Source organism: Dermacentor variabilis, chromosome 5, assembly GCF_050947875.1.
Source record: "Dermacentor variabilis isolate Ectoservices chromosome 5, ASM5094787v1, whole genome shotgun sequence".
NCBI classification, from domain to species: domain Eukaryota; kingdom Metazoa; phylum Arthropoda; class Arachnida; order Ixodida; family Ixodidae; genus Dermacentor; species Dermacentor variabilis.
The window spans coordinates 30,120,923-30,226,789 of NC_134572.1; the positions used below are offsets into that span (position 1 = coordinate 30,120,923).

The 105,867-nt window shown below is 46.1% G+C and overlaps 1 protein-coding gene across 4 annotated transcripts; it reads left to right on the forward strand.

The window, feature by feature from the left end:
* Positions 1-20,683: 20,683 nt before the first annotated feature.
* Positions 20,684-101,246, forward strand: LOC142582398 (uncharacterized). 4 transcript variants are annotated; one of them, XM_075692074.1, is made up of 15 exons: positions 20,684-20,756; positions 21,065-21,165; positions 27,775-27,822; positions 31,045-31,122; positions 33,308-33,397; positions 40,693-40,767; positions 48,485-48,740; positions 64,147-64,410; positions 66,880-66,968; positions 70,110-70,194; positions 78,948-79,197; positions 87,525-87,646; positions 95,381-95,442; positions 96,083-96,203; positions 99,071-101,246. In XM_075692074.1, exons 2-14 carry the CDS (start codon positions 21,071-21,073, stop codon positions 96,198-96,200), a joined length of 1,632 nt encoding a protein of 543 aa, XP_075548189.1. In that variant the 5' UTR covers positions 20,684-20,756; positions 21,065-21,070; the 3' UTR covers positions 96,201-96,203; positions 99,071-101,246. The 4 variants fall into 4 exon arrangements, with proteins under 4 accessions (XP_075548189.1, XP_075548190.1, XP_075548191.1 ...); XM_075692075.1 differs by having other exon boundaries at positions 96,083-96,196; XM_075692076.1 differs by having other exon boundaries at positions 87,528-87,646.
* Positions 101,247-105,867: the final 4,621 nt, after the last annotated feature.

The window sequence follows — 105,867 nt, forward strand, 5'->3', positions numbered from 1 at the left end:
TGTAGCAGAATTAGGTCTGGTGGGTGTTCCTCATTTAGTATGAGTTGGATTAGCTCTTCTCGTTTACGACGTATGCTACGACAGTTCCAATGCCACAGTTTTAAAAAGGGAGGAGTAGTCTTCAATTTAGGTGAATCACCTGCCATTTTGCTGGCCAGAAGTTTTGGAAGTGGAAGGGGGGTGTGCTTGCGTTGGCGGTTACGCAAATTTGACGTCAGGAGATTGGAATAGAAACATATTGGAATAGTTTTACGTTACAGGGCCCTGGTTCTTGCCAAAGTGTAAAATTTGTAGCCTTCTGTATTAACTAAAATCCCCAAATTATCTTATGCAGAGGAATGTGTATACAAAGGAGAAGTGTTGACCTTTGCAAAACAGTAGCCGGCACAACGGCAACGCTGCGCAGAGAGAACCAATTACGTTCTTTCGACTCTCGATCGTCTCTCGTGGGTATCGCCATTCGCACCCCGAAATAGAGGAAATGTTTGCGCGCGCGCTCGTGTGTGTGTGTGGGTGTGTGTGTGTGTGTGTGTGTGTGTGTGTGTGTGTGTGTGTGTGTGTGTGTGTGTGTGTGTGTGTGTGTGTGTGTGTGTGTGTGTGTGTGTGTGTGTTGTCAACGCCGCCCTCTTCGCACGGCGCGATTTGAAGGGGACAGCCCAGCCAACGTCAGTGCAAGACACTGCCGAAAATGCTCCTTCCTGGTGAAGAGCGTCATATATAACTCATCTCGATACAGTTTTAGTTGACCTCATACAAAACTTAACCGATTTAATCTTAGGGGGAACCCCCGCATTGCGTTGACGCACATTTTCTGAGCACCAGCTGAGGTGGCTCAGATGTCGGTACATGGCGTTCTGCATGCTGCTGAGGTCTATAAACCCACGCATTCTGTTTCCGGCCAGTATACAAAAGCGCCCGCGTGCCACACATTAGGTTCTCGTTAAAACGCAAAGTGGGCAAAATGAGTCCGGAGCACCTATATACTACGGCACCTCTCATAACCACCGTGTCGCAAACCACACCATTCAAATAATCAATTCCCGAATTGAGAGTATACATGCAGTACGTGACGTCACTAGAGATATGCGACCATGCAGTATAACAGAAAACGTCCATGTACTTCGGCGCTGTCGATACCGTATATGCGTGCATGCAGGTTCTGATTCCGGTGTTAAAATCAGAAGACAAGATGGCGAACAGCGCGACGATGGATACGTTAAGTCCCATTTCCAAAATACTTATTTCATTTCACCTTAATTTATTTGTTTAAATGACAGTTCTTTCCCCGCCCGATTCATGGCCGATCCTCCAGAACTGGTCGCGCCATTTCACTACGGAACTAGAACAAGAATACTGGCGTCCCAAAGGCGATGATGTCGACCCTGACTCGTACCCTACGTCCAAGAACTAACGGTGTTGAAACCGCACATACGCGTGTGCTAGAAGAACGCTCTGTGTATATATATTTCCTTTCGGGCATCAATGGTTTTAAGTCTTACGCAGCGCACATGGTACACAGCAAACAACCCACAGTGCTATTTGGTGTAGCCAGTCTTATTAATGCATTCTGCTGACTTAGTCGGTATGTGTACTAAACCAGATGTCGGCAACGATTGTGCCGTGATGCGCAACGGTGATATTAGCAGTCGAGAGACCCAAGTTAATTGAACAGTAATAGGTCCTGCGAGGGTCCTCGCAATAGGCACCGTTTAGTGCGCTGTCTGGGACACTGAAAGCATGAAAAGGAGTAGCCGGCGCCAACTAAAGGCTACATCTGCTAGGATAGGATAGGAATAAACTTTATTTGTCCAACGGTTGTTGATGTTGGTGCCCGGGGCTAGGCTGCCAGAGTTCCATCGCCCGAGGAAAATCTTTCGAGATCCTCGGCAACGGCCCTGGCCCGCTGGACGGCCCACTCCTGGTCTTCGGGTGCCTCGCTGAGGAGGGCGGCTTGCCATCTCTCAGCGAGGCGCCCCGCTTCAGAGGGTTCTGCTGTTGTATTCCCCCTTCCTCTTTGTCCTTGTTCCACGTGGCGTCGGCATTCCCAAAGCACATGGGCCATATCGGCCCGTTCGTGCTCGCACCACGGGCAGCCGGGCGACGGGTGCAGCGCGGGCCACAGGCGGTGCAGGTGGTAGGGGTTGGTGAAAGTGCCCGTCTGCAACCGTCTCAGGTCGACCGCCTGGGACCTGTCTAGGCGCCCGTGGGGTTGTGGATATTTTCTACGTTCTTTCCTGTAGTGGCCAAGCACCTCCCGGTACGTTGCCGGAAACTCCTTGACAGCGCAGTCGGCGTCCTCGTGATCCCCAGCTCCGTCCGCCGCGATTTGTGTTGTATTGGTAACAATAGCGGCCGCGCCAGACGGGGTGGCAGCCGCCGTCGCCGTCACTCCTCCGCTGGGGTCCCGCACAACAACGGCAGCGGCTGCCCTCTGGGTGACCGCGTCGCGGCGGGTAAGCTGCCTCGCGACGAGGTGGGCTCGCTCGTTGTGGTTGGGTGGAGTGTCGTTGCGTCTTCGGCCGTTAGCATTGTTGGTGTCATTATTGTCGTGGCTGTTGTTGGTACTGCCAAGCTCCCCGACGTGCGCGGGGAACCACTTGAGGGACTTGTTTGTAATCGTGCGGGATCCGAAGTCCCCGGCCCGGGCGTTGAGCATGCGTGCCACATCCGCGGACACCCAACCTTTGGTGTAATTCCGAATCGCTGATTTGGAGTCGCTGATGATCAGGTTATCCTCCGCACCTCCGTGGAGTACCGCGAGGGCTATGGCCATCTCTTCCGCTGCTTCGGCCGACGGCAGCCTCGCTGATGCCGTGACTCGGATCGTTCCCTTTGTATCTACGACTGCCATGGAGAAGGCGGGCGCCGCCGCCGTCGGCCGGCCGTGTCGATGTTGCCGTTGTTGCTGCTGCCGTTTTTGTCGTAGTAGCAGTAGTGGTGGTGGTGCTGGTAACTGCGGTTCGTCTCGCACATTCCCTTGTTGCGGCGGTGGTGGTCGACGTTCCTCGTCGCCATCAGAGTCACCGACTGGCCGCGGGTACCTGGCTGCATCGACGAAGAGAACGCCTTCTTGTCTTCCATGCTTCTCGAGAATTGCTACCGCCCTGCGTATACGTCTTTGCACGTCATGCAGCGGGTGCATATTCTTCGGCATGTTTTCCGTCTGTATGGCGTCCCTAACTTCCGGTAGCAGTGATTCTTTCAGTCCACGCGCCTCGTGATATCGAATCCCGAGCAAGTCTAGTATTCGTCTTCCCGTTACGGTGCTCGACAGCCTCTCCAGCTGCGCGATTCTCTGCGCCTCGGCGATCTCCTCGAGCGTGTTGTGTACGCCCAACTCGAGGAGCCTGTGGGTTGGCGTGTACTGGGGTACTCCCAGGGCGGTCTTGAACGCCCTGCGGATCGCCACGTTCAGCTTGTCGGTTTCGCTCCTGTTCCAGTCGGCGTATGCGGCGACGTACGCTATGTGGCTCAGCGCGTATGCCTGTATCAGCCTCGTTACGTTGTGTTCCTTCATTCCCTTCCTCTTGTTCGCGACCCGCCGCACGAGGTGTGTGGCGGCGGCCACTTTCTTCTGCAGTCGGGCAACCAGCTCGCGGTTGGCACCGTTCTCTTCCAGCCACAGGCCGAGCACTCGCAACTTGGACACCGTCGGTATTCGGGTCCCCTCTCTCGTCGTGACGCGGACGCCCAAACGACGAGCGTCCAGCACGGCCTGCGGAAGGGGCCCTTTCTTGCGCGGCCTGTGGAGCAGGATCTCCGACTTGTCGGGTGAGCAGACGAGTCCCGTGTCTTCGACGTGCCGCTCCACCTCCCGTACAGCCCGCTGCAGTCGGTCTTCCATTTCTCCGACGCTCGTGTTCTCCGTGGTCCACACCGTCACGTCATCTGCGTATATCGTATGATTGATGCCCTCTATCGCGTCAAGACGCTCCGGCAGGCCGATCATGACGAGGTTGAAAAGCATGGGGGAAAGTACGGAGCCCTGCGGCGTTCCCGCACCACCCATGCGGACCGTTCGTGGTGGGGCCCCGTCGATCTTGACTGTCGCCTCGCGCCCATTCAGGAAGCTGCTGACATATCGGTGGAACCTCGCCCCGAGATCAAGTCGGCTGATCTTGTCCAGTATGGCCATGTGCTTCACAGTGTCGAAGGCGCTCTTGAGGTCTAGCCCGAGGAGGGCGCGCACGTGTGTGCTCGGAGCGTTCACGACCTGTTCCTTGATCTGCAGCATGGCGTCCTGCGTTGAAAGTCCCTTCCGGAAACCGATGATGTGGGTGCCGAAGGCGTCCTGCTTCTCGAGCAGCGTCGTCACCCTGTTAAGGCAGGCAGGCAGGCAGGCAGGCAGGCAGGCAGGTAAATTGGTCTGTTTCGAAAATTATTTTTTATACTTTTCTGGGAGTTTATTATAGTCGACTCTTGCGCTGACTGGGATTCTTGGATCTATAACTTTACTTCTTTCCTTTAGATTTTCTCTTATTGCGATATCAATTATATGGACACTCCAGGCGAATTTTCGTCGTCGTCGTCGCCGTTAGGTTCCGATAAAATCCAGGTGCGATAACATCGCGGCCGCACGCAAAATAGGAAGGCAGGGAGGGTGCACGCCAACTTTCGCGCGGGAAAGAGGGGCAGCGTGTAATCCGGCCGCGGCTTTTGTTCAGGTAATCTGCGGTGGATACGAAGGATAGCCGACTCGAAATAACTGACTGCTTCGTATGCATTGTGTCCTCGTGGGCCTTGTTCGCGTTGATACAAGAGGCACTCGCGAAGGAGAATTCGCTCGCTGCTGCTGCCGCTCTTCACGCCATGAAATGTTCTGACAGTGAGTGTCCGTGGTCATCGAGTGAAATGCGCTCATGTTTGCCTGTGCGTACGTGACACACTGCTTTGTAATTTAGTTAGTAAGCGAACGTTTACAGCAGCTTATACAGTTAATAAAAGTACTAACTTCAATGCGTATAATTGTCTAAGAATTTGCTATCGCAATCACTGCCTCGCCTTTCGGGCGAAACTGATACTCTATATAAACGTGGTTTCAATTCTTGGGAAAGATATGGCTTGGAGCATCGACTGCTGAAAGCCTGTCTGCTGCGAAATTGTTGGACGCTAAAGGCGTCCGTTTAAGCGAAATCCATGTGTCCTGCCGCGGGCACCGTGTGAATGGCTCACACACTCTCAACTTTTCGGGCCAGGTCCTGTAGTGGGTGCTGGTTCGCCGAGTCCAGAACACAAAGCGGTTGCCACGGGCTTGCTGCGGATGCTTCGCAGTGGTATAGTGGCCGCCGTCTGCGTGGGCGCCGGAATTGTGGCTTTGGGGCACAGCTCGGCGAAAGTGCCGCGACGCAACTGGCTATCCGCGCTGCACGTCAACCGCCTGCAGGCGCTGCACCCGCGGGCTTAACGACTCACTCGACCCTGTTTGGATCGGACTGCTGGTACGATCTGTTGGGAACTCGGCGCTGACGCCCGTGGTTGTACCTGGGTCGCAAGCCCCAAGGGTAGCGTTGGCCTGGCGGCCTGGGGTACAACTGGAAGCATCCGAAGGTCCCGGCAAAGCATGAGTCGACTGGTAACAACGAAACAACTTGTTTATTTTAACATCGCAAAGAGTTGGCGGTCAGGTTTGACCGAAGTAGAGAGACGGGAGAGCACTTCACTCAACAGAAGAAATCGGAGCCCTCTTTTTGGCGTCCGGGGGCAGCTGTTTTTATACTCTCGCAGTTGAGGGCAAGAAGGAACCCCTCAAAAGACGAGCACGTGAATGTACAATGGGCTAATGGTGACGCACACTGTCGTAGCGATGCCGTAGCACCATGTCGAGCACGATCTCGTAGCACCCTGTCGTGGCGCTGCCGGTCGGACACAATGACTGTAATGAGAGGATGGTCCCTGCTTTGGCATCGCCTGTTTCGGGCACAATGACTGGAACGAGATCCCTGCTTTGGCATCGCCTGTTTCGGGCACAATGACTGGAATGCGAGGATGATCCCTAGGCGGTCGCATCGCCGCAGTCGCGCCTGGAAACACCTGGCGATGAGTGTTGCGGCGACGACGATCGGGCCAAAATGTCTGCCGCCCCGCCGCAGTCGCGCCGGCAAAACCACGTGTCGCAGGCGAAACGCAACAGACCGCCCCGCCGGGGGAAGGAGATCCCGATGGACAGGGGACTGCATCCGCTGTCCGGAGGGATGTCGCTCGATGATGCTCATAACCGAAGTCGGGCGTCCCTCGACGTTTCTTGAGCGCAGCGCACAGAGAAGGCCTCGTTCTCTCGTTCAGGTTCGCACGGGACACTGCAAAGTGACTTCGGGAGAGTTCACATTTTTGTTCTCGTTCCCGGCAAGCGTTAGAACTACGCTGAAACTCAACCGCTCAGTCAGCAAGCACGGCACAACCCTCACTAAGCCCTGCCAGGCTCTTTCCCCTTGTTATACCACTGCCTAGTTCCTTACAGTAGTCTAGCATCACTCAGAACGCGTCCACAAATTGAAAAATTGCACTAGAAAGCATATCATCACTTTGAAACACTAAACAAAAGCAATATGTTAAAAAAAAATCCTGCCTCAGGAAGAAAAACATCAGTAACAAACAATTTTGAGGCTGATTCCTACGTTAGGGGCTTCGACTTAAGCCATCGGCGTTACCGTTGAGACTCCCCTTTTTGTAACGCACCTCAAAGGAATATTGTTGTAAAGCGAGGCTCCAGCGCAGGAGGCGGCCATTTTTGGGAGAGATGGTCTGCAGCCATTGGAGAGGGCAGTGATCCGTCTCAATGATAAACCTCGAGCCGGCTAGATAGCATGACAATTTCTGAACGGCCCACACGAGACATGCACACTCTTTCTCGGTGGCGCTATACGCCTGCTCACGACTGGTCAGCTTACGACTAGCATACAGGACGGGGTGTTCTACTTCTCCATTTTCCCGTTGGCACAGTACAACGCCCATGCCTCGCTCACTAGCATCGCACTGAACAATGAACCCTTTTGTATAGTCTGGCGATCGTAGCACAGGCTGGCTTGTTAGGGCACTCTTTAGGGCGCTAAAAGCTCTTTCCTTTGTCTCGTCCCAGACGACTGTTTGAGGCTCTGTCTTTCTTAGAGCATCCGTCAGGGGAGCCGCGATATCAGAGTACCTAGGGATGTACCTCTGATAGTAGCCGGCGACACCCAAGAACGACCGAATATCGGTCTTTGTGCGCGGTTGCGGAAAGTCTCGCACAGCGGCCACTTTTATTTCAGAGGGGCGGCGACGACCCTGACCAATCACGTGACCGAGGTAGACAACCTCGGCCTGTGCTAACTGGCACTTAGGAGCCTTGACTGTCAAGCCCGCTTCGCGCAGGCGGGTTAGCACTGCCCGCAAGTGTGTCATATGCTCAGACCAGGATGCGGAGAATATCGCTACGTCGTCTAGATACGGTAAAGCGAATTCTTGCTGTCCCCGCAACACTTTATCCATGAGACTTGAAAAACAGTATGGCGCGTTCTTCAAACCAAAACTCAACACTTTAGGACGGAATGTTCCCATTGGTGAAATGAACGCCGCATACCTACTAGCCTCTTCTGTAAGAGGAACCTGCCAATAACCCCTGACAAGATCTAGGGTGGAAATAAACTGAGCGCTACTAACTTTCTCAAGGCGCTCCTCGATGTTAGGGATCGGATAAATTTGATCCTTAGTGATGGAATTAAGCCTGCGGTAGTCGACGCAAGGACGAGGTTCCTTGCCCGGTACCTCAACTAAAATCAAAGGGGAGGTATAATCACTCTCACCTGCCTCAATAACACCGAGCTGTAGCATTTTCTTTACCTCAGCCTCCATAATATCGCTCTGGCGGGGTGACACCCGATACGCCTTGGATCGTACTGGCTCTGTGGAGGTAAGTTCTATATCATGAGTAAGTACAGAAGTCCTACCAGGCCTCTCAGAGAACAGACCTTGAAACTCTTGTAATAGCTGGTGTAGTTCGGTTTTCTGCTCGGGCGACAGCGGTGCTTTACTGATAAGGTCACTAATGACTTGACCGGTGTCTTCCCTGTTCGTCACTGAGCCTAGTCCCGGAAGCTCGACCGGAAGCTCTTCAGGAACGTTTACCATCATGCACACCACTGCTTCCCTTGGTCTATAAGGTTTGAGCAGATTACAGTGGTAAACTTGCTGTGCTTTCCGCTTTCCTGGCAGACTTACCACGTAGTTAACGTCCGACAGTTTCTGAACAATTCGTGCTGGGCCCTCCCACTGCACGTCTAGTTTGTTGTTTAGCGATGTGCGCAATATCATGACCTCATCGCCAACCTCAAAACGACGGGCCCTGGCTGTCCGATCATAATAAACCTTGGCCCTCTGCTGGGCCTTTGTCATTGCTTCACCTGACAACTCCTGTGCCCTTCTTAAGCGTTCGAGGAGCTTAAGCACGTACTCCACCACGACTGGGTCGTCGCCCCTACCTTCCCATGATTCTCGAAGCATGCGAAGCGGAGATCGAAGCGAGCGACCGTACACCAGTTCAGCTGGCGAAAACCCCGTAGCCGCATGCGGCGCGGTCCTTAAAGCAAACATCACCCCAGGCAGACACAGCTCCCAGTCAGTTCGATGTTCAAAACACAACGCTCTCAACACGCGCTTCATGACGGAGTGGAGCTTCTCAACGGAATTCGACTGTGGGTGGTACACTGAGCTGTGTAGCAGCTTTACCCCACACCTTTCGAGAAAAGTTGTCGTCAAAGCGCTAGTAAACACTGTGCCCTGATCTGATTGAATTTCTGCAGGAAAACCAACTCGCGCAAATATGGACAGTAGTGCATTAACTATCTCAACTGAGCTGAGTTCTTTAAGCGGCACTGCTTCAGGGAACTTTGTCGCTGGGCAGATCACAGTCAAAATGTGTCTGTACCCCGTGGCTGTTACCGGCAGAGGTCCCACAGTATCAATAACGAGCCGTCTAAAAGGCTCCGTAATGATAGGTACCAATTTCAACGGCGCCCTCGATTTGTCCCCTGGTTTGCCCACCCGCTGACAAGTGTCACATGTCCTCACGAAATGGTCTGCGTCCCGAAAACACCCTGGCCAATAGTACTCTTGCAAGAGACGGTCCTTAGTTTTCTTAACTCCTAGGTGTCTGGACCACGAACCCCCGTGTGACAAGCGCAACAGATCCTGACGATAGCATTGAGGCACGACCAGCTGATCGAACTCCACTCCTCTTCGGTCTAGATACTTCCGGTACAGGACTCCACCTCTTTCCACAAAACGCGCAGTTTTCCTGGCGATACCTTCTTTGACATTGCAGCGCACGTTTTCCAGGCTGCCATCCTTTTTTTGCTCGGCTATCAAAGCCGTCCGGCTGACTTTTAGCAACCTATCAAGTCCGTCTGACGTAGGCGCGATGAGCAAATCAGTAGATAGCTCTTCTAACTTTCCCGCGTCGGGCGTTTCCTCTCCAGTATCTGGCGCCTTTAACGTTACAGACTCAAGTTTATTCAGTTCGGGCGTGCTCTGAATATCAGCTTGCTGCGCCTCTGACCCTTTTTCGTTGTTTGATAACGTCGGCCCCGCAACTACCGCCTTTGCAGCGAGCTCCCGAACCTTCGATCTGGTTAAGGCCTGAACACTAGCTTCACCAAACAAAAGCCCCTTCTCGCGCAGGAGGTGATCGGACCTGTTTGAAAATAGGTACGGGTACTGGGGTGGCAGCATAGATGACACTGCCGCCTCTGTCTCAAGCGCTCCGAAAGGTCCTTCAATAAGCACCTTTGCTACTGGCAGACACACGCTATGAGCTTCCACGGCTTGCTTGATCCATGCGCACTCGCCCGTGAACATATGGGGTTCTACGTAAGACGGGTGAACTACATCCATCGTAGCTGCGGAATCGCGAAGCACTCGGCACTCTTTCCCGTTTACGAGGAGGTCTCGCATGTAAGGCTCGAGAAGCTTCATGTTCTCGTCAGTGCTGCCTATTGAAAAAAACACAACTTTTGGTGTTGTTTCCGGACACTGCGCCGAAAAGTGACCCGGCTTCTGGCACGTATAACAAACGCCCGCTCGCCTCATCTCGAACCGCTTTCTGCGTTCGGCTTCGGCTGCCGCCGTCTCCTTAGGTTCGGTCGCACTGCTTCCACTCGCATCCGCACTACGCGTGTTCCCCTTTGCTCTCATGGGTGTGAACTTCGGCCTCTCAAACTTCGAGCCAAATTCACCCTTTTGACCGTCCTTAGCTCCGCGAGCTCGACGCGTCACAAACTCCTCGGCTAGCTCAGCGGCTCTAGCCACCGTACTCACGTCTGGCCTATCCAAGACCCAGTATCGCACGTTCTCCGGTAACCGACTATAAAACTGTTCTAGCCCGAAACACTGCAGAACTTTATCGTGGTCACCAAACGCTTTCTCTTCTTTGAGCCACTCCTGCATGTTCGACATAAGCCTATACGCAAACTCTGTATATGACTCACTTCTGCCTTTCTCATTTTCCCGAAACTTCCGACGGAACGCCTCCGCAGACAGCCGGTACTTTTTTAGAAGACTCGATTTCACTGTGTCGAAATCCTCTGCCTCCTCTCTATCCAAGCGAGCGACTACGTCGGCCGCCTCGCCGGGTAACAAAGTGAGCAAGCGCTGTGGCCACGTTTCCCGAGAGAACCCCTGCTTCTCGCACGTTCGCTCAAAGTTAACCAGGAACAAACCAATGTCCTCTCCAAGCTTAAACGGCCGCATCAGGTCCGTCATTTTGAACAATACGCGTTCTCCTGCACCGTGTGCCTGACTTCCATTACGAGCGCGTTCCATCTCTACCTCAAGACGCTTCATTTCCAAAGCGTGTTGACGGTCACGCTCTTGTTGCTCTCGCTCTTTCTGTTCTTTACGTTCACGCTCTTCTTTTTCTTTCTGTTCTTTACGTTCACGCTCCTGTCTTTTTGCAGTCTCTCTCTCTTCAATGGTCTCAAGGCATTCCGACAGCTCGTCATCCTCAGCCTCTAACTCAAGAATAGCCTTTAGCAGTTCAGGTTTTCTTAGTTTGTCTGAGACATCCAGACCCAACTCTCTTGCAAGCTCCAACAATTTCGGTTTGCGCAACGACTTCAAATCCATGGCTGCTCTGAATGCTGCTTTCTCTACTGCTTACTATTGTCTTGCCGCAAACTAACCCGGCAGCAACGACAACCACAATTACCAGCTCTGTTTCTGACACTAACAAAAAGCCTGGCAAAGCTCAGAAGAAGAAAGTCCCGCACTCACCAAACCTCGCAGGCAGGAATTCCGCGCAGTCGTTCCGCTGCAGGCAACCAGTCGTCACACAGGGCTCGTTGCACTGCTCCCGGATCGTCGTAGAGCTGCTCAGCATACAGTCAACTGCATCTCTTCGCTGCTGGCCTCCGTTGTCGCGATCTCACCGCTGGCAGACAGTTGTTTGAAGTCGGAGGCGATCTCACCGCTGCCAACCAGATGTTTGGATCGGACTGCTGGTACGATCTGTTGGGAACTCGGCGCTGACGCCCGTGGTTGTACCTGGGTCGCAAGCCCCAAGGGTAGCGTTGGCCTGGCGGCCTGGGGTACAACTGGAAGCATCCGAAGGTCCCGGCAAAGCATGAGTCGACTGGTAACAACGAAACAACTTGTTTATTTTAACATCGCAAAGAGTTGGCGGTCAGGTTTGACCGAAGTAGAGAGACGGGAGAGCACTTCACTCAACAGAAGAAATCGGAGCCCTCTTTTTGGCGTCCGGGGGCAGCTGTTTTTATACTCTCGCAGTTGAGGGCAAGAAGGAACCCCTCAAAAGACGAGCACGTGAATGTACAATGGGCTAATGGTGACGCACACTGTCGTAGCGATGCCGTAGCACCATGTCGAGCACGATCTCGTAGCACCCTGTCGTGGCGCTGCCGGTCGGACACAATGACTGTAATGAGAGGATGGTCCCTGCTTTGGCATCGCCTGTTTCGGGCACAATGACTGGAACGAGATCCCTGCTTTGGCATCGCCTGTTTCGGGCACAATGACTGGAATGCGAGGATGATCCCTAGGCGGTCGCATCGCCGCAGTCGCGCCTGGAAACACCTGGCGATGAGTGTTGCGGCGACGACGATCGGGCCAAAATGTCTGCCGCCCCGCCGCAGTCGCGCCGGCAAAACCACGTGTCGCAGGCGAAACGCAACAACCCCTGCTAGCTGTACGGCTTCGGTTCATAGTTTTTCTTCTTTTTTTATTGTTTAACCCATAGAGTTTCTCACTAGATTACCTAGAGGGAAATCTGGCGCTGCTGCGCTGTGGTATGCATGGGAATGCCGGTATATTGTGACTTCGGATTGGCATTGTTCTCGGAGAGACAGGACACCTTGAAGAAGCGCTTGGCAAACACCGTTCCGTCTGTCACAATGATTCATTTTCTACTAAAACAGCACGTGAAAAGCTGTTTTGGCTTTATTATTACTCAAAAACATGTTTTGTTTAATTATAAGAACTTGTTATTGCGTGTATGATTATATGTTACGTAAAAGGTATCAGCGGGCTGCTAAAGTTGGAGGACAGACGACGAGGTTCGCGCTCGCTTTGAAACAGTTTGTCGTCTGTCCTTGCTTTTCTTCGCTTGGTCATGCATTATAGGTGAGTAAAGATGTGATATGCGCGAATGAAAACATTTCATGAAAATTTTACTTTGAGAACGCGGTATTTGTGTAGCCATATCCACGTTTCAGACGAAGCCTCTTACAACACCAGCCAACACAAGCCTCGCAGACACATATACCGTCATTCCCATGACGGCACGGTGCCCCCTTAAGAAACTCCCACAGATGGTGGCGCCAGATTTCCCTCTAGGTGTTATAGTGAGAAACTCTATATGGTTTAACCTAGGTAGGAAATAAAGCAGTATAATAGCAAGAGCTTGGTGGCGCAACCCACCGCCCCGTTCCAAAGGGGACGCTCATAACATCCATCCATCCGGCTAAAGTCCCTTGATAATTTGAAAGTACCGCCACTCTTTGAACTCTGCCGCCGCCGCGCGACCTCCTCGCCTCCTCCTCACCCCTTTCCCGTCCCCCACGCGGCAATCAGTTATGCCCCCGTTTTTCTGCACGACGATTGGTCTCCCTACCGTTGCCCTTGGAAACGCGCGGATCTTGCGTTTTGCTTGTGTTTTTCTTTTTCGTTCGCGCCATTTTTCTCCTCAGCTCGGCTGGCTCGGCGCTTTAGCTCGGCGTATCTGACGTTGTACTCTGTGTTTCCTGCTCTATGTGATAGCGTTATGCCGTGCTGTTGGGCATATAACTGCAGCAAGAAGCCTGAAGATTGTTATGCCGTTTTTATGATAGCACAAGGAAAGCGTGACGGCTTGCGCAGGGAGCAGTGGCTGCATAACATTGGCCGAAATAACTTTTTTTCCGACAAAGAACAGCGTTGTTTGCGAGGTGAGGTTTGCGAGGTTGCTCGTAGCAAGCACCCTGTAATGCTGCATTTTTTTCATTTTCCGGCCTGCTCACTAGCGTTTTTGTTGCGGCAATTTGTACGTTGCATAAAAATGCGATTGTCCTCAGTATGCTTAATATTCATCGGCGGCTCCATCACCTCGCACGTCGCCAACTGTTGTTATTCAGTCGGAAACGCAGCACTATAGATTCTGCTTTGCGCTGTGAACAATTATGTGCGAAGATACAGCCTCTCGATCGTACTTTTCGAGACTGTTAGTATCAGTTGCCCGTTTTACTGAAAATTGAAATGGCAGCTTGTAGAGGAGCTATGATTTCTAGCTTAGGTCGATCTGCGCGTCAGTCAGATACAATGAATGCAAGCCCTGAAAAAATTAGTGGCAAGTATACCCGTGGTATTGCAGGTGATGAGCGCCAGCTAGTCCACATTGCATTTCCCTAAGTTTTAAGGCTAAATCCTTTAGATCTCTATGCTTCAAGGTCGCGTTTTGAACAGAAAACATCACGTGACCCAAGGAAGGCCAGCAGCTACTCAAAGTATGTCCACCCCTGTATAAGAGAATGATTAGCCAAGTTAATTAATGGTTCATTAGCGATTGAATTAAGGTGAATTAGGGAGGATTAAATAGGATTAGAGTGTATTCAGGCGGATTAGAGCGGATTAAGGTGAATTAGAGTTGCTGAAGGAGTATTAAGACTGATTATGATGGATTAGGGTGCATGGACAAGGATTAGGGAGAATTAAGGTGGCGGAAGGAGGATTAAGGTTAATTAGGGTATATTAAGGTGAATTATGGTTGATAAATGAGGATTAGGACTGATTAGGATGGATTAATTAGGGCTGATGGAAGTGCATTGAAGTGGATTAGGGTGTATTAAGCAGGATTAAGGTGTATAAATACGATTAAGGTGGTTGAAGGAGCATTAAGGTGAATCAGGGTTGATCAAGGAGCATTAAGACCGATTAGGGTAGATTAAGGTGGATGAAGGGGATTAAGGTTGCAAAGCCTACTGCAATAAACTTTAATCCATACTAATCCATCATGCACCTTAATCCTTCTTATTGTACCTTAATTCACCATAATTCACCTTCATTGACCTTAATCCACCCTAATCCTCCTTAATACATCCTAATTCTCGTTAATCCACCCTAATCGTCCTTCATTCACTATAGTCCACCCTAATCCACCATATTCCTACCTAATGCACTTTACTCCACCTTCGTTCACCCTAATCCACTTTCATCGACTTTAACCCGCCTTAATTCTCCTTAATACACCTTCATTCATCTTAATCCAATCACTAATCAATCAATAAGTATTTAACTTTGCTAATGAGTAATCTTCTCTTATACACCGCTGCACATGCTTTGGTTTGCTTCCGGTCTTCGCTCGGTCACGTGATATTATCTGTAGCTCACAACGCGACTTTGAAACAGAGATCTAAGGCTTTCGCTTAATAAACCCCACACAAAGGGATATGCCACAAGCAATACTAGATCAAACGCACAAAGTAAATCATCTCATGTGGCAGAAAAATTATCTGGAGTATAGAACTCGCCTCAAAGCTCCTTTTACATCAGTATGCCCCATTCATACGGCTTTAAGAAAAACCAATCTCTTCACAAACGCTGCCTTCAACATTATCGATGCTGTATGAGCATTTTTACATCAGTATGCCCCGTTCATACGGCTTTAAGAAAAACCAACCTCTTCATAAACGTTGCCTTCAGCATTATCGATGCTGTATGTAAACATACTGGAAGATATCTATAGCGGCTCCACAGCCACCATAGTCCTCCACAAAGAAAGTAACAAAATCCCTATAAAGAAAGGCGTCAGACAGGGAGATACGATATCTCCAATGCTATTCACAGCATGTTTACAGGAGGTATTCAGAGGCCTGGAGTGGGAAGAATTGGGGATAAAAGTTGATGGAGAATACCTTAGCAACTTGCGATTCGCTGATGATATTGCCTTGCTTAGTAACTCAGGAGACCAATTACAATGCATGCTCACTGACCTGGAGAGACAAAGCAGAAGGGTGGGTCTGAAAATTAATTTGCAGAAAACTAAAGTATTGTTTAACAGTCTCGGAAGAGAACAGCAGTTTACGATAGGTAGCGAAGCACTGGAAGTGGTAAGGGAATACATCTACTTAGGGCAGGTAGTGACCACGGATCCGGATCATGAGACTGAAATAACCAGAAGAATAAGAATGGGCTGGGGTGCGTTTGGCAGGCATTCTCAAATCATGAACAGCAGGTTGCCACTATCCCTCAAAAGGAAAGTGTATAACAGCTGTGTGTTACCAGTACTCACATATGGGGCAGAAACCTGGAGGCTTACGAAAAAGGTTCTGCTGAAATTGAGGACGACGCAACGAGCTATGGAAAGAAGAATGATGGGTGTAACGTTAAGGGATAAGAAAAGAGCAGATTGGGTGAGGCAACAAACGCGGGTAAACGACATCTTAGTCGAAATCAAGAAAAAGAAATGGGCATGGGCAGGACACGTAATGAGGAGGGAAGATAACCGATGGTCATTAAGGGTTACGGACTGGATTCCAAGGGAAGGGAAGCGTAGCAGGGGGCGGCAGAAAGTTAGGTGGGCGGATGAAATTAAGATGTTTGCAGGGACAACATGGCCACAGTTAGTACATGACCGGGGTAGTTGGAGAAGTATGGGAGAGGCCTTTGCCCTGCAGTGGGCGTAACTAGGCTGATGATGATGATGATGATGATGATGATGATGATGATGATGATGATGATGATGATGATGATGATGATGATGAGCATTTCTCAAAATTTTCAACACCACTGGGGTGCGCAACTGGCCCAAAATAACACGCCTCCATAGAATGCTGCTGCGCGACCGCGGGAGCCCAGGAGAAAAAGCGTGCCGTGCGCAGCCGGCGAGTGAGGAGAATCGAGGAGGAAAGCGCCGCGAGGAGGAGTGTGTCGCTACTCTCAAATTATCAAGGGATTTTACCGGCGGCGCGGAAAAGTGGGCAGAGATTGAGGAGCAGTTAAATAGAGAACAAATAGGGGTGTACGCGGTCACAGAAACGTACCTTAGGGACTCGGAAGAGCCGCCAGTGATCGAGAATTATGTTTGGGAAGGGTGCAACAGAACTAAGTCGGATAGAAAGGGAGTGGGAGTCGGAATGCTCATCCATCAGGGAGCCAATTAAACGGAAGAGAGTAAATTCAAATGTCAAGAGTATTTTTGGTTATCAGGTACAATGAGTGGGAAAAAAACTTGCTGGGCGTTACGCATTTGTGGACCGGAAATAATTGCACAGAGAAGAATAAAGAGTTAGTGGAATGCATATGCGCTGATATTAAGGGTTTCGAGAATGGTGCTGAAATTATCCTATTAGCTGACATGAATGCCCACATACAGGATTTAGAATGCTATACCGACAACAACGGGAAGTCAATGCTAGACCTTTGTGAGCAACATAACCTCGTTATCGTGAATACAGGGCCTAAGTGTGAAGGGCAGATAACGTGGGAAGTGGGAAACCGGCAATCAACCATTGATTACTGTCTGACGACAGCAGGAATTCATGATAAGTTGAGAGAAATGGTCATTGATGAGGAAGGGTATAATAGCATAGGGAGTGACCATAAACTCGTCATTTTGAAAATGGGATATGTAGTTGGGAAAGAGCAAGGAGTGCGAAATGGCCAGTCCAAATTTGAACGCTGAACAAATAGCAAATATAGTCACAAGTGTTGAGACACAACTTGGCAAATGGCCAAGTAAGGAGTGTGAATATGGTGAGCGTCTAATTGTAATAACGACAGAAATACGGAAAGAGAAAAAACATGTTTTTTGGAAAGGAAGAAAGAAACCGAATAGCTGGTGGAACAGGGAAATCGAGAAGCAATCGCCGAACGACAGAAAGCATCCCGAGAGCACAGGCAGCAAAGAAGGCGCAGTTGCCGCAGGATGAAGTAGCCAGTAAATGGGAGATATACCGGGAGAGAAAGTCTATGGTTCAAATACTGGTGCAAACAAAATTAAAAGGTGAAAGTGAACGTTGCTTGTCAGAAATACGTGACAAAAAGAAGGCCGCACCTAGAATATTTTGGAACCACATAAAATCATTAGGCAGGAAGTTAACAACAATACAACAACATATCCTAGACGAAGACGGAAACAGACTGGAAGGAGAAGCGGCAATAAATTACATCCGAAACATAACAGCCGATTCTTTCCAAGGCAATGACGGGGTTGCACTTGAAGTAAAAAAGAGGATGAAGGAGACCCAGGTGGAAAAGGAGCTGGTGCTGACAAATTTCGATTGGAAGAAAGCCGAAGAGAAAATTCCTAAGCGCACACCCAAAGGGCTAGACGAGTTTCCCTTTAGGCTGATTAATGAACTAGGACCAAAGAGTAAGGAAGCTCTGGTGAAAGCAGTGGAAAAAGCTTTAAAAGATAGACGAATACCAGACAGTTGGCGACAAAGTAGAATGATTTTAATTTATAAGGGTAAGGGGGCCCGGAGAAAGATAGAATTCACTCGTACAGACCGTTGACCATTACATCGGTAATATACAGGTTAGCAATGCAGGCAATCAAATTAAAGCTTCAAGCATGGGCAGATAAAAATGGCATTTTGGGAGAACTTCAGAATGGCTTCAGAATAGGTAGGCGTTTAGATGATAACTGATTTGTTCATACTCAGTGTATTGAAATATCAAAAGCAGACCGTTATATGTGGCCTTTTTAGACATTACATGCAGGAGCCTATGACAACGTAGACCGCAACATTTTGTGGGATATTCTGGATGGGGAAGGCTTACGTGACGATTGTCTACAGCTTTTGAGAGAGATTTACCTAGAACATACCGTTTGCATTGAATGGGAAGGAATGAGGAGCGAGGAGAAAGTTAATATCAACAAGGGACTGAGGCAGGGGTGCCCTTTATCCCCACTGCTGTTTATGATGTACATGGTGAGGATGGAGAGGGCGCTAGAAGGAAGTAATATCGGGTTTAATCTCTCATACAAACAGGCGGGTACAGTACGTAGTGGCCAGGTTTATTTTGTGCGGACGACATTGTGTTGCTAGCTAATAAGAAAAGTGATTTGCAACGTCTGGCTAATATCTGTGGACAGGAAGGCAACAATTTAGGTTTGAAATTTAGTGTTAGAAAATCAGGTGTTATGGTATTCAATGAAAACAGTGAACAGACAGGGGCGATACAGGGCCAGGAAATACCTCGGGTAACAGAATATAAATATATTGCTATATGGATAAACGAAGGCAATACATATATGGAAAGACAGGAAAAAACAATAACAGTGAAGGGGAAGAGAAATGGCAGCCATAATGAAGCACAGAGCGTTTAGGGGATACAATAGGTACGAGGTGCTCCGAGGTATGTGGAAAGTTGTAATGGTTCCCGGACTTACTTTTGGAAATGTGTTTGTTTGATTTAAATCAGGGGTACGATCAGGACTCGATGGGAACCAAAGGTCAATGGGTCGCCTCGCATTGGGCGCTCACAGGAAGACTACAAATGAAGCTGTGCAGGGTGATATGGGCTGGACTAGTTTTGAAGTGAGGGAAGGTCGCAGTAAAATAGAGCTTGAAGAACGACTGAAGAATATGGAAGAAAGTAAATGGGCTGGGAGAGTGTTGAGGTATCTGTACTGGAAAACACATTGATTCACAGTGGAGGAAAAGAACTAGGAAGCTTACCAGCAAGTATGCGGCCTGTAAGGTGGGCAACAAAGCAACGAAGAACGTCAAGCGGAAAGTCAGAGAGGCTGAAATAATCTCATGGGTGGTGGCAATGGAAAGGAAACCTGCCATGAGTAACTACTTAAGAGGAAAAAACGAAATCAGGAAAGAAACAATTTATGATAACTCAAAGGGAAGCTCATTACTTTTTGAATCGAGATCAGGATGCCTTAGAACACGCACCTATATAAAGCGAGATCCAAGAAGGAAGAAGCATGTGCTCGCTGCGGTAAAGCTAGGGAAACTATGGAGCACGTTTTATTAGAATGTGAAGACGTCTACCCAGCGGTCGATTTATGCAGCTGGCCTCGTTGAAACTCTTGGGTACAGCGAGAGCAGCGGAAGAGTAAACATGTATTATTAAGAGGCGATTGGAGGGTTTGTGGAAAAAATGTACGGAAACGACAAAAAAAAAAAACGGAGTCGTACAACAGCACAGTTCTCAATAGGGGATCAGAAAATTTGGCTGCGGGATTTCATAGTGTTTCTTTTTTTATTATTGTTCTTTAACGGCTTGGTGGCGCAACCCACCGCCCCGTTCCAAAGGGGACGCTCATAACATCCATCCATACATCCATCCATCCACTATGCTCCAACAACCGCGGCCGTCATAGCAAAAAGAGGCACGTTTTCGCCGCCGCGCTACAGTGTACTAGCAGTACACCGTAGCCCCTGCAGCCGAACGACACCATACCCTCACGGAGCGTTCACTTACCAAGGCTGGCTGCGTGGACACTACTACGTGCGCTCCTGACATTCGCCGAGGCTGTCGGCCTCGCCGACCGCCTTTAGCTCCATCACATTTCCGCGGCGTGCTGCTGTTTCTGATGCACTTTCTCTCCCTCTGCTTTCATTCCCTACCCCCTTTGCAGCGCGGTTGAGGTGTCCTCTGCTGAGAGACAGTTACTGCGCTGCACTTTACCCCAACCTTTCCTTCCAATCATCAAGAATCTCCTTCTCTCTCTCTCTCTTTTTACTACGACTTTAGAGCTAACAGGGACATTAGAGCAAGTCATATGCAATCATGCAAGTCACTCAAAGTGATCTCTCCACTGATCTGTAAAACTATAGGGGAAATCAGTAGTCTCTGTGTCATTAGCATAGTCATTAGCCACGGTCCCTTGCCAAGCTGTTTCAGTTTTACAAGAATGAAACCGAAACTGTGTTTACGCCCAATGCGACATCTGGGTTTCGGATATGCCCTTTACAGGTGCTTAGCTGTGTGTATGAGCTATGTGTCAGTGAACGCGAGTGAACCCTTTTAATTTTTATTGCTTCAAATGGGCGTAGCGGGCACTTGCTATTCGTTGACATTTTGCAATAAAATGGCGTTTGAAAAAAGAAAGAAAGAAAGAAAGAAAACGCATCGTACGCTTATCGCGGCTTGCCGCTTGACATATTGTGATTGGCCAGTGGTTCCACGTGAGGGTACGTGGTGCGTGAGCGCGAGTTGCTCGAGCAGCTCGAGCGCGAGCCTCGTTCGACGTTCGCATTTGGAACCCGGTTGTAACCCGGTTGTCGTGCGGAATCGGCTAGAAGCTTCAATTCTTCCTTCAGAGGCCGACGAAGCAGGTGAGCTATTTCTCCATTCAGGGCTACAGCTGCTCGCCCCGGGCATTCGTTCGCCTTTCGAGACGTCATGAAACGTTGCCTCACTCGCGGCGCATTCGAAAACTAAAGAAAAACGTCTCTGCTGTATTGCCTGTAACTGACTGCTCTGGGCGCGGCCCCTTGATTTAACGTTACTTTGTTCGTTACCAAGGGAAGCCTTTAATACGAGCAGCTGCTGTATCAGACGAGAAAATGTGAATTCGGCGTATTGTTTCGGAATGTTGTGTTAACAGCATGGTTGACAGTCTATGCTACAATGGCGAATGCAGGACGAGATGTCAACTGTCGCTGCAAAGCGTGAAAGGAGAAAGAAACCCAAGCCTAAGCTTTCGTTTGGCTCCTCAAGTGGTGCTTCCGGTAACCTGCCTTCGTGAGTATAGCGGGGCCTTCGAAGGCGTTTAACTTGCTTTTCTCTTAACTTATGTGTGAGGGCAGCGAGTGAGAAGTACTTATCTGCTGCCGGCTGTACATCATCGTGTGAGCGCGAGTGATTGTACTTGCATTTGGTAAACCCTTTTCACTATTTGCTTATTTGATTGCTCTAAACCATCACACTGCGTAGAGCTCATTGAAATACACCAGTGAATGTAAGGAAGAAAAAACCGCGCGGGGCTTGCTTTTTCTCCGAATGCATTTCGAAATGCAAACTACGTAAAACTCTTTATTGCTGCTTGTTCCGTTCCTTTCGCGAGTCATTGACTGCCTTTGATCATTTGCTGCCCTGACATAAAATGTTCAGATATTCCGCAGCCCCGCCCCTGCCCACTTGGCCCCTCTCTGGCAGACCTTACCATATTTCCTTCTGTAGATGGATTCCTGCAGGAAAAGGCTAGTTATAATTAATTGAAAGTGCTTACACCTAGTGTTTAGTTTTGTGCACATTATGTGGCAACAAAAGGAGCCTCTTTGGTTGAGGTGAGGATCACTGTTACCTCAGTGTTGCGATGACAGTTTTGCGGCACACCCTCTTGTTCTCTAGTTCTTACCCACATCTCCGATGCCCCTTCGGTTTGTGCGGTGCACATTTGTCACTGTTTTAGTGGTGTTAGTTCTCGCCGAAATTGCATTGGTGGGCTGAAAGGCCCACTTCTTCGCTGTGCACACCAAGAACGGTCTGCATTCTGAAACAACAGTGCAGGTCAAAAACATGCTACAATGCCCGAACAGTTGTAGCATGTAACATCCATAAGATTGCGCACAAACGCATAAGTCATCCCTCCATCACCCTAACACAGGATGAATTTAACTCTTTAAAGCAGGTGTGAGCTGTGTGGGGCTTTTGCGTGTTTTATGTGTGTTTTCCTGCTTTGGTGCTTCCTGTTGTTTATATTGTCCACGTGTGTGCATTAAAAATTCAGTTGAGAGCGCCTGTGATCGTCTCTTCTTTTTCAGTGTCTAGTTGCGCTTACAGGTCATGAACACATTCCTACTCGACCAGTTCTCATTACTTGGTCCTTCCCCTAATGTAGCTTGTAATCTGTACTAATGACACACCAGCAAGCCCAAAATGGCAACCTTAGTCAGATAAGACTTGTGCCTGCATGCAGATTCATTGCATCACATCTGCTATATTTTAGCTGTTAAATGCACCAATTCTGGTAACCCTGAATGTGGCAGCTTATAAATACAGCTTTTGCTTGAACTTTTCAACTTCGCAAACTTCACACGTGCTTATACATGCTTGCACTCTGAATAACAACCCATAGGCTTTTTCTGCTGCACTTAAAGGGCCCCTGAAACAGCCAGGACAAATTTTGTAGATGCGTAGGGTACAGTGAAAGTCAATAATTTGCACCACAAATTGTGTGAAGCGTCTCATATTAAGAGAGCTACAGACGATTACAAGTTACCCTCCTTTAAAGTCATGCATTTTCCCCTCAACTCGTTCGCCGAGTGATCGAGGCTAAGCTCTGCCTTCACTGGCTCTGCGTCATGGCACATCGTGGCGTTGACTTCCGGTTCTCTAGGAGCGAGCAGGTGCAGCCTCTCCAAACTCTCTGCCAACTGCCTGGTAGTCGACCCCAAGCGAGAGCTATCGAAGCAGTGTGCGTTGCGAGCTGGGCGTGTCGACGGATGCATGGAGACACAAACACAAGCCGATGAAGGGACTTTCGCATAGACGTATGTGAGCAGCCTAATTGGTCTGCTAGGTTCAGCCACCTGTAGGCGCAGAGCTTAACCAGCCAAAGAAAGTGCTAATATTGCTTTGACCAAGTGTGAAACATTTTAAACATCTACAAAAGTGTGTTACAATTACACTCGTGCAAAAAATTTACACCAGCAGGAAAGAATAAATTTTGTTACTGCTATTGTTTGTGGTAGAGCTCTGTGCCACCAGGTGGCTGCACTGTACAGACCATTCACATTTGTGCTTCTGCTCATCCTGTAAAATGTCACGGTCAAACGGCCAGGCCCTGTCCCCTTGTGCTTGCGTTTATCAGGATACCGGACTCTCAATACGCTTTCTTTGGTAGTAATCCTCCGGTGTAAAGTGACGGCCGCAAACTCTCAAATCCTGGTGCCAATCAGATACCGACAGTCCGATGCGCTGCAGCCAGTCCACTCGCCTGCTGCCTTGCAGAGGGACATGATATCGCAGCTTGACGTATTGCCAGTCGCTACATTTGCAGCCCACAACAAAGTCTAATCATGGTGCTCGCGAAAAGACTGAGACCAACTCTGATCGAGGAGCTCTCGTCAAAATGGAGCACATTGTAACACAAGCAGACATTTGCTGTGTGCCAGAAGTGCTTAAGGGTAGTGAGAAATTGCTCTTGTCCATTCTCTTTCTGTTGCCTTCTTTTTATAGAAACAAGTTGACTAACATTTGAACTATTACAAACATTTGTTCGCCATAAAGTTGGAAAATTGTTGATGGCGCGCCCTGGGTAGCATCACTAACATCATTGGGGCACATGTCAAATAGGTTGGGGCGACTTAAAATTCAGCCGAGCGATGTGCTACGATCGGCAGCAATGTGCATTTTTAAAACTTTATAATAAATTGCACACTTTACGCGGAGTGCTTAGACGCGCCAATTCATGATAAGATAAACCTTCTCTAACCACTCGCTACGTTTGTACAAAATCGTCAAAATTGTTTGATTCCCTTTAACGTTACTGACACATTAATAGGTTGTGTATTCTATGTATGGATGCTTTTCCCCTTTCTTTTTAAAGGAAAAGCTGGGTCATAGACAAAAAAAATAAAACAAAACACTTGTTTTTAAATTATCGTGCTGAAAACCTAAGATAATATACCTTGTGCTTATTGCAAAATACTGTGCCTATTTTTATGTCTGTTCCTCAAAAATCAGTCTTGCAAATGTTGCCTCAATAAGTATCAATGACTTCAGCACGATTCAACAAATTCACTAACGCCAACCTGGCTAGAAGCCATTGATACTTTTATTAGTGAAACTGAGGAACTTTCTTTCTTGAAACTTTCAGGAGATCAACATAATCTTGCGTAATGTAAGAACCATACAAGATAAAGAAATGTAGACATCATATTTGAAGTAAAGTACAACATTCCACATACATATAATTTTTCAGCACTATAACTCAAAGAATAAGGAATAATCAAAATTTTTGGTCTGACCCAACTTGCCGCTCTTAAAAAATCTCAAGATACTTCTAAGCAGTTTGAGCAATGGTGTTTCCCCCTTGAATTATCAGTTGTGCTGCATAGCACATGGCAAGCCTGGTTATGAGTGAGAAATGTTGATACTTGACTATTTATGCTTGATCATGGTGCTCCATTACCATCCATCGCTGCACTTGCAATGGCCTCTACTTTTTATTCCGTATTAGGAAACTGGCCAATAATGACTCTTCTTAGCGATACTGCTGGTGGCAGCCTGCTACAAGAAGGGACAACATTGTTAATCGCTTACCGTTTTGTGCCTTACCATGTTGTGTATCGTACGATATACATAAAATACCTCCAAATGTGTAGCAGTGAAAAACAGTGACCATAACTCTGAAAATAAATTTTTTTATATATTTTTTTCTTGAATAATGCTTGGCTGCAGCTAGTCGCACCACACATAAGTTAGTAAATAAACAGGTTATTTTGACAATTTTTACACTTGTAATCAGCATACAAAAACAAACCGGGGTGTTTGTTTGCTGTTTAGTAGCCTACCATAATGTTTTAAACAAGACATTTGGGTTCCTCTGTGAGTCGAGCATAATAGCTGTATCATGTGAGACAGCATGCAGTGATGGGTTGTTTGTGGAGGAGAGCAAGAGGGGTGTTCTGCAAGTGTCCACACATATCCATTAGGTGGATGCTTGCAGAATACCTCCCCCCCCCCATATGTTTCCCCACGAGAAAAAAATGTGGTAGCAATAGGCTGTACCATTTATTAGCACCATTGTCATGAATATCAGAAAATGAAAATGCCAGAAGCATTATGATTAACATGGTGTGGGGTCTGCCATATTCCAAGAGCTAAGGACAATAGCAGCACCAAAAAACTCTCAGTGAAAGAGGAAGAAGGCATTCTAATGGCTCGTTAGACTACGCAAAGCAAACAATTATATAAAAGGGAGCACTTCAAAGGTTGTTTATGGCTACTAGTTAGTCAGTTCAAGGATAAACTTTTGCTAGATGGAACTGAGATATGCTCTATTTTCTACACCACTTGTCAAGATTTCTTTAAAGGCTCAAACATTTCTTTCACGTTTTCTGTAATTTGGATGCCTTTCTATATGGTCAAAATATACCCGTAACTGCATGGTGTATCATCAGGGTGTCTACCAACCGGGAAAACCGGGAATTCTCTGGTATTTATGCTAGTCTGGAAAAACTCAGGGAATTTGTGGTTCTATCAGAGAAAATTAGCTGTATAACTTTATTGAGAGGGTTGAAAGTCGAAGTAATGGTGGCTCGAGTAACAGACAGGAATCGTAATGAATCGCCTTTGACATCCTGTCGTCGGCTGGAGGAGTTGCCAGTGTACAGTCAGCGACCGACTTTCCGTATTCCCGAAAATTTATTTGGACGGTGTCGCGGCAACACCACGTGCCCCATAGTCAATGTATCAGAACGTCTGAAATTTCGACGTAAGAACTCTTCTCCGTCCGATTTTCCGGAGGTTTTGCTGTGACAGCAGGTCCGAAACGGCATTAAGCAAAGCCACCACCACTGCCATTTTGGTTACCTTGCTGCCTCGAACCGGCGCTCTCGCACGCAGATCCGCTGACAGTCACAGCCACCACGGCGGCAACGCTAGGCCTAGCTGCTTCAACGTTCGCTATGAAGCTTCTTGCCGTTGGATGCCGTGTTTTTGATTGAAAGAATTCGCTGCTGTCAGAAATGGCACGGACTCTGCCTTTGTGGTCCTCGCGATTGGCTTAGAAGCTTGGAAAGCACGGTGCATTGCATAATGGCCGGTTCGGAAGTCTGCTTCGCCTCCGTACACAAATCTTACTTGTTGAAGTATACGCAAAAGTTTGCAGTGAAGCATAACAAGCGGGGGAAGGAGCTATTGCCATGGGACAGAGTATATATTCCTTAATTACATACGCGTGCATCCGGTATTTCCTGTCGCAGTATGAGCACCGATATGCCTAATACGTGTACCGGCAGGCCTTCAGAGCGTTTTCGAATGTGCCTGTGGCAGTCTGAGCCCTTAAGGGCAGTAAATGACATGCATTTTTTTTTCCAACTGGCCGATTTTCTGACGTTTTTGCGGCCCCTAGGGAGTTCGAAAAATCGAATGTGGACTGTGCAACTGACCAAGAAGGTGCTTCAAGTAGTCTGTGGGGCGAACGAGTGGCGGAAGGAGGACAAGAACAGAAAGGACCTATGCGTTGAGGAATGAACGGGAAAGGGAGCGTGCTGCCGCCTTTTTGAAGGGGCTTGAGCTCAAAAAACAGTTGGCTGATGTCGAGGTGCAGCTATCCCTTATCCAAACCAAATAAATTCTTTAAAGCAGTAAAACACAACACTGAGGCGTCGTGCGCTGGCTGAGAGTATGTCCGGTCAGTTGAAGTTGACTTATGAGCTGAGCTTGCTATCAGTTGATAGAAATGGCTCATGTTCGAAAATATTTGCTTATGTATGCATCTCCTTTTTATTCGTATTTGAGAATGTCCAACTCGATTTGCAATTTTTTTTGAGGACATTTTATTCGCTGTGCATTTTACTAACCCCTCCCTGCTATTCTCTTCTTGCATAACATAAACACTACACCTTCGTATTCAAATTGGACTAAGTCTTTTTTTTTTCGTGCGCTTAGAGAATGACAGCATTGGGTGATAAGTTTCAGCCCGACATAAAACATAGTTATGCATCACTCAGGGAATTTTGCAAAGGCACTCGGGGAGAACCTGAAAAACTCAGGGAATTTGGAAATGTCAACTTGGTAGACACCCTGAACATATATGATGTGACATTTATTGCTTATAAAATTGCAAATGTGCATATTGTTAGAATATTGGTTTCTTCTGGCATACTTGATCTAAACAAAGGCTTGTCCAATTGTTTCACAAGAAAATGAAAATTCCTGCAGTATGGGAATAAACGTTGGGACCCTGAAGGGGGGGGAAAATGTGATAGGTTTGTTAAGCTGAAACTCTGGTAAGAGGAAGCATGTTTCCTTCAGTCTCGCCTTAACAATCGACATCAAAAGTTTAGGGGTTCTGGCATCTAAGGAACACTAGAACATTTCTGCAGCTTGGTATTTGGATTTCCAGCCTGCTTAGCATAACTGTACAATATAGTAGTGTAAAGTTATACTGGGGGCATTCGCATACTGCTAGCAAATCCAATGTATTGAAAGATCCTGCAGTTTCTCTAATGCCAACTGTACATATCTCCAATACTTGTGGCTGATATTGAAACTGTATGCCTTGTCTGTTCACTTGCTGCCCTAAAATTGCCCTGTTTAGCATGCTTTGGCACTTTTCTGTGAAAGAATCCCTCACCTTCCTTGCATTGCTTTGAAATTTGCATTGTTTTTGCATTGCAGAAATATGCAAGCAAACCTGCCAGAATTGTTTGCACTTCTTAAGATGCAGTGAGTATAGAAGGCTTGGTTCTTGCTTTTACTTCTCGTATGCATAGAAAGATTACTGGCACAGATGGTCAAGTACTTAAAAAAGTGTATTGGTAATAGCGACAAATGCTTTGAGGTGTATATCAGATGTTGGATGTTAATGTTTGGCAATACTATTATTATTAGCAGGGAAACTTAGGCCAGTTGGTAAAGGTTTGCACTAAAAAAATGGTGCTAAATTGATGAGGATGAAGAAAAGTAGGTACTTGCACACCTGTGCATACTTACCTTTATTTTTACTCATGTGTCTTTATTACTATTTTTGGAAGTGTGAATACTAATGTTGCTGTGGCCAGATGTGCAGCCCAGTTGGCTGACAGGCGCGAAGGTAGCAGGCCCACACTGCCTTTATCACCTTCCTTCCACTGATTAAGCAATTCTCTCTCTTGCATTTAGACCACAGAATGTTTTAAAGCTACTGAATGGAATGAGCTTTATAAACTGTAGCAACTTGCAAGTCAGAATGAATCTTCATATAATGGACCCTTCATCTGTATTTCTTGCTGTATTTGCTGCTGTAACATTCTGGTTTTGCCCCTTCAACCAGTCGAACTGTGCTTCTTGGAGGCATCGAGGAAGGAAGAATAGGTAGTGTCATGGGACAATTATGAAGCTTAGTTGTAAAAGGAAAGCTTGGGGAAAAAGAGCTCTTGTGCCATACAGTAACTTCTAGCTTCCTAGCAAGATGAAGCTGTGTTCCATTAGCCGCCGTAGACTGCTAGACAGCTAAGTGGTCACTGACCATGTCAAGTCATGTCCTGTCAAAGCCGGGATAAAAAGAAATCTTTGCAAGGACAGCATTGAACAAAAAAGTTCAGTGCCCTTCCACTCTGTGAAGGATGACCAGCGAAGCTGTGAATGGCGAGTTGCACCTTTGCACCTTAAAGCTTAATGGCGAACTGCACCTGTGGACGATGCACTGGGGACGTGTTAAATATTCCCTGGAGGTCAGAGTTAATCCAGAGTACCCCACTAGGGCATTTCTCATAATCAGATGGTGGTTTTGGCAAGTAAAACTCCAGAATCCATTCTTTGTGTAGCTTGCCTTACTACCCATTTGTTTGACTTGCCTGGAAATGTAATTAGGGCAAGGTTTATTCAACTGTTATGGAGGAATGTTATGGAGTTTCCTTTTATCTTTGTGTTACTCTGAGGTAAATGTCAATGTTCCCTTTCATGGAACTTCCTCATTTTCATATTTAACAGGACAAAGGGTGTTCAGGCACCTATGCATAATTTGTTGTTTTTAATTTGTGTCAATTTTTGTGTTCATTTGGTACCCAAATGTATTGATCGGATACTTCATTAGTCTTCAGTAAGGCTTAGACTGGCTGTGTATGAGTGCATTTTTTTAATTGGAATTGAGCATGCAAGAATTATTAGACAAGAGGGAAATTTGGTTTCTGAAGGGAAAACTTGAAGTTAAGGTTCTGACATTTTTATCTTGCGCTTCTGTTGCATGTAATTGACACCTATAACTATGAAAATGACAAGTCTTGTACAGTATAGGCCACTGTATGCACTAAAACTGTCACACACCTTTAGCAGTTACAGTTTTGTTGCAGCCTTTGGCAAAAATGTATTGCAGATGCCATGGCTCAATTTCATGTTGAATTTGCCAGGAGCAAGAACTCCTTTCATATCATTTTCCTCAATTTCTAAATAGGGCATCTGAACATTTGCTTTCAACTATATATTTATTGCCTGTGATGCCTCTTTCAATTATCTTGCAAACATATATGCAAAAAAATATTGGATTAAAGCTCTCCATGCATTTGCTGGCCACTTTAAATTGCCCTGCCCCTGTGCATGTCACCAATGATTTACCAGTGGCTCTTTGCATAGGTTTATTGCAAGTACTCTGAAGCTTTCTTTTTTTTACACGCAAAGGATATAGGAAACTATATACTGATATGGAAAAGTAGAGGTATTCAGATATCATTACGGCTGCCAAAATGCTATACCGCTAGCAGTTTTTCTCATCAGCTTATAACCAATGGCAGTGTGCAAGGCACAAATAGGGTAACAAAATGTTTGATGTTCTGTGAATATGCCTTTTGTATGTTTAGCACAGCTGCCTTCTCGTCATTGAAAAGCAATGCTTGAATGATTACTAATTTAATGTTCAGCACATGTTTCACTGTTGATGTGGTCACTTAAATTGTCAAGCTTATTTCGTGACCTTATGCATGTGCACATCATATTCACATTTGTTGTCGACTTCTCCGCATATTGTACTGCCACACAGGCATTTTCTTATCCTTGCAGTGACAGATTTCATCAAATTATCACTTTTATCGTTTTTTTTTTGTTCAAGATGTACTGACTGTATTGGAAACTTCTTGGACATTATGGCTTCAATACCAAAACTGGTCCAGCTGACATGAGCACTGCTGAGTGCTGTGGAATGCATGCAACATTAGATGTATAAACAGCAATTAGACTTGGAACACAGGGGCCCAATTTGACAATTGCCGACTGTGCTCACAGCTGTCCTTGTTACTGAAGTGTTTAGTAGGTAGCAGTGACTACCTTTTGACCAACTAAAAAGGATGTGGGAAATAAGGAACAAAGAATGCGCTTATGGGCTAGTAGTTGGTTTGACATAGTGCTATTTTCCTGTGTGAGAATGGTTAACCAAATAGACAAGACATGCCAACATGAGAAATGGGAGGCAGTAAAATTTGCAAAAATAGGTGATACATGTGTCAGTATTACACCTCAAATAGGTGATACATGTGCCAGTATTACGCCTCTTTCCCTGTCGCTAAAGAAACAAATGGAATTGCATGTACTATACATGCTGTATGACTTTAATGTAAAAAAAAAGGCCTTTTCATGTCCTTCCCTCTCCATTACAGCTTATATATTCTGCAGAATCGAATAAATATCAATTGATGACCAGCGCTGCCTTGCCTGTATGGTTGTACCACTTTTGTGCTGGAAAATAGCACCAGGAATTAGAAGCTTGCTGTGTGAGATTGACGTCTCTACGTTTCTAGCATGCACCAAACAAGTTTTAATGGCACCAAACCATTAAATATAAACTTGTCCAGTAATGCTTTTGGCGGTTGTGTTTCTCATGTAAGGTGCCGTGTCCCCTTTCTGCTTTTGTGTTCAATTCAAGATGTCACATTTTCACATTCAAAATGCTAATTTTGTTCCTTCACATGAACTGTGCAGACAACAAGTGCAAAGTGATGAGCCTCCATGCGAAGTTAATGGCAACGTGACAGGGTGGTCTGCTCACAAGCACTCGCTGTAAGTTTCTCATACTGGTTATTTGCTTTTCGGGCAGTTTTGCAGGTTCCGAGCTAGAAATGCACTGCATTATGGCTTCTTGACATTCGTGCAAATTCAGGTTTCTGACACAGGCGTGTGAGTTGGTCAATGAAATTCATGGTGATTAGCTACCTGAGGCTGATTCTGTAAATCTATTATTGCAACTATTCAGGCATTGCATGCAATTTGTTTCTGTACTTTTTCTTTCATTAGCTTGTATAATGTGGCTGTACAAGCCTGTGTTCTACCGCATATGTTCTTCAGTCAGAATGTCCGCATTCATGAATGCATTGCCAATTGTGTTCAGTGGTGGTAAGGAAAAAATCCATGTAAACTGAGCCGTGGGTTAGTTGGTTTCTTTACTTGCCCAATGTTAACTCCAGTTCACTTCAGACTGCAGAGGTCTGCTATGCATGACCACTTTACCAAAGGCACTGCAGTGTTTGGCACATTCAATCGGAAGTGCTGAAGTACCATATTTACTCGAATGTAGCACGAGTACAGGTTGACTGCTATATATCGAACTTACTGAAAAATTAAAAAAATTCTAATAAAGGCCTACTCATCTTTTTAGACAAACAAAAAACTTTTTTAACATGACGCAACTTCATTTACAGTAAGCTCGGCTACTAAAGCTTATAGTTCATGCCACAATCGGAATCCTTCTGGAACTACCAGATGAGTTAGTCCCTGTCGGATTATTCGCAGGTGCCCTTGGCACTACAAATTACGCAGCTTTAGCACATTGATTGACGGTGCATTGCAATTTATGGCTAAACAGGCTAATAAACAAGTCGGTCCTAATTTTCACACAATTTTTACAGCAAAACGCACACTTCAAGGCAAATGCAGCATTTGTAGATATAACAGGCAGCACATGGCATGTGTGCTGTTGGCAGTGGCAGCCGTCTTGTGGTGTGCCTTTTGTGTAGAATAGGCTCTAGGTCAAGAGATAACCAAAATTCACTTTTATGGTCCAAGGTAGTTTAGCAGAGTACTTCGTTGGACTAGTTGGTGCATAGCTTAAAGGGCCCCTCACCAGGTCCAGCCATTTTGGGCTGACAAGTGTAGTGTACACAAAGAGTGCTAACGATCCTGGCTGCAAAGCATTACATTGCTGTGTGCTGCGAAAACAGCAGAGATTTCAAACCACACGCCGTGCACCCTTGTCGCAGGCACCGTGCTCACGGTGCTGGGAAGTTGCTCACATTGACATGCGACTTTGAGAATGATTAAGGGCAACAACAGTTATATTTGATCTATTGCTTCAATAGATGAATTAAACTTAAGAGAAATAATAAAACCTACAAATCGAACGTCTGTGTATCCTTGTTTTACTTCGTACCTTAGCAAGTGAGATGTACTTCAGTTTCGTCTGCTTGTTTCAACGTAGTGCAATTGAATGCGCAGCGAACGAAGCTCTTATTTTCTACCATGTTCCAGCACACACTTAATGCTCTTTAATCCGCTCGCATCTTCCTCAGTGTGCATGTGGCACTGACTTATCGTACCCCTAGTTAGGGGCCAGTGGTACAACAATGCGGTATATCGGGGTAAGAATCCGAGCCGGGCCAACCTCTCCAAACATCCACACATTGAGGGATCCATTTCGTTGAAGCAACCAAACACAGGTGTTCATGTGCACAGCTTGCAAGAGGATGATGCAGGTTGAAATGAAACAAACTCTGCAGCTTGCAGGTTCGCAACTGTTACTGGAAGTGCACTGTGCGACAAATACGAGGGGAAAAAATGGGCGGGGATTCTGACGTGTGCATGACGTGATCCTCCGGCTCAATTATGGGAGAACTCAAAAAAGCAATTTTGCATGTGAAGGCTGGACGGGGCAAGTAGCAAGAGTGTGTATGTTTGCAGTCAAGCTAGCCTCCTAAATCATAGGTTTGCGACAATTCACATTTATATCTCTGCTAATAACGAACAAATTTGAAGAATTAATGTGGTAGAAAGCTCTCTAGAGGAAATGTAACAATTTCCAGCCTATAATTAAAATTTTCTATGTTATGTGGGCTGGTGAGGAGCCCTTTAAGAAGGATGTATGTTGCAAGGTAAAAAACCAACAGAAGAAACGGGAGGAGAAAGAAAGAGGGGGGGAAATATTGGTGTTTGAAGGGTAAAGAGGGGTGGTTTTTCTGGTGGTTGTCTGCAGGAAAGATGATCTCCTGATGTATTCTGGAACGACGCCAAATGTTCCCAACAGCACTCGGTCATCACCGGACAGCACCACAGTTTCAGCTGGGTGAGCCCCCTGTTACTTCTCTGGCAGCCGCTTTCAAGGGACATGTCGACTTGTGGAACAGGATGGCTAATTACAAAGTCCCTTAATACTGCGGAGGCTCAAGTGTTCGTATCTTGAACCCAAGCAAAGCCGTAGGCTAATGCAAACAGAACACCTGCAACTGCCGAGCAGTACTCTTCTTATGTAGTAGGCCTAAATAGTTTCTACAAAACATAAGTGGCATAGAGGGGAGTCAGATTCATCTTGGTGCGGATGGTTCAAATTGAGCAGCAGCAGTAGGACTTTTGGTGCTAATTTTCTGTACTATAAAGTGATATGTCAGTGTACAAAAAACGTGGATAGACTTCTGGATTTATATGCTATTGATTTAGCTCAACATATTTTTTCTTTAAACTAGGGCTGAGTGCTTTGCAATGAAGACAGCAGTTTGGTGAAGTAGATATCTGCCACTGATGTATTCAAGCCAGGGAAATAGCTTTGCATATTTTAATGCGATATGACCTTTCAGGTCCAAATAGACAAGGCACTTGTACAGGTCTTGGAAGCACTGGTACTTCAAAGCAGTCAAGGGGAAACTAATGTTTAAAGGGTGTAGATAAGTAGATGTTGGAAGATTGGTGAAAAGTTGGTAACTACAGTTAAACCTAGGTATAACAAACTTCAGTATCATGAAATTTTCTATATAACGAAGTATGTAACTTTTCATAACCTCTTGTCTATAGAACACCATGTATTTAGAACCTCAATGTAACAGTGTTTGTATGCGACTCCAATATAACAATATTTCACTGTCGCCGCAAAGGAATGCAGAGGCAGTAAATGGAAACTTCCCATGACTCAGTTGGTCAGATGATATGTTTACAAGGGACTGCTTGCAAACACACCTCTCAAATATCGTGCTGCAGGACAAGAGAGAAGTCCGAAGTAGAGCTGCACCATGTGGGATAAGCCCAAGTGGGATAAGATCCTGTTGTGCCGTAGGTGCTGTGTGGGCTTTTGGTGAGAGGGAAAGTTTGCCAGGGTGAGACAGAAGATCGAGTGACACCTTCCCGCTCGAGCAAAGGGAAAGAGGGGAGGGAAGCGAGCTTATGGTAACGCGAGGGGGGGAAGTTAGGGGGGGTAAGTTGACGTGCCTCTCCTGTCTGGGGCGTGGCTGCCCATGGCTGTAAGCGCGGCTTAGCGCATACGCAGCCTGGCATCCTGCTTCAAAGGTAATCTGCCACGTGTGCAAAGAGAGCGGGTACCGAGACGGCGTGGCACAATGTAAACTGTCTCGCTGCGCGTTTGGCATTGGAGGTTGTGTATTGGAGGTTATGTGCTAGTTTCGGCAACCTGTTGGAGGGAGAGGCAGACGAAGCATTCGCTCTCCCATTCGCTCCCCGATGTGGGCACTTTTCCTTACAGCGTCATCCCAGTGCGGACAATTCTATCAGTCGGGGGGCAGAGTGCACGTGAAAGCATGGCTGGGTTCACTTAATTCGTACCACTGAGAAGAAATCGTTGACTTACTAGGCATGAAACCGTATAATTTCTCGCGAACTTCCAAATTTATCAGTGAATTGTTTTCTCATTGAAATTAGCCCGATAATTTGAAAAATTTTTCGGCCCCTTCCCATGTAAGGAAAATCAACTGGCAACTATTTATTTGCATAAAAGGTTGAATCTCAATAAAAAGAAATTTCGGTGTAATGGAGTGAATTGCCGATGTTGCCGACTTCGTTAAAGTGGAACCCCGTTCATACGTATTTCACCGGACCGAGGAAAAAAAAACTTAACAGCCGGGAAAACACAACAGTGAGGAAACCCCCGAAAATGAATGAAAAAAGTGCAGCTTCAACTATAGACAATTTATTTCCACAGAGTGTGCTTAGGACTTAAAAAAGTCTAGAATGGTGGCTTGCCGTTTTTTTCGCTCGCTAGAAATCGCCACACGTTTCTCAATAGCCTGGAAGGCCGCATTGCTGTCAGCGTCGCTGTGAGGTGCGACGTACCTGCAGAGGAGGTCCAGCGCTGCGACGGCTTCTCCAAAGCTAGGATTTGGCAACTCCCCGGCATCATGCGGCTTGTGCTCCTCGTCGTCAACGCGCCACGGCAATGGCAACGGACGAAGGAATATCTGCGGGAAATTTTGCCCCCTTTGGCGTAATCATGCTAACGTGATAACGATTGTTTAGTATTGCTACGGAGTCTGTGTGTCCGAGCAGCCCGGTTGCGTGCAGCGCAGCGGGGTTTCGCGATAAATTTAAACAAGAGAGGAGAGCTGGCCCGATAGGCGGAGCAACGCCATGAGCAACGCCAACTTCCGGCTTCACTTTAGCTGCACAAAGAGTGACGCCATGGCCTCTCCTGAGTTTCCTTCCTCCATGAGTCGACCCGTCCAACAACCATGCGGTGACCGTAATCACAGTGATGATAGTGAGAGCATTTTTCACGAATAGCCACCTAGTGGCGGCCTCTCAAACTGGCATGCGGCTTCTTGCAGCCAGTTCCATAGCCAAGCTCGGCCAAGGCGGGCCAAAACTCGTCAAAAGCCAAAATGACGGTTGGAGCACGTTGCCTACTTTAGCCCAGGCGGGTTCGGGGTGTTCAGTTGCGATGTATCATGCGGGAACGTTTTCACAGCTACTACGTAACAGCGGGTTTCCTTATACATTGGATGCTATGGAAGTTATGCCGGGACCGGATGAAAATGACGTAGCAACCGGGAAAACGCAGCAGTGAAGAACGTAACAGCGGGGTTCTACTGTATATTGAAGTTTAACTGTACATAACAGATCAGCCAGGGAAGCATTTCTCATTATGGCAAGATGGAAGCTGCAAACTGCAATAAAGCCCATGTGCCATGCATTGGGGGCATGTTAAAGATCCCCACGTCTTTAAGATTCTCTCGGAGTCCCCAACTACAACGTGCTACATAGTCGATTCTGGCATGTATAACCCCAGAATTTAATTTTTACGGATGACAGCTGTTGCCACTCCTGTTGACCCTTTTCACTGCGATCCCATGGGCACTGCTATGTTCGATTACATGGCGACGCGTCCATTGCTTGCCTCAACTGCCTCCATGTTTATGGGTTTTTATGACGCCAGTGTGGCTTAGCAAACCACTACTTTGTGAGATATTGTATACGGTGACTGGGTGGACCAAACGAAGCTTCGGTATTCACTCGGTGTCCAAATAGCACGAGCAGTGTATATCGTGCTTGTTCTAAAAGCAGAGCCAAATATGTATTGCAAGCTATCCGAACATTCCGCTCTTGAATTGAATCAGGATTAGTGTGCCGTGTTCTTCGTTCTTTATTGGCAAATATTTTGAAGCAGCGGCTTGTCTTATTTCTTATTTGCTCAGTGCTTTCATCACTGATCGGAGTGCTGTACCAATTGCGCCAAACTGCGCCGCGAAGGAAATCCTGCTACATGCTGAGCAATATTGTCGTTTATGGCAGGTATTGTGCCAGGCCTGCAATAACCCACGCCTGCTACGAATTGGGAATACATAATTTGCACACGTGAGAAGGCACCGCACATCAAGCCAACCTTCTTTGCGGCTCACCCTCACACGCTACAGCTGCAGCTATAGACCTAGCCATGTTTGTGAACGGTAGGCACCGTTGATGTATTCTATAGTATTCTAGGCCCTATAATGCCATCGCATTGGTTCCACCCACATTAACCACTGCCGCTTGCACTTGTCGGGGGGAGGAGGGCAAGTTGCTGAAGCCTTGATTTAGGAGGCACGTGGTAGTGTGGAACTCCATATTAATTATAACTACCTGGGCTTCTTTGACATGCACCAAAGCATGTTCTTCCATTTCTCCCCCATTTGACATGATTAGCGTGGACTTCAATGAGCCGACTTTCTTGGGTTTGTCGTGTGAATAGCAATTGAAACATAGTACTTGCGAGCCACCCAAGCTGCCTCGTGGACTGGTGCTTGCTTTTTGTGCGCAAGATTAAATGCTGTTGGATTATTGCTCGCGAGCACAAACCAGTTGTTTAGTAGTAGACACTGGTTTACGAAACACTTGCACATTTGATCTAATTTTATATTAAGTACTACTTCATGTGAAAAACAAACTGTAGCAGACTTACGTGTTGCCATGAGCAGCAGTAGAAGCGATTGCCTGGGCTGGGTCATGTGGGACCAGCGACGGCGGCGAGTTACCAACACTATACGGCAATGCTGGTTGTGTATAGGCCCGCACAAACTTACTGTTGGCCCGGCCGTCGGCTCACTCCATCTCTGTGCCAAGTACATTTTATTTCGCGTGCAGAAATTCATTAACACATGTAAGTGCGTTTATGACATACACAGCGCAATTTACATAGCTGTGACTGTGCTGCCCATGTGCGTGAACGTGTCATAGGCTATCTACACTGCAGGTGGGTCAATTCCTTGAGATACCCGCCGTGGTTGCTCAGTGGCTATAGTGTTCGGCTGCTGAGCGCGAGGTTGCGTTATCGAATCTTGGCCATGGCGGCTGCATTTCGATGGGGGCGAAGTGCGAAAACAATCGTGTGCTTACATTTAGGTGCACGGTAAAGAACCTCAGGTGGTCGAAATTTCCGGAGTCCTCCACTATGGCTTGCCTCATAATCAGAAAGTAGTTTTGGCATGTAAAACCCCATAATTAAATTTTTAATTCCTTGAGTTGAAAATAAATGACTTACCATATTTATTTGATTCTAGGCCAATAGCTTTTCCATATAATCATATACAAAACTCTAGGGTTGGCTTAGATTCGAGGATTTTAAAAAATCCGCCAGTTAGTAACTGAAATGATAAATATGGTCCACAGCTAGCGCCATCTAAAAAAGTCAGTATCGCAGTTGCTACTAGCCAGGCCAATAGCCAACTGAAGTACACGAGCGGTGTTGTTGCTTTTACCTGTGTCGTATCGGAGCTGGTTCTATGGTATGGGTGTGCGACGTGGCATTAGTGTAATGGCATGCTATAGTGCCGCTTTCTAACGAAAAGTTGTGCTAGCCACAGAGGCATAGTAAGCCAGGCGGGACTTCAGCATCAATGAGAAAAACGTCCAGTCATTGGAAGGGGCAACGGGAAACTCTTCTGTGTGTGCCGCAATGAGATGACAGCGATAAGGAAGATAAGCACGCATATAACAGCTGTTCTCCGAGATAGCACCGCGCTTCAGTGCAGGCGATGCCGCGCTGTCTGCGCATGCATGGACGCGCGGATGCAAGCTTGTGCGTGTCCGCAAGTGTGTATGTGGTCTGGGCTATAGGGATGAGACTAACGGTGGTGACGATGTAGGGTGAGCTCGGCATGTTCATATTAAATGCTGTTACCTTGTGAATGCTGGCCTTACTTTTTTTGTTCGGCCTCCATTCGAGATAACTTTTTTTATTTTTCCTGGCTTCGAACATTCAGGGGTTGGCGTAGAATCGGAGCCGGCCTAGATTCGATTAAATACGGTATTAAACTTTATATTGAAATCCATAATTAATTGTGAATTAGGGTTAAGGTTGCGCTTACCTTCATCTTATATAACAATAAAATGGAACAGCAAGTTGAAAAAAATAATACATATTGAATGCATTGTTTCAGAAAGTAACATATACAGAGCTTCCTCTTTGCACCAGAGCAGTAAGTTGCTGCTTCTAAGCATTCTTCTCTTGCTCCAAACAGCAAATTTTTCTGTTCTGAAAGCATATATTTCTGCTCCAAACTGTGGTTTTTCCTGCTCTGAAAGGTGCTGCAAAAGACCAAGCACTGCTTCCATCGTTGTTTCACTTTCCGATTATATCCTGCCTGCCCAACCGCTTGCAGGCATGGTCTTTTCCAATAGACTTGTTTTTACTGAGTGCAAGACTGAAACATGGCCGTTTTGTACCTTGCAATACCTTGTAGCAAAGACGTATTCTTGCTAGTGACTTGGTTACTCTTGTGGATCTTCGCGAATTGTTCAGCTTCAACCATTCGTGTGCTATTGGTGTAGTCCGTCATTTATTGTGCATATAGGGTGTGCATATATTCAAGTGTGCACCCATTCACTCATTGACACGCTGGCGATAGAGTGGGCGTAAGTTTCCATGCCAGTTGGAGTAGATTGTGCTGATGCTGCGCGCTATGACAGGATGCAACGCTATTCCCTTTGCCATTGTTTAACAAGTGGTACTCACTCTTGCCGACGTTCCGGGGCTAAAGAAATTTCTTTGAAGGTTAGCAATACAATGCTGGTGGATGAGCAAATTTCTGTGTCCTCGAGGAAAGCCGTACATCTCGAAGTGCCAGTTACAGCAGCGTTCCGTGAGCTTGTTCACATAGATTTATTCCATTTCTTAATATGCCAGTCACTATTTTTGCAGCAAACTAGTGCACACATATTCAATCCACATAATTTAATCTAGCATGATTGGAGCACAGCCTGGTAGTGAAAACTCAGTTGCATTTCTGACAGCTGATCGCACAGAATCAAGGTGGAAGCTTTAGTGGTTTCGAATTTGTCTGCTGTCGCTGAGGCTACATGCAGCGCGCTGCCATAAGTGCCATCTCGTTTCTCTGGAACAAATTGCTCCGCTAAAAGGGTCAACACAAAGGGAAAGCCTCTAAATATCTAAGTTTACTGTACAGCAAACCTTGAGTAACCGTTGAATCTGAATACAGTAATCCCTTGTTATAACAAAATCGCTCTACTTGAAATGTCGCTTTATTGGAAATTTCTTCCAGTCCCGACCCAAATGCATGCATTTTAAGCCATATTACTGGAAGTGCTGCTTGGCGGCGGCGACGCTTTTATGCACGCAGTGTCAAATTAACACTGCCAACGAATACGCCTTTTTCATGGCGCGATGGCGCATGCGCCCTGCCCTAGCGGATTAGTCGCAAAACGTTTTGGAAGGGACGTGCGTGCGGCAGTGCGGCCAGATATAGAGGGAAAATACCCCAGAAAAAAACAAACAAAAAAACGCATGGATGTGCACTGCAGTGAACCCTTGTGCTGTGTACGACATTGGTTCGAACTCCACTGGTACACAGCTCTTCGTCGTGCGGTGCCAAAAACGTGCATAGCATAAGACCGCAACTCCACTTTAAAACAGAATGGGGTGAGGGCTCCGTCTGGGCTGCACCGTGAACCATGTAGTTGCCGCCTTGCAACCATTATACATCTGTTTCTTCGAGCCAGAAGTGAACTAGAAGGAAATTGGAGTGCACTTAACCTGAACCCGAACCAAACTGGTACTTTTTTTACACCCTGCTTTAAATGTTTTTTCTTGGGAAACCATTCAAATGCCTGCTGGCAATTGCACTATTATGTTTTTTTTTTTTTCAGTGTGGAAGAAGGGACAGTGGAGGAAGAGGTGGAGCCTGAGCCTCTGACTGAAGCAGATGTAACTGATATCGTAAGGTGAGCTTGGCTGTCATGTCTTCTCGTTTGTTTTTAGCATTTGCACTCGGCTGTCGCTGTTGCTCACGTTGGTTGTGTGCTAAAAGCAGTGGTGAGTAGTTTTCTACTGGCAGCATTGTTTCAACAACCATCCCAATCCTATGGTGCACTCCTACCCTGTCTGGCACTGTGTACACAGTTATGTGTAGGACTCATCAGTGCCAGTTTATTACGCTTTTATAGGAATTTTGCAAGTGCTTTGCATACATGCACTTCCTCTGTTTAGTACAGTCAGCAGTCCGAAATGTCCAGGTATAAGTTAGAGACAATGCTGCACGAAGCCTTCTGTACTATATCTCATACTCTACGCAGTTAGTGTGGTCACAGAATTCTCGCTTTGTGCATTTCATAGGGCCGTTGATCTTGATCTACAACACCTTTTATGAACAACTGTGATATATTACAACTGCAACTTGTGAACCTAAGAGGAAGATTTAGCTAAGAGAAATATGGAAATTGTTTTAATGCATTAGCATTAGTAATGTCAAAGTGGAAAAGTGCATGGGAAACAGGTCACATGGTAGAGGTACAGAGGGGAGGGTAGAGCTTAGAAGAGCATGCGAATGTGCAATTGCACACACAGTGCAACTGATGGTCTGCTCGAAACCATCAGTTCCACTTTGCTCCTCAAAGAGGTAGGATGTGTGTCGAGTGAGCTCCTGAACAACACACCACATTTTCCCCCACTTACTGCTAAATCGTCAAATATTTTTTCTCGGTCAGCCATTGCACTGATATTGATCAGGTTTGTTGCATTTAAGAGAAAATTTAAAGAAAAATGTAGTGACTTGGAAGCAGTCTTCTTGTTTGGGCCGTCAATGTTTAAAGAAAAATTCTCAAACATAGCAAAATTTCGAAGAATATCACAAATTTGTTAAAAGCACCTAATAATGCATCTAAAGTGGACAATATTGATGTATCATCACCGCTTTGAATTATAGCACTAATTTTGCACAAACTGTAAATTTATACATCGCATTTGTCAGCTTAGTACGCTATAATAGGTGCAGTTTACTGAATTGCTATATCTGTTTTTGGTGCAGGTTGTGAGGGCCCAAATATACTCTTCTGACAAAGGAATGACAATGCAGTACTGCAAACAATCGCAAGGGCATTTATGGCACCTTTCATGCACCAACATGAGCTAGCCGAATTACTACCTATAGAACATGCTGATTTGCCACGACAGGGTATTGAGCGATTTGCATAATTTCACACTAATTACTGAAGGGAACTCTGGTGCCATGATTGTTCAGCCATCATGGGAATGATGGGAAGTACATGGATTTGTCTGGTCTTTGTACTTGTGGATTCAGTCGTGCTTGTGGCTTTGTTTCAAATTTCAAAGCGATCAACACTTTTCTAAGTGAAGAATTTTCTGCGAACATGCACAATCATACTAATAGCAGCGGCTCAACCTGTCGAGGTGACCAAATGGAAATGCTGGCTTGCCCGCAAGAAATTCATAAGGGCATTCTATGCCAATTGTCAATGGCATGCGTTTGTGGCATAATGGTTTCAATATTGGGCTTCTGTGCTAGTGGCCTGTGTTCGAATCCTGCTGTCAGACGATTTTAATGTTTATTTAACTATTTATTACTCAGCACATTGTTGAAAATGATGAAATTACGAAGTCGCAAAGCCATTTGAAGCCCGAAAAACGGAAGTTTAGGCAAATCCATGTATTTCCCATGCTGGCTGACCCCCGCCCAGACGTAGCTCCCATGGACACTAGTGCCACAGTTTCTTCCATTAATTACTGTATAAAACTCTGTGGTGAATCGGACACCAACGCTTAGTCTTTCATGTGTACAGTCACGCGAATGGTGCCGCATTGCAATGATCGTGTTCGTCCATCCTGGTGTCCCACTCCAATGTCTTTTGCAGGACAATCATGTGAGGTGTGTTTGCATGCGTGCGAAATGGCTGTGCACACAGCTGACCCCAAGCTGATGAGGAAGAGGCTACTCCCTTTTGCACTCCAGTAGCCCTGCCGTTAGGTGGCGTTATCAGTGCAATGCTTGCGTCATCTCTCCTATTTTGCAACACCTACTGCCGGTGGCACTTAGCTACACAAGGAAGCCGAATTACAGGAGATGAGAGCCAGGGGGAGGGGATACGACATAAGGCGATGCAAGAGAGTTGAGCTTCCACCCAAATTGTAGACTTCTAAATTTTTTTTATTAACCTGCTGATTTCAGTCAATTTTTTTTTAATTTGAGGCCCTTATCGATAGAAAATTCTGCTTCCTAGCATTGCTAAATGTTTTCTCTTAAAATAAGCTTCATTTAAAATGGCCTAAAATTTTCATGTTAAAGCATTTCTGCATTCTAGATGTACTTAAAGCAGTACTGACACAAAAAAAATCCACGTGTTTTTTTTCTGCTTTAATAAGTAGTTAGTGACCCAGTAATCACGGCACGAAACCTCATTTACTCCAGAGCACGACAGATAATTATTTGCAGTCTTTTTTGTAGCGACCAGTCGAAGTTTCAGTTCCAGAGAGCAACGAGACGGCACAAACGGGAATGTAAACAAAGTGGCCACGTGTTCGCAAAAACCATGATGTATGCTCTGATGCACAGCCAGCTTGCGCGACCAACTTGCAGAATATTGTCGTGCGACTGCCGCATCGGTCGGATGACCGCAGCCAATGACAGCGCCGGTAGCGTGAACGTCACGGTGACGTGTAGACCCGGCGGGGCGGGGCCGGCGAGCGATCATGTGTTTTTTTTTTTTTCTTTCCCTGGTCGCGGGCCTCTTTCGCCGCTGACGGCGGCACATAAATGGGCTACAGTTTGTTTCTGACACGAAATAACTTATAAAATAAAGTTACCTTGAAAGAGTGCGAGTTATAAAACGTGAGAAATAGTAAACCGCTGGCGTGATTTCTTCTCGGACGTGGTAAGCGCAGACGCGCCAGCAATAGTCTATATACGAAGCGGCTCGCCTAACTGGCCTGTTTACTCATCGCTACTAAATGCACCGGGGAAGCTAACCGTATTTTCACTTAAGCAAAACATAAATGTTCAGGCATTGATTGTGCTGACGAATTTAGGCACTTTATTATGAGCTGCGGACGCATTGCAAGGACTCTCGTCCCCGGATAGACGGCCGGCGAGCTAGGCCTACATTGTCTCCCAGCGATTGCAAGCTCGCTTGGCATGCTCGTTCGCTTCTGTCGGCGCCAATGAAATCAAACGTGCTGCAATTTAAGCATGACATAACTGTGTACACGTTGTGCCGACTAACATACGCGCTTCGTTATACGAGCTGCAAGCGATCGTGTCACAAGCGCAACCGGTGTCGGATTCGATGGCCCACCGAGATATGCCTGCCGGCTCAAGGCCATCGGCGGATGTAAACGGATCTGATACTGCTAACACGGCCTTTCGGAAACACGTTTACAGTGCTCGCATAGACGTGTTTATATTGTCATCGTTTGTTTCAAACAAGATAGCTGTGCAAATACGGGTGCTTCCACTTTCTGTTCGAAGTTACGTAGCATTCCGAACTTCCACGCAGGGGTGCCGGCTCTGGGCCGCCGCTCGCTCATTCGTACCATGTCTCCCGAATCGCCGCATGCAGCAAGTCGCACACGACGCGCCGTACTACAGATCGCACGGAAAATCGCGCCATGTGTCTCGCGCTTTAGACGTGGCCAATCACTTAGCGACTCAGATATTGCGGCTGGCGATGGCGAGGACGAACCTCAACAAAACCCTCGCATCGGCCACAATAGACACAACAAATCGGCGTTGAACGTTGTGGCAGCGCAGTCAAGCTGATAGTGTGGGAAATATACCGATGGACACGACAAAAACTGCAGTTGCAGCGACACGGAGAGCATCCCACTACAACAGCTAGAGCAAGCAACAACAGAGGAGAAGAGAACATGTAAGCCGCATGGCAGCCAACGAAAATTTGTGACGTGGCCACATGACGTAGTGTTTTCTTGGCTATTTACAATCCCGGTTGATGTCGATGTCGCGAGATGCTCTGTTTTGCGGTTGGCTGTGCGTACGTACTTTAATATTGATTTTAAATATGTTCTAAGCAATATTCGCCGCTGATATTTTATAGACGATGTGTGTGTGACCAACTAAATCGGTCCCACAAGTTATCTTGATTTCAAATTTTTGTGTCCGTGCTCCTTTAAGTACTAGGTAAATTTTAGGTACTTTTAAATACTAGGTAAATAAGAGTTGGCTTCGAGCTATCCCTTTGTATGTGACACTATTTTGTGGTAGCAAGTGAGAACAATAAGAGAAGTCTACCTAGCCTTTGTAGTCAGGGTGTCTACCAACCGGGAAAACTCGGAATTATCAGGGATTTCGAGTAGTCTGGAAAAACTCAGGGAAAACTCAGGAAATTTGTGCCTCCATCAGGGAAAATTAGCTGTATTTTTATTGAAAGGGCAGAAAGTCGTGGTAATGCTGGCTCGAGTAACAGACAGGAATCGTAATAAATCGTCTTTGATGCCCTGTCGTTGGCTGGAGGAGTTGCCAGTACTGGTACAGTCAATGACCGACTTTCCGGAGTCCCAACAATTTGGACGGCTTCGCGGCACCACCACATACCCCATAGAGTCAATGTATCAGAACGTGTGAAATTTCGGACGCAAGAACTCTTCGCCGTCAGATTTTTCATACGTTTTGCCGTGACCGCAGGTCCAAAATGGCATTAATCAAAGCCACCACCGCTGCCATTTTGACTACCTAGCCGCTCGAACTGGCGCTCTCGCACGCAGATACGCTGCCAGCCGTAGACACCACTGCAGCAACATTAGGCCTAGCTGCTTCAACGTTCTCTATGAACCTTCTTGCTGTTGGGTGCCGTGTCTTTTATTGAAAGAATTCACTGCTGTCAGCACTTGCACGGACTCCGCCTTTGTGGTCCTCACAATTGGCTTAGAAGCTTGGAATGCACAGTGCGTTGCATAATGCCGGTTCCCGAAAGTCAGCTTCGCCTCTGTGCAGAAATGTTACTTGTGAAGCATACGAAAAAGTATTGCAGTGAAGCATAACAAGCGTGGGAAGGGGCTGTTGCCACGGGACACAGCATGTATTCCTTAATTATACACGCACGCACACGGTATTTCCTGTCACAGTACAAGCACTAATATGCCTAATACATATACTGACAGGCCTGCAGAGCGTTTTCGAATGTGTCTGTGGCGGATTGAGCCCTTAAGGGCAGCAAATGACATGCTTTTATTTTTTCAACCGGCCAATTTTTTGGACGTTTCCGCGGCTCCTGGGGAGTTCGAAAAATGGGATGGGGACTGTGAAACTGACCAAGAAGATGCATCAAATGGTCCGTGTGGCGAATTAATAGCGGAAGGCAGACAAGAACAGAAAGGACCTATGCATTGGGGAATGAACGGGAAAGGAAGCATGCTGCCACCATTTTGAGCTCAAAAAACTAAGTGTTGGCTGATGCTGAGATGCAAGTGTCCCTCATCCAAACCAAAATAAACTCGTTAAAGCAGTCAAACACAACACTGAGGCGTCGTGTGTGGGCTGAAAGTATGTCAGGACAGTTGAGCTTACGAGCTGTTAAGAGAGAATCTCAATTGTGACAAAGTTCGGGCCTCATACCACTGAGCTTGCTATCAGTTGACAGAAGTTGCTCATATTTGAAAATATTTGCTTCTGTATGCATCTCCTTTTTATTTGTATTTGAGAATGTCCGACTCGATTTGCAATTTTTTTTTCGAAGACATTTTATTTGCTGTGCATTTTACTAACCCCGCCCTTTTTTTTTTGAATAACATAAACACTACTCCTTAGTATTCAACTCGCATTAAGTTGTTTATTTTTTTCATATGCTTACCAGAGAGTGACAACGTCGGGCGATATGATTTCAGCCCGTCTTGACATAAAACATAGTTCTGCATCACTCAGGGAATTTTGCAAAGGCACTCGGGGAAAACTTTGAAAACTCTGGGAATTTGGAAATGTCAACTTGGCAGACACCTGGTAGTGTTGCCCGCTTATAGATAAGCCTGTTAGGAAATGGGCAACCATCTATCTCATCTGTGATAGTTGTGGAGTCATTTAATAAATGCAGAATATCAAACACATTATTAATCGTACAGAGGACAAGATGTTGTGGCTCTTTCTACCAAATGTTGGAAGTGTTGACGATGGACATTAATCATGTTTCATACTCTGAAGGTAAAGTTTGCCACTTTTTTCTGTGTGTGTACGTGATGTGAGTGCGCTATAATTGGAGGTGCATTCCATTTTTCTTGATGAAACTTGGGTCTGAATTTGATATCTACTTTGTTTAGGAGCTCTGTTAGGTTTTTTTTTTTTTTTTTGCTTTGAACCCCCTAAAAAGGTGGTTGTGCTTTAGATTCAGGGCAAATGCTGACAAATGAATCAATAATGTTTCTTTATTTTTTCTGCCTCTTGGTTAATTAGATTAATTCCATTGGTCCCATCAGGGTCGAATTAACATAAGTAGACTATATGTGAAAAGTGCAATATTTGATATACTCTTAGTTTTGTCAAAAGCACATCTTGCAGGGCCATACATGAGATCTAAGCTTTTTTTATCCTGTAACTTTGCAGCAACATTGTATTGGGCACTTGGCAGCTGTAGATACTGTAATGCAATCCTGTAAATGTTACAAAGTGGTGTAATCATTGTGGCATTGTTGCTGGTAGTGAGGCTGGCGATGCTTCCTTTGTTTTGCAACTTCCTGGTTTTGGGCGCATCCTATATTTGGAGTATGTGCCATGTTTTTGAGGCTGTAACCGTCACTTTAACTTAAGCCTACGTGAAGCCAAGCCAGCTCGGACAGCTATGCATTCTGAGCACATGCATGAGTGCTTGGACTGCACCACTACCATGGACAGTTGCCCTCCCAGCAACCTACTAACTTAGTGTTGTTCTGACCTCCAAAATACATGCGCAGATGCCACTGCCCTGTGTGGAACACAATACCTTGCAGTAATTGCCGAGGGGTGCTGTAGTGATAAAGACGACTGGTTAGCGTGCCCAACTCCGAAATGTACATTGCTGCAGTGGCATTGGTTCAAATCCTAGTGCTGACACTTTGGGAACAGTTTCATTTTTTTCTTTGCTCAATCGTGAGAGTGAAGTGGCTTGATGCTGGCTAAAACATGGTTGTCAGGATAGCGGAATGGATGAACTGATGGGCACACAAGGGAAACTCAGTTTTGAGTACTTACCTCTTGTCACATTGAAATACTTGTTGGTGCTGGATTGCACTAAATAAGTTCCTATAGCTTGCTTTTGCAAACCAATAAAGGAGGTGAATGCATTATGACATAGTGACGCACTGGCTTGTGGCTGCCACCTGCGAGTGTAGCCAGACGAAATGTGTACAGCACCCCTTTTTTTATTAACTTCATCGTACCTAGCCTTACTGTTACTCATTGGCAGATTTTGTTGTCATGTCGCTAGGATGTAAATAGGACCAAATCTGGTGGTTCAGTTCCAAGTTCAATGTCAAATTAAACAATGTATTCCAACTTTGATACTTGCCAACTGTAATCCTTTCACGTGTGAAAAGCGTGGTGTAGTATGACTTGTGTGCATTGGTGCTTCTTCAAAAGCATTGGATTGGCTAATGCTTGACGAAAACTGCTGCACACTTGTTCATATACTGGCACAGCTTCGCAAATCACCTGCCTGGCTCTTGCAGGCAACTGCGAGAAGTCCTTCAGCAGAACGGCCCGTCACAGGAGGACGACCTGCTGAATGCACTGGCACCTGAGCAGGCTTGCCGGGTGCTGGCCACGTACGACACATTAACTGCCTTCCTGGACCGGCACCCGGGATTCCGACAGCTCCACGAGGACCTGCACTCATTCATCTACTACCAGGACCCTGACGATGATGACGACGACGACGACTGCTACAGTCCCACTGTTCCACTTTACAATGGAGTCCCTGCACTGGTGTGTGCCAAGTTGTCTGTGTTGCGTTTTGAAGTGATAGCGTTCTTTAGCTACTTCACCCAGTTTGAATGGATGTTGGCCGATCTTGCACTAAAGAATGAGGAGTGTACGGTGCGGAGAGAGAAAGTGTACATATGAAGAACAGGGCACCTAATTGGTTGGTGTATGCGTGAGTGAGATCACACACTAGACAAGGAAGTGGTAAGAAGGGAAGCTTACAACATGTACTGGCATGTTTTGCATTGTGGCTTTTAGATTGTCGCTTCATGTATCTACTGACACACGCATTAATAATTATACACTAATAATTAGAAGTATAGTAAATAATTGGAATGAATAAATTACAAAAAACAAAGAGCTCTCTACTGCATAGAAAACCTAAAACAGACCACACAGCACCATTCATTTTCCTTCCCTTTACGATTTCTACATTTCAATTAAAAACTATCTGAGTATGTTAAGCTTAGAAAAGAAAGTGTGTGAAACAACTGGCTGTAGGTGGGAAGTGGGACCTGAGGTGGGATTTGTTGCCCGTTTTAGTTTTTCCTTTATATTTTCTACAGTTCAGTTAAATAATTTACCCTATGCTTCCTTTTGATAGGAGATGTGTGTTCAATGCATTCACAGTCGCCCTAAGATCCGCTGAGACAGATACTGCTACTAAAGAGGTTGCTGTTGGAGTCACCATAGGGGTCAGGCACGTGCGTGCTAATTAAGCTGGAATTTCCAGAAAAGGCCGATTTAACGTTCGAAATAATGAGTTCGGGCCCCTAGAAATGCACGGGCACTGGCCGGGACCTTCGTTCGGGATAGAGGTGAAAAATCTAATTAACAGGAGTCAAATTAGCGGAAGTCTGCTGTATTTTGGTTTTAATGCACTACTTAGGCATGGTTATTCACCATCTTGCTGGTACCTCCTTGAAACTGAAGCTAGTGAAGCCTAGTCGATCCACTAGTTGCTGACCGCGTCCAAAACGCAGGACAAGCCAAGACAACGCATTAAGTGGTGAAAGGCTGGATTGGCTACATTTGATGTTTGTGGCGAGAGTTCGTTTTGTGCATCCAGCGTTTGTTCATTAACATGTTAAAGGGGGAAGTGGATTTTGGAAAAAAAGAAAATGTTATTCTTTGAGACATAGTGCTGACAACTTGAATATATATGCAATGTTATGTGCTTATTCTTGGGGATGGAAGTGCTATGCCAATTGTGCCATCTTGTGCCAAACCACCGAGCTGCGCCAACTTGCACCAAAACACTTAACTTTGAATGAAGTCGCCAAATTTAGTGGGATTTACATGTTCTGTGGCAACCACACAGCCATGTGTAGATTAGCATTTAGCCCTAGAAGCCAAGCTAAAGCAATCAGTTTCAGTGTGGGTGTGTTTGATGCCGCGGTGTAACTTCGCCACAGGAAAACGAAAGTCCTTTGTGCTGTACAATGTGTTACAAATGCTTTTTATGTAAGCCTTAGACATTTGCGTAATATGCTGACCAGCTAAAGGTGATTTCAACTAGTGCTTTTTTTTATGGGGGCGGCCAGGAAAGAAAGCTGAACTCTCAGCTGAATTAATGTTACACGGTCTGTCTTTACATATATTAAGGCTCGCTCATACATCCTATTGATAAATGTGCATTTAATAATGGTGAACGCCTTGTGTGTAACGTTCAAGATAGTTTCATATGTGCACCATGTCTGGTTACCAGGATGGTAGTGCGACACCCTGACAAAGGAGTCAGTTGCTTTGGGAAACTTCTTGACCAGAAATTTCTAATGGCAACTGTAATCATCACTCAAATGTGCACTCCAGTTACTGTATACAAACTCCACAACACCACAAACACCATACAAAGTCATACTTTGGCGGCCGCAAAATGCAAACAGAGGATGCAAAGTTTTGGTTTAAGTCTACCTTAGCAACCGAATGGAGGTCGTAAATGGTTGGAGAGTATGCGAACAACAGAAATTGCGTTCGCTGCAGTGATGTTCATGATGCGACTTGCGCAGATTGAGTCCACAAATTTTAAACCATTGCTTGGCATTCAAAATATTGGTCACCGTTTTAAATTGACTTTATGGGGCAGCCCTAATAATCAAGCTTGTGCAAAATATTGGTGGGCAGTGCTGATTGGAAAGCCACTGAACAATTTATTTTTCCCTTTATTCTTCTCATAGTTGTTATTTTTTTCTTTGTTTTGTTGGAGCACTGGCAAACATGCAAAGTTACTTTGTTTGCCATTGCATTTATTCTGTGGTACTCTATGCCAACTGAATGTCACCAAAAATTTAAGCATAACTGAGGGCATTACACGAACGATGTTCACTGTATGTTGACGGGCATTGTTCATTGTCGTCACAGTCAGTATCTCGTTCATTGTGCACTAATATATCGAATTAGCTAACTTATAAAGTTACGTAATTGATCAGATGTCAATGAAAAAGTTGTGGAAGATGTTGAAGCATAAGCAATCACTGGATTTAAAGCAACCTCAGATTTCCATTATAATTCCCGGGAAAACCGGGAATTCTCAGGGATTTTCGATAGTCTGGAAAAACTCAGGGAAAACTCAGGGAATTTGTGCTTCTATCAGGGAAAATTAGCTGTAATTTTATTGAAAGGGAAAGAAAGTCGGGGTAAAGCTGGCTCGAGTAGGAGGAGTTGCCAGTGTTTAGTCAACGACCGACTTTCCGGACTCCCGATAATTCGGACAGCTTCGTGTCACCACGACGTACCCCATAGAGCCTATGTATAATAACGTCTGAAATTTCGGATGCAAGAACCCTTCACCATCAGATTTTCCAAACTTTTTGCCGTCATGGCAGGTCCGAAACGGCAATAATAAAACCACCACCACTGCCACAGTTTTGATTACCTCGTCGCTCCTCGAACGCTCTCGCACGCAGATCCGCTGGCAGCCGTAGCCACCACCGCAGCAACGCTAGACCTAGCTGCCTCTGCATTCGCTATTAAGCTTATTGCCGTTCTGTCCCGTGTTTTTCATTGAAAGAATTCGCCGCTATCAGCAATGGTACCGACTCCGCCTTTATGGTCCTCGCGATTGGCTTCGAAGCTCGGAAAGGCCTACGCGTTGCATAGTGCTGGTTGCCAAAAGTCAGCTTCACCTCACTACAGCAGTATTACGCCGTGAAGCGTGTGCAAATTTTTGCAGTGAAGCTCAACAAGTGTGGGAAGGGCAGTTGTCACGGGACACGCGTGCACCCGCTGCCTTTTATCACAGGATGAGCACCGATGTGCCTAATAAGTGTACTGGCAGGCCCTCGGAGCTTTTTCTGATGTTGTGCGGCAGTAAAAGACATGCAGTGGCGTACCAACTATTTCTAGAGTGTGCGTGTGTGTGTGCGTGCTATATATATATATATATTCCCAATTACTCTTATACTAAGTGAAATAGCCTGGAAATGCTTCTGTTATAAGTATATTTAACCGACGAGGACCTATTTATCAATCACGCATGCTGAACCATGGGGGCCCGAAAAATGAGCTCAATTTGCATTTATCTCTTGCAACTATATAACATGTCAAGATGATACAAGGGCAAAAGGCAATGAGTGCACCCACAATGGTCTCGGATCGCAGCCAGTAGTAGCAGTACAGCATACATAAAAAGGCACGTGTGCTACAAAGAATTTATATAATTCAACAAAGAATTGTACTTGCTGTTTAATTCTACAAGATAAATGTATCGCTAGCTTAGGTAATAGTACTGTTGAGGTTTTAGGCGACGACGTACAATCAACATAAATTACTTGCAATATTTACACATTAAAAAAAGTGTACTCGCCATCTCGGCCCTGCGACAGTGGACATCCAGCGAACCTGTTAAAAACCACCATTACAACTGCTGAAGGGGGTATGCATTCCTTTAGTGCTTTATAATGCCCCCCCCCCCCCGCCCTTTCCACACACTCAATTTCCACTAGATTTGATATCTGTTAAGGTCACAGTTATTCCAGGGCAATGGAATAAATTCTTTGTTCGAAAAACACATTCATAAAGCTCCGAATAGCTTACATGCGTAATATACTAAAAATGCCATTAGTTCTCTATCTTCGAAGTTTGCCTTCATATTGGTGATAATGCGCCTTTTATTTTCGCCAAATATAAACAAAATGTATTGTTTAGTTCATGGTGCACATCGCTGAAACAAGGACGGAAGGTGTTGCGACACATGAAAATAAGGAAAGAAAAACTACGGCTCAATATTATTTACGCTTTTAACCGGACCATGAACATAAAAATTTTGTCACACATTGCAGGTACAATGGCCCCCCCCCCTCCATTTTCCACAAAATATGAGCCTGTTGTGAACCACAGCTGTGTTGGGACACCGGGAAGCATAGTTGATAGTGGCCATATCGGACACACTAATGCTTGAATAAGAAAATTTTTACAAAAGCTGTATTGGATCCAACCACTTCGCACAGGAAGTTTCCATTGGGCACCACCAATTTTTGCTAAATTTGGTCTTGGCGGCTTTTATAGTGCTGCCAGAGCAGCGGGCTCAATTCTTTCGCTCTCGTTAGACACGCTCAAACACGCTGGAGTGCTTGCATACGTAATTTATTACGAAAGCCATCTATATTGAACTTCACCTCCACATCACCCATTAATTTGTCCTTACAGTAACCAAACCTAACGAAGCTGCCTTCTTTAGTTCAGTGAGGATACCAGCCATAACTAATATATCACGCATGACAAAGTAAGTACAAAAAATGAGGGTTCAATGATTATTCGTAACGCTTCTCAATAACCCAGAAATATTAAAACTATGCAACACATTCTAGTTGAAATGCTGCCTATTCCTTCAAAGTGTGAAGTATCTTAAACTCTCTTGGGACAATAGCAGTAGCGTCATAATTTTGAACACTTGTTCACAATTTTTGATGCTGTATTTGATCAGCATGCATTTACCATCGCACATCAATTTGCCATATAGCTCCTCTTGTGTTCGCACAATTTTATCTGTTGTTATTGTAATTATGCAAGCGCAGCAGTCTGTCTTACACCGCTCGTAAAACAGACTAATAAGGCTGTGGACCACTTGCATACCTATTCTACATGAAAATGTGCATTTAACCCACCCATTTGGAGCATTGCCTACACCTTATCCATACCATGCCCCTAATTTACCCTAGAAATAAACAAGATGCCTTGTTTAGCTCACCAAGAACACCGGAGAAACAAACTGCGAATCTCGTAATATCCCCTTCGGTCACGGCATAACATTTGCGAACCCAAATTATTTTTGCCATTACTGTGTAGTGGTTACAAGGAATAGACAGTGAACATTAGGCTTTGAGTAAATAGCACATTCTGCTTTCTTCAAAGGTATACCCTTTCCACTTCTCAGTGAAATGTATCCCTTTAAACGACCGCTTTCACGAAGGCACTGCCCTCTTTGACGTCCCTTCAAAGAGGGTAAGGCCTTCGTGAAAGCGAAGTTGGGGGGTTTCGGTAGTAATCGTAAAAGATTATTTCTTCCCTTGTTGTAATGCTTGGGCCCAATAATTAACCTTTGCAAGTAATTTGAGGGGGTGATTCAATATATCTATTGAAACTTATCACGACTCACTTTACAATTAATGAATATTAATTACTATATATTTACGATGGGTCACTATAAAATTCAGAGGCATTCTCCCGCCTTGACTTGCCTCCTGTATGGAGTCTCCAGCAAATACCTAATCTTCGAAAATATTTGCTTCTGTATGCATCTCGTTTTTATTTGTATTTGAGAATGTCGCACAATAAGTTTTACGCATTTTTTCCAATATATATATTTTTTTGCTGTGCATTTTACTAACTCCTCCCTTCTGTTTTCTTTTTGAATAAAATAAACACTACCCCTTACTATTCAAGCTGGATTAAGTCTTTTCTTTATTTTAAGCATGCTTACTAGAGAGTGACACCATAGGGCGACATGGTGTCAGCCAGTCTCTTGACATAAAACAAAGTTCTGTGTCGCTGAGGGAATTTGGCAAAGGCATTCAGGGAAAACCTGGAAAACTCAGGGAATTTGGAAATGTCAACTTGGTAGACACCCCCCCCCGCAGGGGCGTCTGCGTCAGCAGGCGTTTGGTGTGTTGCAACACCACGTACCCGAGGACACGAGGGTTGGACCCTCCCGCGTGTAACCGTGCGCGGCTTAGCCGTGTCTGGGGAAAGGGGGATCCTGGGGGTTGAGCCGATGCCGGGTGTTTGGACCTTTAAGGCCCCCCGGCGGAGGCAACACACCTCTTCGGCCTCTGCTTCACATAGACGGCACCCCCGGACTGACCCACTCGGGGGAAATCGGTAGTTGCCTTTTCCTTTCTCTCTCTCCCTCAAATCTTCGTCTTTCTCTCACTTTTAATCTTTCCTGTCCTCTCTTTATTTCCGTATTACTTCCGGCTTCGTAGGCGGCGAGGGTTAACCTTGTGCACTATATCCAGTCTTGGGTATATGTATTTGGTTATAGCGGGGTTGTACCGCTGGCGTGCACAGAACTGAATATTTGCGTCCTGTGTCGTCCCCTTGTTGGGCTCCATGGTGGGCGGCGGCCATCCCTGCCGAAAAAACCATACTTCTAATGGCCACTTCTTTTCCCCGACTACCTGATCGCCCTCAGAAAAGAGGGCGCACCGAAGATATTTTCCAATTTCTTGGGAACAAACAGCCAAACTTCCCCCGATTCCATGTAATTCATTCAAACAATCCTGAAAAGACCATGAGAATGATTTCTCCTTTCCTCGTATCTAAGTATCTAACTGAAACTCTTGGTACAGGCTATAAAGCAATGAAAATGGCTAGCGGCGATCTCCTTCTGGAACTCCGCACTCCGAAACAGCTTGAAAATCTTCCTAAAGTTCAGTCATTTGGGGAAATCCCAGTAACAGTAACCCCACACCGAACTATGAACACCAGCCGTGGTGTTGTTTCTGACGACGATTTGATGGAGCTCACAGAAGCCGAACTGTTGGAAGGCTGGAGTGAGCAAAACGTGATCAATGTTAAAAGAATAATGCTAAGGCGCGACGGCAAGGAGATAAAAACCAAGCATCTTGTATTGACTTTCTCCTCAAGCATTCTGCCTGAGACACTCGAGGCCGGATATGTAATGCTACGGGTCAGGCCGTATGTTCCAAATCCCCTCCGCTGCTTCAAATGCCAGCGTTTTGGCCACAGTTCCCAGAACTGCCGAGGCCGGCAGACATGTGCAAAATGTAGTTCCCGTGATCATGCCTCTGAAACGTGCGAAAACGCTCCACACTGCATGAACTGTGATGGCGAGCATGCCGCATACTCGCGGTCATGCCCGTCTTGGAAGAAAGAAAAAGAAATAGTCACAATCAAAGTAAAAGAAAACATATCATTCAAAGAGGCACGCAGGCGGGTTGCATACCTTCCTAAGGCCAGCTTTGCCGAAGTGGCGCGTCAGGGGGCTGCGTCACAACGGCCTCCGGCGGCTGTCCGACCCACAAGCCGTGAGTCGGCAGTTACGCCATCTGCCCCCGCGGCGGTTGCAGCTAGCGCTGCTCCGTTAACCCAGCAGACAGGGCCACCGACCCCGAAGGTGGGCACAGCCGAGGCTGCCCCAACCTCCCCGGACCCTTCCAGCGCTGGCAACAGCCGGCGCACCCAAATCCCTCAGGGAGACCCATCGACCTCCGGGCTGGTGGGCGCAGGGGTCTCGCCTTCCGAGGTGAGACTCTCTCGAAAAACTTCTCGCTCTCAAGAGCGCATGTCCGGTGCCTCACAAGAAACAATGGACACAACACCTATCCCCACGGCGCTCCAAGCGCCTAAGGAGCGGCGAGGCTCCCTTGAACGCTCCAAAAAAGGCAGAACCCCGGTTACAGGGCCTCGCAAGAGCTCTGTAATCTAAGGCATTACTTCCGTTTCCGTAAACACAGCACCAATTCGCTTTGAATATGGATACACAAATCATACGATGGAACGTCAGAGGTCTCCTTAGAAACCTTGATAATGTACAAGAACTGATCCACCAACACAATCCAAAAGTGCTGTGTTTACAGGAAACACACTTAAAATCCAAACACACAAGCTTTCTCCGACAGTACATAACTTTTCGTAAAGATCGCGATGATGCTGTCGCATCATCGGGCGGTGTCGCCATTGTTATCCATAAGAGCATTGCGTGTCAACTTTTACAGCTACAAACGCCTCTCGAAGCAGTGGCGGTTCGAGCTGTTCTCCTAAACAAACTCATCACCATTAGCTCTCTTTACATACCCCCACATTACAAATTAACGAAACAAGAATTTCAAGCCTATATAGATCAATTGCCAAAACCTTATGTTGTTCTTGGCGATTTCAATGCGCACAGCTTCCTGTGGGGCGACTCTCGTACAGACGCGCGAGGTTGTCTCGAACAGCTCCTTTTCTCTTCTGGTGCTTGTCTTCTGAATAAGAAGGAAGCGACATACTATTCTCTTGCAAACAGAACATTTTCTTCAATAGATCTTAGCCTAGTCTCCCCGTCACTACTGTCTGAACTTGAATGGGAAGTTAACGACAATCCTTACGGGAGCGACCACTTCCCGATACTACTAAGAACATATAAAGAAAACGAATGTCTACCACAGGCTCCTAGGTGGAAAATCGATGCAGCCGACTGGGAGAAATTCCGAACCTTAACTAGCCTATCATGGGATGACATGTCCTCGTTAGAAATTGATGCTGCTGTGGATTACTTTACAGCTTTCATTATAGATGCCGCATCTAAATGCATACGTGAAGTAAGTGGCTCGGCATGCAAACGGCATGTCCCGTGGTGGAACGATGAATGTAGAGTTGCACGTAGGAATCAAAACAAAGCGTGGGGGTTGCTACGTGCTTCACCCACTGCAGAGAATCTTGTTAACTTTAAGAAAGTTACGTCTCAAGGCAGGAGAACCCGCCGACAGGCCAGAAGAGGGAGTTGGCAAAAGTTTTTATCGAACATCAACTCGTTTACAGATGAGGCGAAAGTCTGGAACCGCGTAAATAGAATTAGAGGGAGACAAACATATTCACTCCCTCTGGTAAACACACAGGGTGATACGCTGCAACATCAGGCAGACTCACTTGGGGAGCACTTTGAGAGTGTGTCAAGTTCAAAACATTATTCGAAATCGTTCCTGAAGTATAAGCAAATAGAAGAATGTAAGCCACTCAAAAGAAAATGTCTACAGAATGAATCGTACAACTGCCCTTTCAGTATTGCCGAGTTGAGAGCTGCCTTGAGCTCATGAAGAGCTCTGCACCGACAGAATCATGTACGAAATGCTCAAAAACTTACACAATGACACGCAGGTTACACTACTCACACTTTTTCAACACCATTTGGGATGCAGGGTACCTTCCAACCGCATGGAAGGAAGCCATTGTGGTCCCTGTATTGAAACAAGGCAAGGACCCCTCCTCAGTGGCAAGTTACTGCCCGATAGCCCTCACGAGTTGCATTTGTAAGGTGTTTGAAAAAATGATTAATCGGCGACTCATTCATTTCCTTGAACTGAGCAAAATCCTTGATCCCTATCAGTGCGGCTTCCGAGAAGGGCGCTCCACAACTGACCATCTTGTACGTGTAGAAGCAAATATCCGGGACTCATTTGTACATAAACAATTCTTCTTATCCATATTCCTCGATATGGAGAAGGCTTACGATACGACGTGGCGTTACGGAATTTTAAGAGACTTGTCAGAAATGGGCATCCATGGCAATATGCTAAACCTAATAGAAAGCTATCTGTCCACTCGTACCTTCCGCGTAAAAGTCTGTAATGTACTTTCGCATCCTTTTACGCAAGAAACTGGAGTACCCCAAGGAGGCGTGCTCAGCTGCACACTCTTCATCGTGAAGATGAACACGCTTCGCGCTTCATTACCATCGGCAATCTCTTATTCTGTCTACGTGGACGACATACAAATAGCTTTCAAATCTTGTAACCTCGCAGTGTGCGAGATACAGGTACAGCATGGCCTGAACAAAGTGTCGATGTGGACAGACAAGAATGGATTTAAGATCAATCCTAACAAAAGCTCTTGCGTTCTTTTTACAAGCAAGAGAGGAATGATCCCAGAATCTTGCTTAGAACTATGTGGACAACAAATACCCGTAAACAAAGAGCACAAATTTCTAGGTGTTATACTAGACTACAGACTCACTTTCCTCCCCCACATTAAACATCTTAAAGAAAAATGTCTGAAAACAATGAACCTAATCAAACTTCTATCCCATACTTCGTGGGGTAGTGACAGGAAGTGCTTAATTAATCTCTATAAGAGCCTGATTCGTTCACGATTAGATTATGGTGCCGTGATCTATCATTCTGCCGCTCCAAGTGCGCTAAAGATGCTAGACCCTGTTCACCATCTAGGTATCCGTTTAGCCACAGGAGCTTTCAGAACGAGTCCCGTACAAAGTTTATATGCAGAATAGAATGAGTGGTCACTTCATATCCAGAGAACATACATCAGCCAAACATATTTTCTGAAAGTCCACTCTAATCCTCAACATCCGTGTTTTAATACCATTAACGATATGACATATGCTACACTCTTTCATAATCGTCCCTCCGTATGACAGCCTTTCTCGCTGCGTGTGAGGGAGCTTAGTGATCAAATGCACGTCCCACTCCTTGAGCTCCGCCTAATGCATCCAGCCAAGCTGCTACCTCCTTGGGAGTGGCAGCTCATACAATGCGATATATCTTTTGTGCAAGTCACAAAGCATGCTCCAGATATCGAAATCCAAATGCATTTCCGGGAACTCCAGTACAAGTATGCCTGCACAGAGTTCTACACAGACGCATCGAAATCGCGAGGGGGGGGGGGGTGTCCTATGCAGCAGTCGGTCCATCCTTCTCGGAATCAGACATACTGCACCCGGAAACTAGTATCTTTACGGCTGAGGCCTACGCACTGCTGTCGGCCGTAAAGCATATAAATAAATCACAACTCCAGAAATCAGTTATATATACGGACTCCCTCAGTGTTGTGAAGGCCTTGATGTCTTTCTGTAACCACAAGAATCCAGTATTTAATGAACTCTACTCCGCACTGTGTAAAGCATATATATCTAACCAACATGTGATTATATGCTGGGTGCCTGGACATAGGGGCATCGAGGGAAACGTTCTAGCCGATCAGATGGCCACATCAACTTCATTTCATGCAGTTCATCTTACTGCTTCGGTCCCTATCACAGACCTGAAGCCTTTCTTAAGAAGGAAACTACGAAACTACTGGCAACACATGTGGGACGAAGAAATAAATAACCAACTGCATGTAATAAAGCCACAATTAGGTTTCTGGCCTCCTGTAACAAAATCCCGCCGGACAGATGTCCTATTCTGCCGTCTAAGAATAGGACACACTTTTGGCACACATAACTTTTTACTCACAGGAAACGAGCCTCCAACCTGTGGTAGATGCGGGGAGAGGCTGACCGTCCTCCACGTCCTACTGGAGTGTCGGGAAGCCGAATCTGAAAGAAAGAAACATTTTCTCTTAGCGTACCGGCAACACATCCCCCTTCATCCTGTTATGTTACTTGGTCCAGAACCACTCTTTGACACCGACGCCGTCCTAGGTTTTTTGAAAGATGTTGTATTGCATGTTATTAGCCCCACACGTTCGTAGCGCTTCCTCTCTTCAAAGGATGCCGCTGCGATAATTATTTTAAATAGCACATGCCTCTAGGCCCTTGTGGTTCAAGGGCTCTGGCGAGGCAGTAGTGCTGTAAGCAATTCAACATCTCGCATATTTTAAACAGTGCATCATTCTTCTACGATGGATTTTAATGTTCATAGTATTCGTCATTAGACATCGCCATAATTTTATAGCACGTAGATTTTACGTGCTTTACAGCGACTATTTTTAGGCCTCTTTACAGCCAAGTCACATCTTCACAGAACTCATTATCATCTCCGTGAAATCACTAACACTGTCTTGGCACTCTTTGGCCATATCTGGCCCTTGCGCCACTAAACCACACACATTCATTCATTGGTAGACACCCTGCAACCGCACTTAATATATGCTTAACGCATCCTTTCCGCCATTGCTGGCGCAAAGGCACATCGCAGATTCGAGAGAGAAAGAAACTCGACATGCACAGTTTACGTACTTTACGCTGACATAATAAGAGACCATGTGCGGGATGTGCGGCCAGGTGCAGCACATGGCAGTCTGTGAAGAAGTGGCGGCCGGCACTTGATTGGCATAGTGGTCATAGTCGAGCATGGTGTTGAATTCGCGTGTCTATAGCTCGCTTTTCTGCCTGCCTTGGGTTTCGATGTGTGCAATGGGCCTTTAGTCTAATTATGCACCTGTTGTGGGGCATTGTTTATCTGCTCACAAAACTGAAACTCTGATCGGACACAAATTAACTTTGACATGCTGGTGAGCAGGGCGGTCAAGGAAAGAGACACACACAGTTGGCTTGTCAAAACAGGTGCATGCTTCAACATGATGCTTGTGATAACGGCGGATGTGTTCATTATGTAAAGTAAAATTTTTAGCGATTTTTTTTCTTTTTTTTCATGGCCACCTCTAAATAGCAGTTTTGCCCAAAATGCAAATCGTCGATTGCAATGGGAAATGTGCGCACAGCTATACGAAGTAAGAATAGTAGTTTTATTGGCCGTATAAACTTCCAAGCATTTGCTGACTAGGTAAATTAATAAGCATGGTGTCAGCACATACAGGCAAACATGAGCACATCGCACTCAGCGACTCTGGCCACTCTGTCAAAATGCTGACTTGAGAAAGTGCGGCAGCAGCAGCGAGTGAAGTGACCAGTGTGCTGTGTATAGCTTCAACGCAAACTGAGTGGCGATAACTCAGCACGCACACAGGTATGAGCCGCTGTCGCACCTAGACTCGGCCCCTGACTCAGATCACTTTCAAGATACGGTGCACTGCAGCCGCTCAGTATGCAGTTGCTGCCAGAGTAACCCCCCCTCCCCCCCCGTACCCCCAGCACCATGCATGCAATGGAAGACGGTGCGTTTCCTTCCCAATTCACTCCCTCACACGCGAGACCCGCAGTCGTCGGCGTCCCTCGGGTGTGGGCGTGCAACACAGTTCCTGCCTGTGTACTACGCCACCGCCCCCCTCCCCCACTATGGGGGTGGGGCTTTCTGCGCGATGAAAGACTGCACGTTTCCCATGCGCGTGCCAGATCGATCAGCGATCGTCGGCTTCACTCGCACGCTTTCACTCGCACGCTTTCACTCGCACGCTTTCACTCGCACATGCAGCATGCGGTGCGCAGTGACGGTGGCAGAAATGTGCCTGAAGCGTCCTATGACTTCTTTCGCAATAAAAGTAGGAGATGCACAGTACGATTTGGCATCCAATACGGCATTTGACACGATCATAACCCACCGGATGCCATATCAAACGCCGAATCATATCGCATGTCTCCTACTTCACAGCAGCAAGTTAAGGTTGCAGTCATTATGTAAGGAAAACAAAACCTACTTCTTGATTAAAAAGTGGGGGCTGCGTTTCTTACGCAAGTGCATTGATAATGAGAGTAAATACAGTATTCTGAAGAAACCCGCAATTATTCAGCTATCATAATTCGGTGGACTTCTGTTATTTTGCCAGGGGATGAAGAATCACGGCATGCATTCTGTACTTTCGTCTATCTGTAGCAATATGGACCATCACACAGGCAATTCTGTCTGCATGCAGCAACTCGTTGGCATGGTGGTATTCTTGCAATATCACTCCTGAAGGCCAGACTTGTAGACAAGTGACAGTGATACAGGCACTGTGATAAGACAGTGAGCTTAGCATTGAACCAAGAATGCAGTCTCTTGTAGACGCCGATGCACTAGTCACACAAAATCTAGGTATTCCTGAAATTATGATCCATGGGTACAATATTTTTTTGACACTTTTGCTATAGGCCATTTCATTCTATGCCGAATCTGATAATTAAGACCTCTAGGTGTTCCCCGTCGAGTCTGCATTATCATTAGACTGTGAATTCTTTATAGGCTCAGGCTTATGTAGTGTCTTTGCTTTTTATTTTTAACAGCACTTTACCGTAATAACTTTCCCAGTATGAGTTCTCCTTTTTCTTGCTGACCCATGGAAAATGTAGTAGAGCGATTCTATTGTTGTAATTTTGTTACCACCAGTGTTAAGGCTCAAGGTAAGCTTCCAATTACTTGCATATGATGGCATGTCACTGTGCACATCTAACCATGTTTAAGTGAAAGGGGAGCTTTTTCAACTTCAGGGCAGACTACTGAGTAATAAGAGACTCCATAAGAGGTTTTTCACGTGGCTTTATATCTTCAAAGGATGCTGTATTCCATGAAGCATAAGTACTATTAAAGACTATGCAGAACCAGTACAGTTGACTTCCAGTAATTAACTTCGATGGAACTGACAGAAAATATATGGTGCATTGAATTAAATATGCAGAATAACCATCCCACCACACGCTGCTTCATTTCGCAGTATTTACCCGTTCCTAACATGCCCCGCAATGTAAGGCCACAAGTTTTTATTTGGTAAAAGGAAACACTCCGCCCCCAAATCTAAGTTGCACTGTATTTAACGAAAGGAAGACAAAATTGCGTTTTCAACCCTTACATTTACGCTTGCAATGTCCATTGGTGTCACGCAAAGAGTTGGCACTTCCTTGCTGTCTATGAACCAGAACACAATGTCCCTCCTTTCAAGAACTTCTTTCTAGGGGTGTGCAAACATTTGCAACTTTAGAATAACGAATAGTGTCCTATCCGATTTGGTCTTTGAATTGAATAGTCACTATTTGTGAATATGAATATTTCAAAATATCAACTGCACACAATCAAGGAAATTGGAGCAAAGATATAATTTTTATCCTTGTGGCCATAACATATCCATAAAACTTAGAACTTGCGCAGTGAAACAGGATACATTAAACGGATTGTTTGCACTTTACAAAAAGACTGCATATGGAATCAAACTGCTTAATTCCTATTGCTGCATTCGTGCATTTCTGTAAGCACTTGTTAATGCTCAGTGTAATCGCAAAAAACTGCTAAGCTTTTATGGAATACTAGGATGTGAATACCATTTTATATCATTTATGAAAATGGCTGCTTATTATTTTGAAAACTATTTGAGAAATTTTAGAAAGATATCCGATATTCGATTCCATTTACTTCTAGCGCTATTTGATTCAGTCTCGAAATGTGCTATTCGCACACCTCTACTTCATTCATTGACTACTCTTGTGCAAGTCTTTATTTTGTGGTAGTGGTGCTTCGTGCTGTTTGAGAAGTCTGTCGTGAGTCTATGCAGAACTAATTGAGAGGGCAAGAAGTACACTGTAAATGGGCCGCCATTCTTGTAAAGCAGCAGCAGTGGTCAGAGCTTTATCTTTGCTTGACAGAATGCTGGTGCCGAGCACCAGCTGCACTCCCTGGTCACTGGTGACAGTGGACCCCGAAGTGTGCGAAGCTCGTGCAGCAGCACTTCATACGAGTCTGCCATGGAGGAGGAGGAGGACTATGAGAAAGGAAAAGGCAAGAAGTGTGGTCGCAAGGACGGCTCCAGCCAGACACCCTCACGGCCTCGTTGCCAGTCACGAGCCCTGCAGGCGGTGCAGCTAACGTGCGACGCCGAGGCCCAGACCCAAGGATGGGACCCTGCCCAGGTGAATGACTTAGTCTGGCAGGGGTTTCAGCAAGTTTGCTTAACACTTCCCTGTCCGTGGGAAAATAGGCAGTTTTTGGGTAGTCTAGTAAACGATTTTTTTACTGCTGCAGCAAATGTTTGATATTAGAATGTATGGTATCAATTTGTAAAAGTAGGAATGTGCATTCTAACGGTATTATTTTCAAGCAAACAATTATTGCCAATTCTTTGAAAAAGATTATTGAATACAAAAATTTGTAACGAGAATGAGAAAACTTCGTAAAAACATTGATGCTGCATTGCACCAAAAGAACATTAAAAAATTTCAAAATATACATTTTTAAGGAAAATGCTATATACAACATTTCTGCAAATACAAGCTTATTCTTATACACAAAGGAAAATGCAGAGGTCAACTCCCGGCTGTTTTGTTGCGCAAAACTCTACTCTCTGCGCCACTGCCGGCTAGTGATCCTGCCCAAACAATTCCTTTTGGGAGTGTCTTCCATCTGAAAATAAGATACGGGGGCAGCTTTTGCCCATCTGCAATGCAACAACGCATTGTGGTGACTAGTTTTTTCGTGGCTGGAAGATGAAATGCCCACTTGCTTCAACCCTTCCTTTTCAATGGTTGTGGTGGCAGGCATGTCAAAGTAGAGTGGCATCTGATTGGCGTTTCCAATCTGTCCGAAGTGGTAGCTGTTTCTACGGCGCAACTTCACAACATGCCGCTGAAAACTGTGCAGTTTCTCTTCATATACTTCGGGCAATTTTTGGCATATCCCTGTCTGCCTTCGAAGAGAAAAACCTTTTCTTTTAATAAAATTCGATAACCAGCACCTGCACACTTTGAAGTCGCTCTGCATTAGCTCTTTCTGTAGGGTTAACTGCATCGCCCATACTTTGAGCAGATCAGTCGTCACAGGCCACTGTGCCGCTCGATGCTCTTGCATGTATTCCGCGAGCAGCTCTTCTATTTCGGCGAAGCGCCCTGCTTCGGTCCACTGAAGCCCTTCCTTGTTCCTTTGCTGGTGAAAATATTTTCCTTCTGTTTGCGCCAGATGCGCACGCAAGTTTCGTGAACTCCGAACACCTGTGATGCGGCCAGATTTCCGTCCGTCTCCATGCACGTAAGTTTCCTTTTAAATGCGGCATCATGATGGACTCGGCACGTCTTTGCAGTTGGCGCTTCCATGCTGCTTGAACAACGCAGAAAACTGGCAGACTGGTGGTAAATTACACCAGCGCCTAATTACACGTACAACATGGAGGTATGCACATGGAGGAAGCTACGGCAGCTAGGCTAGAAGCGCGTACAAGGCGGCCATTTTTCGAATGCCAATGGCAGTATGGTGATGCGCATTTAGGGTTGTACTCAATCCTAACGCGCATGCAATTTTTTTACTCATTCGATCAGAAAAAGGTGCGCATTAGATTTGAGTAAGTACGGTACTGGTGGATACCTGTTGGTGTTCCGGGGCTATTTGACAGATTTTTGCCGTTCGTGCCAAAGTCAAATTAGTCATCTTCTGAGTCACAAAATTCTTACTAGCTCACCTGAATCCGTGGAAATTCACCATTTCCGAAGGGCAACTGTGCACGACGTCGATGCCATGTTGGAAACAAGCGCTTGTCACGCGTGGGTAAAAAGTGCTTTAAAGATTCCCCGGCTGGGAGAAAAAAACACAAAAGTGAAACTAGAAAAAATTTTCCTATTTTAGATGCTGGATGGTGCTAGCTGTCCAGAAGTGCTCCGAGCGCAGCAAAATTTTTATTTTAAACCATCGACAAAATGTTATAGACGGGTATAGGCGTGGACAGGGAAGTGTTAAAGGGGGTGCTGGAGGTAGCATGATTGCCTTTCAAAGTACATTTCTGGAAAAATATTTCAAGGAACCCAATGTGAACAGCGCAGGTTTTCCCCAGAAATTTTTTGGTGTTCGACATCTCCAAGTGGGGGCCACTGAACAAAATTCTGTCTATCGCTAGTTTCTTCATGCCTGTCAAACCTGATGTCCGAGAAAGGTGCCTGAGGGTAACAAAGGAGCAATGACTACATGGACATGGACGGAACACTTCAGCAACTACTGCTTCCCCATTTCCTAGAAAACCTGGAAAGGTATGCACATGTGAACCCAATGGCCGGTGTCTACAGGCTGTTACAATTCATGTAGCTTAATCACTGACATTTAGAAAGCTGCGGGAAAGAGCAGGCAACCTATTATAAGAGGTTCTCTGTTGCATGCCTGGAAAGGCATGTGCTTAGAGCAAGTTTTTCCACAAAACTTGTACTGTCCCTTCCCCTCCTGTCCCCCTTCAATGTCACATCAGCATAAATTTTAAGTACTTAATGTTCAGATATTGGCAGGTATTCACTCCACAGCTTGATTTCTGGAAGTAGGAGCTGGTGGTACATTACTTGCCCTTTGGCGTTACCTTTTATGATGGCGCTCATTAGTAAGAGCTGGCATTCTTTCTTGCTGTGCAGTTCGCTGAGATGGAGCTGCTGCTGAGGAAGCGAAACACTGAAATCTCTCACCTACAAGAAAGGCTGGCATCTGTGCTGGAAGAGCATGCGTGAGTTTTGCAAGACTATTTTGGCAGGAAGTGTCATGGCTGACAACTAGCTCAAATTCAAGCCATAGGAGTCTTTGCCTGTTCTGTGCTTTATGCTTTTAGCCAGTGTATTGAAGCACATGGGGGGGTGCATTTGGATTCAAACTCTTTGGATTCAAAAGGCTCAGAGGCTCATTTCATCAGTCCTGTTTAAAGGGACACTAAAGCGAAATAATAAATCAGTTTAGACTAATGGAGCATTGTTGAACCCTGCAGGCAGTCATTTAAAAAAGGTTTGGTTATTAGATGAGAAAATGGAGGTCCAAGTATCAGTATTTGAATTTCGCGCCGAAACCCCAGCACCGGTACGTCAGCGTGACGTCAGGGATTCCAAAGTATGTTTTTGCATTTGGGCCACGTTGGCTGAATAAAGGTTCCCGAACCTAGCCATGTTTAATATTTGGTTCCTTTAGAACACAATGTAGTCAGTCTGTACCGCTATATATATTTAGTAGGTCCTAGAATGTGCCATCAAAATCCAAGACGTCACAGTCCCCAGGTGCAGGAACTCAAGTAGGTATCGCCACCCGTATTTCAAACGTGTCATCATTGTAAGAGTGGTGTTTTTGGTGTTGTAGAATGGTAATTTACTGATGCAGAAGAAATCATTTTTCACTTTAGTGTCCCGTTAAGTTTATTGTAGAGGGCCTATTGTAGAAATTTTTTGTGCCTTGAATTTCTTGTAAAAATATAAGCTCTGTGAAATAATTAAGCACTTCTAGTTCAGGCCAAACATTGAGGGAAGGCTGAACCTCTTGTATTAGACAAAACTAGGCATTATTGTGCTCAGAGGCTCATTTCATCAGTCCTGTTTAAAGGGACACTAAAGCGAAATAATAAATCAGTTTAGACTAATGGAGCATTGTTGGAGAACCCTGCAGGCAGATACATACGTACATAATAAAAGCAGATGGCAGATCTTCATATCATACTCTAAGCCGTAATCTGTACTCGAAGACAGGTTAGGCATTCCTTAGATATTGGCCTTTTCCCTACATGTGCTAGCAAATGGCCTAGCATTTAAAGGGACACTAAAGGTTACCAGAAACTCAAGTTAAAGTGGTAGAGCAATGTTCTAGAACGTCTAAGGCGTCAATATAATTGCGAACAGAGCTTTAGTAACCGAGAAATTGAGGTAAATGCATGACACGATTTGAGACCCCCCAGTGACATTCCGGTACTAGCCCGATGACGAAAGGACTCCTCATAATTTGTGTTACTAATACTCAACTACTCGTATTAAAAATATCATTTCATTCGATTATAAGACGGAAGAAAATGCTACTTGTCTACGTCTATTCGATTCTAAGAAAAAATAACATTTTGACGTTACCCTTCAGTAATATGGGTGTTCGAAAGGTTTCGTTTTCGCTCGACTCTGCGCGCTCGACTCTGCGCCGCGCACGCTTTGGAGTTTCAGTAGTTTCGTTATCGCGTCGTGCTGTGAGGGTTCTGCTGGCTCGCGAAACTTTCATTTGGAACAAGCAGCGAAAATGCCACGTCCATGTGATGTCGCGGGAAGCCCTCGTTGCTTTCCTGCTCCGGAGAGCCGGTGTCGAGGCCGCCGTCGTAGTAGGCAACGACGCCGGCAGTGCGAGCCCTCAGCAGCAGGTCGCGCTCGTCGGTGCTCAAATCGCTGAAGTTGAGCCCACCATCGCGAGCCAATCTGTAGGTGTCAGGGTCCATTGCGACGAGCGTCGAAGTTAGCGTCATAGAATGAAGTACCAGCTTATGGGCGTCTTGCGCTGGAGTTTGAGGTATAGTAGCGGCGCCTGGTGGTGGTGCGGGAAACGACATCTGGGTCGTGCCAGCTTGGGTCGTATTGAGCCCTGGCTGTGGCGAAGCACGTTTCTAGGCCGAGTTTTGCGTCGATTCGCACATTTTTATGCCCTGTTGCGAGTGCGAAAAGGCTCGTCGCTTCTCACAGACCACGCCGACCACACTGCGAGCTCGCCGCAGCCTATAGTTTAACGAAAACGGACTCTCCGTGTGCCGTGGGCCGTAATGTGGGACGTAGTTCCTTTCTCCTTCCGCTAGCCACCATACTCCCGCTTTCGCTCTGCTGTCGGCTCTGTCTTGGCTCTGTTTCTGGCCGCGCGTTCGCGTTTTGCGCAGAAAAGCCGTAGCGCCGTCTGCGGACGCCGTTCTACTCACCGATGGCGCAACGTCACTATGAGACCATGGTGTCAGTACTCCTCGATCGGAGGGCGGGCGATTTGAACTGCGCTAGAGGTACGCGGACGCTTCAGAACGCATTTTCTCTTAAAATAAGTCTCTCCTTGGCACGAAACAAGCGTTTCGAGGTTTATGTGATGGTATTTCAACAGTTTACGTTGACTTAATAGTAACCTTTAGTGTCCCTTTAAAGGGGCCCTGAACTGCTTTTTGGGTTTAGTGAAAAAAAAGTCTGCAAATAGCATACGCTGCTGTGAACATCTCGGCCAAATTTTGCAGTCATGTGCGTTGTGTGTAGCTCATAAACGGAGTGCGGTCACCTTTTTCTTGCATGCTCTTTTCGGATGCTATATTTCATCATATAGCAGATTTTATATGCGGCTGCTGTGGGCCAATAGCTGACATCAATCAAGAATGGTGTCTGGATGTGTGCACTTCTTCCTACTGTTACTGTGTATATTTATTGACACAGTTCAATAAACTGGCTGAAGTAAGCGAAAATATGCATTTCAAATTGTGACAGGCATTGCATACTTCTGAAAGTACGGCTATTGTACTATCACAGATTATTGTCTGCTAGCGTTCGCCTGTGCTCGCCCGTGTAAGAATGAAGCTTTGGCCACACTGCTTATCAGTGCTGTAGCCATCTCAGGTCTCGCTAATTTCTCTCAGTTTTGAACACTCGGCTAGCCTGGAACCACGTGAAACTTAAGGTCAGACCAGGCATACTTATTGAGCTGTTGTGCAAAATGTGCAATAGCTCAATATGAAGTGAAGTTTGCCAAGGCTTGCCAAGCACCCAGAAATGAGTGCATGGTGGCAAGTGTACTTACGTTAATTTTATGGCATTAGGTCTTTTAATTGGGGCAGGTTGTGTAAAATTGCTAGCACTGTATGCGGATGATTGATTTAAACACTTGGTTGCAGCCGCGAGATACAGCAGCTTCATCTCAAAATTGAGGAGCTGCAGAAGAGGCCACTAGTACCGCAAACACCACCGCCACAAAATGAGGTTAGTGGTCTCAACCCATTCTTGCATATGCGAGTATATCTTTGGACAGCGAGTGTAACTTATTTTAACTGTATTTGATATTGTTGCTCACCAAATGGGAACATTCTTCAGTCACAGGGCTGTGTGCTTTGGGCCTGTTCAATTTGAAACTTTTTAAAATTTTTATTTTACCAAAGATTGGGTTGAAGTCTACTGTGGTTGAACTTGTGTTAAGGCTTCATAGGCGATCAGTAGCTCGCAATTTATCATTCACAGGTGTAAAATAAGACATCACAGGTGACTGAAACGATTTCTTTCACAGCAACTGTGCCAGTCTTAACCCACAATGTTCATTTTCTTAGTTACAAAAGTTCTTGGTAAGGTTTATGCTTTGAAGCAGTAAATCTGTCACTTTAGCTTGACTTGGAGATCTAAGCACATGCAGAAGGCACCTGCAGAAGGCTTGTGCGAAGTAGTTCAATATAGAATATTGCTACGGAATAGTATTTGCGATCACGAAGAGGCGAGCAGTGTGAAGACGACGACGATTAGAGGCTAGTGCAGGCTGTTGCCTCTTGGCCAAGTGCGGCGTATTTCCTTGTAATTTATATAGCTTTTCATCTGTGTCTTCCTACGTACCTCGTCACGGAGCTTCGCAGTGGACGGTATGTCGAGCCTTCCTTCATGGCTTCTGGTGACAACTCGACTCTGCCGGCTCAGACACCTGCTGCCACTTCGACGACCTACATCTCTCACCCCGCTCCCTGTGATACTGGTGCATTCCCGGGCAAACATGTGGAAGACGTTGAGGAGTGGATCAGCCTGTACGAACACGTCAGCGGCAATAACCGGTGGGACCCTACTATCATGCTCGCCAACGCAGTCTTTTTACCTTGGTGGCACACCTCGAGTGTGGTTTCGGACGCATGAATATGAGCTCACTAGTTGGGATTCGCTTAAGCAAAAGCGCAGAGACTTGTTCGGCAACCCCTACGGTGACCAACTTGCCACGCAGAAGGCGCTTTCCGGCCGTGTGCAGACGTCAACAGAGCCCTATGTCACGTACATTCAGGAAGTCTTGGCTCTATGCCGCAAAGTTGACGCACACATGACTGAGTCAGACAAGGTTTCCCACATCCTCAAAGGCATTGCCGATGACGCCTTCAACTTGCTCGTTTTCAACAACGTGGCGACGGTGGATGCAGTTATAAAAGAGAGCCGCTGCCTGGAACTCGCTAAAAGCAGACGTATCGTCCAGCAGTTTGCCCGTCTGCCCAACACCCGAGCGACATCTTCCTGTGGCGACGCTCCTCATCCTAACAACATTGGCGATGTTACCAGGATCGTACGGCCTGAGATCGAGACCGCCTATCAGGCTGCCTTTGACTGCAGCTCCACCAACGCACCTGCAGTCACGGTTTCCCTGGTCCAGGCAGTTGTCCGCCAGGTGTTCGAAAACGTGGGTCTTCACACCATCTGCTCGGCCCATCGCCCTGATACCCCCCCCCCCCACCCCCCGGCTTCTTTGATTCCGCCCCGTCCCGCTTCTTCTTACCCACCACATTTTCGCAACCCATCTCAATGGCACACTGCTGACAAGCCCATTTGTTTTCACTGCCGTCGAATCGGGCACATTTCTTGGCACGTCACAGTCGCTGGAGTTCCCGGCCCGGTCTACTTATACAGTGCAGTTCACTTATAACGATATCAAGAAAGACGAAAAATATGATCGTTATAACCAATGATAGCTATATCTGGACTGCAGTTATAAAAAAAAAATTAAAAATAATAAAAAACGCAATACATACCTTTGGAGCTCCGAACTTGAATTCGCTACTTGCTCTAAAGAATAGATCATGTAGAAAGTAGGCTGTGAAAAACAAACTTTATTTCTAGCGCCAATGACCGTGTCAAGGGCTAGGCACGCCGAAATAGTCGGAAATCTGCACTTGCTTTAGCGGCAGCTTCTACTTCACAACCGTGGTGTGCATGGATTCCAGCTGCTGCGCGAACACTGGCGGCAATCCTTTAGCATGCATAAAATCAATTAAGGAGTCGATCGACGACAGTGCACTTTGCGTGGACATCGTGGTCGGGGTCAAGGAGTCACTGTCAATCTCGTTGTCACTGTTGCTGCTGCTGTCGCCACCGTCAGACAACTTTGCCGTCTGTCGAGACAGCACATTTTCGGCGATTGCCTCGTCGGTCACCTCATCGCAGAACAAGGCAGCACTGTCTGCAGTCGAAAACTCCTCCATCGACACACCACCTGTGTCACCAGCAGGAACGAGCTCCCAGAGCTCCGTTATGTCAGCGGCTTCCACCGTGTTGGTCTCAGTGGGTTGGGGAAGTTTGTCCTGATGCACAAAGCCTGCCTTTTTGAAGCACTTGTATATGGTTGACTGCTTTACTTCATACTATGCACCATAAACGAAGCGCACGGCTTTCAAAAGCCTGATCTTCAGGTCAGGGGGCCCGTCTGCATGACCCGACGTGCCAGGAGCTGCGCGGTCAATGGCTAAAATCAGCCACTCCAGCATGCACCGCCGATACAGGACATTAAAGTTGGCGATAACGCCGGCGTCCAATGGCTGAAGACCTGCTGTAATATTCGGAGGCAGAAACATCAATTCGACAGACGTTAGCTTCAGGTTAATGCTGTGTGCGCTACAGTTATGATGAACCACTGGTAAAGCGCCTCTTCAAGGGTCTCTAACCCTTTTCCGCTAATCGGCATGGCCGCTGATAGCTCCTGCCTTCACAATCGCGGTGCTCCTGGTTTTCAAGATGGTTGATATCGTCAAATGGGTGAGCTCATACTTCTTCACAAGGGCACTCACCTTGAAGCCGTGTCGAGAGTCCTGCAAAATATCCATCTTCGTGTCAAGCGACGCAGCTTTGCGCTTTGTCGGCAGCATCTTCGAACTGGGTTGTACCGTTCGTTGCACGCTGCTTCGGTGGCGTCAGCCTGCTATCGCAAGAGAGAGAGAGAGACTGAGCATGGACTGAGTGCGGGACAGGCGCCACCGCGCCGCTTTGCTTGTCGCTTTTTTTTTTCTTTCTCTCTTTCGGAGCGACTGTGGCCAACGTGCATGAAGCAGCTAGCGCCATCTTGTGGCGCACTGCGCCTACTCAAGTACTCTCCGATGTGCGGGCGGGGCAGGACGCGCAGCGTGGTAATGGCGGCAGATACGAACTTACGGAGGTAAACATCACCTCATCTCGACATCGTTCGTTTCAGGGAACTAAGCAATGCAAATGTTACAATTATTTCACACGGAAAAGGCCATCTAGACTGCAAAATTTTGATTGTTATATCCGATATGCGGTGAATAACCTATCATTATAAATGGTTTTTTTTCCCCCATATACCTAAGACATAAAATTACTCTCATGTCGACCCATCATTATAACCGATATATCGTTACATGTGGTATCGTTATAAGTGGACTGCACTGTACTGCCTACTCTCGCCCCCCAGGTGGCCCTTCTCCCTATGCCACACGCTCCGATAATGCCGCCACTGATTCTCCTGTGCCGAACCGCCCCTATTCTCTTTCGCCTTCGCCCCAACGACGACAATCTCGCTCTCCCCAGCCCCGTCGCTCCTATTCGTCGACTCCCTTCGGACGCAGCTCCCAGCTGGAAAACTAGACGATGCAGCGCCTCAAGGTGACACTGCATTGCTCCCTACGCCGCCAAATCCTCTACTGATGTGGCCCACTCATCTGAACCTTCTTGACGTGTAAGTCGACAGTGTTTCTATGTCTGCTCTTATAGACACTGGGGCGCATTTGTCGGTAATGAGCGAGGTCACCTTTGTGACCTCGCCACGACAACAGGCCCGCCACGACGCCTGTTGTCAGTGTCGCCGATGGCGGAACAGCCCCCGTAATTGGTATGTGTGCTGCCTGTGTCTCCTTCGCCGATCGCTCCACTGTCATGCTATTCAGTCATCGCCCATTGTCCCCACAACATCATCCTCGGCTTAGACTTCCTTTCCCCACATTCTGCTCTCATCGATTGTTCCGCCAGTACTCTCCGCCTTGACCTGCCTGTTCTGGATCCCGCTGAACCACACCCCAGTCGCCTTAGTTCCATCAACTTCGTTCGCTTGCCACCTTTGGCACTGACTTACGTTGACTTAGTGTCATTCCCACCCGTCCCCGACGGTCACTACGTCGCGGCTCCTATGCAAGACGTCCTCCTTACACACGGGATCACAGTACCTCATAGAGACTTATCTATTACGGCAAATTGTCTGCCTGCCAGTGGTCAATTTTGGCTTGACGACAAAAGTACTGCCACCCGGGATGTCTCTGGCCCAGCTTTGCTCATTCGAGGATCACTCAGTAGCATCTATTGCCTTAGACAACAATTCAGCCGATCCTCCTGTACCATCCCAGTCTGCAACTTGTACCATCGCGAACTTACAGAAAATGATTGCGCCCAACATGCCGTCTGAGCACGCTCATGAGCTCTACCACGTTCTGTTTTCCTACCACGATATTTTTTACTTTAACGATCGTCCTTTGGCCCAAACTACAGCTGTTAAACATAGCATAATACCGGCGATGCCCCTCCTATTCATTGCCGCCAGTATCGAGTGTCACCGGCTGAGCGTCAAGTTATTCATGCCGAAGTTCGCAAAATGCTTGCTAAGAACATTATTGAACCGTCATGTGGTCCATGGGCGTCACCTGTGGTACTGGTAAAAAAAGGATGTATCATGGCGCTTTTGCGTCGATTATCGGCACCTTAACAAGGTTACCAAAAAGGACGTGTATCTCTTATCTCGGATTGATGACACCCTTGACTGCCTCTACGGTGCTCTCTATTTCCCCTCTATTGACCTTCGCTCCGGCTACTGGCAGATTGCCGTGGACGATCTCGACCGCGAGAAGACTGCTTTTGTAACACCCGACGGTCTTTATCAATTTAAAGGGATGCCGTTCGGTCTATGTAATGCTCCTGCCACTTTTGAACGCATGATGGACTCCCTTCTTAACGGTTTAAAATGGTCCACGTGCCTGTGCTACTTGGACAACATTATAGTATTCTCCCCAACGTTCACTACGCACCTCGAGCGCCTCTCGGCAGTCCTGGACGTTTTTCGTCGAGTCGGTCTGCAACTCAATGCATCGAAGTGCCAATTCGACCTTCACCAGATTACCATCCTTGGACATCCCGTTGACGTGAATGGAGTGCAACCGGACCCAGGCGAGATCCATGCTGCTATGCACTTCCCTGTTCCGAAGTGTCAAGGATGTGCACAGCTTCATCGGCCTTTGTTCGTACTTCCGCAGTTACGTGAAAAATTTCGCCGCCATAGCACGACCAATAACCAAGCTTTTGAACAAAGACTCCCCTTTCCAGTGGGGCGATAACGAGGCCTCTGCATTCTTGCATCTAATCGACCTTCTCACAACGCCTCCCGTTCTGGCCCATTTCGATCCTTCTGCGCCTACCGAAGTCCGTACTGATTGATGCCAGCGATCACGGAATTGGCGCAGTACTGACACAACGCCAGCGCGGCCACGACCGTGTTATTGCTTACGCCAGCAGGCTCCTCTCAGCTGCGGAGCGCAACTATTCCATCACTGAGCGTGAGTGTCTGGCCCTAGTTTGAACGGTTGCGAAATTCCGCCCATACTTATATGGCCGACCCTTTTCTGTTGTCACAGACCATCACGCGTCTTGCTGGTTATGCTCACTGAAAGATCCTACAGGAAGACTTGGTCGCTGGGCCTTACGCCTCCAAGAACATTCGTATTCTGTCATTTACAAATCTGGCCGACTACACAAGGACGCTGACTGCCTGTCTCGCTACCCGGTCAACGAGCCTGACGCCGCCGACAGTAGTACCGCCGGCATTTTCTCTGTATCTGCCTTCGCTAACATTGCCGACGAGCACTACCGAGACCTATCGCTGCGAGCACTCATTGAGCGTCTGCGCTCTACACCTACCGACACATCTGTTCGCCGATATGTCCTCCAGGGCGGCATGCTGTACCGAAGGAACTTCCTCCCTGACGGCTCTGATCTTCTTCTTGTCGTGCCAAAACATCTACGACAGACTGTGCTCTTTGAGATGCATGACGCACCCACTGCAAGACATCTTGGGACAACCCGCACGTACTACCGCGTCCGCCACTGTTTCTGTTGGCCTGGTCTTGCTCGCTCCATCCGATGCTATGTTGCTGCCTGTGATCCCTGCCAGCGTCGGAAAACGCCTCAAGTGCTACCTTCCGATCATCTCCAGCCGATCACCATCCCTGTGGAACCGTTCTTTCGTGTTAGATTAGACCTCCTCGGTCCCTTTCCCACGCCATCCTTTGGGAACAAATTGGTAGCCGTTGCAACTGATTATGCCACCCAATACACTATCACGTGGGCTCTCCCTACCAGTTGTGCCACTGATGTCAGCTGCTTACTGACCGTGGTCGTAACTTCCTCTCAAAAGTTATCGCCGACATTGTGCGTTCTTGCTCCATTCAACACAAGCTGACTACCTCATACCATCCTCAAACCAATGGCCTGACAGAGCGGTTAAACCGTACCCTTACCGATATGCTGTCCAAGTATGTTTCCAAGGACCATCACATCTGGGACATTGCCCTTCCTTACGTCACATTTGCGTATGATTCTTCCCGGCACGACACCGCCGGATTTTCTCCATTTTATCTACTGTACGGTCGCGAACCGACCTTGCCCCTAGACAGGGCACTTCCTCTTGCTGCGATCTCAACAAGCGAGTATGCGCGCGACGCCATCGCCCTCGCCGACCATGCACGCCAGCTTGCCCGTAATCGACTGACGGCCTCTCAAACCACTGTGGACATATGTTACATTGAAGGCCCACTCAACGCAGATGTGATGCATTCTCCTGTATTGTCATAATATCCACAACCACACTGGACCTCAAAGATATTGCCCCTGTGCAGCATTCAGATGTGAAGCATCGGGACTTCTGGTCCTCTGCTACGTCATTAGCGCTGTCCAAAGTGCCCTTTCGTTTTCTTCAGGTACTAACACTTGCGACGTGTCAAGGGGTCCAGCACGCCAATTCGTTCCATTCCAACTCCACTAGTAAGTATTCGACAAGCTATGCGGTGCATGTGATCGTGGAGTTTGTGCCGCTCAACGTTCTAATCACTTCCGCTTTATGTGGCCGAGTGTGAACACTGACATACGCAGCTGGGCTTGCGAATGCCTTCACTGTCAACGCTCGAAGACTACACGACACACAGTCGCAAATTCACTCCTTTTGTCCACTTGACGCCTGGTTCTATAATTCACATCGACATTGTTGGCCTGCTGCTACCATCTTGAGGTGCTTGTGACCTGCTATACTTACTTGTGTAGACTGTTATACGTGCTGGCCTGAAGCATTTCCTCTCGCTAACATAACTGCACTTAGAGTGGCTTCCATGTTTGTCAGTGGCGGAATCTCTCGCTTCGGATACCCCATTGTTGTGATTGATCATGAACAAAAATGCGGGTCACCACGTTATAGGGACCAAGATTAGGTGCACCGCAATGAGTGAGTTTGCGAGTGAAATACCTGAGACCTGTTCGGACCGATAGCAGGAGCAGAAACTCTTTTATTCTTCCCTTTTTCTTTTATTCTCGCAGCTCGAGCTCCGAGCAACGTGGTGGAGCACACCATGTAAGAAAGGCGGCTGAGGAAGATGACAATAGCTGCTAGAATCTCTGCAGTAGCAGCCTCATTTTGATGGGGGCAAAATTTGGTCAAAATTATTCCGGAGTCCCCCGCTACCGCATGGCTCATAATCAAATTGTAGTTTTGGCATGTAAAGATTCAGAATTTATAATTTACTTTCTTACTGTATTATTATTTTACATCTTCTTTACCTTTATTACCATGCAGACGTGGCTGAAATATTGCTGTCACCTTCTTTATTAGTGCCGAGTTTCTTTAACTACAAAAACTTCGCATACATCTTTTGGCCAAAAATTATGATCTTTTGCTTCATGTCCCCTTAAAAAAAAACACGAAAGAGAAACAATAAGTGTAGCTACACTTGAATACTCCTGGTAGCTTAGTGGCCATAGCGTTGCGCTGCCGAGCACAAGGTTGTTGGTTCGGTCTAGGCTGCGATGGCCACATCTGGACGGGCAGAATGCGAAAATGGTACATGTACCGTGCATTGGGCATGTTAAAGAACCACAGGTGGTCCGTTTTAAATTGTAGCATTCCACTGTGGTATTGTTTATAACACATTATAGTCTGGGATCTGGACTATGTCTCTACAGTAATCTTAGCTGTGTACAGTAGTGCCCCTCTTTGGTGTGTGCCGCATTGGTTGTCTTGAAGGCAATACCTAAAGCTGTGTTTCTCTGCAGTGCCATTTAAGAAAGCACTGGCATTGGCATAAGCTGGTGGTAGCTTATTTATTTGCCTCACATGCTAGAGTGTTCACTGCTGCACTGAGTCTCGCAGTAGTGCATTTTAATGATGTTGTGAATACATGACCTTTCTTGAGATTAGTTTTTTATGATGGTACACAGGGAAAGTTCACTGGGTTAAAGATCAATAAAAGTATTGTGGTTCAAGTGTATTCAAATGAACGGGACAGAGTTTTCCAATTCTTTTGCTTGCTTTCTATAACCCCCCGCCCCCTTGCTCACAATCTCCCTAGTTATCAAGTGTGGAACTTCGCGGATATGCTTGAATATGCAGTCTTTTGTACCACAGTGGCGGAGAGAAGCAACACAGCTGCTGCTGTGACAAGCATTTGACACCTGCGCAGGCGAACCAGGAGTTGAGGAGTAGCTGCTCCACTTCGGATGAGGAGGAAGACGAGAGGCCTCGGGGAGTGGCCACCATGAACGGGGAGGCTGAAGAAGAGGAAGATGGGCATGGCTGGCTGCAGGCACAGTCGCCTGCTGTGCGCCGTTCTCCACTTGCTCGTGCAGAGCCCGACGAAAAGCTGCATGCACTTTCCATCGAGCCCAAACCTAAGCCGGCGCCCCCAGCTGAGCACAAAGTCAAGAGGCCGGGTGAGCGTCTTTACATGCTGCGACTTAATACCGTCAGGAAGGTTATAAAGCATTAAGATGTGTGTGCACTAGCAACTGACAAAGGTTGTGCAACCAACTGTTGACTGATGACCAAGGAGCAAACATCGGGAACCTATGTGTCAGTCAGCCCTTCATCACATTGTCAGATTTAAGAATATGCCTTCTTGCGCAGCACGTGTCACGACGCCTCTTAAAGTTCAATAACAATTTTGTAACTTTGGCCTATTGAAGGGTTCGTAGTCTTTTTTTTTTTCGGTTTAGCTTTTTCTTGTTGTTTCCAGTTCCACCACTGGTCATGTGATGGTAAAGTGCTTAAGTGTCAAGGTTTCCCAAAATAAACTAGTTGTTGCACTTGTGTCACCTGTTCCTTCTTTGTCCCTGTTTTCTTGCGCAGTTAATGAGTTGAAAAATATTCGGAACCCGTTTTGCATTTTCACTTAAATCTTTATGTTGGGCATAAAAGTCCTTTCACACCATGGAACTGTGACTACTTCTCCAACAAATTTTTTTTGTCAGTTTCAAATGGGACAAGGTGCAAAAATCTTGCTATCAAGTGTCAAAACGTTCCAAACTTTAAAAGCATGTGGTATAGAGACGTTTGCTACACGTTAACCCTTTTACTCCACATCTATACCACCGCTCGCACGAAATTAACGCAATTCAAGTTTAATTAGTCTTAGCACAGTGCAGAAAACCTACAGCAAATGTTCTTTCTTAGACGACAAGGCGGAAATTGGGGTTTTAGAAACAATTTTGACGATATTTTAAGAAAAAAATGCAACTCAAGGTATTTTATGTGCTTTTATGAAGTATGTCTCACAATATGGCTTTTTTGGGCAGTTTGCCAATATTCAGGCGCAAAGCCTTCAGTGATCCCAGCTGCTTAAATAAGAACTGCATCGTTTAGCTCAAGCCCAACAAGGAAACAATGATTTTCATTCAAGCTTTTCAAAGAGCAAGTAATTTTGTGAACATGGTAGCTGGTAAACTTACATTTTCTTACTGCACATCAAGAAGCATGAAGTAGAAGCCTTCAGAAAATGGAAGAAAGAAGAATGAATTGGTGTCTATCAGGTGCAAGGAAATGGACAACCCGCATGTGGAACAACATAATCTGACTAAGGAAATTCCTTGTACATAGCACATTGTGCAAACACAGAATGCAAGACGCTGTGAATCTGCAATTTGCAAAACTTGCTTTCTGACTGATAATTACTGGTTGTGGATAATGTGGATAAACCTTCAGAAATCTTAAATGTGACGCTGTGGTTCTTGCACTTTCCTACGACTCCCTCACACCCTACCTTTCCATCCACATTGCAAACGATTAGTCAACCTTTGTTAGCCTTGTGATAGCTACTAAATAACCCCGTATTATGATGCTCAAGTTGCCTGTGCATTATTCCAATCCAGTCCAGCCACAGTAAGTTTGTTGCTTTATGAACAAAATCAGGAAAGGGTCATCATTGACCATGATAATTACCTATGTCGTTGAACAGTGAAACGGATCAATATTCCTAGTCTAAATCGAATATTTCTGTTAATAATAGTGTATAGCAACACATTTTTTGTAGGAAGTTCAAAAGATTGTCCTCGTAATTCTACAGAAGTTGGAAATTTTTTTTATTAAATGAAGAAATAGGTGCACACCTTGCTTTTCATGCCTTCTTTTTCTTATTTTCCATCCAGCTTCAAGCAAGTGCAGGAAATTGGTGCACACACTATTTTGTAAATTGTGTAGCACTCAACAACAGAGTGAAACAAAATTTGAAGTTGAAGCCTTAATCCAAGGCGCTTTACAGAAACATTCAAATACGCCTCTTTTTCACGTGTGAGAGATGGTACAGATGTGAAGTACTTTATTACACGATTGTAAGTTGACTTGTATGCAAGTCGACCTCCCCCCCCATATCGCGTGTGACGGGGAAAAAAGCATACCCTAGGGCGCATTCGATAACGCAAATTTATTGGTAGCCGACATGGTCACTGGACTACTCGTCTTCACTTGTGCCATCGTCCTCACTACTGCTGCCATCGTCATCGCTGCTACGGTCCCACAGTGTGTCGGCGTCCAGCGAAATTCCACATTTTACAAACGACTGCACGACGTCATCTTATGGAACAGCAGCCCACACCGAACGCACCCAACCACATGTAGCCGTTAGCGAGGCTCTTCTGACAGGTCCGGTTGGCGTAACTTTGTGGTCTTCTGCCGCCAGCCACTCGTACTCACAGCAGAGCAGGCACTTAAATGAAGAAGATCCGGGCTTGCTTCATGACCATGTCGCACTTCACTGGTAGGGACCAATCATGCATTTCAGCGACGTTCGCCGCAAGCTTGGCCTACAGCTCCGAAAAGCGCCCAGACTTCGGCCTGTGGGAAATTTTTCGCTTGCCGTCACAGGTGAAAATTTTGCTTCGCTGCAGTCGCCACTCTCGCACCACCCGTTGAGAAACAGTGAACTTGCAGCTCGCTGCACAGTGATTTGTTTCTTCGGCATAAAGGATAGCAGCCCTCTTGAACGCTCCTGTGAACGAGCGCCGAATGTTTAGTGGGCTTGGAAGCACTCATGACGACAAAGGAAGCATGGTAGTAGCACGTAGCCGGCAGTCAAGTCGAACGCGTCAAACTAAGAGCTGCAGGGAAAGAGAAACGTGTGAGCAGTGTCTGCTCTTCCATGAGCTATCCATACTCCCTGCAAGCGCTGCCATTCTGAGGGTGCCGCTGCGAATGGAACAGTGGCACTTCCATTAACTACCGACACCCCACCTTCCATGAGTGTTGTGTGCACTAAAACTCTCCAAAAGGTTTAAAAACCCTTCCAAAAAGCGAACGAATGTGTGGGATAGCGAAAAGCTACGGGTAGGGCGATAGAGCAAACATAAAATTGTAACTACATTGTAGCTCCCCTGATATCTCGTTGGTCTCTTTTTTGGCAGTAGTGGCAGTAGTAACATGGGGGGGGAGGGGGGCAGGAGTGCCATGTTAATTTGATAACTCTACCCCCGACATGAGATGTTCAAATTAAAAAAAAGTCTACTTACAGTCGTGTAAATACGGTAAAAGGGCTTGCGTGTAGAAAACTGTTCTCTATACCACATACCTGAAAGTGGGCAATGTTTCATGACTCGGTGACGAGATTTTTTCACCTTGTCTCAGTTCAGATTTCTTGTGTGTCGGAAAAGTAGTCTCAGTTCTGTGGTGTGGAAGGATTTTTGTGCCTAATATAAAAATTCATGTGAAAATTAAATATTTGGGGCCCGTTTTGGCGACTGTCCTCATCCGAACATACCCAGCGGGCTCATCCGTTGCAGTGGCGACATTGAACTTTCACATTAGGCTGGTGCATCGTTCATATACATGGGGAGCATTTCCAATAGATATAATTAGAGATCAATGTCAGAAATGGGAGCACATTCTACTCCACTCCATTCTACTCCACACCTGCTTGGGCCGCTGTATCTTCAAAACCTGCGATGGGGACAGAGTCTGCCTTGCGCTGTTTTCGCGGCTTAGTTCACGTTGATGTGAGAGGCAGAACAAAGGTCAATTAGCTCACTGCTGCCGCGCTTCCTCACTCCAGTGTTTTGAGTTTCTGCGGTCATTGAGTGATTTGTGTTCATGTTTGCTTGTTAAGTTAGTTACTATACCTATGTTTACAAGTTTATATGGCCGATAAGAAACGCCAATGTATAAAAGCCTCAAACCCTACAGCTAGAACAGAACTGGCAGAACTTTCAAAGTTAATCAACAAGCGTAAGACAGCTAACATAAGGAAGTATAATATGGATAGAATTGAACATGCTCTCAGGAACGGAGGAAGCCTAAAAGCAGTGAAGAAACTAGGAATTGGCAAGAATCCGATGTATGCGTTAAGAGACAAAGCCGGCAATATCATTACTAATACGGATGAGATAGTTCAAGTGGCTGAGGAGTTCTATAGAGATACAGTACCAATGGCACCCACGACAATAATGGAAGAAAAAGTAGTCTAGAGGAACTTGAAATACCACAAGTAACGCCAGAAGTAAAAAGCTGGGGAGGATCAGGTAACGGCAGATTTGCTGAAGGATTGTGAGCACATTGTTCTAGAAAAACTGGCCACCCTGTATACGCAATGCCTCATGACCTTGAGCTTACCAGAATCTTGGATGTACACTAACATAATCCTAATCCATAAGAAAGGGGACGGTAAAGACTTGAAAAATTGTAGACCGATCAGCTTACTGTCTGTTGCCTACAAAGTATTTACTAAGGTAATCCCAAATAGAATCGGGAACACCTTAGACTTCTGTCAACCAAAAGACCAGGCAGGATTCCATAAAGGCTACTTAATAATAGACCATATTCACACTATTAATCAGGTGATAGAGAAATGTGCGGAATATAACCAACCCCTATATATAGCTTTCATTGATTACGACAAACTTTTTGATTCAGTCGAAACCTCAGCAGTCATGGAGACATTACGGAACCAGGGTGTAGACGAGCCGTATGTAAAAATACTGAAGAATATCTATAGTGGCTCCACAGCCACCGTTGTCCTCAATAAAGAAAGCAACAAAATCCCAATAAAGAAAGGCGTCAGGCAGGGAGATACAATCTCTTCAATGCTATTCACAGCGTGTTTACAGGAGGTATTCAGAGGCCTGGATTGGGAAGAATCGGGGATAAAAGTTAATGGAGAAGACCTTAGTAACTTGCGATTCGCTGATAATACTGCCTTGCTTAGTAACTCAGGGGACCAATTGCAATGCATGCTCACTGACCTGGAGAGGCAAAGCATAAGGGTGGCTCTAAAAATTATTCTGCAGAAAACTAAAGTAATGTTTAACAGTCTCGGAAGAGAACAGCAGTTTACGATAGGTAGCGAGGCACTGGAAGTGGTAAAGGAATACATCTGCTTAGGGCAGGTAGTGACCACGGATCTGGATCATGAGACTGAAATAATCAGAATACAAATGGGCTGGGGTGCGTTTGGCAGGCATTCTCAGATCATGAACAGCAGGTTGCCATTATCCCTCAAGAGAAAAATGTATAACAGTTGTATCTTATGAGTACTCACCTACGGGGCAGAAACCTGGAGGCTTACGAAAAGGGTTCTACTTAAATTGAGGACGACGCAACGAGCTATGGAAAGAAGAATGATGGGGTAACGTTAAGGGATAAGAAAAGAGCAGCTTGGGTGAGGGAACAAACTCTAGTTGATGAGACCTTAGTTGAAATCGAGAAAAAGAAATGGGGGGGGGGGGGAACATGGGCAGGACATGTAATGAGGAGGGAAGATAACCGATGGTCATTAAGGGTTACGGACTGGATTCCAAGGAAAGGGAAGCGTAGCAGGGGGTGGCAGAAAGTTAGGTGGGTGGATGAGATTAAGAGGTTTCCAGGGACGCCATGGCCACAATTAGTACATGACCGGCATAGTTGAAGTATGGGAGAGGCCTTTGCCCTGCAGTGGGCGTAACCAGGCTGCTGCTGCTGATGATGATGGTGGTGGCCAGTAAAACTATCCTTACTTCGTATAGCTGTCCACTAATTTGCGGGCGAAACTGCTGCACATCGTTCGAATGACCATACATGTGTCTTTTCTACGCTACACGCTTGTATAGATTCTACAAATAGATTCATTGCAGCATATTCATTCAAAACTGCCATTTTTGTTTGATTTACCCATATATCGTGCTTCTGCTCAGGCACTCTGCAGGTTTGCAGTGCCATCCGACTAGAGGCACTGTCGAAGTCAGATGCCGAAGTTTGCCGAAGTAAACAGCTAGGTCACGCCTGTGGCAGCGACAGCCAATAAGTGCAAACAACTTTTGTCAAATGTCAAATGTGGGAAATTCTTCAGACTGCACATAAAAGAATGTGCGTGGCCTCGCTCCTAAAGTACTTAATCTGTACAAAGCATGAAAATAGACGTGAAGTATCAGTTCTCCTGAAGTAGCGTCCTGCATGCATTGCTACTTCTTTTTTCTTGAAATATCTCGTGTGTACCCTGCGCAACATTCAAGAGGAAAAAGTCTCGCGATGTGACCACACATTCAGCGGAAAGGACATTGTGTGAGAACATTGCTTCCAGTAATGGGATCAGATTTTGGTGAAAGCAACGGAGCTAACGTTGAATAGAAAATGCTTATTCCCAGCATTCTGGCTGCGAAGATAAAAACAGTGCCGGATGCATTACTGCAAGAAATAGCTTGGTCAGCAAATGCTTAAAGGAACTTATAATAGAGAAGGAAATGGTATTTTCCTCCACCTAAGTTCTGCAGCCTCACTGACAGCAAGATGAATCGTATACTCCATACAACTACTTGGAAATGTATGTGCCCGAATCTATTCTCAAGTACTTGGCAGAGCAGACCTACGCACCGTCCAGACATCTTGAGCGTAAGCACATCTGAAGAAATAGGAAAGCTCTTTATCTTATATCAAAAATTATCCAGAAGGATGGAAGACAAAGCTTCAAGACTTGATGCTCTTGTGACTAGAGTTTGCAGAGGCAATCATTACACCTGTGCCAAGCTCAGGAAAGCTGTGAAAACTATATGATCAAGGCCTGCCGCCTCAACTGTTTAGGGGAAGAACATGTTTGGTGGCCCAATGTAGTAACCCAGTATGATAGCGTTGAAGGATGCCCTTGCATCGCTGGCAACCAGTAAACTCGTCCAGTTGGAATTTGCAAAGGATGCAAGGGTGACTCGAAAATATTTTCCTGAGATACCAGGTATCACTGCGCTGTAGCAAGATGGTCTATTCTTCACTTTTCACAACTAAAGTCCCTCTGCCGGTAACATGACCACTGAGACACTTTATACACACTTATGTGCACTCTCGTAAAAATACGTTTTCTTAACAACCTTGTCATTTGGCCTTATCTGGTCATATAAAGGAGGTTTAGAGTGAACAAAAATTTTGTTGGATAATGGCAAACAGCATCTGAGAGGGTTAAAATAGGCTCCATTGCTTCATGTAATATAAAACAATGCAACTTGTTCTTGGAGTACTATGTTTATCAGCCCTGGGTGGGTATTCTACAAAAATTTCATTAAAATTGGTGATAATTGTTTTCCAAACGGTCCCTAAAGTGTTCCACTTTATAGTATTTTTGCCATTTGGCATTTTGGGGATCTTTGAGTTATGGGGTGTAGTTGCAATACATACTTTAGTTTGCAAAAAATTTTTGAGGGTTTGTCAGAAATGCTTTTCAGCTTCATCGCCTTAGGTAAGATGGTCCCGAGAAAAACATTGGTCTGTCAAACCCCAAAGTCTTTGACAAACTTTGACAGTTTGTCAATTATTGAAAAACGTACTGTGAAGGAGATTTAACTTCCCATGAACCAACAGTACTATTGGTGTAGATTTATCGAAAATATTTTTGGCGGGGTGCAGTGTTAATTTTAGTGATAGGCCTTCGAATTATTAAAATATGTAAGCCTGTAAATCTCTTTCCCACCTTAAGTGAAATAAGAATTTTTTTTTTTCGAGAAATGCGTGCAAATTTTTTCATTATGAAGGTTGATTCCTTTCTAGTCATTTTCCCATCTCATATAAAAATTTTGCTGAAAACTAAAGATAGTCGTGAACACTCCCCTTAGTCTGTCCTCATCTGAGCACCCTCCCCCTCGCCTCACAGCCACTTGTAACATCACGTGTGAAACCTTGGAAGTGAAAATAAATTAAGTTAATGCACCTACAACAGTTCTTTATTTATTCAAATGGGAAACGGAAGCACAATAACAAGTTCCAGATCTCTCGCCTCCTATAAAGCAATAGCAGAAAGGGTGCTCATTGCTCTTTGTCCTGCTATGGTTTGGGTCTGGCCCATATGTGCAGAGCCTGAGCGACAGTTCTTTATTTATTCAGATGGGAAATGGAAGCACAATAACAAGTTTCAGATCTCTCACCTGCTATAAAGCAATAGCAGAAAGGGTGCTCATTGCTCTGTGTCCTGCTATGGTTTGGGTCCGGCCCATATGTGCAGAGCCTGAGTCATTCTAACCCAGCACGGAGGGCTAATGGCCAATTGGGAATAAGAACAGATCGGAATAATTTTACATTATAACCGCCCAAGTGTATAATACACACATTGACCATGCATGTACATCGTACCTGATGTTTTGACCTTGTCAGGGTTACTGTACTTAGTGTTAAAGTGCGTTATATATAAAAGTTTTGCACTGCACTAGATGCACACGTATTTTGCCACATTGCTGTGGGATACATACACCTTAATGTGCAATGCGTAATTCAATCTTCAAAATTTGCCGTCATGACCACTCAAGATGTTCAAAAATGCTTTCAGCAGAGCGGCCTCAGGTTCCTGAGTTCTATGACCTCCACTGGCGCATGGAGCAGGCTGCTGCTCCATGCTCTGATGTTGAGTCCATGTGGTCCAGCCGGGGAGGATCGCCTACGAAAAGCAAGGTGGGCTGCTGTGCTTATAAAAGAACTGCTATCAGGGTAGGCATAACGAGAGGGTGTGCCACTAATAAAAGGAGCACCTTGAAGAGCCCCTGAAACGGCTTGGGCAAATTTTGTAGACGCATAGGGTACAGCTAAAGTTAATCATTTGCACCACAGTTTGTATGAAATGCCTCATATTAAGAGAGCTACGGAGGATTACAAGTTACCCTCCTCCATAGTCATGCATTTTCTCATCAACTCCTTCGCCGAGTGATCGGGGCTAAGCTCTGCCTTCACTGGCTCTGCGTAATGATCGCATGTTGTGTCGTCGACTTCCGGTTCTCTAGGAGCGAGCATACAAAGCTTTTCCAAACTATCCGCCAGCTGCTTGGCAGTTGACCCCAGGTGAGAGCTATGGAAGCAGCGTGCGTTACGAGCATTTTGTCGCAATGCCGAACGTGTCTGGTATTCCGTTAACCACAGGCAAGCTGGGTGTTTCGATGGAACGTTGGAGGCATAAACTCAAGCTGATGAAGGAACTTTAGTGTAGACATACGTGAGCTGCCTGATCGGTCTCCACGGTCCAGCCACCCGTTGGCCCAATGTTTAACAAGCCAAACAAAGAGCTAATATTGCTCTAACCAAGTGTACTACATTTAAAACATTTACAAAAATGTGCTAATGATTACACTCCTGCAAAAAAATTTATACCAGCAGCAAAGAATATGTTGCGTTACTGCTACTGTGTGTGGTTGAGCTCTGCGCCACCAGGTGGCTGCACCGTGCAGACCATTCACATTTTTGCGCTTCTGCTCATCCCGTGAAATGACTCGCAAGGGGACACGGCCATGCCCTGTCCCCTTGCGCTTGCGTTTACCCTAATACCAGACTCACGAAATCTTCCAGTGTAAAGCGACGGCTGCATGCTGGCACCATAAGATAGCGGCAGTCCGATGTGCTGCAGCCAGTCTACTCGCCTGCTGCCTTGCAGAGGGACACAATGTCGCAGCTTGACATATTGCCAGTTACTACGTTTGCAGTTCACAGCGCAAACAAAGTCGAATCATAGTGTTTGCGAAAAGACTTGAGACCGACTGACCGCGGAGCTCTCGTCAAAATGGAGCATGACACTTGCTGTATGCCGGAAGTGCTTAAGTGTACTGAGCAATTGTTCTTGTGCATTCTCTTTCTGTTTCTTTCTACAGAAACAAATTAAATAATACGAACATCATCTTTCTGTTTCTTTCTACAGAAACAAATTAACTAACATTCCAACTATTTCGAACATCATTTGTTCACCATAAAGGTGGAAAAATTATCAATGACACACCCTGTGCAGCCAATCGGATAGCTCGCCCTACTAACGTCAATTGGGTGATTTACGTCATGTGGGTAGGGGTGGCTGAAACTTCCGCCAAGCAGTGTGCTGTGATCGGCAGCGATGTACATTTTTAAAACGTAATGAATTACACGCTTTATGCAGAGCACTTAGATGCATCAATTAATTATCAGGACCTTCCGTAACGACTCAGTACGTTTGTACAAAATCGTCAAAATTGTTTCAGGGTCCCTTTATTCAGTAATCAAATTAAAGTGAAGGAGGGGGACCAAACCTCCCTCAGCAAATACCTGCCAAGTAGCTCTCAGCTGTTGCTTTGCCCTTTCTTGGTTTTGAGTGTTAAAAAGTTTTGAATGCAGATGAATACATGCATTGAATTGTCACGGCATGCTGGGTGAAGCTTTCAAAAGTCAAAAGGAGTACAGTTCCCTTGCATTTAGCGTTTTTTTGTCTAGCATGTACAATTATGCAGGCACGAGAGTATTGGCTTTACATTGTTGCAATGTCTGCAATGTGACACTGCATAAGCTGTGGGCATCATCCACAGCAGTATAAGTGTCACCTGCATGCCAACGTGGCATTACTTCTGTTTTGAAATGTTTGCTCCTCACATTATCACAGGTTTGCCTCTGCATTGGGATGGATAACACTACAAGTGGGCTTACACAGAGAAAAACAGGCGAATTTATTTGTTAAAAACATGCTACACTTAATATTAAATATAGCAGACAATGCAAAAGCAATGCGCCGTGGTTGCTTAGTGGCTACTGTGTTAGGCTGCTAAGTACGAGGTCGTGCAATCGAATCCCGGCCGCGGTGGCCGCATTTCGATAGGGGTGAAATGCGAAAACACCCGTGTACTTAGATTTAGGTGCACGTTAAGGTACCCCAGGTGGTCAAAATTTCCCGAGTCTCCCACGGCACGTAAAATCCCATAATCTAATTTTTTTAATGCGCAAGCAGGACTAAAGTTATGGAAATCGATGGAGGACATGGGTGAATAATTGTCACACTTGCCAGTACCCTTCACATGCATTATATTGATATGTGTCCTTGTTTATCTTTCTCCGGTGACCGTTTTCATCGGCTAACAAATGTTAAACATTATTTCTCAGCACAGGTCACACCAGCATGTATCGGAAGTTTCTCGATTGTTATTGATGGTTCTATCAATTGCCTGCTGTCACCAAAGCTTGTGTAATCTGATTGTATGCATGATGCGCATTGTGTAGTAGTTTCTGGAAGGTACGTGGGCACCACCAACTACGCTGATGAGTCATGCATAAAAGCAGACGTGCTTAACCAGCGGATCAGAGATTTCGACGATTGCTGACTTTGGTCACCGCTGTCATTCTCGAGTGTTACTTGTTTTGCTGGGCAAAAGTTCGCCCAGGCAATGCAACCACCGTGCGCTAACAAGCAAAGCTGAAGCTCAAGCGCGAGGCAGTGACAACGTGTGTGAGACAATCGCAGCGGTCCTACGGGGAGAGCTGCAGAAGTTGAGCCCCAGGTTGCAGCCCCAGGCGGCCTCAATTGCTGACATAGTCAAGGAAGAACTGCTGCAGTCACTGGAAGTACCAGCAGGTGTTGCCGTCACCCACAATCAAGGTCTCCCTCTGCGCCTGCGCCAGGGCCCCATAACGCTGCTTTGCTGCCACTGCCATCGTCACCACGTCACCTGCCTGTCGCCCAGCACTACCACCCAAGAAAGACATATGTATGGCATGCTCCTGACCACCATCTGCTCTATCACTGCGGAGAAGCAGGCCACTATGAAGTCTTGCATCTGGTATGACCTCGTAGTCCAGTGTGCCGAAACTTCTGATGATCTGGTAGTGTTTGAATTAGCATCACAAAATTTCTCACTAAAGTTTGAAAAAATTTCTTACGAAAGTTCCTTGTTGGCATATCGGGGTCACTGGGTCGGTATTCCATGTAGCACCGCCAAGACTGTAGCATCGGCTGTCCGCCCTCTGTTGGCTGTTGATGCGCAGGCGGGCAAATTGTCGTGCTCCTCTGGCGCGTGCTGCAGATGGACGGCAACGTCAAGATTTTCTTCATCAGCAACATGTATAATGTGTGGCAGCATGGCGTTGAGTCATCAGGTTCTTTCCATAAACTAACTTGAACTGCGTGATCTGTGTTTACTTGCATGGCGGTGTTGTAAGAGAAAGTTACGTAGAAGACCGCATCTCAGGTTTTGTCTTTGACATCGACGTACATGTATAACATGTCTGTGAGGATGGTAGGCGGTAGTCCTGCGGGGACTTGTCTGGCTTTGTTGCAGGAAGGTTTGAGGAAGCTCTGTATAAGACCCTGTACAACCATGTCGTAACAGGGTGTTCTCGACAAAGAACTTCGCCACCTCGGCCGCGGTACCTTTGGGTAGGGCGTTGCGGGTAAAGTTAGTCAGTGGCCATGGCTATCCACTTATTCCCAGATGTTGACATCAGAAATGGCCTCAACAAATCATTCCATTCTTCTGGAATGGCCGGCAGGGCGGGTCGATTGACTGCAGAAATGCTGCTGGCCCTGTTTGTAGTGTGTTCTGTCACTGGCAGTCTTCAGAATATCCTGACTTAGCAGGCAACGTCTGTGGTCGGGTACAGCGAGTACTGTATTTACTCGCATAATGATCGCACTTGCATAATGATAGCACCCCTGAATTTTGTCATTAAAAATTGATTTTCTTCTTTCCCGTCTAATGACTGCACCCTGAACTTGTTGCAGCGATATGTCGTGTCGCACGACTAGCTAATGATAATCGCGCCTACCATCTGTCAAATGCTATGCGAAGGACTCTTGAAGACATACGAAGCGGTCTGCACACACCCAACATTCTTAAGCAGATGCCCCATTTCATTCCTTCCATCACTTTCCGCACTTCCATGAAAAAAAAAAAAGCTACAATCAAACTTGCCTCGGCTTTATTATGTGTAGGCTTCGTAATGGTTTTGGTCGACAGCAACATAAAGGACGCCTTTCGATTCTTCTCGTCTGCACTCGTGGGCACGCAACAAATCGCGAGCGGCAACAATAGTGGCCACGTTTACACTGATACGTTAGAAGTATCATAAGTCGCCGTCGATGCTTGTAACGCAGCTAAGATATTCGCCCACCCTTAGCGGAAACGTGCGTTTTACTATAGCAGTGAAGACAAATGCTGCAGTTTCCACAGCATGCCCGCCATGTGTATCTGTCACTGGCAGCTAAATGCACCCATCTCTGTTCCTGTCCCCTCAAAATGGACATGGCTACGTTATTGTCGCAAACTTGCCTATATTAACGATATTATTCATTACTGATATGGAAGGAACTGTTTCAATAGGTGTAATGTACTCATGAGAAGAAAAATAATGGCCTTCGGCATGTTTGGCTTGTTCCGCCAGCCACCATTTTTGTTTTGGTGTCCCGCACTGACAGCAGAAGCCGCGTGCTTGTTGACCCGTTGTCATCCCGCAGCAAATGCGGGATGAAAAAAGAAAATGTTTCTTTTCGTGGGAAATTTAACCCGCGTAATGATCCCACCCCTGAATTTGCGTCAATTTTTTTTAACGGAAAAGTGCGATTATGCGAGTAAATACAGTAATACATTTTTGTATCCTCGATAGCGTACTGGAGTGTCCGAGATGCCCAGCAGTCGGATGTCGCGTTCTAGCATCGGTGAAAGGTGATGCAGTGTCAGAACTGTGACTTACAAGTTTAAGTGTTTATTGGGCGACCATGTGCCCAGAAAAACAAGCAGATGAGACCGTTAGCAGCGAGCTAAGTCAGTGATTGTCGAAATCTGAACAGAGTCGAGTGTCGGCTTTTATAGATGGCTCGTCAAAGGTTCCAGAGGAATCGCTGGTGCCCGCATGTCTTCCAGAAAGTACTATACCATTCACGTCACGCATGCGATCAGATCACATTACCGTATTTACACGATTGTAAGTCGACCCCTTTTTTAAGATTTGAAAGTCTGAAGTTGGGGGGTCGACTTACAATCGAAACCAAAACATGGCCCCGCCAAAAAAAAAGCGATATCAACGAGAGCTACAACGTAGTTACAATTTTATGTTTGCTCTATGGTCCTACCCGTATCTTTTCGCTATCCCGCGTGGTTGTTTGCTTTTCGGAAGGGTTTTTCAACATTTTTGAGTCTTACAGTGCATGCAATACTCATGGGGGGGTGTCGATAGTTGATGGAAGCGCCGCTGTTCCCATTTGCGGCGGCACCCTTAGAACGGCGGCGCTTGCGGGGAGTATCGGTAGTTCATGGAAGAGCAGACACCGTTCGCGGGTTTCTCTTTCTCTGTTTAAAGGCCATAAAGGCATTGGCATTGGTTTGACCAACTTTTTGACGCGCTCCACTTGACTGCCGGCTACGTGCTACTTCTATGCTTCCCCAGTCGTCATGAGTGCTGCAGGCCCACTAATCTTTCGGCACTCGTTCACAGCAGCGTTCAAGAGGGCTGCCATCCTTTGCGCCGAAGAAACAAATCACTGCGCTGCGGGCCGCAATTTCGATGTTTCTAAACGGGTGGTGCGAGAGTGGCGACTGCAGCGAAGCGAAATTTTCACCCTGTGGCGGCAAGTGAGAAATTTCCCACGTGCCGAAGTCTGGACGCTTGCCGGAGCTGTAGGCTAAGCTTGCGGCAGCGTCGCTGAAATGCGTGATCGGTCCCTGCCAGTGAAGTGTGACGTGGTCATGAAACAAGCCCGGACCTTCGTTTTAAGGTTCTGCTCCGCCGTGAATACGAGTGGCTGGCGGCAGAAGACTGCGAAATTACGCCAACCGGACCTGTCAAAAGAGCCTCCCTGACGGCTGCGTGTGGTTGGGTGCATTTGGCGTGGGCTGCTGTTCTGCAAGATGTCCTGGTGCGGTCGTTTGCCAAATATGAAATTTCGCTGGACCACGACGCGCTGTGGGACCGCAGCAACGATGACGATGGCAGCACTAGTGAAGACGAGCAGTCCAGTGACCATGTCAGCTACTAATAAATTTTCGTTATCGAATGCGCCCTCGGGTTTTTTTTTTTTTTCGGTCAAGCGATATGGGGGGGTCGACTTACATTCGAGTCGACTTACAATCGTGTAAATACGGTAAGTTCGGTGACAATCGATAACGTAGAGACTCATTGATAACATTCAGAAAACTTGCGATACATACAGGCGTGTCCTGCTCCGAGTGGTAACATTTAACATATGTTAGCTGTGAAAAGTGGTCGCCAGAGACACATGTCAATATCTCATTCTCTTATAAAACCAAAGGCTTGCTGGTTTTCTTCATATTGTACCACCTTGAGAATTGGCCCAGATCTTCAAAGGTCCCCTCACCAGGTATGGCTATTTCAAAATGACAAGTGCAGTGCACACAACACACACCAACGATCGTGCCTGCGAAGTATTACCTCGCCACATGCTGCGATAAGAGCTGAAATTTCCTACCAAACGCCCTGCGCCCTTGTCCTCACGGGCATCGCACTCCCAGCTGGAGAGTCTGCATGAATCACGCAAGTGTGCCTACGTAGTTTGCTGTGCTGTGACGTCACTCACAGTAGCACGTGACTTTGACAGTTATTCAAGACAACAGCACGTATTTGTTTGTTGCTTCAATAGATAAATTAGCTTATAGAAATAGCAAAACTTATAAAACAAATGTCTGCGTGTCTTTGTTTTACTTCGTACCGTAGCAAGAGAGATGTACTTCCGTAATTGTACTGTGTAATTTTCTACGGTGTTCCAGCACATTATCATGCTCAGTGATCTGCGTGCGTCTGCTTCAGTGTTCGCCCAGCACTGACCTGTACCACTAGTCAGGTGTTCTTGTGCACAGCCGGCGAAATCATGAAGCGAGACAAACGCAACAACTTGTGTGCGAGACCATCAGCAAAAGTGTGCCATGCAGCAAAAAAGCGAGAGAAGAAAAGGCGGGGCAATTGCTTCTCTCGCTACCGGTGCACCAGCTCCGGTATTGGAGAACGCAGGGAAGGGATTTCACTTGGGAGGCTAGACGGGGGTCAAGTGGAGAGAGTGTATGTTGGCGGTGATGCTCACCTGAAATCATGGATTTGCGGCTTTGAAATATTTCTACCTCTGGTATTAATGAAGCTCTTTGAAAAATTCCTGTGGTCGAACGCTCTCTAGAGGGCACGTAACAACTTCCAGCGTATAACCAAAATTTGTTATGTGGCCTGGTGAGGGGCCCTTTTAACGGAACATGATGCAGTGTTTTTTTGCAGTGCAATCGATGATCATGATAATCATGCGATGATCATACTGTCAGTTCGCATCACGCGGTTACTTCCTCACCTTACACAAACATGTTGGTCCGTCGGGTAATGCTTTACATAATCCTAAACAATGCTGGATAACCAACTGCCTGTGAAATGCTTCACTTGAAATTGATCTACATCATTTTTTTATCGTTTCAGACGGAGATGCAGATTGCAAAAATAGTACACATGGTTAAAAAGAAGCAGCCGGACTATGCAGAGTGAGTGCTTGTTTTTCTATTTTGCTGTTTTACTCTAACCAGCTACTCTCTCTTGCAAACTTGCCAGTGGAAGGAAATACTCTGCAGTGTAAGTTTTAGCGCTCTGGGCCTTGTGTCTATCATCCATTTGAGACTCTGGGTGGCTTAGTGTAAATGCTGTATTCGAATTTCAGAATTTCATGTGGACAAATGTGGAGCCCAAAGCAATAATTCGGCATCTCTTATGTTCCTGACTACTGCTTTGGGATCAATCGATCAGTCGTTCCTCCGTTGCTACTCACTACTGCTCAGTGCCTAGAGTAAGATGGCGTTGGTCTTGCTTCACCTCGACTCCTTACCTGCTTCCATATATCCCTAGTAGGTTCGTGGTGTGTAGATGCACTATATGGTTGTCTAGATTTGGTCCACTATGCTTATGCGGTGATTCAGGAGGAATAGTGCTAAATAAGCCACGGATGAGAATAGAACAGGTGCCAACCAGAATTCTGGTCTGCGTGCCAAATTGGTGAAAGGTTGGCAGTTGTGCCTCAACCAACTTTCCCAGCAGCACATATTACTTGTGCAGCAAGTTGTCATTCCTGTATACATAGCCTGCGAAACAGCTGTGCATCAAGTCTTGTTGTGACCTGTGTGCGTGCAGGCAAGAGATCCGCAGGCATGTGGACTACCTGCGAAAGATCCAGGGTGGGTTCTCCCGCATGACCTTCAACTCCATTGTAGCCCTTGTGCTTGGCCACATGAAGAGCAACGCAGAGTGAGTGGTGCGTGCTTCACAGCCTGCCATTCCCATGAGGGCTTGCCTGCATGCGACTTCCTATATCATTACTTGTGTCTCTCTGCTGAGGCTGTCAGCTGGAAGCATGCACTGGTGAAAGCAAGACATTGGTTTCATTTGCTGCAGCTTACAATTTATAAGGAGCTAGTAAAAATTTTATTGCATATATGGAACATGCACAGGTACAGAAAAAAAGAAAAAATTGTTGTTGCCACATCACATATAGTGTCCTAGCTAACTTTAGCCAAGATTTAAAAGTATTCGGGTGCACTATAGGAGAATGCAACTATAGAGCAATTTTAACAATTTCGTAGAGGTGTGCGAATCGAATATGTTTGATATTTTTTTAATGCGAAGTTTTCTAACCAACCAGAGTTTCTACCCAACCAGAGGGGGGGGGGGGGGCACAGAACATCGGAACATTCTGGTTTGGAGTTTGTACAGACGGCGCTTGTCATTTTCTTTACACGAAGTGTATGACATCACTGCTTGCGTCGATCTGTCTCCTCTGATCGTGGTTTCAAAAGGAAGCGAGTTGCGTGTCGAGCATCTTCTACCTTCTCCCGTGTTGTTGCTCTAAACCAACAGATCATGCTTGCTGCCTTTCATTCAGTATTAGCTGAAGACATTTAGCCAAAAACTGCATATTCAATACAAAAATTCTTAGGATACATCCGTCAATAAAGGATTAATGCATCACAATGTGGACTAAAATTCCGTGCAAAATTTAGTTCATCCCCTTTATTCTCGCTTAATATTCACTAACAAAGCTATCAGGAGTTGCCACGAGCATAATCTGAAACCTTTTGTGTTTATGCATAAATACATTTAAAGAGACTGTCTACCAATTAGGGGGATGTCTTTGGATTGTGGTAAGAATGAGGAGATTGTGTGTTGTATGGACAGAAACTAGCGTGCTGGTATCCCATAAACAAGAAAATGTATTTTTAATTTGTCCCTGAAAGTGCTGCAAGAATGACATGTGACATCGCATGACAGTGAAACAGTGTCAACTAATCTGTGTACAGACTTTACGAAAAACCTGCATAGGTAGAGTAATTTTGTTTAGGTACATCTGAGAAATGTACGGTCTGAAATTTTGTTTAATGCACTTCAAACTTTGTGTTAGAGCAGTTCCTTCCCTACTTTTAACTAATGCATGCCCCTCATGTAATGTCCCATTTGTGGGACCTTTGAGGTATGGTGAATGAAAAAAATGGCAGTGCCTTGGTGCAGATGAACAGAGTGATGCATTGGTCCTCTAGTGTATCCTTTTGGTGACACGCAACAGTGCGAATAGCGTTAGTGGGGCGAGGGTTGCTGCCTTTTCAGGATGTTGAAAATGCAAAGCACATTTATGGCATGCCAGCATCATCACAATATCAGTGTAGGCATTTTTTAGCCGCATATCGTAGAATGGCCCGCTATTATTGTATGTTGTCCCACGAATTTCGTGCCACAAAAACTTTCATGATTCTTCGACTAAGTGGATTTATCGGATTGATACCTGGCTTGCTCTCTGCTAGCACACTGGATGCTACACAGCGGAGAAGCTAATAGGGCAAAGGCCTGATCAAAAGTTCAGTGTTGTGCCAGCGAAAGGGCTTGTCATGGCACCCTGTGGTGGCCACCTGTATGTAGATCACGCTATGCAGCATGCTGCTGCCGCCACAGAGGCTACGCGCAGCAGATGCAACTATGCACAGTGCAAAGATTTTTTCTTTTTGAGATTGCAGACATATATTGATTTATTTAACTCAGAATTAGCAATCATGTGTTACTAAGAATGTTCTTGCAATCATGAAATCAGCCAGTAGCGTTGGTGGACCGACTGCGTTCCGTGATAACGTTGCTGATGCGAGAGCCAGTGACTTGTTTGCTGCTTTTGACAGGAGATTGTAAATTCACAGTTGCATGCAGTGCAATAATATTTGGCTCACATGTTCACAGGATCCTCTTTAACAGATTGGCAGCATTTCTCACTATGTTGCGTCATGTTCAAAAAGTGTTTCAGGGCCTCTTTAACACAGCTATTCCTGCAGAAGCCCGATGCACTTGGTTTCTCGCTTTTACCAGCATCAATGTTGTTGCTATTGCGTCCAGTAATCAGTGTTGTGAGTGTTTGTACAGTTTAAGAAGACTGCAGACTGAAAAACTGTTTTGAAAATTTCTGCTTTTTTTCCGGAGAAACCATTACATATTTAGATACTTTGACCGGTAGGAATTCCTATAGTGCTAAAAAATAGGCCCTTGATAAAAGGCAGTCCCTCCAATTACAGCTTTTACCCCCGAAATTTGACCTTAATTTCTTACCTATTACTGTGGCATGTATTCCCTTCCTGTTACTGAACTTATTTATTCACCTAATGCTACTGTCATGCTTGAATATCTAGTTTGTTCTTAATGCTCAGAAGAACTTCAGTTTGGTGTAGTTGGTGTTTACTGCATATCATATTGACTGCAAATAAAGACTGGGACAGCGGGAGAGAACACATAAACAACACAGGCAGTAAATTTCAACTGTTTTATTCATGGAAGCCCGTGGGCATATATAGATATATAGAACATGCGCAGAATGCAGCAAACGCAGCTGTCCCCGTCTTTATTTGCGGTCAATATTGTTGCCACTTCGTCGTCTTTACCATCGACGACTTTGTCCTCTTTTCCACCGTAACAATATGATATGCAGTTTTAATGTTATTCTATAATTCCTAGAAAATTCTCTATGTACACACTTGCTGTAGGCCTTTAAAGCTGCAGTATGCAAAATAAATCAGCCTGTATGAGAACATAGTAAGTGTACACAAAGTGTGCACAGGATTCTAGTGTGTTCTTGTTTTTTCTTTTTTCCAGATAAGCACTGAAAGAGGATTCTGCCCATAAAGACAGCACCTACACATGCTGCAGCTCCATCAAGGACACTGCACGTGGCCATGCCCTTTATTATTTTTAATTTTTTTTTACTTTTGTACTTTCATTTGTTTTAAGCTAAACCTGCTTTTTCTTCTATTAACTTCTTTCTTTTGTATTGTAAAAAAGAGGTGACTGCGTCGGTGGGCAGTCTTATGCTTGATGTCCAGAATTTCCTGTTAATTTTTTTTTTCGGCATTCATCAAGCAGGCAAACATTAGTTAAGTTTCTACTGTACAGTGATGCCATGAACATGTGGCACGTGTAATGTCCTCTGGTGCTCTCACTCCATCTGTGGGCACATCTGAAAAACAGGTGTGCCATGCTCGTGCCTTGCAGTGCCAACGCTCCCCGTGGCAGCCCGGTACTCCTCGCCAGTGTGTTCCAAGAAGCCTCTCGCCCCTCCTCGCCAGTGATCTCAACAACTAACTGGTCTCGCAACATTTTTTTTTTTTTTTTTTGTCCCATGCGATCCTTTGCCACGTGCACAGGCATGTGGCAAAGTATTAGTATGTTAGAAATGGCTACGCTTCACCTGGCCGGACCTTGCCGCAGAAGGGAGCGTGCAGGTTTTGATTGATATTGTTAAAAAGAAAAAGAAAATAAACACTTGTGTAAGATACTTTTGTTTGGCCTTGCTTAGCTGAGGGCCATCATTGTGCACAGGGGTTTGTGCAGTATATTCGCATTTTTTTGTGATATCTTTATGATAAAGAAATGTGATAAATACAGGCCTTGTACAATGCAATTCACTTGTAAGTGGTGCTTTAATACAAGCGGTGCTCACTTGTAGTTCAGCTTCAAGTGTGAACTGAAGCTATGTTGATTCTCCACTAAAGTGCCTAGGCAGGTGCTAGTGCCAACAACCACAGGTTTTGTGCTCATCTCTAACAGGGGACTGCACTGTATGTGGGCATTTTGGGTTGAGTACAATTGTACATAATGCTATGACTTTTGCAGTGGAAGTATTGTGCTTGAAACTACAGGTTGCTATGCTTATAGTATTTGGAAAATGATAGCGATGAGTGCCTAGTCTTCCATATGTAGGGTCCTTCATTTTTGGGTAAGACCCAATACTATTTTCTCGGAACTGCACTTTACGTGGGCATTTGGATTTCATCTTGCAAGTGTATGTTATGGGTCAACTTTTGCAATGAGAAAGTATTGTGATTGAAACTGCATGGGGCTATGTGTATATAGTATTCGGAAAATGATGGAAGTACCTAGTTGTGTATATGTAGGGCCCTTCGTTTTTAGGTAAAACCTAATAGTATTTTTTCAAACCCTGAATAATTTTTGCCTTCTGTAGAAGGCAAGAATAAATGCAGGTTGCAAAACCACTACATTGCATGCCTTGTGTGAAGAAGTGGTCAAGATATCATTCATGGATGGTATGCATGCTTTCTTTAATTATGCTTAACAGTCGACAAAAACTAGGATGTATATATGTATTAAGCAGCTGCCAGCCTTGAGTGAAGCAAAGCTTGTTGCATCTTAGTAGCTGCTTTTACATGAATAGGTGCACAGCATTTTTGGTGTGTGAAGCATGCAAATGGAGGTAATGCACTAGCATTCAAACCAGTGCTGGAGCGGTTTTGCATTGCGGATGGTAGCTGCCCTGTTGAAAGGAAGTTCTTTCAACTAAGGGTGGTAGATTTGGTTGCAGGTATTTCATACAAAAATATTTTCTTGCTGCGGCTCGCAGTTTGAAGCAGTAAACAGGATAATAGAAATGGACGATAGGCCATACACGTACAGAGATGCTCATGCACGTTAACATTTGTTCTTATTGGCGACTTTTGCATTAGTGTTCAAAGATAGCCAGTTGCTTGTGTTGGGCTGCCAAAAGCTCTTTGAAAATAACTGCCCTTAACTGTCCTTCGCATCTATAGGCTAGTGGCACTGTTAAAAAGTGCACCTGATCAGCTTCAAAGTGTCAGATCAATCATAGGAGCAGGCTGATTTTTTACCCTTGAATTTTAACCATCAATCCCAAAAAATGGACCCTGTGTGTACGTTCCTGCTGTAGTTGAAATGTCAACATGCTTTGAAATAGTGCCTGGGTGGATTTCTTCCTCTACATTGGTTCAACTGTTTAATAAACATTTTTCCTATTGTCTTTATCTGGCATTGCTGCCTGGCTGCTGCTCGCAACTTTCACTGTGGCATGAATGTTAACGCGTTGTCATTAGCCAACTGTATAGCAAAAAAATGCGCTACTCCGAATAGCCGGGGTTAACCATTGTATATCTTCCTCGCTTGCTTTTCAACGCACGTGCGCCGCTCATAGCTTCGTAGCACGCTGCACGGAACTTATTTGTAGGCCTCTTCTGCGTGACGTAGCTCAAGGGGAGAGGGTCAGCCCGAAGGCTTTAAAGGGACACTAAAGGTTACCAAAAAGTCATGTTATAAAGTGATAAAGCGATGCTTTGGAACGTCTAAGGCGTCAGTATAATCGCGAACAGAGCTTTAGTAACCGAGAAGTTGAAGTAAATGCATGACACGATTTGAGACCCCCCAGCACGGAGGAAGGAAACTAAGGAGAGGCCCTGACGTCACTCTTTGTGAAGCAAAAGTGAAGCTGGAAGTTGGCGTTGCTCATCGCGATGCTCCGCCTTTTGTGCCACCCTCCTCTCTTGTTTACATCTTTCGCGAAACCACGCCGCGCTGCGCGTGGTTTCGCGCACGCTCGCGCAACATCCGGCAGAGCCACTGGCGTAGCAACAGGGGGGGCCGGGGGGCCGTGGGCCCCGGGTACATGGGGCCAGTAGAGGGGGGGGGGGTGTCATATACGTCTGAAGACACCCGAAAATTGTTGATATCCCCGCCTTCCTCGACTACACCCGGGGGGGGGGGGGGGGGTGGCAGAAGAGCTAAGAGCCCCGGGTGCCAGACGACCTAGCTACGCTACTGGGCAGAGCACAGTGCAGGTAACACAGCGCAACAAGACACGGTGACTAACGCAAACCCGCCCACACAGCGCCTTTGCCACGGCACAGAAACCTACCAGAGCAACACGTGTGAGCGCTCAAAATCAGAACAACGCCGCCATTGTGGCCCAAAAGGCGTGGCCATACAACAACAAAAAATAAAAACAGCAAAAAAATGAGAACCTACTACGTCATTTCCGCCACACTTTTCTCCTAGCGCGCGGAGGGGGTAGGGCCTCTCCTTAGTTTCCTTCCTCCGTGCCCCCCAGCGACGTTCCGGTACTAGCCCGATGACGAAAGCACTCATCATAATTTGTCACTAGTACTCAACTACTCGTATTAAAAAAATAATTTCATTAGATTATAAAACGGAAGAAAATTCTACTTGTCTACTTCGATTCTAAGAAAAAAAAACATTTTGACGTTTCAGTTGTTTATAGCGTCGTGCTGCGGTGGCCCTGCTGGCTCGCGAAACTTTCATTTGGAACAAGCAGCGAGAATGCCACGTCCATGTGATGTCGTGGGATGCGCGAACGGTCCGCGGAACTTGGCCAAGGGCAGTTGCAGCGGCGAAGCCAACGTTACTTATCACTGTGTGCCAACGAGTGAACTTCTCTGTTCGAAGTGGTTAAGTGCCGTACCTCTGCCACAGCGCGCTGGCAAAGACCCGAAAAATCACGTAGTGCGCTCGCTGCACTTTAGTCCAGAGGATTACGAGTTCAACGCAGACTTACTGAAGTCGCGTGAAGTGCCTTTCAAAGCAGGCCGTCGTCGTCGTCGTACGCAACGACGCCGGCAGCGCGAGCCCTCAACAGCAGGTCACGTTCATCAGTGCTTAAATCGCTGAGCAGCATCGCGAGCTAACGTGTCGTCAGGGTCATCCATTGCAACGAGCGTCAAAGTTGGCGTCATAAAATAAAGAACCAGCTTATCGTGGTGCGCTTTCCCTTCCGCTAGCTACCATAGTTCCGCTTTCGCGCAGCTGTCGGCTCTGTCTTGGCTCTGTTTCTGGCCACGCGTTTGCGTTTTGTGCAGAAAAGCCGTAGCGCCGTCTGTGGGAGCCGTTTTACTCACCGACGGCGCGACGTCACTATGAGACCATGACGTCAATACTCTTCGATCGGAGGGCGGGTGATTTGAACTGCGCTAGAGGTACGCGAACGCTTCGGAGCGCATTTTCTCTTAAAATAAGTCTCTTCTTCGCACGAAACAAGCGTTTCGAGGTTTCTCGGATGGTATTTCAAAAATCCACGTTGACTCTCTATTGGCCTCGAGCTCCACCACTCGAAAAGCTGGCGCCACCGTCGGCGTGACGTGCTAGGAGGGATCACGTGGACATAGCGGCTGCTTCGGGCGCGCCGAAGCGAGCTGAAAACGTAAATTCCCTCGTACGCTGCGGTCCTCATTTAGTGGCGAAATTTTCCCGCTTCGAGTGTCTCCTTTACAACGCTTCAAAGCACTACAATAGGTAGTGGCTGCCTTTGAAGGCGCGCAACATGGTAGGCTACTGCTCGGTTCCGCAGGGCCGGACGCACGTAACGGAGGCCGGTGTCAGCCTTATTCACACGTAGCCGCAGGACAAGAAGCTGCGTGAAGCTTGGCTCGCGACACATAAAACCGGCAAACAGTCATCGGCTACAACTCGGGTATGCAGGAAGCACAGACGCGAGGAAGATTTCTGCTACGTCGCCCGGTCTGCGATGTTCTGAAAACGCGCACTGCGACGCTCGCCCGAGTCCGCTGCCCGACTAATGTCATGACGGTTTGGTCTATGAACTTGTCGATGCTATAGATACTCGCAAGTTCAGTGGAGTGGAAAGGCAGCGGTAAGAAGCACATTTAAAAAAAGCATGGCATATATGGTCATGTTTGTGTTATGAATTAATGCACTGGATTACAAAAAAGGAGCAGCGGGAAATTGTACGCTGAGAACACCGATAAACATACAGTGCGACGCAACTCGAGAAATAATATTAAAAGGTCTAAGAATTTAGAAGAAAAAAAGACTGAATCGTCGCGACGGGACATCACAGTCCTCGTAGGCGTCGAAGTCTCTACAATGAAATTATTTTTGAACAGCTCTGATAGCGCCCACGCAACAATGGTTGCTTGCATACTGTCAAATGTTCATATTCTGTGGCCTAAAGCTCATGACACGGTGCGAAAACGCGCGCGCGGAGAAAGCGACACAGTGCGCGGACAAGCATGCAGACGCGCAGTCGGTCGCTGCGAATTTGCTCGATCGCTGCATTGAGGCTTCGTTCTATTACGCTCCATTTAGTTATACAAACACTATAAGAACATATTTCACATAGTTTGCTCTCAGCGTTTGCCTACCTTTCACGCAAGAAGCCGGTTCGGGAGACTGCATCGCGGCGACCGCGCGCAGTGGCGTTCACTGTACGTATTCGGTAAGGAGATAGCGTCTGTAAACGATTGTGTGCTTTCAGTTTGCCCAAGATTATTGTTTAGACAGTAAGAAACTTCTGTCGTTTCGAAAGTACTTATAGAAATGTCCGGGAGAACTCGCGCGTGGCGTTTTCAGTGAGCGCTGACAGCAAAACCTATGAGGAGCGCGCCGCATGATCCCTCATACTACGCCAGCGAAGCGCTTCCAATAGATGGCGACTCCGTGGCTAGACGGGGCGAGTAGGGAGAGCGTCTTGCTTGGCAGTGGAGCCCGCCTGCTCAAGTCATGGGTTCGCGGCACAGAAATATTTTAAAGCAGGAGGATGACGTACTAGCTTCCGCAGTGTGACGTCGCTCATGCGTCGCTCGTGGTGACACGTGACTTGAGCATTATTCGAGGCGCCAGCTGCTGTTTGTGCGATCTGTTGCTTGAATTGACAAATTGAAGTTTACAGAAATGATAAAACAAAATGTCTGTCTGCGTGTTCTGGCGCAGACATTTTTGCGCTGTAGTTTGCATGGGAATGCCGGTACATATTGTGACTTCAAATTGGCACCGTTCCGTCTGTCATAATGATTCATTTGCTACTGAAACAGCACGTAAAAAGCTGTTTTAGCTTTATTATTACACAAAACATGTTTTGTTTAACTATGAAAACTTGTTATAGCATGTACAGTTAATTATATAATACGTAAAAAAAACAGTATCAGCGGGCCGCTAAAGTTGGAGGACAGCCGACAAGATTCGCGCTCGCTTTGAAACAGTTTTTCGTCTGTTCTTGCTTTTCTTCGCTTGATCTTGCATTGTAGGTGAGTATAGATGTAATGTGCGTGAATGGAAACATTTTACGAAGATTTTACTTTAAGAACGCGTCATTTGTGTAGCCATATACAGGTTTTAGACGTAGCCTCTTACAATACAAGCCTCGCAGACACATATCATGCATATACCGTCATTCCCATGACGGCACAGTGCCTTTAGGAAATTCCCGTAGACGATGGCGCCAGATTTCCCTCTAGGTGCTATAGTGAGAAACTATGCTACACATGCCACGGCCTCTTTACAAAAATTAGACGCGTGCAGCTTACCCTGAAGAGGTTGTTAGAGAGTGTGTGATATCACGCTTTATCTCTCCAAGAGGCTACGATCATGCTCGCACTTCGGGTCTTCTAACACTGCCAGCAAAGCGTGCTCTTCAAAGGTACACAGGTCCAAGCCCAACAACAAGTTTCGTTCCGGTAAGACACCTGGTGTTCCCTTTCACCAGTTCCCAAGCAATGCTGAACTGTGCTCCAAATGGCAAAAGAATATTTCGATAGGCAACCTAGTTGTCAATCACAAGTCTGCATCAACTGTCGTATGCAGCAGACTTGACTCACTCTTCCGCGCTCAAGGAGAGA

Coding starts and splice junctions, on each gene's coding strand:
- LOC142582398 (XM_075692074.1), top strand. CDS start 21,071: ATGTCAACTGTCGCTGCAAAGCGTGAAAGGAGAAAGAAACCCAAGCCT. Junction 48,741..64,146: donor ACAATGGAGTCCCTGCACTG/GTGTGTGCCAAG, acceptor TTTGCTTGACAG/AATGCTGGTGCCGAGCACCA. Junction 66,969..70,109: donor TCTGTGCTGGAAGAGCATGC/GTGAGTTTTGCA, acceptor ACTTGGTTGCAG/CCGCGAGATACAGCAGCTTC.